The sequence below is a fragment of the Oncorhynchus kisutch genome, unplaced genomic scaffold (assembly GCF_002021735.2).
Source record: "Oncorhynchus kisutch isolate 150728-3 unplaced genomic scaffold, Okis_V2 scaffold3906, whole genome shotgun sequence".
In the NCBI taxonomy this organism is placed as follows: Eukaryota; Metazoa; Chordata; class Actinopteri; order Salmoniformes; family Salmonidae; genus Oncorhynchus; species Oncorhynchus kisutch.
The window spans coordinates 10,197-154,375 of NW_022265851.1; the positions used below are offsets into that span (position 1 = coordinate 10,197).

At 47.1% G+C, this 144,179-nt stretch overlaps 1 protein-coding gene and 1 long non-coding RNA gene across 3 annotated transcripts; both read left to right on the forward strand.

Annotated features, from left to right (window-relative positions):
• The first annotated feature begins 25,708 nt into the window (after window positions 1-25,708).
• On the forward strand, window positions 25,709-106,676 carry LOC116372089 (rho guanine nucleotide exchange factor 39-like). Its single transcript, XM_031821179.1, has 11 exons — window positions 25,709-25,835; window positions 28,783-28,962; window positions 32,028-32,122; window positions 39,948-40,068; window positions 45,656-45,774; window positions 58,154-58,224; window positions 84,588-84,716; window positions 94,356-94,585; window positions 105,280-105,368; window positions 105,598-105,840; window positions 106,483-106,676. The coding sequence occupies exons 2-11, from the start codon at window positions 28,813-28,815 to the stop codon at window positions 106,514-106,516; spliced, it is 1,281 nt and encodes a 426-aa protein (XP_031677039.1). The 5' UTR covers window positions 25,709-25,835; window positions 28,783-28,812; the 3' UTR covers window positions 106,517-106,676.
• An 8-nt stretch (window positions 106,677-106,684) lies between these two features.
• LOC116372090 (uncharacterized) lies at window positions 106,685-107,961 on the forward strand. 2 transcript variants are annotated; one of them, XR_004209114.1, is made up of 3 exons: window positions 106,685-107,539; window positions 107,665-107,835; window positions 107,871-107,960. It is a non-coding gene; the product is annotated as an uncharacterized LOC116372090 (long non-coding RNA). The 2 variants fall into 2 exon arrangements; XR_004209115.1 differs by having other exon boundaries at window positions 106,707-106,754; window positions 106,799-107,539; window positions 107,665-107,961.
• Window positions 107,962-144,179: the final 36,218 nt, after the last annotated feature.

The following is a 144,179-nucleotide window of genomic DNA, read 5'->3' on the forward strand; positions in this document are numbered from 1 at the left end:
TGTTACAACAGACTGGGATCCCCAGGGGTCTGGTACCACTGTTACAACAGACTGGGATCCCCAGGGGTCTGATACCACTGTTACAATAGACTGGGATCCCCAGGGGTCTGATACCACTGTTACAACAGACTGGGATCCCCAGGGGACTGATACCACTGTTACAATAGACTGGGATCCCCAGGGGTCTGATACCACTGTTACAACAGACTGGGATCCCCAGGGGTCTGATACCACTGTTACAATAGACTGGGATCCCCAGGGGTCTGATACCACTGTTACAACAGACTGGGATCCCCAGGGGACTGATACCACTGTTACAATAGACTGGGATCCCCAGGGGTCTGATACCACTGTTACAACAGACTGGGATCCCCAGGGTCTGATACTGTACCACTGTTACAACAGACTGGGATCCCCAGGGGTCTGATACCACTGTTACAATAGACTGGGATCCCCAGGGTCTGATACCACTGTTACAATAGACTGGGATCCCCAGGGGTCTGATACCACTGTTACAACAGACTGGGATCCCCAGGGTTCTGATACCACTGTTACAACAGACTGGGATCCCCAGGGGTCTGATACCACTGTTACAACAGACTGGGATCCCCAGGGGTCTGATACCACTGTTACAACAGACTGGGATCCCCAGGGGTCTGATACCACTGTTACAACAGACTGGGATCCCCAGGGGTCTGATACCACTGTTACAATAGACTGGGATCCCCAGGGGTCTGATACCACTGTTACAACAGACTGGGATCCCCAGGGTCTGATACTGTACCACTGTTACAACAGACTGGGATCCCCAGGGGTCTGATACCACTGTTACAATAGACTGGGATCCCCAGGGTCTGATACCACTGTTACAATAGACTGAGATCCCCAGGGGTCTGATACCACTGTTACAACAGACTGGGATCCCCAGGGTTCTGATACCACTGTTACAACAGACTGGGATCCCCAGGGGTCTGATACCACTGTTACAACAGACTGGGATCCCCAGGGGTCTGATACCACTGTTACAACAGACTGGGATCCCCAGGGTCTGATACCACTGTTACAACAGACTGGGATCCCCAGGGGTCTGATACCACTGTTACAATAGACTGGGATCCCCAGGGGTCTGATACCACTGTTACAACAGACTGGGATCCCCAGGGGTCTGATACCACTGTTACAACAGACTGGGATCCCCAGGGGTCTGATACCACTGTTACAACAGACTGGGATCCCCAGGGGTCTGATACCACTGTTACAACAGACTGGGATCCCCAGGGGACTGATACCACTGTTACAACAGACTGGGATCCCCAGGGGTCTGATACCACTGTTACAATAGACTGGGATCCCCAGGGGTCTGATACCACTGTTACAATAGACTGGGATCCCCAGGGGTCTGATACCACTGTTACAACAGACTGGGATCCCCAGGGGTCTGGTACCACTGTTACAATAGACTGGGATCCCCAGGGTTCTGATACCACTGTTACAATAGACTGGGATCCCCAGGGGTCTGGTACCACTGTTACAACAGACTGGGATCCCCAGGGGTCTGATACCACTGTTACAACAGACTGGGATCCCCAGGGATCTGGTACCACTGTTACAATAGACTGGGATCCCCAGGGGTCTGATACCACTGTTACAACAGACTGGGATCCCCAGGGGTCTGGTACCACTGTTACAATAGACTGGGATCCCCAGGGGTCTGGTACTGTACCACTGTTACAACAGACTGGGATCCCCAGGGGTCTGATACCACTGTTACAACAGACTGGGATCCCCAGGGGTCTGGTACCACTGTTACAATAGACTGGGATCCCCAGGGGTCTGGTACTGTACCACTGTTACAACAGACTGGGATCCCCAGGGGTCTGATACCACTGTTACAATAGACTGGGATCCCCAGGGTTCTGGTACCACTGTTACAATAGACTGGGATCCCCAGGGGTCTGATACCACTGTTACAACAGACTGGGATCCCCAGGGGTCTGGTACCACTGTTACAATAGACTGGGATCCCCAGGGGTCTGATACCACTGTTACAATAGACTGGGATCCCCAGGGTCTGGTACCACTGTTACAATAGACTGGGATCCCCAGGGGTCTGGTACCACTGTTACAATAGACTGGGATCCCCAGGGTCTGGTACCACTGTTACAATAGACTGGGATCCCCAGGGTCTGGTACCACTGTTACAATAGACTGGGATCCCCAGGGGTCTGGTACCACTGTTACAATAGACTGGGATCCCCAGGGGTCTGGTACCACTGTTACAATAGACTGGGATCCCCAGGGTCTGGTACCACTGTTACAATAGACTGGGATCCCCAGGGGTCTGGTACCACTGTTACAATAGACTGGGATCCCCAGGGGTCTGGTACCACTGTTACAACAGACTGGGATCCCCAGGGGTCTGGTACCACTGTTACAACAGACTGGGATCCCCAGGGTCTGATACCACTGTTACAACAGACTGGGATCCCCAGGGTCTGATACCACTGTTACAATAGACTGGGATCCCCAGGGGTCTGATACCACTGTTACAATAGACTGGGATCCCCAGGGGTCTGATACCACTGTTACAACAGACTGGGATCCCCAGGGGTCTGGTACTGTACCACTGTTACAACAGACTGGGATCCCCAGGGTCTGATACCACTGTTACAATAGACTGGGATCCCCAGGGGTCTGATACCACTGTTACAATAGACTGGGATCCCCAGGGGTCTGATACCACTGTTACAACAGACTGGGATCCCCAGGGGTCTGGTACTGTACCACTGTTACAACAGACTGGGATCCCCAGGGGTCTGGTACTGTACCACTGTTACAACAGACTGGGATCCCCAGGGGTCTGATACCACTGTTACAATAGACTGGGATCCCCAGGGGTCTGGTACCACTGTTACAACAGACTGGGATCCCCAGGGGTCTGATACTGTACCACTGTTACAATAGACTGGGATCCCCAGGGGTCTGATACCACTGTTACAACAGACTGGGATCCCCAGGGGTCTGATACCACTGTTACAATAGACTGGGATCCCCAGGGGTCTGGTACCACTGTTACAACAGACTGGGATCCCCAGGGTCTGATACCACTGTTACAATAGACTGGGATCCCCAGGGGTCTGATACCACTGTTACAATAGACTGGGATCCCCAGGGGTCTGATACCACTGTTACAATAGACTGGGATCCCCAGGGGTCTGATACCGTACCACTGTTACAATAGACTGGGATCCCCAGGGGTCTGATACCACTGTTACAATAGACTGGGATCCCCAGGGGTCTGATACCACTGTTACAATAGACTGGGATCCCCAGGGGTCTGATACCACTGTTACAACAGACTGGGATCCCCAGGGGTCTGATACTGTACCACTGTTACAATAGACTGGGATCCCCAGGGGTCTGATACTGTACCACTGTTACAATAGACTGGGATACCCAGGGGTCTGATACCACTGTTACAATAGACTGGGATCCCCAGGGGACTGATACCACTGTTACAATAGACTGGGATCCCCAGGGGTCTGATACCACTGTTACAACAGACTGGGATCCCCAGGGGTCTGATACCACTGTTACAATAGACTGGGATCCCCAGGGGGTCTGGTACCACTGTTACAACAGACTGGGATCCCCAGGGGTCTGATACCACTGTTACAACAGACTGGGATCCCCAGGGGTCTGATACCACTGTTACAATAGACTGGGATCCCCAGGGGTCTGATACCACTGTTACAATAGACTGGGATCCCCAGGGATCTGGTACCACTGTTACAATAGACTGGGATCCCCAGGGGTCTGATACCACTGTTACAATAGACTGGGATCCCCAGGGGTCTGATACCACTGTTACAACAGACTGGGATCCCCAGGGTCTGATACCACTGTTACAATAGACTGGGATCCCCAGGGGTCTGATACCACTGTTATAACAGACTGGGATCCCCAGGGGTCTGGTACTGTACCACTGTTACAACAGACTGGGATCCCCAGGGGTCTGATACCACTGTTACAATAGACTGGGATCCCCAGGGGTCTGATACCACTGTTACAATAGACTGGGATCCCCAGGGGTCTGATACCACTGTTACAATAGACTGGGATCCCCAGGGTCTGATACCACTGTTACAACAGACTGGGATCCCCAGGGGTCTGATACCACTGTTACAACAGACTGGGATCCCCAGGGGTCTGATACCACTGTTACAATAGACTGGGATCCCCAGGGGTCTGGTACTGTACCACTGTTACAATAGACTGGGATCCCCAGGGGTCTGATACCACTGTTACAATAGACTGGGATCCCCAGGGGTCTGATACCACTGTTACAACAGACTGGGATCCCCAGGGGTCTGATACCACTGTTACAACAGACTGGGATCCCCAGGGGTCTGATACCACTGTTACAACAGACTGGGATCCCCAGGGGTCTGATACCACTGTTACAACAGACTGGGATCCCCAGGGGTCTGATACCACTGTTACAACAGACTGGGATCCCCAGGGGTCTGGTACCACTGTTACAACAGACTGGGATCCCCAGGGGTCTGGTACCACTGTTACAATAGACTGGGATCCCCAGGGGACTGATACCACTGTTACAACAGACTGGGATCCCCAGGGGTCTGATACCACTGTTACAACAGACTGGGATCCCCAGGGGTCTGATACCACTGTTACAATAGACTGGGATCCCCAGGGGTCTGATACCACTGTTACAACAGACTGGGATCCCCAGGGGACTGATACCACTGTTACAATAGACTGGGATCCCCAGGGGTCTGATACCACTGTTACAACAGACTGGGATCCCCAGGGGTCTGATACCACTGTTACAACAGACTGGGATCGCCAGGGATCTGGTACCACTGTTACAACAGACTGGGATCCCCAGGGGTCTGGTACCACTGTTACAACAGACTGGGATCCCCAGGGATCTGATACCACTGTTACAACAGACTGGGATCCCCAGGGGTCTGGTACCACTGTTACAATAGACTGGGATCCCCAGGGGTCTGGTACCACTGTTACAATAGACTGGGATCCCCAGGGGTCTGGTACCACTGTTACAATAGACTGGGTTCCCCAGGGGTCTGGTACCACTGTTACAACAGACTGGGATCCCCAGGGGTCTGATACCACTGTTACAACAGACTGGGATCCCCAGGGGTCTGGTACCACTGTTACAACAGACTGGGATCCCCAGGGGTCTGATACCACTGTTACAATAGACTGGGATCCCCAGGGGTCTGGTACCACTGTTACAATAGACTGGGTTCCCCAGGGGTCTGGTACCACTGTTACAACAGACTGGGATCCCCAGGGGTCTGATACCACTGTTACAACAGACTGGGATCCCCAGGGGTCTGATACTGTACCACTGTTACAACAGACTGGGATCCCCAGGGGTCTGGTACCACTGTTACAACAGACTGGGATCCCCAGGGGTCTGATACCACTGTTACAACAGACTGGGATCCCCAGGGGACTGATACCACTGTTACAACAGACTGGGATCCCCAGGGGACTGATACCACTGTTACAACAGACTGGGATCCCCAGGGGTCTGATACCACTGTTACAACAGACTGGGATCCCCAGGGGTCTGATACTGTACCACTGTTACAACAGACTGGGATCCCCTGGGTTCTGATACTGTACCACTGTTACAACAGACTGGGATCCCCAGGGGTCTGGTACCACTGTTACAACAGACTGGGATCCCCAAAGTTCTGGTACTGTACCACTGTTACAACAGACTGGGATCCCCAGGGGTCTGGTACTGTACCACTGTTACAACAGACTGGGATCCCCAGGGGTCTGGTACTGTACCACTGTTACAACAGACTGGGATCCCCAGGGGTCTGGTACTGTACCACTGTTACAACAGACTGGGATCCCCAGGGGTCTGATACTGTACCACTGTTACAACAGACTGGGATCCCCAGGGGTCTGATACCACTGTTACAACAGACTGGGATCCCCAGGGGTCTGATACCACTGTTACAACAGACTGGGATCCCCAGGGGTCTGATACCACTGTTACAACAGACTGGGATCCCCAGGGGACTGATACCACTGTTACAACAGACTGGGATCCCCAGGGGACTGATACCACTGTTACAACAGACTGGGATCCCCAGGGGTCTGATACCACTGTTACAACAGACTGGGATCCCCAGGGGTCTGATACCACTGTTACAACAGACTGGGATCCCCAGGGGTCTGATACTGTACCACTGTTACAACAGACTGGGATCCCCAGGGGTCTGATACTGTACCACTGTTACAACAGACTGGGATCCCCAGGGGTCTGATACTGTACCACTGTTACAACAGACTGGGATCCCCAGGGGTCTGATACTGTACCACTGTTACAACAGACTGGGATCCCCAGGGGTCTGATACTGTACCACTGTTACAACAGACTGGGATCCCCAGGAGTCTGGTACTGTACCACTGTTACAACAGACTGGGATCCCCAGGGGTCTGATACTGTACCACTGTTACAACAGACTGGGATCCCCAGGGGTCTGATACCACTGTTACAACAGACTGGGATCCCCAGGGGACTGATACCACTGTTACAACAGACTGGGATCCCCAGGGGTCTGATACCACTGTTACAACAGACTGGGATCCCCAGGGGTCTGATACTGTACCACTGTTACAACAGACTGGGATCCCCTGGGTTCTGATACTGTACCACTGTTACAACAGACTGGGATCCCCAGGGGTCTGGTACCACTGTTACAACAGACTGGGATCCCCAGGGGTCTGGTACTGTACCACTGTTACAACAGACTGGGATCCCCAGGGGTCTGGTACTGTACCACTGTTACAACAGACTGGGATCCCCAGGGGTCTGGTACTGTACCACTGTTACAACAGACTGGGATCCCCAGGGGTCTGGTACTGTACCACTGTTACAACAGACTGGGATCCCCAGGGGTCTGATACTGTACCACTGTTACAACAGACTGGGATCCCCAGGGGTCTGATACCACTGTTACAACAGACTGGGATCCCCAGGGGTCTGATACCACTGTTACAACAGACTGGGATCCCCAGGGGTCTGATACCACTGTTACAACAGACTGGGATCCCCAGGGGACTGATACCACTGTTACAACAGACTGGGATCCCCAGGGGACTGATACCACTGTTACAACAGACTGGGATCCCCAGGGGTCTGATACCACTGTTACAACAGACTGGGATCCCCAGGGGTCTGATACCACTGTTACAACAGACTGGGATCCCCAGGGGTCTGATACTGTACCACTGTTACAACAGACTGGGATCCCCAGGGGTCTGATACTGTACCACTGTTACAACAGACTGGGATCCCCAGGGGTCTGATACTGTACCACTGTTACAACAGACTGGGATCCCCAGGGGTCTGATACTGTACCACTGTTACAACAGACTGGGATCCCCAGGGGTCTGATACTGTACCACTGTTACAACAGACTGGGATCCCCAGGGGTCTGGTACTGTACCACTGTTACAACAGACTGGGATCCCCAGGGGTCTGGTACTGTACCACTGTTACAACAGACTGGGATCCCCAGGGGTCTGATACCACTGTTACAACAGACTGGGATCCCCAGGGGTCTGATACTGTACCACTGTTACAACAGACTGGGATCCCCAGGGGTCTGATACTGTACCACAGTTACAACAGACTGGGATCCCCAGGGGACTGATACCACTGTTACAACAGACTGGGATCCCCAGGGGTCTGATACCACTGTTACAACAGACTGGGATCCCCAGGGGTCTGATACTGTACCACTGTTACAACAGACTGGGATCCCCAGGGGTCTGATACTGTACCACTTTTACAATAGACTGGGATCCCCAGGTGTCTGATACCACTGTTACAACAGACTGGGATCCCCAGGGGTCTGATACTGTACCACTGTTACAACAGACTGGGATCCCCAGGGGTCTGATACTGTACCACAGTTACAACAGACTGGGATCCCCAGGGGACTGATACCACTGTTACAAAAGACTGGGATCCCCAGGGGTCTGATACCACTGTTACAACAGACTGGGATCCCCAGGGGTCTGATACTGTACCACTGTTACAACAGACTGGGATCCCCAGGGGTCTGATACTGTACCACTTTTACAATAGACTGGGATCCCCAGGGGTCTGATACTGTACCACTGTTACAACAGACTGGGATCCCCAGGGGTCTGATACTGTACCACTGTTACAACAGACTGGGATCCCCAGGGGTCTGGTACTGTACCACTGTTACAACAGACTGGGATCCCCAGGGGACTGATACCACTGTTACAACAGACTGGGATCCCCAGGGGTCTGATACTGTACCACTGTTACAACAGACTGGGATCCCCAGGGGTCTGATACTGTACCACTGTTACAACAGACTGGGATCCCCAGGGGTCTGGTACTGTACCACTGTTACAACAGACTGGGATCCCCAGGGGTCTGGTACTGTACCACTGTTACAACAGACTGGGATCCCCAGGGGTCTGGTACTGTACCATTGTTACAACAGACTGGGATCCCCAGGGGTCTGATACTGTACCACAGTTACAACAGACTGGGATCCCCAGGGGACTGATACCACTGTTACAACAGACTGGGATCCCCAGGGGACTGATACCACTGTTACAACAGACTGGGATCCCCAGGGGTCTGATACTGTACCACTGTTACAACAGACTGGGATCCCCAGGGGTCTGATACTGTACCACTGTTACAACAGACTGGGATCCCCAGGGGTCTGAAACTGTACCACTTTTACAATAGACTGGGATCCCCAGGGGACTGATACCACTGTTACAACAGACTGGGATCCCCAGGGGTCTGATACTGTACCACTGTTACAACAGACTGGGATCCCCAGGGGTCTGAAACTGTACCACTTTTACAACAGACTGGGATCCCCAGGGGTCTGATACTGTACCACTGTTACAACAGACTGGGATCCCCAGGGGTCTGATACTGTACCACTGTTACAACAGACTGGGATCCCCCGGGGACTGATACCACTGTTACAACAGACTGGGATCCCCAGGGGTCTGATACCACTGTTACAACAGACTGGGATCCCCAGGGGTCTGATACCACTGTTACAACAGACTGGGATCCCCAGGGGACTGATACCACTGTTACAACAGACTGGGATCCCCAGGGGTCTGATACCGTACCACTGTTACAACAGACTGGGATCCCCAGGGGACTGATACCACTGTTACAACAGACTGGGATCCCCAGGGGTCTGATACCACTGTTACAACAGACTGGGATCCCCAGGGGTCTGGTACCACTGTTACAACAGACTGGAATCCCCAGGGGTATGGTCTGATACCGTACCACTGTTACAACAGACTGGGATCCCCTGGGTTCTGATACTGTACCACTGTTACAACAGACTGGGATCCCCAGGGGTCTGGTACCACTGTTACAACAGACTGGGATACCCAGGGGTCTGATACTGTACCACTGTTAGAATAGACTGGGATCCCCAGGGATCTGGTACCACTGTTACAATAGACTGGGATCCCCAGGGATCTGATACCACTGTTACAACAGACTGGGATCCCCAGGGATCTGATACCACTGTTACAACAGACTGGGATCGCCAAGGGTCTGATACCACTGTTACAATAGACTGGGATCCCCAGGGGTCTGGTACCACTGTTACAACAGACTGGGATCCCCAGGGGTCTGGTCTGATACCGTACCACTGTTACAACAGACTGGGATCCCCAGGGTTCTGATACTGTACCACTGTTACAACAGACTGGGATCCCCAGGGGTCTGATACTGTACCACTGTTACAACAGACTGGGATCCCGAGGGGTCTGATACTGTACCACTGTTACAACAGACTGGGATCCCCAGGGTTCTGATACTGTACCACTGTTACAACAGACTGGGATCCCCAGGGGTCTGGTACCACTGTTACAACAGACTGGGATACCCAGGGGTCTGATACTGTACCACTGTTAGAATAGACTGGGATCCCCAGGGATCTGGTACCACTGTTACAACAGACTGGGATCCCCAGGGGTCTGAAACTGTACCACTGTTACAACAGACTGGGATCCCCAGGGATCTGGTACTGTACCACTGTTACAACAGACTGGGATCCCCAGGGATCTGATACCACTGTTACAATAGACTGGGATCCCCAGGGGTCTGGTACCACTGTTACAACAGACTGGGATCCCCAGGGGTCTGGTACTGTACCACTGTTACAACAGACTGGGATCCCCAGGGGTCTGATACCACTTTTACAATAGACTGGGATCCCCAGGGGTCTGATACCACTGTTACAATAGACTGGGATCGCCAGGGGTCTGGTACTGTACCACTGTTACAACAGACTGGGATCCCCAGGGGTCTGATACTATACCACTGTTACAATAGACTGGGATCCCCAGGGATCTGGTACCACTGTTACAACAGACTGGGATCCCCAGGGGACTGGTACTGTACCACTGTTACAACAGACTGGGATCCCCAGGGGTCTGATACTGTACCACTGTTACAATAGACTGGGATCCCCAGGGATCTGATACCACTGTTACAATAGACTGGGATCCCCAGGGGTCTGGTACCACTGTTACAACAGACTGGGATCCCCAGGGGTCTGGTCTGATACCGTACCACTGTTACAATAGACTGGGATCCCCAGGGGTCTGATACCACTGTTACAATAGACTGGGATCCCCAGGGGTCTGATACCACTGTTACAACAGACTGGGATCCCCAGGGGTCTGATACCGTACCACTGTTACAACAGACTGGGATCCCCAGGGGTCTGATACTGTACCACTGTTACAACAGACTGGGATCCCCAGGGTTCTGATACTGTACCAATGTTACAATAGACTGGGGTCGCCAGGGATCTGATACCACTGTTACAATAGACTGGGATCCCCAGGGATCTGATACCACTGTTACAATAGACTGGGATCCCCAGGGGTCTGGTACCACTGTTACAACAGACTGGGATCCCCAGGGATCTGGTACCACTGTTACAACAGACTGGGATCGCCAGGGATCTGATACCACTGTTACAATAGACTGGGATCCCCAGGGGTCCTGTACCACTGTTACAACAGACTGGGATACCCAGGGGTCTGATACTGTACCACTGTTAGAATAGACTGGGATCGCCAGGGATCTAATACCACTGTTACAATAGACTGGGATCCCCAGGGGTCTGGTACCACTGTTACAACAGACTGGGATCCCCAGGTGTCTGGTACTGTACCACTGTTACAACAGACTGGGATCGCCAGGGATCTGGTACCACTGTTACAACAGACTGGGATCCCCAGGGGTCTGGTACTGTACCACTGTTACAACAGACTGGGATCCCCAGGGGTCTGATACCACTGTTACAATAGACTGGGATCCCCAGGGGTCCTGATACTGTACCACTGTTACAATAGACTGGGATCGCCAGGGATCTGATACCACTGTTACAATAGACTGTGATCCCCAGGGATCTGATACCACTGTTACAATAGACTGGGATCCCCAGGGGTCTGGTACCACTGTTACAACAGACTGGGATCCCCAGGGATCTGGTACCACTGTTACAACAGACTGGGATCGCCAGGGATCTGATACCACTGTTACAATAGACTGGGATCCCCAGGGGTCCTGTACCACTGTTACAACAGACTGGGATACCCAGGGGTCTGATACTGTACCACTGTTAGAATAGACTGGGATCGCCAGGGATCTGATACCACTGTTACAATAGACTGGGATCCCCAGGGGTCTGGTACCACTGTTACAACAGACTGGGATACCCAGGGGTCTGATACTGTACCACTGTTAGAATAGACTGGGATCGCCAGGGATCTGATACCACTGTTACAACAGACTGGGATCCCCAGGTGTCTGGTACTGTACCACTGTTACAACAGACTGGGATCGCCAGGGATCTGGTACCACTGTTACAACAGACTGGGATCCCCAGGGGTCTGGTACTGTACCACTGTTACAACAGACTGGGATCCCCAGGGGTCTGATACCACTGTTACAATAGACTGGGATCCCCAGGGGTCTGGTACTGTACCACTGTTACAACAGACTGGGATCCCCAGGGGTCTGATACCACTGTTACAATAGACTCCACAGTCCATCACTACATTACTATTGAATCCCTCTCCACAGTCCATCACTACATTACTATTGAATCCCTCTCCACAGTCCATCACTACATTACTATTGAATCCCTCTCCACAGTCATCACTACATTACTATTGAATCCCTCTCTACAGTCCATCACTACATTACTATTGAATCCCTCTCCACAGTCCATCACTACATTACGATTGAATCACTCTCCACAGTCCATCACTACATTACTATTGAATCCCTCTCCACAGTCCATCACTACATTACTATTGAATCCCTCTCCACAGTCCATCACTACATTACTATTGAATCCCTCTCCACAGTCCATCACTACATTACTATTGAATCCCTCTCCACAGTCCATCACTACATTACAATTGAATCCCTCTCCACAGTCCATCACTACATTACTATTGAATCCCTCTCCACAGTCCATCACTACATTACTATTGAATCCCTCTCCACAGTGCATCACTACATTACTATTGAATCCCTCTCCACAGTGCATCACTACATTGCTATTGAAGCCATCTCCACAGTCCATCACTACATTACTATTGAATCCCTCTCCACAGTCCATCACTACATTACTATTGAATCCCTCTCCACAGTCCATCACTACATTACTATTGAATCCCTCTCCACAGTCCATCACTACATTACGATTGAATCACTCTCCACAGTCCATCACTACATTACTATTGAATCCCTCTCCACAGTCCATCACTACATTACTATTGAATCCCTCTCCACAGTCCATCACTACATTACTATTGAATCCCTCTCCACAGTCCATCACTACATTACTATTGAATCCCTCTCCACAGTCCATCACTACATTACTATTGAATCCCTCTCTACAGTCCATCACTACATTACTATTGAATCCCTCTCTACAGTCCATCACTACATTACTATTGAATCCCTATCCACAGTCCATCACTACATTACTATTGAATCCATCTCCACAGTCCATCACTACATTACTATTGAATCCATCTCCACAGTCCATCACTACATTACTATTGAATCCCTCTCCACAGTCCATCACTACATTACTATTGAATCCCTCTCTACAGTCCATCACTACATTACTATTGAATCCCTCTCCACAGTCCATCACTACATTACTATTGAATCCCTCTCCACAGTCCATCACTACGTTACTATTGCATCCCTCTCTAGAGTCTATCACTACATTACTATTGAATCCCTCTCCACAGCATCACTACATTACTATTGAATCCCTATCCACAGTCCATCACTACATTACTATCGAATCCCTCTCCACAGCCCATCACTACATTACTATTGAATCCCTCTCCACAGCATCACTACATTACTATTGAATCACTCTCCACAGCCCATCACTACATTACTATTGAATCCCTCTCCACAGTCCATCACTACATTACTATTGAATCCCTCTCCACAGTCCATCACTACATTACTATTGAATCCCTCTCCACAGTCCATCACTACATTACTATTGAATCCCTCTCCACAGTCCATCACTACATTACTATTGAATCCCTCTCCACAGTCCATCACTACATTACTATTGAATCCCTCTCCACAGTCCATCACTACATTACTATTGAATCCCTCTCCACAGTCCATCACTACATTACTATTGAATCCCTCTCTACAGTCCATCACTACATTACTATTGAATCACTCTCCACAGCATCACTACATTACTATTGAATCCCTCTCCACAGTCCATCACTACATTACTATTGAATCCCTCTCCACAGTCCATCACTACATTACTATTGAATCCCTCTCTACAGTCCATCACTACATTACTATTGAATCCCTCACTACAGTCCATCACTACATTACTATTGAATCCCTCTCCACAGTCCATCACTACGTTACTATTGCATCCCTCTCCACAGTCCATCACTACATTACTATTGAATCCCTCTCCACAGTCCATCACTACATTACTATTGAATCCCTCTCCACAGTCCATCACTACATTACTATTGAATCCCTCTCCACAGTCCATCACTACATTACTATTGAATCCCTCTCCACAGTCCATCACTACATTACTATTGAATCCCTCTCTACAGTCCATCACTACATTACTATTGAATCACTCTCCACAGCATCACTACATTACTATTGAATCCCTCTCCACAGTCCATCACTACATTACTATTGAATCCCTCTCCACAGTCCATCACTACATTACTATTGAATCCCTCTCCACAGTCCATCACTACATTACTATTGAATCCCTCTCCACAGTCCATCACTACATTACTATTGAATCCCTCTCTACAGTCCATCACTACATTACTATTGAATCACTCTCCACAGCATCACTACATTACTATTGAATCCCTCTCCACAGTCCATCACTACATTACTATTGAATCCCTCTCCACAGTCCATCACTACATTACTATTGAATCCCTCTCTACAGTCCATCACTACATTACTATTGAATCCCTCACTACAGTCCATCACTACATTACTGTTGAATCCCTCTCCACAGTCCATCACTACATTACTACTGAATCCCTCTCCACAGTCCATCACTACATTACTACTGAATCCCTCTCCACAGTCCATCACTACATTACTATTGGCTGTCAGATTCAGACTAACTGGGCTCTGGTCTAAAGTAGTGCACTATGAAAAACAGCTCCTATCTCAAGGCCATCAGACTGTTAAACAGACTGTTAAACAGCCACCACTAACATTGAGTGGCTGCTGCCAACACACTGACTCAACTCCAGCCACTTTAATAATGGGAATTGATGGGAAATGATGTAAAATATATCACTAGCCACTTTAAACAATGCTACTTAATATAATGTTTACATACCCTACATTACTCATCTCATATGTATATACTGTACTCGATACCATCTACTGCATCTTGCCTATGCCGTTCTGTACCGTCACTCATTCATATATCTTTATGTACATATTCTTTATCCCTTTACACTGTGTATAAGGTAGTAGTTTTGGAATCGTTAGGTTAGATTACTCGTTGGTTATTACTGCATTGTCGGAACTAGAAGCACTAGCATTTCGCTACACTCGCATTAACATCTGCTAACCATGTGTATGTGACAAATTGATTTGATTTGATTTGATATATAGGGAATAGGGCCCTGGTCTAAAGTAGTGCACTATATAGGGAATAGGGCTCTGGTCTAAAGTAGTGTACTATATAGGGAATAGGGCTCTGGTCTAAAGTAGTGCACTATATAGGGAATAGGGCTCTGGTCTAAAGTAGTGTACTATATAGGGAATAGGGCTCTGGTCTATAGTGGTGCACTATATAGGGAATAGGGCTCTGGTCTAAAGTAGTGCACTATATAGGGAATAGGGCCCTGGTCTAAAGTAGTGTACTATATAGGGAATAGGGCTCTGGTCTAAAGTAGTGCACTATATTGGGAATAGGGCCCTGGTCTAAAGTAGTGCACTATATAGGGAATAGGGCTCTGGTCTATAGTAGTGCACTATATAGGGAATAGGGCTCTGGTCTAAAGTAGTGCACTATATAGGGAATAGGGCTCTGGTCTAAAGTAGTGCACTATATAGGGAATAGGGCTCTGGTCTATAGTAGTGCACTATATAGGGAATAGGGCTCTGGTCTAAAGTAGTGCACTATATAGGGAATATGGCTCTGATCTAAAGTAGTGCACTATATAGGGAATAGGGCCCTGGTCTAAAGTAGTGCACTATATAGGGAATAGGGCCCTGGTCTAAAGTAGTGCACTATATAGGGAATAGGGCTCTGGTCTAAAGTAGTGCACTATATAGGGAATAGGGCCCTGGTCTAAAGTAGTGTACTATATAGGGAATAGGGCTCTGGTCTAAAGTAGTACACTATATAGGGAATAGGGCTCTGGTCTATAGTGGTGCACAATATAGGGAATAGGGCTCTGGTCTAAAGTAGTGCACTATATAGGGAATAGGGCCCTGGTCTAAAGTAGTGCACTATATAGGGAATGGGGCCCTGGTCTAAAGTAGTGTACTATATAGGGAATAGGGCTCTGGTCTAAAGTAGTGCACTATATTGGGAATAGGGCCCTGGTCTAAAGTAGTGCACTATATAGGGAATAGGGCTCTGGTCTATAGTAGTGCACTATATAGGGAATAGGGCTCTGGTCTAAAGTAGTGCACTATATAGGGAATAGGGCCCTGGTCTAAAGTAGTGCACTATATAGGGAATAGGGCCCTGGTCTAAAGTAGTGCACTATATCGGGAATAGGGCTCTGGTCTAAAGTAGTGCACTATATAGGGAATAAGGCCCTTGTCTAAAGTAGTGCACTATATAGGGAATAGGGCCGTGGTCTAAAGTTGTGTACTATATAGGGAATAGGGCTCTGGTCTAAAGTAGTGCACTATATAGGGAATAGGGCTCTGGTCTAAAGTAGTGCACTATATAGGGAATAGGGCTCTGGTCTAAAGTAGTGCACTATATAGGGAATAGGGCTCTGGTCTAAAGTAGTGCACTATATAGGGAATAGGGCTCTGGTCTAAAGTAGTGCACTATATAGGGAATAGGGCTCTGGTCTATAGTAGTGTACTATATAGGGAATAGGGCTCTGGTCTAAAGTAGTGCACTATATAGGGAATAGGGAACCATTTGGGATGCAGACAAAACATTCCATGTCCATTCTGTGACTTCATCTATTGGCTGCCTCTCCTGTGACCTCCACAATGAAAAGTATTTACTCTGAGTAAAGTTAGGATGTATCGCTGGGCCCCATAGTGAGTTTAGAGGTGATAATATCAGACTACAGGTTCAAGTACGAGTATCTGCAATTACAAGCTAAAAGGGTTTGGCTTCCGCACGAATCTGTCCTAAATGACTCCCTATTCCCTGTATAGTGAACTAGGGCTCCGGTGAAACGTAGTGCACTATGTAGGGAATAGGGTGCCATTTTAAGAGACTGTCTGGAGAGCCCAACCACCCCAGAGAGAGACGACTGTTGAAGCCGGGTTGCTACATTGCCCCTGAAGAACACATTATACAATTACACTAATTAACACTAATTCTAAGTGATACAACGACGTGCTTTGTAAAAAAGCACAGAGCCTTAACGGCTCTTAGGAACGAGTGTCAACACTCGAATGCCACCACCCACGCAATTACTATCGGACTAAAAAACATTGTCAATTGTAGCTCTTAAGTTGAACTGAAGAGGCTTTGGCCTCTTAGTTCATTTAAAACCCAAATGAAGCCTTTGGCCCTTTCACCGGTGCTAGATAATTGTATTCTACATCAATAACCGGTCGCTAAGTGGCAGGTACCGGCTGGACGGAGGGGGATTTGACACCCGGAGGTTTACAGATATTTGCTGAAGAGGTTTCACTCTAGCCAGACCGCGTGTTTGTTTTGATGGCACTGTTATAAAATGTTTTAGCCAAACTGATCCCATAATATGTCATTAGACTTACAGACAGGCAGTATGGTTCCATGACGACAGTAACCGTACTGATCCCATAATATGTCATTAGACTTACAGACAGGCAGTATGGTTCCATGACGACAATAACCATATTGATCCCATAATATGTCGTTAGACTATATAGGGTCCTGGTCTATAGTAGTGCACTATATAGGGAATAGGGCTCTGGTCTATAGTAGTGCACTATATAGGGAATAGGGCTCTGGTCTAAAGTAGTGCACTATATAGGGAATAGGGCTCTGGTCTAAAGTAGTGCACTATATAGGGAATAGGGCTCTGGTCTATAGTAGTGCACTATGTAGGGAATAGGGCTCTGGTCTATAGTAGTGCACTATGTAGGGAATAGGGCTCTGGTCTATAGTAGTGCACTATATAGGGAATAGGGCTCTGGTCTATAGTAGTGTGCTATGTAGGGAATAGGGCTCTGGTCTAAAGCAGTGTACTATATAGGGAATAGGGCCCTGGTCTATAGTAGTGTACTATATAGGGAATAGGGCTCCATTTGATATGCAGGGTTTGTGTTGCGAGGTGCTGAGGTCAATGACGAGCCCTCTGGCTCTCTGCTAGATGAATAATGTACAACGGAGCAGCAGGGAAACCTTGAGAGAGTTAGCTGCTCCTCTACTCGTCTACCACCGGTGTAGATTATTGACGCATATTCTATCACTTTTCCTCTCTTTCTTTCCTCAGGCCAAAAAAACAACACAAAAAAGGATCCTTTGTCTTGTGAGGTGTCCGTACCGTTTATAGTTATATCTCACCCCCCCCCCCCAGGCTAAATAGGCCCTAATTTGCACAGCTTCTGTGTGGGGTTCCCAATTATTACAATATCAAATGTCTTGGAAACTGGAAACACAATAAACTTAGGCTGTGTGCCAAATATAATCCTATTCTCTAAAATAGGACCAGAGCCTCTATGGGTCCTGATCAAAAGGAGTGCACTATATAGGGAAGCAGCTATAGAAATCAATAAAGAGTGGAGGGCTCTACTACCCTACAGACGCTCTACTACCCTACAGACCTCTACTACCCCCCCTTACACGGACAGTACACAGACAGTACACGGACAGTACACGGATAGTACACAGACAGTACACGGATATTACATGGATAGTATATGGATAGTATATGGATAGTACATGGATATTACATGGATATTACATGATAGTACACGGATAGTACATGGATAGTATATGGATAGTACATGGATATTACATGGATATTACATGATAGTACACGGATATTACATGATAGTACACAGATAGTACACGGACAGTACACAGAGAGTACACGGATATTACATGGATAGTACACGGATAGTACATGGATATTACATGATAGTACACGGATATTACATGATAGTACATGGATAGTACCTGGATAGTACCTGGTTAGTACACAGATATTAACTGGATAGTACATGGATAGTATCTGGATAGTATATGGATAGTGCAGGGATATTACCTGGTTAGTACCTGGATAGTATATGGATAGTACCTGGATAGTATATGGATAGTATATGGATAGTATATGGATAGTACCTGGATAGTACACAGATATTACCTGGATATTACCTGGACAGTACCTGGACAGTACACGGATAATACACGGATAGTACCTGGACAGTACCTGGATATTACCTGGACATTACCTGGACAGTACACGGATAGTACCTGGACAGTACACGGATAGTACCTGGATAGTACCTGGACATTACCTGGACAGTACACGGATAGTACCTGGACAGTATATGGACAGTACACGGATATTACATGATATTACCTGGATAGTGCCTGGACATTACCTGGACAGTACACGGATAGTACCTGGACAGTACCTGGACATTACCTGGACAGTACACGGATAGTACCTGGACAGTACACAGATAGTACCTGGACAGTATATGGACAGTACACGGATATTACATGATATTACCTGGATAGTACCTGGACATTACCTGGACAGTACCTGGACATTACCTGGACAGTACCTGGACATTACCTGGACAGTACACGGATAGTACCTGGACAGTATATGGACAGTACACGGATATTACATGATATTACCTGGATAGTACCTGGACAGTACCTGGACATTACCTGGACAGTACCTGGACATTACCTGGACAGTATATGGACAGTACACGGATAGTACCTGGACAGTATATGGACAGTACACGGATATTACATGATAGTACATGGATAGTACACGGATATTACATGGATATTACCTGGACATTACACGGATAGTACCTTCCATATTTTGTGGATATTACGTGGCTAACTTACTCCCAGGCAGGGTGTGGAGAACTGAAATGAGACAGATTTGAATAAACTAGTTTAGATTCTGTTTGTGAGTTGAAGTACTTGGGGCTCATCAGTTGTTGTACTTGTTGACTGTGTTCATCACGCTACTGTCCGTTAGAGCCTACAACACATGTAATCCATTCTGATATTATGTCTTCATTACATCATACATTTCACAATGCTCTCTGAGAGAGACTGTTCACAGTCTGTAGCTATTCAATTATATAGAAACCATAGTAAACTATAGGATATCTCTAGAAGATATATACAGGATATCTCTAGAAGATATAGTAACCATAGTAAACTATAGGATATCTCTATAAGATATATACAGGATATCTCTAGAAAATAAAGAAACCATAGTAAACCATAGGATATCTCTAGAAGATATAGAAACCATAGTAAACTATAGGATATCTCTAGAAGATATAGTAACCATAGTAAACTATAGGATATCTCTAGAAGATATAGTAACCATAGTAAACTATAGGATATCTCTAGAAGATATAGAAACCATAGTAAACTATAGGATATCTCTAGGAGATATAGAAACCATAGTAAACTATAGGATATCTCTAGAAGATATATACAGGATATCTCTAGAAGATATAGTAACCATAGTAAACTATAGGATATCTCTAGAAGATATAGAATCCATAGTAAACTATAGGATATCTCTAGAAGATATAGAATCCATAGTAAACTATAGGATATCTCTAGAAGATATAGAAACCATAGTAAACTATAGGATATCTCTAGGAGATATAGAAACCATAGTAAACTATAGGATATCTCTAGGAGATATAGAAACCATAGTAAACTATAGGATATCTCTAATTCTTTGTCTTACCTGACAGTAACCTTACCTGACACTCGGGTTAATGCATAGGATGTATTCTGACATCATTTCCCGTTTCAGTCACTCACACTCTCCTCCTCGATTCACTATTCTCCTGCCTGTGTAATTGTGATGAGCAGCACAACTCGGACAGACACGTTGACAACACTAGATGTCAGTGTTAGCGGCTACTGAGATAAAGCAAAGCAGTTCGACACATACAACAACACAGAGTTACACATGGGATAAACAAAACATACAGTCAATAATACAGTAGAACAAAAGAAAACAAAAAGTCTATATACAGTGAGTGCAAATGAGGTAAGATAAGGGAGTTAAGGCAATAAATAGGCCATGGTGGAGAAGTAATTACAATATAGCAATTAAACACTGGAATGGTAGATGTGCAGAAGATGAATGTGCAAGTAGAGATACTGGGGTGCAAAGGAGCAAGATAAATAAATAAATACAGTATGGGGATGAGGTAGGTAGATAAATGGCCACCTATTCCCTATGGGGATGAGGTAGGTAGATAAATGGCCACCTATTCCCTATGAGGATGAGGTAGGTAGATAAATGGCCACCTATTCCCTATGGGGATGAGGTAGGTAGATAAATGGCCACCTATTCCCTATGGGGATGAGGTAGGTAGATAAATGGCCACCTATTCCCTATGGGGATGAGGTAGGTAGATAAATGGCCACCTATTCCCTATGAGGATGAGGTAGGTAGATAAATGGCCACCTATTCCCTATGGGGATGAGGTAGGTAGATAAATGGCCACCTATTCCCTATGGGGATGAGGTAGGTAGATAAATGGCCACCTATTCCCTATGGGGATGAGGTAGGTAGATAAATGGCCACCTATTCCCTATGGGGATGAGGTAGGTAGATAAATGGCCACCTATTCCCTATGGGGATGAGGTAGGTAGATAAATGGCCACCTATTCCCTATGGGGATGAGGTAGGTAGATAAATGGCCACCTATTCCCTATGGGGATGAGGTAGGTAGATAAATGGCCACCTATTCCCTATGGGGATGAGGTAGGTAGATAAATGGCCACCTATTCCCTATGGGGATGAGGTAGGTAGATAAATGGCCACCTATTCCCTATGGGGATGAGTTAGGTAGATAAATGGCCACCTATTCCCTATGAGGATGAGGTAGGTAGATAAATGGCCACCTATTCCCTATGGGGATGAGGTAGGTAGATAAATGGCCACCTATTCCCTATGGGGATGAGGTAGGTAGATAAATGGCCACCTATTCCCTATGGGGATGAGGTAGGTAGATAAATGGCCACCTATTCCCTATGAGGATGAGGTAGGTAGATAAATGGCCACCTATTCCCTATGGGGATGAGGTAGGTAGATAAATGGCCACCTATTCCCTATGGGGATGAGGTAGGTAGATAAATGGCCACCTATTCCCTATGGGGATGAGGTAGGTAGATAAATGGCCACCTATTCCCTATGGGGATGAGGTAGGTAGATAAATGGCCACCTATTCCCTATGGGGATGAGGTAGGTAGATAAATGGCCACCTATTCCCTATGGGGATGAGGTAGGTAGATAAATGGCCACCTATTCCCTATGGGGATGAGGTAGGTAGATAAATGGCCACCTATTCCCTATGGGGATGAGGTAGGTAGATAAATGGCCACCTATTCCCTATGGGGATGAGGTAGGTAGATAAATGGCCACCTATTCCCTATGGGGATGAGGTAGGTAGATAAATGGCCACCTATTCCCTATGGGGATGAGGTAGGTAGATCAATGGCCACCTATTCCCTATGGGGATGAGGTAGGTAGATAAATGGCCACCTATTCCCTATGGGGATGAGGTAGGTAGATAAATGGCCACCTATTCCCTATGGGGATGAGGTAGGTAGATAAATGGCCACCTATTTCTATGTACTATATAGTGCACTTACTTACCCTATGGCCTCTGGTCAACAGTAGTGCACTATAGAGAGAATAGAGAGCCATTTGGGACGTCCCCGGCGGAGCGTCAAACACCCTGCGCTCTAAACATATAAAACAAAGCGGAGAGTCCGCCCTCAGTAGCCGCTAACACTGACATCTAGTGTCTATTCTCTCATCCCATAGGGAATAGGTGGTCATTTATCTACCTACCTCATCCCCATAGGGAATAGGTGGCCATTTATCTACCTACCTCATCCTCATAGGGAATAGGTGGCCATTTATCTACCTACCTCATCCCCATAGGGAATAGGTGGCCATTTATCTACCTACCTCATCCCCATAGGGAATAGGTAGCCATTTATCTACCTACCTCATCCTCATAGGGAATAGGTGGCCATTTATCTACCTACCTCATCCCCATAGGGAATAGGTGGCCATTTATCTACCTACCTCATCCCCATAGGGAATAGGTGGCCATTTATCTACCTACCTCATCCCCATAGGGAATAGGTGGCCATTTATCTACCTACCTCATCCCCATACTGTATTTATTTATTTATCTTGCTCCTTTGCACCCCAGTATCTCTACTTGCACATTCATCTTCTGCACATCTACCATTCCAGTGTTTAATTGCTATATTGTAATTACTTCTCCACCATGGCCTATTTATTGCCTTAACTCCCTTACCTCACCTCATTTGCACTCACTGTATATAGACTTTTTGTTTTCTTTTGTTCTACTGTATTATTGACTGTATGTTTGTTTTACTCCATGTGTAACTCTGTGTTGTTGTATGTGTCGAACTGTTATGCTTTATGTTGGCCAGGTCGCAGTTGTAAATGAGAACTTGTTCTCAACTAGACTACCTGGTTAAATAAAGGTGTTCTCAACTAGCCTACCTGGTTAAATAAAGGTGTTCTCAACTAGCCTACCTGGTTAAATAAAGGTGTTCTCAACTAGCCTACCTGGTTAAATAAAGGTGTTCTCAACTAGTCTACCTGGTTAAATAAAGGTGAAATAAAGACAAAAATAAAGACAAATTTGGGACAGTTCCTTCTTCTACCGGGAGCTGCTGAGGCTATAACTGTTCCTAAGATTTAGTGGGGCGTCTCGTTCATGTTAATATCCAACACTGTTTTATAATTAGTGTTGAAATCTGCTGATATGTTTTTCTCTCTTTCCTTCATTTCCTACTAGGATGTAGCCAATCACCAAGGGGGTAACTGAATTCCCCAGTATAGATAGACGCACTGGCAGAGAAGAGCACATGCCCACTTGTTGGTAATTAAGTCTACGGGGCAAGAAGAGACCAGCGTGTGTTTCAACTCACAGACTTTTAATTAGATTTTTTACTACAGCTCTAACAAGATCCACGATTTGCATATCACCAGTTATTCTGGTTTCACAACTACAGTTGTTGGTCTACAAATGACAGATTCAGATCGAAAGCTATACTGTTCATGGGGCGGCAGGGTAGCCTAGTGGTTAGAGTGTTGGACTAGCAACCGAAAGGTTGCAAATTCAAATCCCTGAGCTGACAAGGTACAAATCTGTCGTTCTGCCCCTGAACAGGCAGTTAAGCCACAGTTCCTAGGCCGCATTGAAAATAAGAATTTGTTCTTAACTGACTTGCCTAGTTAAATAAATAAATTATTGTGGACTGTGTTCAGCCCCGTATATTGACTTTTCATCTGTGTACTGAATCTGATTGTTGTATTTTGTCAATGTGAATGTCTGGATTTAGCATCACCAGGGAGATTGAGAACTGTGATTGTCACATATATCTTCACACTTCCACTAAACAGATGGGGAAGGAGAGAGACTGAGGGGGATTGATTATCTGGCCCAGGTTACCGTGCTGGGGGGGGGGGGGGGGGTATTACACAGGGTGAAAAATGATTTCATTCGTTTTTCATTCGTTTGGGACTGTAAACACAGAGTCCAGTTCAAAGTGAATGATGCCAGGCCCTACTGCCTGTAAACACACAGTCCAGTTCATAGTGAATGATGCCAGGCCCTACTGCCTGTAAACACACAGTCCAGTTCATAGTGAATGATGCTAGGTCCTACTGCCTGTAAACACACAGTCCAGTTCATAGTGAATGATGACAGGACCAACTGTCTGTAAACACACAGTCCAGTTCAAAGTGAATGATGACAGGCCTCTGTGCAAATGGCTTATTTGTATATAAGCCTACTGTAGTTCTGATTGGCTATGGGGCACCAGTCTGCGTAGACTCTGGTCCTGGACGAGACAGATGGTTTATTTACTGCAGTGTTTATTAATTGTCCAAACGCACGGCCACTCTATATTAGAATGTTCACAAATGTCATATTCTACGTCATTCCCAAACATTCTATGAATTTATGAAAACGTGAAAATGACCAAATCTAAGCTCTCGCTTGTCAGAAAATGTAAAAACAAAAACAAAAGGCACCCTATTCTTCCTGGGGGTGTAGTTGGACAGATTTGAACAAGATGTCATGCTGTTAAAGTGCTGTCAGTTCCACTTTAAGTAGCATTGGAAGACAGGATCCATCAAACACACCGTGTGTCATCACAGTGGTCTCTAACTTGTGGTTAGACTCGCTCAGGTGGAACAAATTTAAATTTGCGGTCGTTTTTTTTCTTCCAATGCTGAATTGAATGTGATTGAGAAAACAGAAAGGTATCGTAATGTATTTTTTCCCCCCACAAACATCCTTTCTAAATTTAAAAGTAAACATCCTGTTTTTCAAAAGTATCTGTAATCCGATTACAATAATAAAAAAAATATGGTAATGTAAATGATTATATTTTTCCCCTACTCAGATTACATGTAAATCTGTTACTCCGCAACCCCTGGTAAATGAGTTCGGATTCTGTGTTTTCACGTGCGTTTTGATTAAAACGCTGTATTTACCTTCCCAATGAAAACTAGTTTGTAAAAGTCGAACATATTTATTGTAAGGAAAAGAGACGTGTTTCTGGACGTCGCAACACGCTGCCTTGTTGACGCACCTGCCTACGTCACAAGGCTGGGCGGGTCCGTTTCCATGCCGTCATATCCCCTGAGGGACCGGGAGCCAATAGCGTCGCTCGACAACCCGGAAGAAACAGCAGCCCGAAAAGAGCGCCTGGATTTCAATTTTAGAACAGATACGAAGACATTGACAGGTTCGTATATCTTTTCAACCTAAGCAACATTTTAATGTCGTGTGTACAGTTATATCGCTGTAAATGTGTAATTCGAGTCGCTACCTTTAACCATGTAGTTTTCCTCGACGTTGTCGTGGAACTTTGCAGAAAACAGGGCCAGCTACGTTCACTGTTTGTTTGTTTGTTAAAGCTAAACGTTATTTGCGGTGCTCACGTCGAGAAACATTTCAGTTATTTAAAAAAAAAATTTTTTTGTAGCACTGTTGTCCTGTAGGTTATAGAAAACGTGTTACTTTGTCGCATGCAAGACACATTTGAACGCGCAAAAGCGGTGAGGGAGGAGTGCTCAGTAATCTGCTCGGTTATGTTGTCAACAAGGCAGCATGATGCATCGTCCTGAAACGCATCTCCCTTTTCCAAACGACTTTTCATTTGGAATGCAGATAAGTCGTGTTTATCAAAAGGAATCACTTGTACACGTGTGAACACAGAATCCCACTCATTCCACATGCTCTTGCGTCACTGTTGTTTTGAGCCGACTTCCGCCATGGTCTTTGAATAGAGTACCACAGTCATAATACTCCTATAACCTAAGGGTCAAACATGTTTTTCCAACATTCATTTTTCCCATAACAGATTTTTCGAAACGCTTACGGGTGCTTCTACACCTGCATTGCTTGCTGTTTTGGGTTTTAGTCTGGGTTTCTGTACAGCACTTTGAGATATCAGTTGATGTACGATGGGCTTTATAAATACATTTGATTTGATTTAAAATAAGGTAGACCTTTTTTCTTCTATTGTGTTATTGACTGTATGTTTGTTTATTCCATGTGTATTCTGTGTTGTTTCTGTCGCACTGCTATGCTTTATCTTGGCCAGGTCGCAGTTGTAAATGAGAACTTGTTCTCGACTAGCCTACCTGGTTAAATAAAGGTGAAATATATATATTTTTAAATGTCTGTGTTTTAGTTTATGCTTAACCTGGCACAACGTTTTTGATAACTAAATCTCTATAGGACAAGGCAACTTTTTTTTAGCAATATATTTACCCCCCCCCCCCCCCAAATAAAATGCTAATTATCATAAAGAGCTACATATGATCTGGACAAGCCTTCCACATTGAGGCAACGGTACGACTCTGGATTAGAGATCTAGCTACATTTGAGTAATTAATACATTGGCTACATTTCAGTCGACCTTGCCTCGCAAGCCAATCGCAGAACGTACGATTTTTGCTTCAATTTTGTAATTTACAATCTGGCCAGGCTGATATGCAGATTTGAATCTGGTTCTGTCCCACAGTGTGACGTGATGATCGTAATAGACTGAATCTGACGTACAGTCTGAAAAGGTTTTTACTGCTAATGGGGAAGACCTCCAACGTGTCATAACACAACGAGGAATGGAAGACAGACATGTCTGCTTCTTATTGGCTAAGAGGTGTCCTCCCCTCATGCTAATGGGGAAGACCTCCAACGTGTCATAACACAAGGAGGAATGGAAGACAGACATGTCTGCTTCTTATTGGCTAAGAGGTGTCCTCCCTTTCTCTCTCCCCTCATGTCCCCTGGCTAAGAGGTGTCCTCCCTTTCTCTCTCTCCCCTCATGTCCCCTGGCTAAGAGGTGTCCTCCCTTTCTCTCTCCCTTCATGTCCCCTGGCTAAGAGGTGTCCTCCCTTTCCCTCTCTCTGGGTGTGTGTGTGTAACCCAGTGCTATCTCTGACTCCCTCCTCTCCCCTTGTTGTCCCTTAACCAGGAATCCTCCCTGAACTCCCTCATTAGTGTCATCTCCTCTGTAGCACCACGGAGCAGGCTGAGACACCTGGGTTGTGTGTCCCAAATGGCACCCTATTCCCTTTTTATAGTGCACTACTTTAGACCAGGGCCCATAGTGCACTATATAGGGAATAGGGTGTCATTTGGGACGAGCGTTAGAATCCAGGGCCATTACTTAGTCTGAGGGCAGCGCTTTAGCAGCAATTAACCCCAGTGACATCTCCCAGGGTGCCCGAGTGTCAACGACAGCCTTCCACTAACTAACACACTGTAAACAACAGGGTCTGATCGATGACACACAGAGGGCCTTTCTGGGGGGGGAGAGGATGGACTGGGTCAGAGAGCGAGCGTGCGAGGGAGGACTGGGTCAGAGAGCGAGCGTGCGTTTGAGGGAGGACTGGGTCAGAGAGAGAGAGAGCGTGCGTTTGAGGGAGGACTGGGTCAGAGAGCGTGCGTGCGAGGGAGGACTGGGTCAGAGAGAGAGAGAGCGTGCGAGGGAGGGAGGACTGGGTCAGAGAGAGCGTGCGAGGGAGGGAGGACTGGGTCAGAGAGAGCGTGCGAGGGAGGGAGGACTGGGTCAGAGAGAGCGTGCGAGGGAGGGAGGACTGGGTCAGAGAGAGCATGCGAGGGAGGGAGGACTGGGTCAGAGAGAGCATGCGAGGGAGGGAGGACTGGGTCAGAGAGAGCGTGCGTGCGAGGGAGGACTGGGTCAGAGAGAGCGTGCGTGCGAGGGAGGACTGGGTCAGAGAGAGCGAGCGTGCGTCTGTGCGAGGGAGGACTGGGTCAGAGAGCGTGCGTGCGAGGGAGGATTGGGTCAGAGAGCGTGCGTGCGAGGGAGGACTGGGTCAGCGAGCGTGCGTGCGAGGGAGGACTGGGTCAGAGAGCGTGCGTGCGAGGGAGGACTTGGTCAGAGAGCGAGCGTGTGTGCGAGGGAGGACTGGGTCAGCGAGCGTGCGCGCGAGGGAGTGTCAACACTGTGTCCTTGGGTCTTCTGCAATACTATTGGTTATTGAGCTCTATGAAATACTTATTCCTTGACGATGTAAAAAATATTTGTGTGATTGTCAATATTGCTGTTGGATATTGCTTTTTCACAAACTTCAGGTGAGATTTCTAGGCCTAGTGAATTTCAGACACCTATAATGTTTTGGAAAAAGTAAGGAAAATGTCCAATGTTTTATTCTCTACAGATCTGCAGTCAGTGTCCGCCCCAGTAGACGATGAGTTTCTCCCCCACCCCCGTGGGCCCGCCCAGCAGCCGTAGTGTCCAGGAGCAGAGAGAGAAGTGGGAGAGGAAGAGAACCCGTACAGTCAGGGCCCTGGTCCAAACTGAACAGAAATACTGTAAACAACTACAACTAGTCAACACGGTATGTGAACAGCACCTGCTATTTATACTCTTATGCAGTGGGGCAAAAAAGTATTTAGTCAGCCACCAATTGTGCAAGTTCTCCCACTTAAAAAGATGAGAGAGGCCTGTAATTTTCATCATAGGTACACTTCAGCTATGACAGACAAAATGAGAAAAATAATTCCTGAAAATCACATTGTAGGATTTTTAATGAATTTATTTGCAAATTATGGTGGAAAATAAGTATTTGGTCACCTACAAACAAGCAAGATTTCTGGCTCTCACAGACCTGTAACTTCTTCTTTAAGAGGCTCCTCTGTCCTCCACTCGTTACCTGTATTAATGGCACCTGTTTGAACTTGTTTTCAGTATAAAAGACACCTGTTCACAACCCCAAACTCCACTATGGCCAAAATTGTAGACCTGCACCAGGCTGGGAAGACTGAATCTGCAATAGGTAAGCAGCTTGGTTTGAAGAAATCAACTGTGGGAGCAATTATTAGGAAATGGAAGACATACAAGACCACTGATAATCTCCCTCGATCTGGGGCTCCACGCAAGATCCCAGAACCACACGGGGGGGACCTAGTGAATGACCTGCAGAGAGCTGGGACCAAAGTAACAAAGCCTACCATCAGTAACACACTACGCCGCCAGGGACTCAAATCATGCACTGCCAGACGTGTCCCCCTACTTAAGCCAGTACATGTCCAGGCCCGTCTGAAGTTTGCTAGAGAGCATTTGGATGATCCAGAAGAAGATTGGGAGAATGTCATATGGTCAGATCAAACCAAAATATATATTTTTGGTAAAAACTCAACTCGTTGTGTTTGGAGGACAAAGAGTTGCATCCAAAGAACACCATACCTACTGTGAAGCATGGGGGTGGAAACATCATGCTTTGGGGCTGTTTTTCTGCAAAGGGACCAGGACGACTGATCCGTGTAAAGGAAAGAATGAATGGGGCCATGTATCGTGAGATTTTGAGTGAAAACCTACTTCCATCAGCAAGGGTATTGAAGATGAAACGTGGCTGGGTCTTTCAGCATGACAATGATCCCAAACACACCGCCAGGAGTGGCTTCGTAAGAAGCATTTCAAGGTCCTGGAGTGGCCTAGCCAGTCTCCCGTTCTCAACCCCATAGAAAATCTTTGGAGGGAGTTGAAAGTCCGTGTTGCCCAGCAACAGCCCCAAAACATCACTGCTCTAGAGGAGATCTGCATGGAGGAATGGGCCAAAATACCAGCAACAGTGTGTGAAAACCTTGTGAAGACTTACAGAAAACGTTTGACCTCTGTCATTGCCAACAAAGGATTGAGATTAACTTTTGTTATTGACCAAATACTTATTTTCCACCATAATTTGCAAATAAATTGACAAAATCCTACAATGGGATTTTTTCCCCTCATTTTGTCTGTCATAGTTGAAGTGTACCTATGATGAAAATTACAGGCCTCTCATCTTTTTAAGATGGGAGAACTTGCACAATTGGTGGCTGACTAAATACTTTTTTTGCCCCACTGTATGTCCCAAATTACACCCTATTCCCTATATTGTGTTCTAGTTTTGATGTGGACCCATGGGGCTCTGTTCAACCGTAGTGAACTGTGTGTAGAATAGGGGGCCATTTTGGGACTCGACCATTTGTCTGCTGAAACAGGAACAGGAAAGGGGATACCTAGTCAATTGTACAACTGAATGCGTTCAACAGAAGTGTCTTCCTCATCCTCATCCATGCCCAGTTGATGTTGGGGGTTAACTGCCTTGCTCAAGGGCATAACGGCAGATTTGTCCGCCTTGCTGACTCTGGGATTCGAACCAGCGACCTTTTGGTTACTGGCCCGACGCGCTTAACCTCTTGGCTACCAACTGCCCTTATTCATAGTGTCTCAGAGTAGGAGTGCTGATCTAGGATCAGTGTTTTGGATCATAATGAATCTGATTACATAGATGCGGCGTGGGGGACCTGATCCTAGATCATAATGAATCAGATTACATAGACAGGAGGGGCTGATCCTAGATCATAATGAATCTGATTACATGGACAGGGGGGGCTGATCCTAGATCATAATGAATCAGATTACATAGATGTGGGGGGGACCTGATCCTAGATCATAATGAATCAGATTACATAGATGTGGGGGGGACCTGATCCTAGATCATAATGAATCAGATTACATAGATGGGGAGGGGGGGACAACAACAGGCCCATGGTGACCCCCACATTGGAGAGGAGAGGGGTGTTCTCCACTCTCTCTACAATCTACATTGTACTCTTGCATTATGTTGAATACACAAGTTCAGTACACCGACCTGATCGTGTAGGCTACGGCCAATAGGAAACAGGCCATTTGGCATGTCGACCTGCTGTCTATTGAACGTGTAGGCTACGGCCAATAGGAAACAGGCCATTTGGCATGTCGACCTGCTGTCTATTGACCGTGTAGGCTACGGCCAATAGGAAACAGGCCATTTGGCATGTCGACCTGCTGTCTATTGACCGTGTAGGCTACGGCCGATAGGAAACAGGCCATTTGGCATGTCGACCTGCTGTCTATTGACCGTGTAGGCTACGGCCAATAGGAAACAGGCCATTTGGCATGTCGACCTGCTGTCTATTGAACCAATAGGAAACAGGCCATTTGGCATGTCGACCTGCTCTGTTGTGCGCTGCCAGACTCCGGTATTGCAGTCAAGTTCCAATATGCTAATCCGTTGTTGGTGACATCACGATGTCGTCACCGTCGACGATGGCCCACAAACATTGTCGATTTCAAAAAAAAATGTTTAGATGATGCAATGGTAAAATCGGCCAACCCTAGACTAGAGTACCATTTGGGGACGCGGACTAGGAGTAATTGAGTTGTCGGTGGTGTAATCTCCTAAACCGTTTGTCTCATGGGAATCCAATGGAACCAATGCAGCTAGATAGCAGACAGGCTTAGCTAGACAAATGGTGAGACAAATACTATGTTCTTCTTTCTTGTCTCCGTGTGTGTCTCCGTGTGTGTGTGTGTGTGTCTGCGTGTGTGTGTCTGCGTGTGTGTACGTCTCTGTGTGTGTGTGTGTGCTCTCTCTTGCAGTACTTTGTGGAGATTCTGAAGGCCAAAGGCACCCTGAGGCAGGACATTAGAGAAAGCATCTTTAGTTCCATTCCATCCGTCTATTCAGTAAACCAGTAAGTATCTCTTTAATAATTAATGATGGGGAGGGGGGGGGGGACATTAATTGGCACCCTCCTTGGCTCTCACTAGTAGTTCAGAGTGTTGGTTTGACAGGCCTCAGACAGCTGAGGGCCTTGTCTACTGAAAGCCTACACACAATCCGATTCCAAATGTAGATAAAAATATATCCTCAAGAAAATAAACAATCACCGACTTCACTGAAAACCTTCAGGCCAGCGTGACGGCATGAACAAGGTGAACCAAACCTAACCGCTGTCCTCCTCGCCATGTTTACTATCTCTGTGTGTAAATAACAACAATGTGAGATTTGGATTTCTACAACCAGCTATGTTCTTGAACCCTCCAACTCAACTCTGGTCCTGGAAACCAGTTCTACTGCATCTAATCAGGATCTGATTTTTTAGACCTGAGACACCAGCTGTGGGTGTAAAATGAATGATCAGGTCGAACAGAAAACCAGACCTCCGTAGGGTCAGAGTTGAGTACCCCCTGTTTTGGTAGTGTTCCGTGTTCCGTATGGAATATGGTTCCAATAGAGCCGTAGACATGACAACATAGTCGTGTTCTAGAGTGTTGGTAGTGTTCTGTGTTCCGTATGGTTCCAATAGAGCCGTAGACATTACAACATAGTCGTGTTCTAGAGTGTTGGTAGTGTTCTGTGTTCCGTATGGTTCCAATAGAGCCGTAGACATTACAACATAGTCGTGTTCTAGAGTGTTGGTAGTGTTCTGTGTTCCGTATGGTTCCAATAGAGCCGTAGACATGACAACATAGTTGTGTTCTAGAGTGTTGGTAGTGTTCTGTGTTCCGTATGGTTCCAATAGAGCCGTAGACATGACAACATAGTCGTGTTCTAGAGTGTTGGTAGTGTTCTGTGTTCCGTATGGTTCCAATAGAGCCGTAGACATTACAACATAGTCGTGTTCTATTTAATCATGTGGTTTATAGCTTCACAGAATGAGCATCGTACTGTGTTGAATAATGATCAGGTGTTGAGTCCCACAGGTCCTCATCTCCACTCTGAGACTGACAGGCTTTCTTCCTGAGAGTGGCATGATGAAGACAGAGGGGTGTATTACTGAGGGTCTGTCCCAAACCACTCCCTATATAGTGCACTATGGGCCATGGTCGAATGTAGTGCTCTATAAAGGGAATAGGGTGTCATTTTGGACGTGGGTAGAGTGTGACTGCATTGGATAAACTGGTTCGTCTCTATCAGTGGAGGCTGCTGAGGGGCTCTGAGAATATGAAACATACTGACTCACGTCACTGAGGGAGAGACGGTAATGTATAACGTTTACATTATGTCAGGATATATCACTGAGGGAGAGAGGGTAATGTTTACATTTACATTATGTCAGGATATGTCACTGAGGGAGAGACGGTAATGCATTACATTTACATTATGTCAGGATATGTCACTGAGGGTAATGTATAACGTTTACATTATGTCAGGATATATCACTGAGGGAGAGAGGGTAATGCATTACATTTACATTATGTCAGGATATGTCACTGAGGGTAATGTATAACGTTTACATTATGTCAGGATATATCACTGAGGGAGAGAGGGTAATGTTTACATTATGTCAGGATATGTCACTGAGGGAGAGAGGGTAATGCATTACGTTTACATTATGTCAGGATATGTCACTGAGGGAGAGAGGGTAATGTATAATGTTTACATTGTCAGGATATGTCACTGAGGGAGAGAGGGTAATGTATGTTTACATTATGTCAGGATATGTCACTGAGGGAGAGAGGGTAATGTGTAATGTTTACATTATGTCAGGATATGTCACTGAGAGAGGGTAATGTATAATGTTTACATTATGTCAGGATATGTCACTGAGGGAGAGAGGGTAATGTATAATGTTTACATTATGTCAGGATATGTCACTGAGGGAGAGAGGTTTAATGCATTATGTTTACATTATGTCAGGATATGTCACTGAGGGAGAGGGTAATGTATAACGTTTACATTATGTCAGGATATGTCACTGAGGGAGAGAGGTTTAATGCATTATGTCAGGATATGTCACCGAGGGAGAGAGGGTAATGTATAATGTTTACATTATGTCAGGATATGTCACTGAGGGAGAGAGGGTAATGTGTAATGTTTACATTATGTCAGGATATGTCACTGAGGGAGAGAGGGTAATGTTTACATTATGTCAGGATATGTCACTGAGGGAGAGAGGGTAATGCATTATGTCAGGATATGTCACTGAGGGAGAGAGGTTAATGCATTATGTTTACATTATGTCAGGATATATCACTGAGGGAGAGAGGGTAATGTTTACATTATGTCAGGATATGTCACTGAGGGAGAGAGGGTAATGTTTACATTATGTCAGGATATGTCACTGAGGGAGAGAGGGTAATGTTTACATTATGTCAGGATATGTCACTGAGGGAGAGAGGGTAATGTTTACATTATGTCAGGATATGTCACTGAGGGAGAGAGGGTAATGTTTACATTATGTCAGGATATGTCACTGAGGGAGAGAGGGTAATGCACTGGGTGGCAGGCTGACCACCTGTTACGCCACGTGGAGCCAAGGTAAGTTGCTAGCTAGCATTAAACTTATAAAAACAATCAATCATAATCACTAGTTAACTACACATGGTTGATGATATTACTAGGTTTAACTAGCTTGTCCTGCGTTCCATATAATCAATCGGGGCCTGTTAATTTATCATCGAATCACAGCTTACTTCAACTTCGCCAAAAGGTTGATGATTTAACAAAAGCGCATTGCCGAAAAGCACAATCTTTGCACAAATGTACCTAACCGTAAACACCTATCTTAAAATCAATACACAGACGGAATATATTTTTAAACCTGCATATTTAGTTCAAATAATTTAATGTTAGCAGGGAATATTAACTAGGGAAATTGTGTCACTTCTCTTGCGTTTGGTGCAAGCAGAGTCAGGGTATATGCAACAGTTTGGGCCGCCTGGCTCGTTGCGAACTAATATGTCATCATTTTACATAATTATGACATAACATTGAAGGTTGTGCAATGTAACAGGAATACTTAGACTTAGGGATGCCACACGTTAGATAACATGCGGAACGGTTCCGTATTTCACTGAAAGAATAAATGTTTTGTTTTCGAAATGATAGTTTCTGGATTTGACCGTATAAATAAACTTTAAATTTTTTAAAATTGTAGAGTATAAATTATAGAGGGACGACAACAGGCTTTTCTGTCTCTATCGTTGGGCGTAGTGTGTTGATGTAGAGGAACGACAACAGGCTTTTCTGTCAGGTATCGTTGGGCGTAGTGTGTTGATGTAGAGGAACGACAACAGGCTTTTCTGTCAGGTATCGTTGGGCGTAGTGTGTTGATATAGAGGACCGACAACAGGCTTTTCTGTCAGGTATCGTTGGTCGTAGTGTGTTGATGTAGAGGAACGACAACAGGCTTTTCTGTCAGGTATCATGTCTGTATCGTTGGGCGTAGTGTGTGTTGATATAGAGGGACGACAACAGGCAGGTATCATGTCTCTATCGTTGGGCGTAGTGTGTTGATGTAGAGGAACGACAACAGGCTTTTCTGTCAGGTATCGTTGGGCGTAGTGTGTTGATGTAGAGGAACGACAACAGGCTTTTCTGTCAGGTATCGTTGGGCGTAGTGTGTTGATGTAGAGGAACGACAACAGGCTTTTCTGTCAGGTATCGTTGGGCGTAGTGTGTTGATGTAGAGGAACGACAACAGGCTTTTCTGTCAGGTATCGTTGGGCGTAGTGTGTTGATATAGAGGGACGACAACAGGCTTTTCTGTCAGGTATCGTTGGGCGTAGTGTGTTGATATAGAGGGACGACAACAGGCTTTTCTGTCAGGTATCGTTGGGCGTAGTGTGTTGATATAGAGGAACGACAACAGGCTTTTCTGTCAGGTATCATGTCTGTATCGTTGGGCGTAGTGTGTTGATATAGAGGGACGACAACAGGCTTTTCTGTCAGGTATCATGTCTGTATCGTTGGGCGTAGTGTGTTGATATAGAGGAACGACAACAGGCTTTTCTGTCAGGTATCATGTCTGTATCGTTGGGCGTAGTGTGTTGATATAGAGGGACGACAACAGGCTTTTCTGTCAGGTATCATGTCTCTATCGTTGGGCGTAGTGTGTTGATATAGAGGGACGACAACAGGCTTTTCTGTCAGGTATCATGTCTGTATCGTTGGGCGTAGTGTGTTGATATAGAGGGACGACAACAGGCTTTTCTGTCAGGTATCATGTCTGTATCGTTGGGCGTAGTGTGTTGATATAGAGGAACGACAACAGGCTTTTCTGTCAGGTATCATGTCTGTATCGTTGGGCGTAGTGTGTTGATATAGAGGGACGACAACAGGCTTTTCTGTCAGGTATCATGTCTCTATCGTTGGGCGTAGTGTGTTGATATAGAGGAACGACAACAGGCTTTTCTGTCAGGTATCATGTCTGTATCGTTGGGCGTAGTGTGTTGATATAGAGGGACGACAACAGGCTTTTCTGTCAGGTATCATGTCTCTATCGTTGGGCGTAGTGTGTTGAGGTAAATGTAGGAAGGACTTTCCTCCAGGGGAACAACACCGCACACTAATCAGGAATTCCACTGTAATTAAACACTAGCCGACGTATATATTTAGTAATAGGAATATTTAGTGTGTTGATGATCCTCCCGTGCCGTTCATCATGGTTCAGGCAGTTTATGAGGAGTTGTGACCAAGACAGTGATAGTATGTAGATGAGAAAAACCTAATTATCCCTCCTCCCTGTTCCACTGTAACAGACTGTAATAACCAACGCCAAAGACATCGTCACGTCACCCAGAGGAACTAGAGCAGAATCACAAAGCTATTTGGAGAGATTGATATTCCCTCCCAGGTGTGTCTGGGGAGTTGAATGAGGATGTAACGTGGTGTGATACAGATTAAACTGTATCCAGGGTGTGTCTGGGGAGTTTAATGAGGATGTAACGTGGTGTGATTTGTAGTGTGATACAGATTAAACTGTATCCATGGTGATGGAAGTACATCCTTTTCACTGTTGAAAACATGAGACAAAGTTCTGCTTTGTTTTAGTTTTTATGTGTGTGATCAATAACTACTTCTCTATTCTCCTCCTCTCTTCCACTCTCTATTCTCCTCCTCCCTTACCTTTCCTCCCCCTCTCCTCCTCCCTTCCACTCTCTATTCTCCTCCTCCCTTCCACTCTCTATTCTCCTCCTCCCTTCCACTCTCTATTCTCCTCCTCCCTTCCACTCTCTATTCTCCTCCTCCCTTCCACTCTCTATTCTCCTCCTCCCTTCCACTCTCTATTCTCCTCCTCCCTTCCACTCTCTATTCTCCTCCTCCCTTCCACTCTCTTCTCCTCCTCCCTTCCACTCTCTCTTCTCCTCCTCCCTTCCACTCTCTCTTCTCCTCCTCCCTTCCACTCTCTCTTCTCCTCCTCCCTTCCACTCTCTCTTCTCCTCCTCCCTTCCACTCTCTCTTCTCCTCCTCCCTTCCACTCTCTCTTCTCCTCCTCCCTTCCACTCTCTCTTCTCCTCCTCCCTTCCACTCTCTCTTCTCCTCCTCCCTTCCACTCTCTCTTCTCCTCCTCCCTTCCACTCTCTCTTCTCCTCCTCCCTTCCACTCTCTCTTCTCCTCCTCCCTTCCACTCTCTCTTCTCCTCCTCCCTTCCACTCTCTCTTCTCCTCCTCCCTTCCACTCTCTCTTCTCCTCCTCCCTTCCACTCTCTCTTCTCCTCCTCCCTTCCACTCTCTCTTCTCCTCCTCCCTTCCACTCTCTCTTCTCCTCCTCCCTTCCACTCTCTCTTCTCCTCCTCTCCTCCCTCTCTCCTCCCTTTCCTTTCCTTCCCCTCCTCTCCTCCCTTCCCCTCTACTCTCCTCCCTTCCCCGCTACTCTACTCTCCTATCTTCTCGTTCTCTTCTTCCTGAAGGCCACACTATTTAATCACCCTGAAAACAGTCTGGAAGTTGTAATTTGTAGTTGTATATTTATCATAATATCCTCTGGCTGTGAGAGGAGGGAAGAAGCGGAAACATGATTTTTCTTGCCCTTTGCCCTCGTTAGCCCAACTCTCCTGCTAAGTGTGTGTGCGTGTGTGTGTGTGTGTGTGTGCGCGCTTGTGTCTCCTGGCTGTGTGTCTCTCTCTCTCCTGGCTGTGTGTGTGTGTGTCTCCTGGCTGTCTCTGAGTCTTCTGATGACCAACAGGTCTACCTCGGCCCGATGCTTCATTACAATCCATTCAAATCAACTTCAGAGCTCCTTCTTTCCAGCGACGTGAGGATGTAATATCTCTGGGAACATCATTAGACCAGTGCAGTCGGGAGGTGTACATGTCTAATGGTTGAACATCATTAGACCAGTGCAGTCAGGAGGTGTACATGTCTAATGGTTGAACATCATTAGACCAGTCAGGAGGTGTACATGTCTAATGGTTGAACATCATTAGACCAGTCAGGAGGTGTACATGTCTAATGGTTGAACATCATTAGACCAGTGCAGTCAGGAGGTGTACATGTCTAATGGTTGAACATCATTAGACCAGTGCAGTCAGGAGGTGTAAATGTCTAATGGTTGAACATCATTAGACCAGTGCAGTCAGGAGGTGTAAATGTCTAATGGTTGAACATCATTAGACCAGTGCAGTCAGGAGGTGTACATGTCTAATGGTTGAACATCATTAGACCAGTGCAGTCAGGAGGTGTACATGTCTAATGGTTGAACATCATTAGACCAGTCAGGAGGTGTACATGTCTAATGGTTGAACATCATTAGACCAGTGCAGTCAGGAGGTGTACATGTCTAATGGTTGAACATCATTAGACCAGTGCAGTCAGGAGGTGTACATGTCTAATGGTTGAACATCATTAGACCAGTCAGGAGGTGTACATGTCTAATGGTTGAACATCATTAGACCAGTGCAGTCAGGAGGTGTACATGTCTAATGGTTGAACATCATTAGACCAGTGCAATCAGGAGGTGTACATGTCTAATGGTTGAACATCATTAGACCAGTGCAGTCAGGAGGTGTACATGTCTAATGGTTGAACATCATTAGACCAGTGCAGTCAGGAGGTGTACATGTCTAATGGTTGAACATCATTAGACCAGTGCAGTCAGGAGGTGTAAATGTCTAATGGTTGAACATCATTAGACCAGTCAGGAGGTGTACATGTCTAATGGTTGAACATCATTAGACCAGTCAGGAGGTGTACATGTCTAATGGTTGAACATCATTAGACCAGTCAGGAGGTGTACATGTCTAATGGTTGAACATCATGTTATTTATTCATGTTATTTCTTACTGTGGTGATCAGACGGTTCTATGTGGTAATATTTAGTGATGGGGGGGGGTCAATGCTGTTGGGGGTGGGGGGGTCGATGCTGTTGGGGGGGGGGGGAGATCGATGCTGTTGGGGGGGGGGGGGGGGGGGGTCGATGCTGTTACATATCACAATATTATTTTGGACGATATTATAATGCTACTTTTACTCCAAATATGGATTTGGCATCCGATTGATAGCGCTAGTCGACTATACCGACTAGACCTAATCGACTCGACGTGTGGAATCGGCTTGATGTATAGAATCACATTTACATATCGTATCGGCATCTAAGTATTGTGAGAATATCGTACTGTGATGTCCATTGCTATATTTCTAGGGCTGGGAATTTCCAGGGACGTCACGATACGATATTCCCAGAATACTTAGTTGCCAATACTATATTGTGATTATCTTGACATGTTATCTTGCATGAGGATGTGTTGTCGATGCTGATCACCATTGTTAATTGTCTCTCTCTCTGCTCTGCAGGACGTTGTTGGTCCGTCTGGAGAACGGGGACTTGGGACGTGGATTTGATGACTTCTGTCCTCACCTCCACCACTACGTTACCTACGTAGACAACATCCAGAACGCCAGCAAGGTCCTGGCGGTAAGAACACTTCTTATTGTATTGTTGTGATGAACAACTCTCAGAACCCTGTGAGGTTCTGTGTTCCGGTAAGAACACCACTTCTTATTGTATTGTTGTGAACTACAACTCTCAGAACCCTGTGAGGTTCTGTGTTCCGGTAAGAACTTTGGGTGCGCTTTTCATCCGGACGTGAAAATACTGCCCCCTAGCCCGACGAGGTTATTAAGAAGGAAAGCTATTTATCAAATTAACTTTTAAGAAGACACACCTGTTTAATTGAAATACATTCCAGGTGACTACCTCATGAAGATGGTTGAGAGAATGCCAAGTGTGGAAAGCTATCAAAGCAAAGAGTGGCTACTGAGAAGAATCTCAAATATAAAATAGATGTATTTATTTATTTGTTACACTTTTCTGGTTACTACATGATTCCATATGTGTTATTTCATAGTTTTGTTGTCTTCACTATTATTCTACAATGTAGAAAATAGAAACAATTAATAAAAACCCTTGAGTGAGTAGGTTGAAAATCGATGGCAGGACTTGAAAATGGCTGCCTAGCAATGATCAACAACCAACTTGACAGAGCTTGGATAATTTTTTAAAAGAATAATGGGCTAATATTGTACAAACCATGTGTGCAAAGCTCTTAGAGACTTACCCAGAAAGACTCACAGCTGTAATCGCTCTTAGAGACTTACCCAGAAAGACACAGCTGTAATCGCTCTTAGAGACTTACCCAGAAAGACTCACAGCTGTAATCGCTCTTAGAGACTTACCCAGAAAGACACAGCTGTAATCGCTCTTAGAGACTTACCCAGAAAGACTCACAGCTGTAATCGCTCTTAGAGACTTACCCAGAAAGACACAGCTGTAATTGATGCCTAATGTGTTTCTACAAAGTGTTGCCTCTGGATGTGAATACTGAAATGATATTTCTGTATTTCATTTTCAATACATTTGCAACAATAAAAAAAAAAATGTTTTTCATTTTGTCATGATCTGGTATTGTGTGTTGGTGGGTGTGTAAATCCATGTTTAATTCAGACTATAACACAACACGATGTGGAATAAGTCAAGGGGTATGAATACTTTCAGAAGGCACTGTTTAATCACCTCAGCCTAAGTGATGCACCTCTGTTAGCATGCTAACGATTTTCCTAACACGCTAATAACACACAGCCCCATGTTTCAGCAATTACAGGCGTGTTAGCAAAGTAGACCCGGTGGAAGAATCAATTCCAACTCCCCTCCTCTGTCCCTAATCAATGAGATCAGTCAATGGTCTCTCTGCAGACAGACTCATCCTTCCTCTTAACCAAGACATTCATATCACTGCAGCTGTCGGCTCCGTGCAGGATTAACCACAGGTAACCAACCACAGGTAACTAGGAGAGGATGCTAGGTAGGTAGAGATGCAGTGGCTCTTCAGTAAGTAGTGTTTTAGTTTAGCTCCATAGTGCTGTTAGCTCCGTAGCGGCGTTAGCTCCGTAGCGGCGTTAGCTCCATAGCGGCGTTAGCTCCGTAGCGGCGTTAGCTCCGTAGTGACGTTAGCTCCGTAGTGACGTTTTATCGCCGTAGTGACGTTAGCGCCGTAGTGGCGTTTTATCGCCGTAGTGACGTTTTATCGCCGTAGTGACGTTAGCGCCGTAGTGACGTTTTAGCGCCGTAGTGATGAAATGTTAGTTTCTGATTTTCCTCTTGTTGGTATTCATCAGTGATTCCTCTCACATTGAGCTCATCATCGCAGTGGAAATACACACACACCCCTTCACCCGGGACGACTCAGTGTAAACACACACACACCCCTTCACCCGGGACGACTCAGTGTAAACGCACACACACCCCTTCACCCGGGACGACTCAGTGTAAACGCACACACACCCCTTCACCCGGGACGACTCAGTGTAAACGCACACACCCCTTCACCCGGGACGACTCAGTGTAAACGCACACACACACACCCCTTCACCCGGGACGACTCAGTGTAAACGCACACACACACACCCCTTCACCCGGGACGAATCAGTGTAAACGCACACACACACACCCCTTCACCCGGGACGACTCAGTGTAAACGCACACACACACACCCCTTCACCCGGGACGACTCAGTGTAAACGCACACACACACACCCCTTCACCCGGGACGACTCAGTGTAAACGCACACACACACACCCCTTCACCCGGGACGACTCAGTGTAAACGCACACACACACACCCCTTCACCCGGGACGACTCAGTGTAAACGCACACACACACACCCCTTCACCCGGGACGACTCAGTGTAAACGCACACACACACACCCCTTCACCCGGGACGACTCAGTGTAAACGCACACACACACACCCCTTCACCCGGGACGACTCAGTGTAAACGCACACACACACACCCCTTCACCCGGGACGACTCCCAATTCCATTGTCTCAGTTTGGTTTTTCCTGGTTTTTGGCTCTCAGAATGATTCTTCTTATTTTTTTTTTAAAGAAAAACACAAATGTATATTTTTAAGTCCACAACAATGTTTAAATGTTTAGACCACATCAGGAGACCGTTTTTTAGGTCTCGGAAAAATGTAAGATATTTTGATTACCTTTTAATTCCAGTGTGCACCAGGAAGAGACTGTTGATTGGTTAAGGGGTGTTGCTGTGGTCAGTGTGCACCAGGAAGAGACTGTTGATTGGTTAAGGGGTGTTGCTGTGGTCAGTGTGCACCAGGAAGAGACTGTTGATTGGTTAAGGGGTGTTGCTGTGGTCAGTGTGCACCAGGAAGAGACTGTTGATTGGTTAAGGGGTGTTGCTGTGGTCAGTGTGCACCAGGAAGAGACTGTTGATTGGTTAAGGGGTGTTGCTGTGGTCAGTGTGCACCAGGAAGAGACTGTTGATTGGTTAAGGGGTGTTGCTGTGGTCAGTGTGCACCAGGAAGAGACTGTTGATTGGTTAAGGGGTGTTGCTGTGGTCAGTGTGCACCAGGAAGAGACTGTTGATTGGTTAAGGGGTGTTGCTGTGGTCAGTGTGCACCAGGAAGAGACTGTTGATTGGTTAAGGGGTGTTGCTGTGGTCAGTGTGCACCAGGAAGAGACTGTTGATTGGTTAAGGGGTGTTGCTGTGGTCAGTGTGCACCAGGAAGAGACTGTTGATTGGTTAAGGGGTGTTGCTGTGGTCAGTGTGCACCAGGAAGAGACTGTTGATTGGTTAAGGGGTGTTGCTGTTGTCAGTGCTATCTGGGATCTTTGGGATGTCACTACCCTAAAACGTAGCCTTAACCCTTTATTTAACTAGGCAAGGCCGTTAAGAACAAATTCTTATTTACAATGACGGCCTACCCTGGCCAAACCCGGATGACGCTGGGTCAATTTTGTCGCAGCCCTATGGTACTCCAAATCACGGCCCGGTAGTGATACAGCCTGGAATCGAACCAGGGTCTGTAGTGAAGCCTCTAGCGCTGAGATGCTAGTGCCTTAGACCGCTGCGCCACTTCGGGAACCCTTTCCCTAACCATAACGCTTACCATAACCGTTTTTACATTTCAAAGTGGTCAGGAGGTCCCGAGGATCCCAGATAGCACGGACTGTGTTGCTGTGTTGCTGTGTTGCTGTGTTGCTGTGGTGCTGTGTTGCTGTGTTGCTGTGTTGCTGTGTTGCTGTGTTGCTGTGTTGCTGTGTTGCTGTGTTGCTGTGCTGCTGTGGTGCTGTGGTGCTGTGGTGCTGTGGTGCTCCTGTGATTGCAGAGTTTTGCAAAACAAAATGGATGCAAATAAATCACGATGCCATTCTGACAGGTCGGCTACTTTTGTAGTTAACATTTTAATTGAGCCTTTCCGGCTCTACCAGAAGACTGGTAATCATTGACATTATCTCTAATGGCTGTTACACAAAGTGTAGACACACACACACACACACACAGGCAGGGGATTTCCTGTGGCGTTTCAGAAAGCTGATGCATTATGGTCAATACTTATGGTTCTCTCGGAAGAAGTTCAACCGATTTTTTTTTGTTTTTGAATTATTGTTTCGTTCAGTTTTGTAATGTCTGGATTAGGTGATTCTGTCCGCGTCTTCTACAAACGCAGGTTTTCTTGGGCCTTACGGCTGCCATGCTTGTTTTGATGGCTGACAAGATGAGTCTCTCTCTCTGCTGTCGTATTGTTCACGCTCATGTTGACATGATTTACAACATGCATATTTAATGAGAGCGTGCTCAAACACAATCACACACTTTCTCACACACACATTGTCACTCTCGCACACAGACTTCCTCCTCCTCCACTCTGACTGCCAACCCAGAGAGATAATGACTGACATAGAGGTGATTGGTGTTGGGGGGAGTACACAGACGGCCTCGCAGACAGACAGTCGGAGGCGCAGACAGTCGGACAGACGGCGGTGCAGACGGACGGTGGCGCGGACAGACAGACGGACGGCGGCGCAGACAGACAGACGGATGGCGGCGCAGACAGACGGACGGCGGCGCGGACAGACAGACGGATGGCGGCGCGGACAGACAGACGGACGGCGGCACAGACAGATGGACGGCGGCGCGGACAGACAGACGGACGGCGGCGCGGACAGACAGACGGACGGTGGCGCGGACAGACAGACGGACGGCGGCGCGGACAGACAGACGGACGGCGGCGCGGACAGACAGACGGACGGCGGCGCGGACAGACAGACGGACGGCGGCGCGGACAGACAGACGGACGGCGGCGCGGACAGACAGACGGACGGCGGCGCGGACAGACAGACGGACGGCGGCGCGGACAGACAGACAGACAGACGGACGGCGGCGCGGACAGACAGACAGACAGACGGACGGCGGCGCGGACAGACAGACGGACGGCGGCGCGGACAGACAGACGGACGGCGGCGCGGACAGACAGACGGACGGCGGCGCGGACAGACAGACGGATGGCGGCGGCGCGGACAGACAGGCGGCACAGACAGAGAGGCGGCACAGAAAGACAGACAGGCGGCGGCGCAGACATAGAGACAGACAGGCGGCGGCGCAGACATAGAGACAGACAGGCGGCGGCGCAGACATAGAGACAGACAGGCGGCGGCGCAGACATAGAGACAGACAGGCGGCGGCGCAGACATAGAGACAGACAGGCGGCGCAGACAGACAGACAGGCGGCGCAGACAGACAGACAGGCGGCGCAGACAGACAGACAGGCGGCGCAGACAGACAGGTTCTCTGTCCAAGTCTTCGGTCTCCTCTGTTTAGTGGAGGACTCAGGTTGATATTAAATGGTCAGTTCTCTGTCCTCAGCTCCAGGTAAAGATCTGTTTAGTGGAGGACTCGGGGTGATATTAGTGGTGTCTGTTCTCTTTCCAACTCTTCGGTCTCCTCTGTTTAGTGGAGGACTCAGGGTGATATTAGTGGTGTCTGTTCTCTGTCCTCAGCTCCAGGTAAAGATCTGTTTAGTGGAGGACTCGGGGTGATATTAAATGGTCTGTTCTCTGTCCTCAGCTCCAGGTAAAGATCTGTTTAGTGGAGGACTCGGGGTGATATTAAATGGTCTGTTCTCTGTCCTCAGCTCCAGGTAAAGATCTGTTTAGTGGAGGACTCGGGGTGATATTAAATGGTCTGTTCTCTGTCCTCAGCTCCAGGTAAAGAAGAACAAAGCCTTTAGAAGGTTTAAGAAGCTCCAGGAGTCCAGACCAGAGTTCCTCAACTGTAAACTAGAGGACCTCCTCCCACTGCCCATACATCGCATCCAACAGTATGTTACTCTGTTTCCATACACCTTATACACCCCTTCTAACAGTATGTTACTCTGTTTCCGTACACCTTATACACCCCATCTAACAGTATGTTACTCTGTTTCCATACACCTTATACACCCCATCTAACAGTATGTTACTCTGTTTCCATACACCTTATACACCCCTTCTAACAGTATGTTACTCTGTTTCCATACACCCCATCTAACAGTATGTTACTCTGTTTCAATACACCTTATACACCCCATCTACCAGTATGTTACTCTGTTTCCGTACACCTTATACACCCCATCTACCAGTATGTTACTGTTTCAATACACCTTATACACCCCATCTAACAGTATGTTACTCTGTTTCCATACACCTTATACACCCCATCTAACAGTATGTTACTCTGTTTCAATACACCTTATACACCCCATCTACCAGTATGTTTCTCTGTTTCCATACACCCCATCTAACAGTATGTTACTCTGTTTCCATACACCTTATACACCCCATCTACCAGTATGTTACTCTGTTTCCGTACACCTTATACACCCCATCTACCAGTATGTTACTCTGTTTCCGTACACCTTATACACCCCATCTACCAGTATGTTACTCTGTTTCCGTACACCTTATACACCCCATCTACCAGTATGTTACTCTGTTTCCGTACACCTTATACACCCCATCTAACGGTATGTTACTCTGTTTCCGTACACCTTATACACCCCATCTAACGGTATGTTACTCTGTTTCCGTACACCTTATACACCGTATACATCGTTCTAAACCACCAACTACTGTAAAACACATTTCAACAGCACATCGTTCTAAACCCCCAACTACTGTAAAACACAATTCAACAGCACATCGTTCTAAAACACCAACTACTGTAAAACACAATTCAACAGCACATCGTTCTAAAACACCAACTACTGTAAAACACATTTCAACAGCACATCGTTCTAAACCACCAACTACTGTAAAACACAATTCAACAGCACATCTTTCTAAAACACCAACTACTGTAAACACAATTCAACAGCACATCGTTCTAAACCACCAACTACTGTAAAAGCACATTGTTCTAAATCACCAACTACTGTAAAACACCCTCCACCCCACACCTACTACATCAAACAATACCTGCTTCCATTTTCCCATCCACTTTCCCACCCGTTGATTGAGGTAATATGGCTGCTGGTGGTCATGTGATCTGGGTTTCCACTGACCCAGTAGTTTGGACTTTTTTTTGATTGGCGCTCGACAAAGTTCTACATTTCCTACTCTGAACCATGTGACTTCCTGAAGGTGTTGGTGGGAACGTTCCGAGTGGGTAACAGAACAGTGTGTGTTGAGAGGGTAGTGTTGCGTACTGTAAACGCCACCATAGACGACCCCTGTAGCGTCACGCTATTCATGCCTGGCTTCTCCTTTTCCTGTTGTTGTTTTTTAGCTGCGATGACAGACGTGGTTATTATTTGATGTAGCGCCTGTTGGTAAAACTTTGACACACACACACACACACACACACAGACACAGACACAGACACACGCACACACACAGACACACGCACAGACACACACACACACACACACGCACACACACCGACACAGACACACACACACACAGACACACGCACACACACAGACACAGACACACACACACACACACACACTCTCAGACTGTCACAGATCTGTCACAATCCCCTGTGTTAACTAGCCGTTAGTGTTGGCTGTAATTTTATGCGGTCCTGATCCCTGTCGTTAATTAGTGTATCAGGGGGAGGGGGAATGGGCCATAAACACAGGAGCTGGGATGAAAATACGCTGCTATGGGTTTCATCAAGCTGCTCATCTGTTTTCTTAATGAGGCTTTCTTGTCTCGTGTAGTACGGAGATGATTCTCACAGCGACCTCCTTGATGTGTGGTGTCCATCCGTCACGCACGAAGACAGTATGTCTTTACGCCTCCCAACATCTGTCCATCCGTCACGTACGAAGACAGTATGTCTTTAAGCCTCCCAACATCTGTCCATCCGTCACGTACGAAGACAGTATGTCTGTCCTGCTATACCTCCTTGACGCGTGTCCATCCGTCACAAAGACAGTATGTCTGTCCTGCTGTACCTCCTTGACGCGTGTCCATCCGTCACAAAGACAGTATGTCTGTCCTGCTGTACCTCCTTGACGCGTGTCCATCCGTCACAAAGACAGTATGTCTCCTGCTGTACCTCCTTGACGCGTGTCCATCCGTCACAAAGACAGTATGTCTGTCCTGCTGTACCTCCTTGACGCGTGTCCATCCGTCACAAAGACAGTATGTCTGTCCTGCTGTACCTCCTTGACGCGTGTCCATCCGTCACAAAGACAGTATGTCTCCTGCTGTACCTCCTTGACGCGTGTCCATCCATCACGAAGACGGTAAGTCTGTCCTGCTGTGCCTTTACACCTCCCAACATCTGTCCATCCGTAGAGTCTGGCGTCAGTTATCGTCCAACTTCGGACGAGTTTCGTGTCCCACTATTCTTTGCGTGTGTCTTGTGCTCTCCCCCCCCCCCCCCCCAAATGCAGCAGACATTTTGAGGCTGCAGGACTGACAGACTGGGACAATGGCAATAGATTCACCTTTTGCTCTTCCTCCGTGAAACTCTCGGAGACTCCAGGGACCTCTCGTAATAGTACGATGATGTTAGGTGACTCGACACACACACACGTTCACGCGTGAACGAACACACACAGAGCTCTCCCTGCTGTCTGGTAATAGCAGGAAATGGATGTCACTTATGGCTGTTGGACGATGATTGATGGTGAGTGTGGCTGAAGTGCTGGATACTTAAGGAGATACGGGAGGGGGGTGGGGGGGTTGTGGGGGGGTGGGGGGGGACTAAAATCATTGCCTTTTATTAAGTGGTATTTACTGTCTGGATCTGGCCTGGATCCTTAATGGCACCCTATTCCCCTGTATAGTGCAGCGTTAGGGCCCCATTGGGCTCTGGTCAAACGTAGTGCACTATGTAGGGAATACGGGGCCGTTTGGGACGTGGATCTTGGCTGGCTGAAAGCGGACCTTCTCTTTCCGTTCTCTCTCCCCGGAGATGACAGCGATGGGTTCTGGAGTTGACTGGGGCTGTGTGTGTGATGGTGAATAGCTCCTCTGCTCTCTCTCGGTCTGTGTTACCCATGTTATCGTGTCCGTAATGGGGATGTAGCATGCCACCCGTCTTCACGTTGACAACTGGAGGATTCCGGAATCCACAATGGCTCTGAGTTGGGGGCCATTTTGTGCCTGAGGGAATGTTAACCTGGTGGTGACGAGGATGAGAGCAGTACGGACAGAACATGAGGAAGTGAAACGGGTTAAAGGCTGCGGACTCGTGAACATCGAGGGGAGGGAAACTAAGACCTATGCTTTAGTTTGGGCAACCAATGACCACGCTCGCTTTAGTCCTCCTTTATGTGAACGATGGATAAAAAAAAATGATTTGTTAAATCGTTCGTTGTGATAGGACAAGATGTTAAAGCATGCGTTGTGATTGGACAAGATGTTATAGCGTGCGTTGTGATAGGACAAGATGTTATATAGTGCGTTGTGATAGGACATGATGGTATATCGTTCGTTGTGATAGGACATGATGGTATATCGTGCGTTCTGATTGGACAAGATGTTATAGCGTGCGTTGTGATAGGACGTGATGTTATATAGTGCGTTGTGATAGGACATGATGGTATATCGTGTGTTGTGATAGGACGTGATGTTATATAATGCGTTGTGATAGGACATGATGGTATATCGTGCGTTGTGATAGGACATGATGGTATATCGTGCGTTGTGATAGGACGTGATGGTATATCGTGCGTTGTGATAGGACGTGATGGTATATCGTGCGTTGTGATAGGACGTGATGGTATATCGTGCGTTGTGATAGGACGTGATGTTAAATCATGTGTTGTGATAGGACGTGATGGTATATCGTGCGTTGTGATAGGACATGATGGTATATCGTGCGTTGTGATAGGACGTGATGCTATATCGTGCGTTGTGATAGGACGTGATGGTATATCGTGCGTTGTGATAGGACGTGATGGTATATCGTGCGTTGTGATAGGACGTGATGCTTTCATCTTCAACATGTTCCCGTTGCCGCCAGTGACTGGGTCAAAGAGTCATTGTTTGGATTAATACTTTGTTGTGCTTTCGAAAGAATCTTCATTGACATATTAAAAGGAAAGTGGGAGTCCAAGCTGAAAGGTTTGGGCTACACGGCCTCCTCTTCCTAGTTTCCTGATGGCTAGTCCTGATGTCTAGCTGAAAAGACAGGCTGCACGGCCTCCTCTTCCTAGTTTCCTGATGGCTCGCTGAAAAGACGGGCTGCACAGCCTCCTCTTCCTAGTATCCTGATGGCTCGCTGAAAGGACGGGCTACACGGCCTCCTCTTCCTAGTATCCTGATGGCTCGCTGAAAAGTTTGGGCTACACAGCCTCCTCTTCCTAGTATCCTGATGGCTCGCTGAAAAGTTTGGGCTACACAGCCTCCTCTTCCTAGTTTCCTGATGGCTCGCTGAAAAGTTTGGGCTACACAGCCTCCTCTTCCTAGTTTCCTGATGGCTAGCTGAAAAGTTTGGGCTACACAGCCTCCTCTTCCTAGTATCCTGATGGCTCGCTGAAAAGTTTGGGCTACACAGCCTCCTCTTCCTAGTTTCCTGATGGCTCGCTGAAAGGACGGGCTGCACGGCCTCCTCTTCCTAGTATCCTGATGGCTCGCTGAAAAGTTTGGGCTACACAGCCTCCTCTTCCTAGTTTCCTGATGGCTAGCTGAAAAGTTTGGGCTACACAGCCTCCTCTTCCTAGCTTCCTGATGGCTCGCTGAAAGGACGGGCTACACTTGTATTATTTCTTATTGTTGTTTCATTGCAAGTCAGAGTTTATTTGGACGGCGTGTATCCCGCAGGTACGACTAATAAAACTTTACATTTGAAGTGGATTATTATTATGTATTTATGTTTTAGAAAGAATCTTCATTGAACATTCTCAAGTAGATCAATACTTTTTATTACAATTTTTATTTTTTTTACTTTTACTCCCTTTTTTTCTCTCCTCAATTTCGTGGTTTCCAATTGGTAGTTAGTCTTGTCTCATCGCTGCGACTCCCGTACGGACTCGGGAGGGGCAAAGGTCGAGAGCCGTGCGTCCTCCGAAACACAACCCAACCAAGCCGCAACTGCTTCTTGACACAATGCCCGCTTAACCAGGAAGCCAGCCGCACCAATGTGTCGGAGGAAACACCGTACACCTGGTGACCGTGTCAGCGTGCACTACGCCCATCCCGCCACAGGAGTCGCTAGGAGCGCGATGGGACAAGGACATCCCTGCCGGACAAACCCTCCTCTAACCCGGACGACGCTGGACCAATTGTGCGCTGCCCCCCATGGGTCTCCCGAGAGCTCAGAATCTCTAGTGGCACAGCTAGCACTGCGTGGCAGTACCTTAGACCACTGCACCACTCGAGAGGCACAGCTAGCACTGCGAGGCAGTACCTTAGACCACTGCACCACTCGAGAGGCACAGCTAGCACTGCGAGGCAGTACCTTAGACCACTGCACCACTCGAGAGGTACAGCTAGCACTGCGAGGCAGTACCTTAGACCACTGCACCACTCGAGAGGCCCAGCTAACACTGTGATGCAGTGCCTTAGACCACTGCACCACTCGAGAGGCCCAGCTAACACTGCGATGCAGTGCCTTAGACCACTGCACCACTCGAGAGGCACAGCTAACACTGCGATGCAGTACCTTAGACCACTGCACCACTCGAGAGGCCCAGCTAACACTGCGAGGCAGTACCTTAGACCACTGCACCACTCGAGAGGCCCAGCTAGCACTGCGGTGCAGTGCCTTAGACCACTGCACCACTCGAGAGGCCCAGCTAACACTGCGATACAGCTAACACTGCGAGGCAGTGCCGTAGACCACTGCACACTCGTACCTCCTGCTCTTCTCGTATCCTGCTCTTCTCGTACCTCCTGCTCTTCTCGTACCTCCTGCTCTTCTCGTACCTCCTGCTCTTCTCGTACCTCCTGCTCTTCTCGTACCTCCTGCTCTTCTCGTACCTCCTGCTCTTCTCGTACCTCCTGCTCTTCTCGTACCTCCTGCTCTTCTCGTACCTCCTGCTCTTCTCGTACCTCCTGCTCTTCTCGTACCTCCTGCTCTTCTCGTACCTCCTGCTCTTCTCGTACCTCCTGCTCTTCTCGTACCTCCTGCTCTTCTCGTACCTCCTGCTCTTCTCGTACCTCCTGCTCTTCTCGTACCTCCTGCTCTGTGATGAAGACACCACTACATTCCCCATATTTAAACTAAACAAACTCTCGCATATTCTCATTTTTATACCAAGCCATATATATATATATATAATTATAATTTTCTTTCATCTAATCCCTATTACACACTTACCCATTCAGAGAGGGAGATAAGATACGTCTCTTTACAATCACTTCATATTCGCTTTTAATTGCCGAAAGTTTAGAGAGAAGAGTGTATCTCCGCACACACACACACACACACACACACACACACACAATGCCTCCCAGTACTATATTGAGATGTTCTGTGTTCATTTCCTTGGTTCTTTCTTTCCTTTTGAAGCTGTTAGTGGTAGAAATGAAGGCCTGCACCGTGTTCACTAACCCGTGTTATAGGCTGCCTGTTGTCTCTTAATTAGGATTCTGAATCTTTAATGTAATGTATTTAAAGGCAAATAATTTGACTTTATTCTCTCTTTCCCTCTCTCGTTCTCTCCCTCCCTCGCTCGCTCCCTCCCTCCCTCTCTCGCTCGCTCTCGCTCGCTCGCTCGCTCTCCCTCTCTCGCTCGCTCTCCCTCTCTCGCTCGCTCTCCCTCTCTCGCTCGCTCTCCCTCTCTCGCTCGCTCTCCCTCTCTCGCTCGCTCTCCCTCTCTCGCTCGCTCTCCCTCTCTCGCTCGCTCTCCCTCGCTCGCTCTCCCTCTCTCGCTCGCTCTCCCTCTCTCCCTCTCCTCTCTCCCTCTCCCGCTCTCCCTCTCCCGCTCTCCCTCTCTCGCTCTCCCTCTCTCGCTCTCCCTCTCGCTCTCTTCGTTTCTGACGTGAGTGGAAGTGCCCGAATGACCCAACATGTCTGCTGAGAATAGGAAAGAGAGCGATCTGCATATCATCTGCATATTACAAAAGGAATTAGCATTAGCGCCGTAGCCACAGCAGTCACATTCTCACTAACTAGGCCAACACAGTGGTCCCCAACCACATGCTTGCTTTCTAAATATGCTAGCATTCTTCTCCCCTCCCTTTTCCATTAGAATATGTGAGCTGTTATAAATCCGGTTCAGATTATGTTATTGTTGTCTCGTCGTTATCTTGTCTTTGCTCAGCTGCTAATGAGCGTGACAGCGCGGCTAAACGGGCGCGTTTCCGTTTTACATTATTTGGGAATGCTGGGTAATAAACTCTCATTAGAGAGGAGAAACTCTCCCTCTTTCTTTTGTAGCGCCGTCTCTTTAAATACATCCCTTCCTCCCTCCCCTCTCCCCCCCCCCCTCCCCTCCCCCCCTCCCCTCCCCTCCCTCTCCTTCCCTCTCTCCCTCCCTCTTTGCCTCTACCTATCTCCCTCCCTCTCTTCTTCCCTCCCTCCCTCTCTCCCTCTCTCCCTCTCTCCCTCCCTCTTTTCCTCTACCTCCCTCCCCCTCTCCCCTCTCCTCTCCTCTCCTCCCCTCTCCCCCTCTCCCCTCTCCCCCTCTCCCCTCCCCCCTCCGCTCTACCTCCCTCCCCCTCTCCCCCCTCCCCTCTCCCCTCTCCCCCTCTCCTCCCCTCCCCCTCTCCTCTCCTCTCCTCTCCTCTCCCCTCCCCCCCTCCCCTCCCCTCCCTCTCCTTCCCTCTCTAATAAGGATGAGGGCATGCTCCCTCTGCTGATAAAGCCTGTCATGTATTTGTTATTACCAGATGAGAGAATAAAGGAGTGGAATGATTACTTCCTGTTTAAGTGTCTCCTAATTGAAGGAGGGTTTAATTGGACTCTTGTTTCTTTTCTTTTTAGTTTCCTAATGAGTTGAACAATGTTGCTCTTCCTCCCCTTTCACAAGGCTGCTGGTGTGGTACCGTATCAGTAGTGTACTGACTTCTGGAGTGGAATATGGTAGACTGCTAGCATGGCTAATGGCTGACTGCTAGCACGGCTAACGGCTGACTGCTAGCATGGCTGACTGCAAGCATGGCTAACGGCTGACTGCTAGCATGGCTAACGGCTGACTTCTGGAGTGGAATATGGCAGTCTGCTAGCATGGCTAATGGCTGACTTCTGGAGTGGAATATAGCAGTCTGCTAGCATGGCTAATAGCTGACTGCTAGCATGGCTAACGGCTGACTGCTAGCATGGCTAACGGCTGACTTCTGGAGTGGAATAGGGCAGTCAGTCTGCTAGCATGGCTAATGGCTGACTTCTGGAGTGGAATATGGCAGTCAGTCTGCTAGCATGGCTAATAGCTGACTTCTGGAGTGGAATATGGCAGTCAGTCTGCTAGCATGGCTAATGGCTGACTTCTGGAGTGGAATATGGCAGTCTGCTAGCATGGCTAATGACTGACTTCTGGAGTGGAATATGGCAGTCAGCTAGCATGGCTAATGGCTGACTTCTGGAGTGGAATATGGCAGTCAGTCTGCTAGCATGGCTAATGGCTGACTTCTGGAGTGGAATATAGCAGTCTGCTAGCATGGCTAATAGCTGACTGCTAGCATGGCTAATGACTGACTTCTGGAGTGGAATATGGCAGTCAGCTAGCATGGCTAATGGCTGACTTCTGGAGTGGAATATGGCAGTCAGTCTGCTAGCATGGCTAATGGCTGACTTCTGGAGTGGAATATAGCAGTCTGCTAGCATGGCTAATAGCTGACTGCTAGCATGGCTAATGACTGACTTCTGGAGTGGAATATGGCAGTCAGCTAGCATGGCTAATGGCTGACTTCTGGAGTGGAATATGGCAGTCAGTCTGCTAGCATGGCTAATGGCTGACTTCTGGAGTGGAATATAGCAGTCTGCTAGCATGGCTAATAGCTGACTGCTAGCATGGCTAACGGCTGACTTCTGGAGTGGAATATGGTAGTCAGTCTGCTAGCATGGCTAATGGCTGACTTCTAGCATGGCTAATGGCTGACTGCTAGCATGACTAACGGCTGACTTCTGGAGTGGAATATGGCAGTCAGTCTGCTAGCATGGCTAACGGCTGACTTCTGGAGTGGAATATGGCAGTCAGTCTGCTAGCATGGCTAATGGCTGACTGCTAGCATGGCTAATGGCTGACTTCTGGAGTGGAATATGGCAGTCTGCTAGCATGGCTAATGGCTGACTTCTGGAGTGGAATATGGCAGTCTGCTAGGATGGCTAATGGCTGACTTCTGGAGTGGAATATGGCTGACTGCTAGCATGGCTAATGACTGACTTCTGGAGTGGAATATGGCAGTCAGCTAGCATGGCTAATGGCTGACTTCTGGAGTGGAATATGGCAGTCTGCTAGCATGGCTAATGACCTCTCTGGCACCTGTGTGTCTCTTAAAATCAAGACCAGACAACACAGAGGGGGGGAGAGTAGGGGAGGAGAGAGTAGGGGAGGATGAGAGAGTAGGGGAGGATGAGAGAGTAGGGGAGGATGAGAGAGTAGGGGGGGAGGAGAGAGTAGGGGGGGAGGAGAGAGTAGGGGAGGGGGAGAGAGTAGGGGGGAGGGGGAGAGAGTAGGGGGGAGGGGGAGAGAGTAGGGGGGAGGAGGAGAGTAGGAGAGGGGGAGAGAGTAGGGGAGGATGAGAGAGTAGGGGAGGAGAGAGTAGGAGAGAGTAGGGGAGGAGGAGAGAGTAGGGGAGGGGGAGAGAGTAGGGGGGGGAGAGAGTAGGGGAGGAGGAGAGAGTAGGGGAGGAGGAGAGAGTAGGGGGGAGGAGGAGAGAGTAGGGGGGAGGAGGAGAGAGTAGGGTGGAGGAGGAGAGAGTAGGGGGGAGGAGGAGAGAGTAGGGGGGAGGAGGAGAGAGTAGGGGTAGAGGAGAGAGTAGGGGGGAGGAGGAGAGAGTAGGGGTAGAGGAGAGAGTAGGGGGGCAGGACATTAGGGGGAGGAGAGTAGGGGGGAGGAGAGTAGGGGGGCAGGACATTAGGGGGAGGAGAGTAGGGGGGAGACGGGGAGGAGACTGGGAGGAAGAGTAGGGGAGAGAGACACTGGAAATCAATGTAAATTGTCAATGCACTTCCAAGGTCCCGCTGTCCCTCTCCAAACGCCAGGGTAAAGATTTCTGTCGTTGGAAAGCTGGCGTTCGGTCTCCCTTTTAGAAGGGGATAGGTTACTCTAATGTATCACACATTGATCACAATGCTCTTATTCTGTACTTTTTAAAATGGGAATCTTCTTTCTTTGACGACTTGTTTTTTTTTCTTCTGAGAAGGCGGCAACGCTGCTGTTCCTACTTTCTGACCGTTTGGACCCCCCCCCTAACTTAGTGGGGTTCCTCTGTTTACTGCCCCCCCTTCTCCCCCTCTCCTCCTCTCTCTCTCTCCCCCTCTCTCTCCCTCTCCTCCTCTCTCTCTCTCTCTCTCTCTCCTCTCTCTCTCTCTCTCTCTCTCTCTCTCTCTCTCTCTCTCTCTCTCTCTCCTCTCCTCTCCTCTCCTCTCCTCTCCTCTCCTCTCCTCTCCTCTCCTCTCCTCTCCTCTCCTCTCCTCTCCTCTCCTCTCCTCTCCTCTCCTCTCCTCTCCTCTCCTCTCCTCTCCTCTCCTCTCCTCTCCTCTTCTCTTCTCTTCTCTTCTCTTCTCTTCTCTTCTCCCTCCTCCTCTCTCTCCCTCTCTCTCTCTCCCCCTCTCTCTCAGATTTCCATATTATAGATTCTGGAGGGTGTGGGGGGGGGGCTGGTTTGGAGATGACATGGCCTAATACAGACACTTCTCAAATATGTATTGTGAAATATTTTATTTTCTCTGTTACGCTGTGTGCACTGAACTGACATGCATGATTGTGTCTGACAGTGTTCAGATGAAGGGAATTAAATAGTCTGTAAATCCCTCCCGTGGTGTGTAGTCTACTGTAATAGTCTGTAAGGCCCTCCAGCGGTGTGTAGTCTACTGTAATAGTCTGTAAATCCCTCCAGTGGTGTGTAGACTACTGTAATAGTCTCTAGCCCCTCCAGCGGTGTGTAGTCTACTGTAATAGTCTCTAAGCCCTCCAGTGGTGTATAGTCTACTGTAATAGTCTGTAAGGCCCTCCAGCGGTGTGTAGTCTACTGTAATAGTCTCTAGCCCCTCCAGCATTGTGTAGACTACTATAATAGTCTCTAATCCCCTCCAGCAGTGTGTAGACTACTGTAATAGTCTCTAATCCCCTCCAGCAGTGTGTAGACTACTGTAATAGTCTCTAATCCCCTCCAGCAGTATGTAGACTACTATAATAGTCTCCTAAGGCCCTCCAGCGGTGTGTAGACTACTGTAATAGTCTCCTAAGACCCTCCAGCGGTGTGTAACATACTGTAGCTGCTGGTAAAGGAATTCAAAGCCTCTACTTTATCATTCAGCGTGGAGCTTTCCACTGCTACTATGTTTTACGTGTGATGGTGGCATTATAGACAATAGATGATCTATTTACCTAGTCCTGTGATGGTGTTATTATAGACAATAGATTATCTATTTACCTAGTCATGTTATTAAACCAGACAATAGATTATCTATTTACCTAGTCATGTTATTAAACCAGACAATAGATTATCTATTTACCTAGTCATGTTATTAAACTAAACCAGACAATAGATTATCTATTTACCTAGTCATGTTATTAAACTAAACCAGACAATAGATTATCTATTTACCTAGTCATTTTATTAAACTAAACCAGACAATAGATGATCTATTTACCTAGTCCTGTAATGGTGTCATTATAGACAATAGATGATCTATTTACCTAGTCCTGTAATGGTGTCATTATAGACAATAGATGATCTATTTACCTAGTCCTGTAATGGTGTCATTATAGACAATAGATGATCTATTTACCTAGTCCTGTAATGGTGTCATTATAGACAATAGATGATCTATTTACCTAGTCCTGTGACGGTGTCATTAAACTAAACCAGACAACTCCACGGTAGAGTAGTTGGTGTCTGTTTGAATGTTTACACTGACAGGACGTGTCAGAGAGCATGTTGACAAATATTGTCTTCTCTGAACACACACACACACACACACCCTACTGTCTGGTTGCTTGAATAGTACTGTATCTAAATGACAAAGCCCTGTCCCATCTGTTTACTCTAAACTGTCTGTGGTTTTTAGGTTTGTTTTACTGTTTTAGATCCAGAAGTGTACCGAGTTCACATTGACCTTGTTTATCTGTGTCTCTTCTCTCTTTTTGTCAGGTACAAGCATTTCTTACGGGATCTGTCAGAGAACACGAGTCCAGATTACCCAGAGTTCCAACCGCTTTCAAGTAAGTGTCTCTCATCTCCCTGCTGCACACACTGCTCAGCTCGATCAATCATCACTGTTCCTGCATCCCAAATTACATCCTATTCACCTATTTTAGTGCACTACTTTTGACCAGAACCCTATGGGCCCTTGCACCCTATATAGTTCACTACTTTTGACCAGAACCCTATGGGCCCTGGCACCCTATATAGTGCACTACTTTTGACCAGAACCCTATCACCGTATAGGGAATAAGGTGTGTGTCATTTGGGACGGAGCCACTGCGATTCTTCCCGAGGTAAATACAGTATCAATGGATTAACCTCGGCGCCGTTTATAGTCTGTCGTAGTCGAGAGGTCTGTCTCGACGCTGAAGACTTCGAGCTTCGTCCCAAATGGCACCCTATCCAATTTGTAGTGCACTACTTTTGCTGAGAGCCCTATGGGTCGTGGTTAAGGGTGGTCCACTACTTTTGCTGAGAGCCCTATGGGCCGTGGTTAAGGGTAGTGCACTACTTTTGCTGAGAGCCCTATGGGTCGTGGTTAAGGGTAGTGCACTACTTTTGCTGAGAGCCCTATGGGCCGTGGTTTAAAGGTAGTGCACTACTTTTGCTGAGAGCCCTATGGGCCGTGGTTAAGGGTAGTGCACTACTTTTGCTGAGAGCCCTATGGGCCGTGGTTAAGGGTGGTGCACTACTTTTGCTGAGAGCCCTACTGGCCGTGGTTAAGGGTAGTGCACTACGTAGTGGTCGGGACATTCCAGGCCATGACCCCCACCAACTCAGATGGTTCTGAAACCCTGTAGTTAGAAAACAGATCATATTTATAGTTACTGAAACATTTATTTAGTTGAACTATAAATTTGAAGCTAATCGATTGCACCCGAATTGGCCGTTTTTTATTTATTTCATAGGGGGTTCGTACACTGAACAAAAATATCAACACAACATGTAAAGTTTTGGTCCCATGTTTCACAAGCTGAAAATAAAGGTCACGGAAATGTAATTTCTCTACCATAAGCCGCCTCCGTCGTTTTTGAGAATTTGACAGTAAGTCCAACCGGCCTCACAACCACAGACCATGTGTGGGAGAGCGGTTTGCTGATGTCAACGTTGTGAACAAAGTGCCTCATGGTAGTGGTGGGGTTATGGTATGGGGCAGGCATAAGCTATGGACAACAAACACAATTTGAATGCTCAGTGATAGCGTAATGAGATCTTGAGGCCCATTGTCGTGCCATTCATCCTCCATTACCTGTTTCAGCATGATAATGAACTGCCACCATGTCGCTAGGATCTCTACACAATTCCTGGAAGCTGAAAATGTCCCAGTTCTTCCATGGCCTGAATACTCACTAGACATGTCACCCACAGTGAGCATGTTTGGGATGCTCTGGATCGACATGTTCCAGTTGCCGCCAATATCCAGCAGCTTCCCCCAGCCATTGAAGAGGAGCGGGGACAACAACATGCAACAATCAACAGCCTGATCAACTCTATGTGAAGGAGATGTGTCGCGCTGCATGACGCCAATACATCCTGATATTCTGACCATTTTAGATGGTACTGTTCCAGGTAATACAATTTGTAAAAAAAAAATATTAAAAGCATTTGTTGCAAAAATCCAATGCAAGTCAATGGTACCTGTACTAGCATTTTCATGCTTCATGTCAGAATCGTCCTAAAGTGTATATACTGTATTTTAATCACTCGGGACAGCGCCATCTAGTGGTCAGAACATGGTAATATTAGGATGTAGGATGGGAACATAACTTGACTAATGACTAATTTATCTGAACAAGAGGGGAAAAAACTAAATTCCTCTGGGAATGCATTACATAGGATGAAGAAACAATACTCCAAGCCACAGCTCCGTACTACTTGTCAGACAGAGAACTGATACTCTATACTCACTGTTGGGGTGGGATTGGTGTGCGCATTACATAGGATGAAGAAACAATACTCCAAGCCACAACTCCATACTACTTGTCAGACAGGGATCTGATACTCTTATTTATTTTACCTTTATTTAACTCGGCAAGTCAGTTTTAAGAACTAATTCTTATTTTCAATGACGGCCTAGGAACAGTGGGTTAACTGGTCTAGGAACAGTGGGTTAACTGGTCTAGGAACAGTGGGTTAACTGGTCTAGGAACAGTGGGTTAACTGGTCTAGGAACAGTGGGTTAACTGGTCTAGGAACAGTGGGTTAACTGGTCTAGGAACAGTGGGTTAACTGGTCTAGGAACAGTGGGTTAACTGGTCTAGGAACAGTGGGTTAACTGGTCTAGGAACAGTGGGTTAACTGGTCTAGGAACAGTGGGTTAACTGGTCTAGGAACAGTGGGTTAACTGGTCTAGGAACAGTGGGGTTAACTGGTCTAGGAACAGTGGGTTAACTGGCCTAGGAACAGTGGGTTAACTGGCCTAGGAACAGTGGGTTAACTGGTCTAGGAACAGTGGGTTAACTGGTCTAGGAACAGTGGGTTAACTGGTCTAGGAACAGTGGGTTAACTGGTCTAGGAACAGTGGGTTAACTGGTCTAGGAACAGTGGGTTAACTGGTCTAGGAACAGTGGGTTAACTGGTCTAGGAACAGTGGGTTAACTGGTCTAGGAACAGTGGGTTAACTGGTCTAGGAACAGTGGGTTAACTGGTCTAGGAACAGTGGGTTAACTGGTCTAGGAACAGTGGGTTAACTGGTCTAGGAACAGTGGGTTAACTGGTCTAGGAACAGTGGGTTAACTGGTCTAGGAACAGTGGGTTAACTGGTCTAGGAACAGTGGGTTAAACTGGTCTAGGAACAGTGGGGTTAACTGGTCTAGGAACAGTGGGGTTAACTGGTCTAGGAACAGTGGGGTTAACTGGTCTAGGAACAGTGGGTTAACTGGTCTAGGAACAGTGGGTTAACTGGTCTAGGAACAGTGGGTTAACTGGTCTAGGAACAGTGGGTTAACTGGTCTAGGAACAGTGGGTTAACTGGTCTAGGAACAGTGGGTTAACTGGTCTAGGAGCAGTGGGTTAACTGGTCTAGGAGCAGTGGGTTAACTGGTCTAGGAACAGTGGGTTAACTGGTCTAGGAGCAGTGGGTTAACTGGTCTAGGAGCAGTGGGTTAACTGGTCTAGGAACAGTGGGTTAACTGGTCTAGGAACAGTGGGTTAACTGGTCTAGGAACAGTGGGTTAACTGCTTTGTTCAGAGGCAGAACGACAGATTTTTACCTTGTCAGCTCGGGGCTTCGATTTTACAACCTTTCGGTCCAATGCTCTAACCACTAGGCTACCTGCCGCATACAGTCACTGCTGGGGTGGGATTGGTGTGCGCATTACATAGGATGAAGAAACAATACCCCAAGCCACAACTCCATACGACTTGGGATTGCTGTGTGCATTACATAGGATGAAGAAACACTACTCCAAGCCACGGCTCCATACTACTTGGGATTGGTGTGCGCATTACATGGGATGAAGAAACAATACTCCAAGCCACAGCTCCATACTACTTGTCGGACAGAGAACTGATACTCTATACTCACTGTTGGGGTGGGATTGGTGTGCGCATTACATAGGATGAAGAAACAATACTCCAAGCCACAGCTCCATACTACTTGGGATTGGTGTGCGCGTGGTTCGTGGGTAGCTTTGGAATGACCCATAGGGTGCCATTTGGAATGCAGACTCAGTAGCACATTGTGTGAAGAGCTGGTTGATGTTGCTGTCACAGTAGTACAGGCTATACAGGCTTGGGGGAGATAGCGGCGGGCTCAGTACAGGCTGTTCTGTGAGGATAGGATGAAAGCACTGTGGCAACGTTCGTCTAAATTCTCAATGTGGATTTTAACTTAATTAATGGGGACCAGATCTGAGGATATTAAGCGATTATATTAATAAATAAAATCTTCGTCTGATCTCCAACATCAACAGAGAGAAGCACACCACCCGGATAATTCCAATCGTCAAATAAACAGCAAATCCGACATAAGCACAAATGTACACAAGGAATTATTTATGGGTATCAATTAAAATCTTCATTGGCTGCGTGCTGCTTTTGCTTACAAATTAAAACAGCCTCTCACTGGTAAGATGAAGGTACGTCTCTGAATGCTCTCTCTTCTTTCCTCCATCATTCTCTCTTCTCCTCTGTCCCTCTCTCTTCTCCTCCGTCCCTCTCTCTTCTCCTCCGTCCCTCTCTCCTCTCCTCCGTCCCTCTCTCTTCTCCTCCGTCCCTCTCTCTTCTCCTCCGTCCCTCTCTCTTCTCCTCCGTCCCTCTCTCTTCTCCTCCGTCCCTCTCTCTTCTCCTCCGTCCCTCTCTCTTCTCCTCCGTCCCTCTCTCTTCTCCTCCGTCCCTCTCTCTTCTCCTCCGTCCCTCTCTCTTCTCCTCCGTCCCTCTCTCTTCTCCTCCGTCCCTCTCTCTTCTCCTCCGTCCCTCTCTCTTCTCCTCCGTCCCTCTCTCTTCTCCTTCCCTCTCTCTTCTCCTCCGTCCCTCTCTCTTCTCCTCCGTCCCTCTCTCTTCTCCTCCGTCCCTCTCTCTTCTCCTCCGTCCCTCTCTCTTCTCCTCCGTCCCTCTCTCTTCTCCTCCGTCCCTCTCTTCTCCTCCGTCCTCTCTCTTCTCCTCCGTCCCTCTCTCTTCTCCTCCGTCCCTCTCTCTTCTCCTCCGTCCCTCTCTCTTCTCCTCCGTCCCTCTCTCTTCTCCTCCGTCCCTCTCTCCTCTCCTCCGTCCCTCTCTCTTCTCCTCCGTCCCTCTCTCTTCTCCTCCGTCCCCCTCTCTTCTCCTCTGTCCCTCTCTCTTCTCCTCCGTCCCTCTCTCCTCTCCTCCGTCCTCTCTCCTCTCCTCCGTCCCTCTCTCCTCTCCTCCTTCCCTCTTCCTCCCTCTTCCTCTCCCCTCCATCATTCTCTCCTCTCCTCCATCATTCTCTCCTCTCCTCCATCCCTCTCTCTTCTCCTCCGTCCCTCTCTCCTCTCCTCCGTCCCTCTCTCCTCTCCTCCGTCCCTCTCTCCTCTCCTCCGTCCCTCTCTCCTCTCCTCCGTCCCTCTCTCCTCTCCTCCGTCCCTCTCTCCTCTCCTCCGTCCCTCTCTCCTCTCCTCCGTCCCTCTCTCCTCTCCTCCGTCCCTCTCTCCTCTCCTCCGTCCTCTTCCTTCCCTCTCTCTTCTCCTCCGTCCCTCTCTCTTCTCCTCCGTCCCTCTCTTCTCCTCCGTCCCTCTCTTCTCCTCCGCCCCGCTCTCCTCTCCTCCGCCCCTCTCTCTTCTCCTCCGTCCCTCTCTCTTCTCCTCCTTCCCTCTCTCTTCTCCTCCGTCCCTCTCTTCTCCTCCGTCCCCCTCTTCTCCTCCGTCCCCCTCTTCTCCTCCGTCCCCCTCTCTTCTCCTCCGTCCCCCTCTCTTCTCCTCCGTCCCCCTCTCTTCTCCTCCGTCCCCCTCTCTTCTCCTCCGTCCCCCTCTCTTCTCCTCCGTCCCCCTCTCTTCTCCTCCGTCCCCCTCTCTTCTCCTCCGTCCCCCTCTCTTCTCCTCCGTCCCTCTCTCTTCTCCTCCGTCCCTCTCTCTTCTCCTCCGTCCCTCTCTCTTCTCCTCCGTCCCTCTCTCTTCTCCTCCGTCCCTCTCTCTTCTCCTCCGTCCCTCTCTCTTCTCCTCCGTCCCTCTCTCTTCTCCTCCGTCCCTCTCTCTTCTCCTCCTTCCCTCTCTCCTCTCCTCCTTCCCTCTTCCTCCCCTCTTCTCCTTCCCTCTTCCTCCCCTCTTCCTCTCCCCTCTCCTCCATCCTCTTCCTTCCCACTCTCCTCCATCCTCTTCCTCTCCTCCGTCTCTCTCCCCTCTTTCCTCCCCTCTTCCTATCCTCCATCCTCTTCCTCCCCTCTCCTCCCCTCCATCCTCTTCCTCCCCTCTCCCTCATTAGCGCTGCTTTTCTAAACTCTTCATCTTTTTATGAGAAAAGAAAAATCTGTTTTGTTAGTTATCCTGGTTGTATTGTAAAGGGAATGATTTAGAAATAGCCCCAGCCAGATCACATTGTATCTGATTATCAAACTAACGAGTTGAGAGAGAACTCAGGAGGCTTTGTTGTTTTAATTCCCCTCTTGTTGTTTTGTTTATCTTTCTGTGTGTGGAATCAACAGCGTCGGTTAGAATTGTTGTAATTACCGTACTTCAAGAGTTTTCCTCATCCACTCTGTGTGTGTGTGTGTTAATGTGACCTCACACTGCACTCTTAATATGCTCCCCGTGAACCACCAACCCGCACCACAAACCACTCAACACAACACCCCCCCCCCCCCTCTTTAAAAAAAACACTCCCTGTCAAAATATGGAGGAGTTAACGTCACGAAGCACCCTTTTTATAACTGCGTACTATTTCAACATAATTGATAAATGAAATCATGACGTGTTCACAAACATGTAGTGGAGGAGTGTTCTCAGAATGACTATTGGGGTTTACTGTTTGTATTATTAATGTGAAGGCTGTGCTGCATCTGAAATGGTATGTGACCCTGGTCAGAAGAAGTGCCCTATGTAGGGAATAGGGTGCCAGTAGTGCACTATGTAGGGAATAGGGTGCCAGTAGTGCACTATGGAGGGAATAGGGTGCCAGTAGTGCACTATGGAGGGAATAGGGTGCCAGTAGTGTGCTATGGAGGGAATAGTGTGCCAGTAGTGCACTATGTAGGGAATAGGGTGCCAGTAGTGTGCTATGGAGGGAATAGGGTGCACTATGTAGGGAATAGGGTGCCAGTAGTGCCCTATGTAGGGAATAGGGTGCCAGTAGTGTGCTATGGAGGGAATAGGGTGCCAGTAGTGCACTATGTAGGGAATAGGGTGCCAGTAGTGCACTATGGAGGGAATAGGGTGCACTATGTAGGGAATAGGGTGCCAGTAGTGTACTATGGAGGGAATAGGGTGCACTATGTAGGGAATAGGGTGCCAGTAGTGCCCTATGTAGGGAATAGGGTGCCAGTAGTGTACTATGGAGGGAATAGGGTGCCAGTAGTGCACTATGGAGGGAATAGGGTGCACTATGTAGGGAATAGGGTGCCAGTAGTGTACTATGGAGGGAATAGGGTGCCAGTAGTGCACTATGGAGGGAATAGGGTGCACTATGTAGGGAATAGGGTGCCAGTAGTGTACTATGGAGGGAATAGGGTGCCAGTAGTGTACTATGGAGGGAATAGGGTGCCAGTAGTGCACTATGGAGGGAATAGGGTGCACTATGTAGGGAATAGGGTGCCAGTAGTGTACTATGGAGGGAATAGGGTGCCAGTAGTGTACTATGGAGGGAATAGGGTGCACTATGTAGGGAATAGGGTGCCAGTAGTGTACTATGGAGGGAATAGGGTGCACTATAGGGAATAGGGTGCCAGTAGTGTACTATCGAGGGAATAGGGTGCCAGTAGTGCACTATGGAGGGAATAGGGTGCCAGTAGTGCACTATGGAGGGAATAGGGTGCACTATGTAGGGAATAGGGTGCCAGTAGTGTACTATGGAGGGAATAGGGTGCACTATAGGGAATAGGGTGCCCGTAGTGTACTATGGAGGGAATAGGGTGCCAGTAGTGCACTATGTAGGAAATAGGGTGCCAGTAGTGTACTATGGAGGGAATAGGGTGCCAGTAGTGTACTATGTAGGGAATAGGGTGCCAGTAGTGCACTATGTAGGGAATAGGGTGCCAGTAGTGTACTATGGAGGGAATAGGGTGCCAGTAGTGCACTATGGAGGGAATAGGGTGCCAGTAGTGCACTATGGAGGGAATAGGGTGCCAGTAGTGCACTATGTAGGGAATAGGGTGTCAGTAGTGCACTATGTAGGGAATAGGGTGTCAGTAGTGCCCTATGTAGGGAATAGGGTGCCAGTAGTGTACTATGGAGGGAATAGGGTGCCAGTAGTGTACTATGGAGGGAGTAGGGTGCCAGTAGTGCACTATGTAGGGAATAGGGTGCCAGTAGTGCACTATGTAGGGAATAGGGTGCCAGTAGTGTACTATGGAGGGAATAGGGTGCCAGTAGTGTACTATGGAGGGAATAGGGTGCCAGTAGTGTACTATGTAGGGAATAGGGTGCCAGTAGTGTACTATGGAGGGAATAGGGTACCAGTAGTGTACTATGGAGGGAATAGGGTGCCAGTAGTGTACTATGTAGGGAATAGGGTGCCAGTAGTGTACTATGGAGGGAATAGGGTACCAGTAGTGTACTATGTAGGGAATAGGGTGCCAGTAGTATACTATGGAGGGAATAGGGTACCAGTAGTGTACTATGTAGGGAATAGGGTGCACTATGTAGGGAATAGGGTGCCCGTAGTGTACTATGGAGGGAATAGGGTACCAGTAGTGCACTATGGAGGGAATAGGGTGCCAGTAGTGTACTATGTAGGGAATAGGGTGCACTATGTAGGGAATAGGGTGCCCGTAGTGTACTATGGAGGGAATAGGGTGCCAGTAGTGCACTATTTAGGGAATAGGGTGCCAGTAGTGCACTATGGAGGGAATAGGGTGCACTATGTAGGGAATAGGGTGCCAGTAGTGTACTATGGAGGGAATAGGGTGCCAGTAGTGCACTATGTAGGGAATAGGGTGCCAGTAGTGTACTATGGAGGGAATAGGGTGCACTATGTAGGGAATAGGGTGCCAGTAGTGCCCTATGTAGGGAATAGGGTGCCAGTAGTGTACTATGGAGGGAATAGGGTGCCAGTAGTGCACTATGGAGGGAATAGGGTGCACTATGTAAGGAATAGGGTGCCAGTAGTGTACTATGGAGGGAATAGGGTGCACTATGTAGGGAATAGGGTGCCAGTAGTGTACTATGGAGGGAATAGGGTGCCAGTAGTGTACTATGGAGGGAATAGGGTGCACTATGTAGGGAATAGGGTGCCAGTAGTGTACTATGGAGGGAATAGGGTGCACTATGTAGGGAATAGGGTGCCAGTAGTGTACTATCGAGGGAATAGGGTGCCAGTAGTGCACTATGTAGGGAATAGGGTGCCAGTAGTGCACTATGGAGGGAATAGGGAGCCAGTAGTGTACTATCGAGGGAATAGGGTGCCAGTAGTGCACTATGTAGGGAATAGGGTGCCAGTAGTGCACTATGTAGGGAATAGGGTGCCAGTAGTGCACTATGTAGGGAATAGGGTGCCAGTAGTGCCCTATGTAGGGAATAGGGTGCCAGTAGTGTACTATGGAGGGAATAGGGTGCCAGTAGTGCACTATGTAGGGAATAGGGTGCCAGTAGTGTACTATGGAGGGAATAGGGTGCCAGTAGTGTACTATGGAGGGAATAGGGTGCCAGTAGTGTACTATGTAGGGAATAGGGTGCCAGTAGTGTACTATGTAGGGAATAGGGTGCCAGTAGTGTACTATGGAGGGAATAGGGTACCAGTAGTGTACTATGTAGGGAATAGGGTGCCAGTAGTGTACTATGGAGGGAATAGGGTACCAGTAGTGTACTATGTAGGGAATAGGGTGCACTATGTAGGGAATAGGGTGCCCGTAGTGTACTATGGAGGGAATAGGGTACCAGTAGTGCACTATGGAGGGAATAGGGTGCCAGTAGTGTACTATGTAGGGAATAGGGTGCACTATAGGGAATAGGGTGCCCGTAGTGTACTATGGAGGGAATAGGGTGCACTATGTAGGGAATAGGGTGCCAGTAGTGCCCTATGTAGGGAATAGGGTGCCAGTAGTGTACTATGGAGGGAATAGGGTGCCAGTAGTGTACTATGGAGGGAATAGGGTGCCAGTAGTGTACTATGTAGGGAATAGGGTGCCAGTAGTGCACTATGTAGGGAATAGGGTGCCAGTAGTGTACTATGTAGGGAATAGGGTGCACTATGTAGGGAATAGGGTGCCCGTAGTGTACTATGGAGGGAATAGGGTGCCAGTAGTGCACTATGTAGGGAATAGGGTGCCAGTAGTGTACTATGGAGGGAATAGGGTGCCAGTAGTGTACTATGTAGGGAATAGGGTGCCAGTAGTGCACTATGTAGGGAATAGGGTGCCAGTAGTGTACTATGGAGGGAATAGGGTGCCAGTAGTGCACTATGTAGGGAATAGGGTGCCAGTAGTGTACTATGTAGGGAATAGGGTGCCAGTAGTGTACTATGTAGGGAATAGGGTGCCAGTAGTGTACTATGTAGGGAATAGGGTGCCAGTAGTGTACTATGGAGGGAATAGGGTGCCAGTAGTGTACTATGGAGGGAATAGGGTGCCAGTAGTGTACTATGGAGGGAATAGGGTGCCAGTAGTGTACTATGGAGGGAATAGGGTGCCAGTAGTGTACTATGGAGGGAATAGGGTGCCAGTAGTGTACTATGTAGGGAATAGGGTGCCAGTAGTGTACTATGGAGGGAATAGGGTGCCAGTAGTGCACTATGGAGGGAATAGGGTGCACTATGTAGGGAATAGGGTGCCAGTAGTGTACTATGGAGGGAATAGGGTGCACTATGTAGGGAATAGGGTGCCAGTAGTGTACTATGGAGGGAATAGGGTGCCAGTAGTGTACTATGGAGGGAATAGGGTGCACTATGTAGGGAATAGGGTGCCAGTAGTGTACTATGGAGGGAATAGGGTGCACTATGTAGGGAATAGGGTGCCAGTAGTGTACTATCGAGGGAATAGGGTGCCAGTGGTGCACTATGTAGGGAATAGGGTGCCAGTAGTGCACTATGGAGGGAATAGGGAGCCAGTAGTGTACTATCGAGGGAATAGGGTGCCAGTAGTGCACTATGTAGGGAATAGGGTGCCAGTAGTGCACTATGTAGGGAATAGGGTGCCAGTAGTGCACTATGTAGGGAATAGGGTGCCAGTAGTGCACTATGTAGGGAATAGGGTGCCAGTAGTGCACTATGTAGGGAATAGGGTGCCAGTAGTGCCCTATGTAGGGAATAGGGTGCCAGTAGTGCCCTATGTAGGGAATAGGGTGCCAGTAGTGCACTATGTAGGGAATAGGGTGCCAGTAGTGTACTATGGAGGGAATAGGGTGCCAGTAGTGTACTATGGAGGGAATAGGGTGCCAGTAGTGTACTATGGAGGGAATAGGGTGCCAGTAGTGTACTATGGAGGGAATAGGGTGCCAGTAGTGTACTATGGAGGGAATAGGGTGCCAGTAGTGCCCTATGTAGGGAATAGGGTGCCAGTAGTGCACTATGTAGGGAATAGGGTGCCAGTAGTGCACTATGTAGGGAATAGGGTGCCAGTAGTGCCCTATGTAGGGAATAGGGTGCCAGTAGTGTACTATGGAGGGAATAGGGTGCCAGTAGTGTACTATGGAGGGAATAGGGTGCCAGTAGTGTACTATGGAGGGAATAGGGTGCCAGTAGTGTACTATGTAGGGAATAGGGTGCCAGTAGTGCACTATGTAGGGAATAGGGTGCCAGTAGTGTACTATGGAGGGAATAGGGTGCCAGTAGTGTACTATGGAGGGAATAGGGTGCCAGTAGTGTACTATGGAGGGAATAGGGTGCCAGTAGTGTACTATGGAGGGAATAGGGTACCAGTAGTGTACTATGTAGGGAATAGGGTGCCAGTAGTATACTATGGAGGGAATAGGGTACCAGTAGTGTACTATGTAGGGAATAGGGTGCACTATGTAGGGAATAGGGTGCCCGTAGTGTACTATGGAGGGAATAGGGTACCAGTAGTGCACTATGGAGGGAATAGGGTGCCAGTAGTGTACTATGTAGGGAATAGGGTGCACTATGTAGGGAATAGGGTGCCCGTAGTGTACTATGGAGGGAATAGGGTGCCAGTAGTGTACTATGTAGGGAATAGGGTGCCAGTAGTGCCCTATGTAGGGAATAGGGTGCCAGTAGTGCACTATGTAGGGAATAGGGTGCCAGTAGTGTACTATGGAGGGAATAGGGTGCCAGTAGTGTACTATGGAGGGAATAGGGTGCCAGTAGTGTACTATGGAGGGAATAGGGTGCCAGTAGTGTACTATGGAGGGAATAGGGTGCCAGTAGTGTACTATGGAGGGAATAGGGTGCCAGTAGTGCCCTATGTAGGGAATAGGGTGCCAGTAGTGCACTATGTAGGGAATAGGGTGCCAGTAGTGCACTATGTAGGGAATAGGGTGCCAGTAGTGCCCTATGTAGGGAATAGGGTGCCAGTAGTGTACTATGGAGGGAATAGGGTGCCAGTAGTGTACTATGGAGGGAATAGGGTGCCAGTAGTGTACTATGGAGGGAATAGGGTGCCAGTAGTGTACTATGTAGGGAATAGGGTGCCAGTAGTGCACTATGTAGGGAATAGGGTGCCAGTAGTGTACTATGGAGGGAATAGGGTGCCAGTAGTGTACTATGGAGGGAATAGGGTGCCAGTAGTGTACTATGGAGGGAATAGGGTGCCAGTAGTGTACTATGGAGGGAATAGGGTACCAGTAGTGTACTATGTAGGGAATAGGGTGCCAGTAGTATACTATGGAGGGAATAGGGTACCAGTAGTGTACTATGTAGGGAATAGGGTGCACTATGTAGGGAATAGGGTGCCCGTAGTGTACTATGGAGGGAATAGGGTACCAGTAGTGCACTATGGAGGGAATAGGGTGCCAGTAGTGTACTATGTAGGGAATAGGGTGCACTATGTAGGGAATAGGGTGCCCGTAGTGTACTATGGAGGGAATAGGGTGCCAGTAGTGTACTATGTAGGGAATAGGGTGCCAGTAGTGCACTATGTAGGGAATAGGGTGCCAGTAGTGTACTATGGAGGGAATAGAGTGCCAGTAGTGCACTATGTAGGGAATAGGGTGCCAGTAGTGTACTATGTAGGGAATAGGGTGCCAGTAGTGTACTATGTAGGGAATAGGGTGCCAGTAGTGCACTATGTAGGGAATAGGGTGCCAGTAGTGTACTATGGAGGGAATAGGGTGCCAGTAGTGCACTATGTAGGGAATAGGGTGCCAGTAGTGCACTATGTAGGGAATAGGGTGCCAGTAGTGTACTATGTAGGGAATAGGGTGCCAGTAGTGCACTATGTAGGGAATAGGGTGCCAGTAGTGTACTATGGAGGGAATAGGGTGCCAGTAGTGTACTATGTAGGGAATAGGGTGCCAGTAGTGTACTATGGAGGGAATAGGGTGCCAGTTGTGTACTATGTAGGGAATAGGGTGCCAGTAGTGTACTATGTAGGGAATAGGGTGCCAGTAGTGTACTATGTAGGGAATAGGGTGCCAGTAGTGTACTATGTAGGGAATAGGGTGCCAGTAGTGTACTATGTAGGGAATAGGGTGCCAGTAGTGTACTATGTAGGGAATAGGGTGCCAGTAGTGCACTATGTAGGGAATAGGGTGCCAGTAGTGTACTATGGAGGGAATAGGGTGCCAGTAGTGCACTATGTAGGGAATAGGGTGCCAGTAGTGTACTATGTAGGGAATAGGGTGTCAGTAGTGCCCTATGTAGGGAATAGGGTACCAGTAGTGCCCTATGTAGGGAATAGGGTGTCAGTAGTGCCCTATGTAGGGAATAGGGTGTCAGTAGTGCCCTATGTAGGGAATAGGGTGTCAGTAGTGCCCTATGGAGGGAATAGGGTGTCAGTAGTGCCCTATGTAGGGAATAGGGTGTCAGTAGTGCCCTATGTAGGGAATAGGGTGTCAGTAGTGCCCTATGTAGGGAATAGGGTGTCGGCAGTGCCCTATGTAGGGAATAGGGTGTCGGTAGTGCCCTATGTAGGGAATAGGGTGTCGGTAGTGCCCTATGTAGGGAATAGGGTGTCGGTAGTGCCCTATGTAGGGAATAGGGTGTCGGTAGTGCCCTATGTAGGGAATAGGGTGTCGGTAGTGCCCTATGTAGGGAATAGGGTGTCGGTAGTGCCCTATGTAGGGAATAGGGTGCCAGTAGTGCCCTATGTAGGGAATAGGGTGCCAGTAGTGCCCTATGGAGGGAATAGGGTGCCAGTAGTGCACTATGGAGGGAATAGGGTGCCAGTAGTGCACTATGGAGGGAATAGGGTGCCAGTAGTGCACTATGGAGGGAATAGGGTGCCAGTAGTGCACTATGGAGGGAATAGGGTGCCAGTAGTGCACTATGGAGGGAATAGGGTGCCAGTAGTGCACTATGGAGGGAATAGGGTGCCAGCTGGGATGCACTCCCACAACCGAACTGATCTGAGGCAACAGCAATTACCAAGTTGTTGTTTTTATTAAAAGAGGCAATAAAGACCCATTTTAATGAAGAAGATTCAGAAACCATAACCGCCTCTCTCTCCAACCCACAGATGGCTTTGTTTTGGGTCTTCTTTGTTGTTGTTGGTTTCGTAACGTTGTAATTTGTTGTGAAGATAAGCGGCCGCAATTAGGACCGGATTATTTCATCTATCGTAGAGGGAAAAAAAAGACGCAGACCGCCTCGAGGCTCGAGCATCATCGTGATCATACGCTGGGTTTACATCACAAATGCACTATTTTAGACTAGAGCCCTCCCCCTAGTCAAAAGTAGTGCACTACATAGGGATTAGGGTGCCGTTCTGGTCAAAAGTAGTGCACTACATAGGGATTAGGGTGCCGTTCTGGTCAAAAGTAGTGCACTACATAGGGATTAGGGTGTCATTCTGGTCAAAAGTAGTGACTTTGTCCCCCCACCCCCCCCCCCCCCCGACCGCCCACCAGCCATCCACACCTACTTTGTCCCCTCCAGACCGCCCCCAGCCATCCACACCTACTTTGTCGCCCCCCCAGACCGCCCACCAGCCATCCACACCTACTTTGTCCCCCCGACCGGCCACCAGCCATCCACACCTACTTTGTCCCCCCCCACCAGCCATCCACACCTACTTTGTCGCCCCCCCAGACCGCCCACCAGCCATCCATACCTACTTTGTCCCCCCCCCCCCCCCCCCCCCCCCGACCGGCCACCAGCCATCCACACCTACTTTGTCCTCCCCCAGACCGCCCACCAGCCATCCACACCTACTTTGTTACCCCCTCAGATTTTGGGGGGTTTATGAAGGCCCTGTATGTGATCACATACAAATGACCCGCGGCTGAATCTAGTTGATGACCCCTGGTGTAGTTGATTGGTCTGCTTTGTTTCGGGTTCAGTTCCTCGCAGAGCTTGTTAATAAGGAGAGGAGAGGTGACCTGTTGAGGTCAATAAGGAGAGGAGAGGTGACCTGTTGAGATCAATAAGGAGAGGAGAGGTGTCCTGTTGAGGTCAATAAGGAGAGGTGACCTGTTAAGGTCAATAAGGAGAGGAGAGGGGTGTCCTGTTAAGGTCAATAAGGAGAGGAGAGGTGTCCTGTTGAGGTCAATAAGGAGAGGAGAGGTGTCCTGTTGAGGTCAATAAGGAGAGGAGAGGTGTCCTGTTGAGGTCAATAAGGAGAAGAGAGGTGTCCTGTTGAGGTCGATAAGGAGAGGTGGTGTCCTGTTGAGGTCGATAAGGAGAGGTGGTGTCCTGTTGAGGTCGATAAGGAGAGGTGGTGTCCTGTTGAGGTCGATAAGGAGAGGTGGTGTCCTGTTGAGGTCGCTAAGGAGAGGAGAGGTGTCCTGTTGAGGTCAATAAGGAGAGTGGCTTGTTTAACCAAACGAGTGCTTCTGATTATGAAAGACTTCATAAGGAGAGGAGAGGTGGTCCTGTGTTTTCACACAGTTAGGCTGTGACTGCTGAGGGCCCAACCTGTGTGTGTGTGTGTGTGTGTGCGCGCGCCCACCTACCCGCCCGCCCGTGGCACAGACCAGAAGCACTCTAATTATGTGGCTGGCTACACAGCATTGCGGTAGGCATATCTAAGCCAATCAGGAGTGTTTTCACGGTTTAATTTGTGCACCCCTGGTCAGCTCTCAACAGGGGGTGATGATGCAATCAAACACATCTGTGTGTGTGCGCGAATGAGGCCTTAGACTCAAACAAACCATTCATCAAAAGAGTCACTCTGACTGGATGAAAGCAGTGTTGTTGCCTGGTTACACATAGAGAACATACTGCACCATGTAGAGAACATACTGCACCATGTAGAGAACATACTGCACCATGTGTTGTTGCCTGGTTACACATAGAGAATACTGCACCACGTAGAGAACATACTGCACCACGTAGAGAAAATACTGCACCATGTGTTGTTGCCTGGTTACACATAGAGAACATACTGCACCACGTAGAGAACATACTGCACCATGTGTTGTTGCCTGGTTACACATAGAGAACATACTGCACCACGTAGAGAACATACTGCACCACGTAGAGAACATACTGCACCACGTAGAGAAAATACTGCACCATGTGTTGTTGCCTGGTTACACATAGAGAACATACTGCACCACGTAGAGAACATACTGCACCACGTAGAGAACATACTGCACCATGTGTTGTTGCCTGGTTACACATAGAGAACATACTGCACCATGTGTTGTTGCCTGGTTACACATAGAGAACATACTGCACCATGTAGAGAACATACTGCACCATGTAGAGAACATACTGCACCATGTAGAGAACATACTGCACCACGTAGAGAACATACTGCACCATGTAGAGAACATACTGCACCATGTAGAGAACATACTGCACCATGTAGAGAACATACTGCACCACGTAGAGAACATACTGCACCACGTAGAGAACATACTGCACCACGTAGAGAACATACTGCACCATGTGTTGTCTGGTTACACATAGAGAACATACTGCACCATATAGAGAACATACTGCACCATGTGTTGTCTGGTTACATGTAGAGAACAGACTGCACCCTGTAGAGAACATACTGCACCATGTGTTGTCTGGTTACATGTAGAGAACAGACTGCACCCTGTAGAGAACATACTGCACCATGTGTTGTCTGGTTACATGTAGAGAACATACCGCACCATGTAGAGAACATACTGCACCACGTAGAGAACATACTGCACCATGTGTTGTTGTCTGGTTACACGTAGAGAACATACTGCACCACGTAGAGAACATACTGCACCCTGTAGAGAACATACTGCACCATGTGTTGTCTGGTTACATGTAGAGAACATACTGCACCACGTAGAGAACATACTGCACCACGTAGAGAACATACTGCACCACGTAGAGAACATACTGCACCATATAGAGAACATACTGCACCATGTAGAGCTTGATAGTTGTGGATGAATAGGTATCCGGACCCAGACAGGATGAATAGGTATCCGGACCAGACAGGATGAATAGGTATCCGGACCCAGACAGGATGAATAGGTATCCGGACCCAGACAGGATGAATAGGTATCCGGACCCAGACAGGATGAATAGGTATCCGGACCCAGACAGGATGAATAGGTATCCGGACCCAGACAGGATGAATAGGTATCCGGACCCAGACAGGATGAATAGGTATCCGGACCCAGACAGGATGAATAGGTATCCGGACCCAGACAGGATGAATAGGTATCCGGACCCAGACAGGATGAATAGGTATCCGGACCCAGACAGGATGAATAGGTATCCGGACCCAGACAGGATGAATAGGTATCCGGACCCAGACAGGATGAATAGGTATCCGGACCCAGACAGGATGAATAGGTATCCGGACCCAGACAGGATGAATAGGTATCCGGACCCAGACAGGATGAATAGGTATCCGGACCCAGACAGGATGAATAGGTATCCGGACCCAGACAGGATGAATAGGTATCCGGACCCAGACAGGATGAATAGGTATCCGGACCCAGACAGGATGCATAGGTATCCGGACCCAGACAGGATGAATAGGTATCCGGACCCAGACAGGATGAATAGGTATCCGGACCCAGACAGGATGAATAGGTATCCGGACCCAGACAGGATGAATAGGTATCCGGACCCAGACAGGATGAATAGGTATCCGGACCCAGACAGGATGAATAGGTATCCGGACCCAGACAGGATGAATAGGTATCCGGACCCAGACAGGATGAATAGGTATCCGGACCCAGACAGGATGAATAGGTATCCGGACCCAGACAGGATGAATAGGTATCCGGACCCAGACAGGATGAATAGGTATCCGGACCCAGACAGGATGAATAGGTATCCGGACCCAGACAGGATGAATAGGTATCCGGACCCAGACAGGATGAATAGGTATCCGGACCCAGGCAGGATGAATAGGTATCCGGACCCAGGCAGGATGAATAGGTATCCGGACCCAGGCAGGATGAATAGGTATCCGGACCCAGGCAGGATGAATAGGTATCCGGACCCAGGCAGGATGAATAGGTATCCGGACCCAGACAGGATGAATAGGTATCCGGACCCAGACAGGATGAATAGGTATCCGGACCCAGACAGGGTGAATAGGTATACGGACCCAGACAGGGTGAATAGGTAGCCGGACCCAGACAGGATGAACAGGTAGATGGACCCAGACAGGATGAACAGGGAAAAGGACCCAGACAGGATGAATAGGGAAAAGGACCCAGACAGGGTCAATAGGTATCCGGACCCAGACAGGGTCAATAGGTATCCGGACCCAGACAGGGTCAATAGGTAGATGGACCCAGACAGAATGAACAGGTAGATGGACCCAGACAGAATGAATAGGTATCCGAACCCAGGCAGGATGAATAGGTATCCGGACCCAGGCAGGATGAATAGGTAGATGGACCCAGACAGGATGAATAGGTATCCGGACCCAGACAGGATGAATAGGTATCCGGACCCAGACAGGATGAATAGGTATCCGGACCCAGACAGGATGAATAGGTATCCGGACCCAGACAGGATGAATAGGTATCCGGACCCAGACAGGGTGAATAGGTAGCCGGACCCAGACAGGATGAACAGGTAGATGGACCCAGACAGGATGAATAGGGAAAAGGACCCAGACAGGGTCAATAGGTATCCGGACCCAGACAAGATGAACAGGTAGATGGACCCAGACAGAATGAACAGGTAGATGGACCCAGACAGAATGAACAGGGAAAAGGACCCAGACAGGATGAATAGGTAGCCGGACCCAGACAGGATGAATAGGTAGATGGACCCAGACAAGATGAACAGGTAGATGGACCCAGACAGAATGAACAGGGAAAAGGACCCAGACAGGATAAATAGGTAGCCGGGTCCCAGACAGGATGAACAGGTAGACGGACCCAGACAGGATGAATAGGTAGCCGGGACCCAGACAGGATGAATGGGTAGCTGGACCCAGACAGGATGAACAGGGAAAAGGACCCAGACAGGATGAACAGGTAGACGGACCCAGACAGGATGAATAGGTATACGGACCCAGACAGGATGAATAGGTATACGGACCCAGACAGGATGAATAGGTAGCCGGACCCAGACAGGATGAACAGGTAGATGGACCCAGACAGGATGAACAGGTAGATGGACCCAGACAGGATGAATAGGTAGCCGGACCCAGACAGGATGAATAGGTAGCCGGACCCAGACAGGATGAATAGGTAGCCGGACCCAGACAGGATGAATAGGTAGCCGGACCCCAGACAGGATGAACAGGTAGCCGGACCCAGACACGATGAATAGGGAAAAGGACCCAGACAGGATGAATAGGTAGCCGGACCCAGACAGGGTGAATAGGTAGCCGGACCCAGACAGGGTGAACAGGGAAAAGGACCCAGACAGGGTGAATAGGTAGCCGGACCCAGACAGGATGAATAGGTAGCCGGACCCAGACAGGATGAATAGGTAGCCGGACCCCAGACAGGATGAACAGGTAGCCGGACCCAGACAGGATGAACAGGTAGACGGACCCAGACACGATGAATAGGGAAATGGACCCAGACAGGATGAACAGGTAGATGGACCCAGACAGGATGAACAGGTAGACGGACCCAGACAGGATGAATAGGTAGCCGGACCCAGACAGGATGAATAGGTAGCCGGACCCAGACAGGATGAATAGGGAAAAGGACCCAGACAGGATGAATAGGTATCCGGACCCAGACAGGGTCAATAGGTATCCGGACCCAGACAAGATGAACAGGTAGATGGACCCAGACAGAATGAACAGGTAGATGGACCCAGACAGAATGAATAGGTATCCGGACCCAGGCAGGATGAATAGGTAGATGGACCCAGACAGGATGAATAGGTATCCGGACCCAGACAGGATGAATAGGTATCCGGACCCAGACAGGATGAATAGGTATCCGGACCCAGACAGGATGAATAGGTATCCGGACCCAGACAGGATGAATAGGTATCCGGACCCAGACAGGGTGAATAGGTAGCCGGACCCAGACAGGATGAACAGGTAGATGGACCCAGACAGGATGAACAGGGAAAAGGACCCAGACAGGATGAATAGGGAAAAGGACCCAGACAGGGTCAATAGGTATCCGGACCCAGACAAGATGAACAGGTAGATGGACCCAGACAGAATGAACAGGTAGATGGACCCAGACAGAATGAACAGGGAAAAGGACCCAGACAGGATGAATAGGTAGCCGGGACCCAGACAGGATGAATAGGTAGATGGACCCAGACAAGATGAACAGGTAGATGGACCCAGACAGAATGAACAGGGAAAAGGACCCAGACAGGATAAATAGGTAGCCGGGTCCCAGACAGGATGAACAGGTAGACGGACCCAGACAGGATGAATAGGTAGCCGGGACCCAGACAGGATGAATGGGTAGCTGGACCCAGACAGGATGAACAGGGAAAGGACCCAGACAGGATGAACAGGTAGACGGACCCAGACAGGATGAATAGGTATACGGACCCAGACAGGATGAATAGGTATACGGACCCAGACAGGATGAATAGGTAGATGGACCCAGACAGGATGAACAGGTAGATGGACCCAGACAGGATGAATAGGTAGCCGGACCCAGACAGGATGAATAGGTAGCCGGACCCAGACAGGATGAATAGGTAGCCGGACCCAGACAGGATGAATAGGTAGCCGGACCCCAGACAGGATGAACAGGTAGCCGGACCCAGACACGATGAATAGGGAAAAGGACCCAGACAGGATGAATAGGTAGCCGGACCCAGACAGGGTGAATAGGTAGCCGGACCCAGACAGGGTGAACAGGGAAAAGGACCCAGACAGGGTGAATAGGTAGCCGGACCCAGACAGGATGAATAGGTAGCCGGACCCAGACAGGATGAATAGGTAGCCGGACCCAGACAGGATGAATAGGTAGCCGGACCCAGACAGGATGAATAGGTAGCCGGACCCCAGACAGGATGAACAGGTAACCGGACCCAGACAGGATGAACAGGTAGACGGACCCAGACACGATGAATAGGGAAAAGGACCCAGACAGGATGAATAGGTAGCCGGACCCAGACAGGGTGAATAGGTAGCCGGATCCAGACAGGGTGAACAGGGAAATGGACCCAGACAGGATGAACAGGGAAATGGACCCAGACAGGATGAACAGGGAAATGGACCCAGACAGGATGAACAGGGAAATGGACCCAGACAGGATGAACAGGGAAATGGACCCAGACAGGATGAACAGGGAAATGGACCCAGACAGGATGAATAGGTAGACAGACCCAGACAGGATGAACAGGTAGACAGACCCAGACAGGATGAATAGGGAAAATGACCCAGACAGAATGAATAGGGAAAAGGACCCAGACAGAATGAATAGGTATACGGACCCAGACAGGGTGAATAGGTAGCCGGACCCAGACAGGATGAACAGGTAGATGGACCCAGACAGGATGAACAGGGAAATGGACCCAGACAGGATGAATAGGGAAAAGGACCCAGACAGGGTCAATAGGTATCCGGACCCAGACAGGGTCAATAGGTATCCGGACCTAGACAAGATGAACAGGTAGATGGACCCAGACAGAATGAACAGGTAGATGGACCCAGACAGAATGAATAGGTATCCGGACCCAGGCAGGATGAATAGGTAGATGGACCCAGACAGGATGAATAGGTATCCGGACCCAGACAGGATGAATAGGTATCCGGACCCAGACAGGATGAATAGGTATCCGGACCCAGACAGGATGAATAGGTATACGGACCCAGACAGGGTGAATAGGTAGCCGGACCCAGACAGGATGAACAGGTAGATGGACCCAGACAGGATGAACAGGGAAAAGGACCCAGACAGGATGAATAGGGAAAAGGACCCAGACAGGGTCAATAGGTATCCGGACCCAGACAAGATGAACAGGTAGATGGACCCAGACAGAATGAACAGGTAGATGGACCCAGACAGAATGAACAGGGAAAAGGACCCAGACAGGATGAATAGGTAGCCGGACCCAGACAGGATGAATAGGTAGATGGACCCAGACAAGATGAACAGGTAGATGGACCCAGACAGAATGAACAGGGAAAAGGACCCAGACAGGATAAATAGGTAGCCGGGTCCCAGACAGGATGAACAGGTAGACGGACCCAGACAGGATGAATAGGTAGCCGGGACCCAGACAGGATGAATGGGTAGCTGGACCCAGACAGGATGAACAGGGAAAGGACCCAGACAGGATGAATAGGTATACGGACCCAGACAGGATGAATAGGTATACGGACCCAGACAGGATGAATAGGTAGATGGACCCAGACAGGATGAACAGGTAGATGGACCCAGACAGGATGAATAGGTAGCCGGACCCAGACAGGATGAATAGGTAGCCGGACCCAGACAGGATGAATAGGTAGCCGGACCCAGACAGGATGAATAGGTAGCCGGACCCCAGACAGGATGAACAGGTAGCCGGACCCAGACACGATGAATAGGGAAAAGGACCCAGACAGGATGAATAGGTAGCCGGACCCAGACAGGGTGAATAGGTAGCCGGACCCAGACAGGGTGAACAGGGAAAAGGACCCAGACAGGGTGAATAGGTAGCCGGACCCAGACAGGATGAATAGGTAGCCGGACCCAGACAGGATGAATAGGTAGCCGGACCCCAGACAGGATGAACAGGTAGCCGGACCCAGACAGGATGAACAGGTAGACGGACCCAGACACGATGAATAGGGAAATGGACCCAGACAGGATGAACAGGTAGACGGACCCAGACAGGATGAACAGGTAGACGGACCCAGACAGGATGAATAGGTAGCCGGACCCAGACAGGATGAATAGGTAGCCGGACCCAGACAGGATGAATAGGTAGCCGGACCCAGACAGGATGAATAGGTAGCCGGACCCCAGACAGGATGAACAGGTAGCCGGACCCAGACAGGATGAACAGGTAGACGGACCCAGACACGATGAATAGGGAAAAGGACCCAGACAGGATGAATAGGTAGCCGGACCCAGACAGGGTGAATAGGTAGCCGGATCCAGACAGGGTGAACAGGGAAAAGGACCCAGACAGGGTGAATAGGTAGCCGGACCCAGACAGGATGAATAGGTAGCCGGACCCAGACAGGATGAATAGGTAGCCGGACCCCAGACAGGATGAACAGGTAGCCGGACCCAGACAGGATGAACAGGTAGACGGACCCAGACACGATGAATAGGGAAAAGGACCCAGACAGGATGAATAGGTAGCCGGACCCAGACAGGGTGAATAGGTAGACGGACCCAGACAGGGTGATCAGGGAAAAGGACCCAGACAGGGTGAAAAGGTAGACGGACCCAGAAAGGATGAATAGGTAGACGGACCCAGACAGGATGAATAGGTAGACGGACCCAGACAGGATGAACAAGTAGACGGACCCAGACAGGATGAATAGATAGACGGACCCAGACAGGATGAATAGGTAGACGGACCCAGACAGGATGAATAGGTAGACGGACCCAGACAGGATGAATGGGTAGCTGGACCCAGACAGGATGAACGGGTAGACGGACCCAGAAAGGATGAATAGGTAGACGGACCCAGACAGGATGAACAGGTAGACGGACCCAGACAGGATGAACAGGTAGACGGACCCAGACAGGATGAACAGGTAGACGGACCCAGACAGGATGAACAGGGAAATGGACCCAGACAGGATGAACAGGGAAATGGACCCAGACAGGATGAACAGGGAAATGGACCCAGACAGGATGAACAGGGAAATGGACCCAGACAGGATGAACAGGGAAATGGACCCAGACAGGATGAACAGGGAAATGGACCCAGACAGGATGAACAGGGAAATGGACCCAGACAGGATGAATAGGTAGACAGACCCAGACAGGATGAACAGGTAGACAGACCCAGACAGGATGAATAGGGAAAATGACCCAGACAGAATGAATAGGGAAAAGGACCCAGACAGAATGAATAGGTAGCCGGACCCAGACACGATGAACAGGTAGCTGGACCCAGACAGGATGAACAGGTAGACGGACCCAGACACGATGAACAGGTAGACGGACCCAGACAGGATGAACAGGTATACGGACCCAGACAGGATGAACAGGTAGACGGACCCAGACAGGATGAACAGGTAGACGGACCCAGACAGGATGAACAGGTACACGGACCCAGACAGGATGAACAGGTAGACGGACCCAGAAAGGATGAATAGGTAGACGGACCCAGACAGGATGAACAGGGAAATGGACCCAGACAGGATGAATAGGTGGACGGACCCAGACAGGATGAATAGGTAGACGGACCCAGACAGGATGAATGGGTAGCTGGACCCAGACAGGATGAATGGGTAGCTGGACCCAGAAAGGATGAATAGGTAGACGGACCCAGACAGGATGAACAGGTAGACGGACCCAGACAGGATGAACAGGGAAATGGACCCAGACAGGATGAACAGGGAAATGGACCCAGACAGGATGAACAGGGAAATGGACCCAGACAGGATGAACAGGGAAATGGACCCAGACAGGATGAACAGGGAAATGGACCCAGACAGGATGAATAGGTAGACAGACCCAGACAGGATGAACAGGTAGACAGACCCAGACAGGATGAATAGGGAAAATGACCCAGACAGAATGAATAGGGAAAAGGACCCAGACAGAATGAATAGGTAGCCGGACCCAGACACGATGAACAGGTAGCTGGACCCAGACAGGATGAACAGGTAGACGGACCCAGACACGATGAACAGGTAGACGGACCCAGACAGGATGAACAGGTAGACGGACCCAGACAGGATGAACAGGTAGACGGACCCAGAAAGGATGAATAGGTAGACGGACCCAGACAGGATGAACAGGGAAATGGACCCAGACAGGATGAACAGGGAAATGGACCCAGACAGGATGAATAGGTGGATGGACCCAGACAGGATGAACAGGGAAATGGACCCAGACAGGATGAACAGGGAAATGGACCCAGACAGGATGGACAGGGAAATGGACCCAGACAGGATGAACAGGGAAATGGACCCAGACAGGATGAATAGGTAGACGGACCCAGACAGGATGAATAGGGAAAAGGACCCAGACAGAATGAATAGGTAGCCGGACCCAGACAGGATGAATAGGTAGCTGGACCCCAGACAGGATCAACAGGTAGCCGGACCCAGACAGGATGAACAGGTAGCCGGACCCAGACACGATGAATAGGGAAAAGGACCCAGACAGGATGAATAGGGAAAAGGACCCAGACAGGATGAATAGGTAGATGGACCCCAGACAGGATGTTATGTTTGGGGGCAAATCCTGTGCAACACATCATTGAGTACCACTCCATATTTTCCAGCGTTGTAATTGTTAAGGAATGGGGAGTTTTTCATGATAAACAAAATAAACTGTATAAAGCTAAGCACTGTCAAAATCATGAAGGAAAACCTGGTTCAGTCTGCTTTCCACCAGACACTGGGAGTCAGACACTGGGAGATGAAGTCACCTTTCAGCAGGACAATAACCTAAAACACAAGGCCAAATCTACTCTGGAGTAGAAGACATTGAATATTCCTGAGTGTCCGAGTTACAGTTTTGATTTAAATCTACTTCAAAATCTATGGTAAAAACTGAAAATGGTTGTCTAGCAAAGATCCACAACCGATTTGACAGAGCTTGAAGAATAATCAAATAATAATAATTATAGGCAATCCAGGTGTGACTGAATTCAGGTGTGATTTACCAGGTGTGACTGAATTCAGGTGTGATTTACCAGGTGTGACTGAATTCAGGTGTGATTTACCAGGTGTGACTGAATTCAGGTGTGATTTACCAGGTGTGACTGAATTCAGGTGTGATTTACCAGGTGTGACTGAATTCAGGTGTGATTTACCAGGTGTGACTGAATTCAGGTGTGATTTACCAGGTGTGACTGAATTCAGGTGTGATTTACCAGGTGTGACTGAATTCAGGTGTGATTTACCCAGAAAGACACAGCTGTAATCTTTGACAAAGTTACTTCTACAAAGTATTGACTGAGGAGTGTGAATACTTGTGTAAATTAGATTTCTGTATTTCATTTGCAACACACACAAAAAAAGACTGTCTTCATGGGGTATTGTGTGTAGATGGGTGGCACTACTATCTATATTCAATATAGGCTTTAACACAAAACAATGTGGAGTAGGTCAAGGAGTATGAGTACTTCCTGAAGGCACTGTTAGCTACTTCCGGGGTGTTTCAGTAATCCATTCTGGCAGCTAACCCTCATCTGTCTACCCATGATGCTTTAGGGTCGGTGAAGCTGATCTCTGAGGTATCCCAGCGTATCCAGGACAACGCCCGCAGCCATGACAACCACCTGCAGCTGCGGCGGGTGCAGAGACTGCTGAAGGGGAGAAAGACCAAGGTGGAAGCTCCAGGTTGGTTCTGATTCTGCCCCTCTCACTCTCTACCCCTCTCACTCTCTGCCCCTCTCACCCTCTGCCCCTCTCACCCTTCTGCCCCTCTCACCCTCTGGCCCTCTCACCCTCTGCCCCTCTCACCCTCTGCCCCTCTCACCCTCTGCCCCTCTCACCCTCTGTCCCTCTCACCCTCTACCCCTCTCACCCTCTACCCCTCTCACTCTCTCTTTCAATTAAATTCAAAGTGCTTTTTTGGTGTTGTGACTTTACTTTAATCTGATGACTTATTTATTTAATCAACTAAATATGTTTAATTGTTACCCTTTTTTTAACCGAATCATATAACAATTACTTCATTAGGATTTGGGGCACCACGGAAGAGAACCACGGAAGCGTTACCATCTCGAGAATTAAACTCGAGAAGATATATATATTTCCTCGATAAACAGTCATCTGATTAATCATCATTCTGACCAGTCGTAACCTTGGATCTGCAGAAACCCCAGCCTTATGATTCAGTACTACACACATTGGTTTAATTATTTACTAGCTAACTACATAATAACACAGAATAACCATACACCCTTTAGATGGAACCGAGGTCCCTAGTGGATTGACAATATGTCGGCTTGTACACATCGACATGGAGACTTATCGTTGATACATTTCAGAACTATTCTAACATGAATCATATAGTTTTCACACGAACCGCCGGCCGTTTTTTGGAATAAGAAATCATGACTGTATTTACGTGCGAACGCCTTTGTTCGGCGTTGATCTGTCGGAACCAGCCTTCCCATTACAACCTGTAATGTAAATGGAGTTTTATTATGGATTTCATCTAATGGACAAACACAAAATAGTCCAAATTGGTGAAGTGAAAGTGAAATAGCTTGTTTCAAAGAATCTAAAGAAATTCTAACCGGAAAAGTGGTGCTGTATGTATTCACCCCCTTTGCTATGAAGCCCCTAAATAAGATCTGGTGCAACCATTTACCTTCAGAAGTCACCTAATTAGTTAGACTGCAAACAGGTGGACTTGATTTAAGTGTCACATGGTCTGTGTGTATCTGATACACCTGTTCTGAATGGCCCCAGAGTCTACAACACCACTAATCAAGGGGCACCACCAAGCAAGCGTCAACATGAAGAGCGCAAACCCAACACCTTTCATCACCCCGTGAACACCATCCCCACAGTGAAGCATGGTGGTGGCAGCATCATGCTGCAGGGACTGGGAAACTGGTCAGAATTGAAGGGATGATGGATGGCGCAAAATACAGGGAAATTATTGAGGGAAACCTGTTTCAGTCTTACAGAGATTTGAGACTGGGACGGAGGTTCACCTTCCAGCAGGACAATGACCCTAAGCCTACTGCTAAAGCAACGCTCAAGTGGCTAGATGTGCCAAGCTTATAGAGACATACCCCAAGAGACTTGCAGCTGTAATTGCTGCAAAAGGTGTCTCTACAAAGTATTCACCTTGGGGTCAAGCATGCTCAAGTTTTCTATTTTCTTATTTCTTGTTTGATTTACACAAAAAATATTTTTCATCTTCAAAGTGGCATGTTGTGTAAATCAAATGATACAAAACCCCCCCCAAAAATCTATTTTAATTCCAGGTTGTAAGGCAACAAAAACAACAGCTCAGTTTTCACCTCCATTTTGTGGGCAGTGTGCACATAGCCTGTCTTCTCTTGAGAGCCAGGTTTTCCTTCTGTGTTTGTGAACAGAGACCCAGGACCAGCTTGCTTAGGGGACTCTTCTCCAGGTTCATCTCTCTGTAGGTGATGGCTTTGTTATGGAAGGTTTGGGAATCGCTTCCTTTTAGGTGGTTGTAGAATTGAACGTCTCCTTTCTGGATTTTGATAATTAGTGGGTATTGGCCTAATTCTGCTCTGCATGCATTGTTTGGTGTTCTACATTGTACACTGAGGATATTTTAGCAGAGTTCTGTATGCAGTCTCTCAATTGGGAGTTTGTCCCATTTCGTGAAGTCTTGGTTGGTGAGCGGACCCCAGACCTCACAGCCATAAAGGGCAATGGGCTCTATGACTGATTCAAGTATTTTTAGCCAGATCCTAATTGGTGTGTTGAATTTTATGTTTCTTTTGATGGCCTGGAAGGTCCTTCTTGACTTGTCTCTGGGATGGTTCACGGCTTTGTGGAAGTTACCTGTGGCGCTGATGTTTAGGCCAAGATATGTATAGTTGTGTGTGCTCTAGGACAATGGTGTCTAGATGGAATTTGTATTTGTGGTCCTGGAAACTGGACCTTTTTTGGATCACCATTATTTTGGTCTTACTGAGATTTACTGTCAGGGCCCAGGTCTGTCAGGGCCCAGGTCTGTCAGGGCCCAGGTCTGTCAGGGCCCAGGTCTGTCAGGGCCCAGGTCTGTCAGGGCCCAGGTCTGTCAGGGCCCAGGTCTGTCAGGGCCCAGGTCTGTCAGGGCCCAGGTCTGTCAGGGCCCAGGTCTGTCAGGGCCCAGGTCTGTCAGGGCCCAGGTCTGTCAGGGCCCAGGTCTGTCAGGGCCCAGGTCTGTCAGGGCCCAGGTCTGTCAGGGCCCAGGTCTGTCAGGGCCCAGGTCTGTCAGGGCCCAGGTCTGTCAGGGCCCAGGTCTGACAGAATCTGTGCAGAAGATCTAGGTGCTGTTGTAGGCCCTCCTTGGTTGGGGATGGAAGCACCAAATGATCAGCAAACTGTAGACATTTTACTTCTAGTAGGGTGAGGCCGGGTGCTGCAGACTGTTCTAGACTGTCCCTCACCAGTTCGTTGATATGTATGTTGAAGAGAGTGATGCTCAAACTGCATCCCTGTCTCACCCCACGGCCCTGTGGGAAGAAGTTCATTCCTATTTTAACCGCACACTTGTTTATGTACCTGTCTCTTTCTCTACTATTCTCTCTACTTCTCTACCTCTCTCCTCTCTCTCTCTACTTTACCTCTCTCCTCTCTCTCTCTACTTCTTTACCTCTCTCCTCTCTCTCTCTCTACCACTCTCCTCTCTCTACTTCTCTCCTCTCTCTCTCTCTACTTCTCTACATCTCCTCTCTCTCTCTACTTCTCTATCTCTCGCTCTACTTCTCTACCTCTCTCCTCTCTCTCTCTCTACTTCTCTACCTCTCTCATCTCTCTCTCTACTTCTCTACCTTTCTCCTCTCTCTCTACTTCTTTACCTCTCTCCCCTCCTGTCCTCTCCTCGTCTCCTCCGTCCTCTCTTCCTCCTCTCCCATCCTATCTTCTCCTCCTCCTCTCCTCCCGAGGGAGTGGTCCACATGTAGAAGGAACAACAGAGAGACGTCGTCCTCGTGCCTCCCTCACCCTGCCTGTCTCCCCACGGACCAATTACAGACTCATCTAGTGGACCGGCACATGAAAAGGAAGCTGTGTGTATATGAACACACACACACACACACAAATGCGTCTATGGACACTGCTGTGTCTTTTATGTGTGTGTGTGTGTGTGTGTGTGTGTGTGTACTTAGCACAAAAGGTGTTCGGGAGGCTGCCATAAGCATGGCTGTGAATAGCTAGTGAGCAGCAGGTCTCTCTGTTCGTGTGGAGGAGGTTTTTCATCAGATCCGTGGTTCTCAGGCCCCTTTCAACTCTCTACTGAGCCTCTTTCCTCTCTTTCAGCCAATCAGGTCTGAATCCTTCCTAACTAACATCAAGACAAGCACCAGTCTGACTCGGCTCCTCCCTCACAGTCCCGCCACCCCAGCCCTCAAAGCCTCTCCTTCAACCTCCAGCACTTCTACTGTGGCTAAAAGAAAGGCTAGCTGCTTCTCCAGTGATTGGTCCCAAATGACACCCTTTCTCCTACATTGTGTTTAACCAGAGGTGAGGAGGTAGCCAGGCAGAGAGATGGAGTCCATAGAGTAGTCCATCAGGTGAGGAGGTAGCCAGGCAGAGAGATGGAGCCCATAGAGTAGCCCATCAGATGAGGAGGTAGCCAGGCAGAGAGCGAGATGGAGCCCCTAGATAATATTGAGTAGCCCATCAGATGAGGAGGTAGCCAGGCAGAGAGAGAGAGAGAGATGGAGCCCCTAGATTATATTGAGTAGCCCATCAGATGAGGTAGCCAGGCAGAGAGAGAGAGAGATGGAGTCCCTAGATCATATTGAGTAGCCCATCAGATGAGGAGGTAGCCAGGCAGAGAGAGAGAGAGAGATGGAGCCCCTAGATCATATTGAGAAGCCCATCAGATGAGGAGGTAGCCAGGCAGAGAGAGAGAGAGAGATGGAGCCCCTAGATAATATTGAGTAGCCCATCAGATGAGGAGGTAGCCAGGCAGAGAGAGATGGAGCCCCTAGATCATATTGAGTAGCCCATCAGATGAGGTAGCCAGGCAGAGAGAGAGAGAGAGATGGAGCCCCTAGATTATATTGAGTAGCCCATCAGATGAGGAGGTAGCCAGGCAGAGAGAGAGAGAGATGGAGCCCCTAGATCATATTGAGAAGCCCATCAGATGAGGAGGTAGCCAGGCAGAGAGAGAGAGAGAGCGAGAGAGAGATGGAGCCCCTAGATAATATTGAGTAGCCCATCAGATGAGGAGGTAGTCCGGCAGAGAGAGAGATGGAGCCCCTAGATCATATTGAGAAGCCCATCAGATGAGGAGGTAGCCAGGCAGAGAGGGAGAGATGGAGCCCCTAGATAATATTGAGTAGTCCATCAGATGAGGTAGCCAGGCAGAGAGAGAGATGGAGCCCCTAGATAATATCGAGTAGCCCATCAGATGAGGAGGTAGCCAAGCAGAGAGAGAGCGAGATGGAGCCCCTAGATAATATTGAGTAGGCCATCAGATGAGGAGGTAGCCAGGCAGAGAGATGGAGCCCATGGAACACATGGAGTAGCCCAGCAAAAGATAGAGGCTGATTGTGAGATAAGAATTAAAAAGAGAGGAATCAATGAGACATCGATACCACAGACAGTCTGGCTGGACGGAGTTATCCTGGGAGGTTGGGGGGGGGTGTAGAGAAGGTGGGGGCTGGAGAGATGTCTGGAGGCTGGCAGGGAGGATGGAGAGAGGGAGGCTGGAGGGAGGGAGGCGGGATGGAGGATGGAGAGAGGCAGGCGGGATGGAGGCTGGAGGGATGGAGGCTGGAGGGATGGAGGCTGGAGAGAGGGAGGCTGGATCCCGTACCTAACCTGAAACAACACAGGAAAGATCCCGTACCTAACCTGAAACAACCCAGGAACGATCCCGTACCTAACCTGAAACAACACAGGAACGATCCCGTACCTAACCTGAAACAACCCAGGAACGATCCCGTACCTAACCTGAAACAACTCAGGAACGATCCTAACCTGAAACAACTCAGGAACGATCCCGTACCTAACCTGAAACAACTCAGGAACGATCCTAACCTGAAACAACACAGGAACGATCCCGTACCTAACCTGAAACAACCCAGGAACGATCCCGTACCTAACCTGAAACAACCCAGGAACGATCCCGTACCTAACTTGAAACAACACAGGAACGATCCCGTACCTAACCTGAAACAACCCAGGAACGATCCCGTACCTAACCTGAAACAACTCAGGAACGATCCTAACCTGAAACAACTCAGGAACGATCCCGTTCATCCAATCATACATGACAGTGCTGTGGGACAAAGTCCACTTCAAATGAATCTCTCCCCCCGTACCATGTCAGCCCAGTCCAGTGTCCCATCCCTTCCTCTCACCATGGTCACGGCAGGGGGTACCATGGTCCTTTGTTGTTCAACCTTCTTCACCTGGGCCTTGCTACACACACACACACACACACACACACGGGATCGTTCCTGTGTATATACAGTGCCTTGCGAAAGTATTCGGCCCCCTTGAACTTTGCGATCTTTTGCCACATTCCAGGCTTCAAACATAAAGATATAAAACTGTATTTTTTTGTGAAGAATCAACAACAAGTGGGACACAATCATGAAGTGGAACGACATTTATTGGATATTTCAAACTTTTTTAACAAATCAAAAACTGAAAAATTGGGCGTGCAAAATTATTCAGCCCCTTTACTTTCAGTGCAGCAAACTCTCTCCAGAAGTTCAGTGAGGATCTCTGAATGATCCAATGTTGACCTAAATGACTAATGATGATAAATACAATCCACCTGTTTGTAATCAAGTCTCCGTATAAATGCACCTGCACTGTGACAGTCTCAGAGGTCCGTTAAAAGCGCAGAGAGCATCATGAAGAACAAGGAACACACCGGGCAGGTCTGAGATACTGTTGTGAAGAAGTTTAAAGCCGGATTTGGATACAAAAAGATTTCCCAAGCTTTAAACATCCCAAGGAGCACTGTGCAAGCGATAATATTGAAATGGAAGGAGTATCAGACCACTGCAAATCTAACAAGACCTGGCCGTCCCTCTAAACTTTCAGCTCATACAAGGAGAAGACTGATCAGAGATGCAGCCAAGAGGCCCATGATCACTCTGGATGAACTGCAGAGATCTACAGCTGAGGTGGGAGACTCTGTCCATAGGACAACAATCAGTCGTATATTGCACAAATCTGGCCTTTATGGAAGAGTGGCAAGAAGAAAGCCAATTCTTAAAGATATCCATAAAAAGTGTCGTTTAAAGTTTGCCACAAGCCACCTGGGAGACACACCAAACATGTGGAAGAAGGTGCTCTGGTCAGATGAAACCAAAATTTAACTTTTTGGCAACAACAACAAACGTTATGTTTGGCGTAAAAGCAACACAGCTCATCACCCTGAACACACCATCCCCACTGTCAAACATGGTGGTGGCAGCATCATGGTTTGGGCCTGCTTTTCTCCAGCAGGGACAGGGAAGATGGTTAAAATTGATGGGAAGATGGATGGAGCCAAATACAGGACCATTCTAGAAGAAAACCTGATGGAGTCTGCAAAAGACCTGAGACTGGGACAGAGATTTGTCTTCCAACAAGACAATGATCCAAAACATAAAGCAAAATCTACAATGGAATGGTTCAAAAATAAACATATCCAGGTGTTAGAATGGCCAAGTCAAAGTCCAGACCTGAATCCAATCGAGAATCTGTGGAAAGAACTGAAAACTGCTGTTCACAAATGCTCTCCATCCAACCTCACTGAGCTCGAGCTGTTTTGCAAGGAGGAATGGGAAAAAATGTCAGTCTCTCGATGTGCAAAAACTGAGACATACCCCAAGCGACTTACAGCTGTAATCGCAGCAAAAGGTGGCGCTACAAAGTATTAACTTAAGGGGGCTGAATAATTTTGCACGCCCAATTTTTCAGTTTTTGATTTGTTAAAAAAGTTTGAAATTTCCAATAAATGTCGTTCCACTTCATGATTGTGTCTCACTTGTTGTTGATTCTTCACAAAAAAATACAGTTTTATATCTTTATGTTTGAAGCCTGAAATGTGGCAAAAGGTCGCAAAGTTCAAGGGGGCCGAATACTTTCGCAAGGCACTGTATATATACACACACACACAAACAGGGCTATCCTCCCTACACACACACACACACACACACAAACAGGGCTATCCTCCCTACACACACACACACACACACAGGGCTTCTCTCCCCCCTGGTGCCAGCCGACTGACCGACAGGTCTTTGTAGTAGAGAATAGTTAACTCTTTGACAGCGGAGGTTGAAAGGAGAGGACATGGAGAGGGGAGATCACAGTTCCTGCTCTTTGAACCCCCGATGGCTGGGGGCTCAGAGGGCTGTTGATGGGTCTGTACTCTGTACTGTACAGACCAGGGGCCCGGAGGCTCAGAGGGCTGTAGATGGGTCTGTACAGACAAGGGGCCTGGCTGGAGACTCAGAGGGCTGTTGATGGGTCTGTACAGACAAGGAGCCTGGCTGGAGGCTCAGAGGGCTGTTGATGGGTCTGTACTCTGTACTGTACAGACACGGGGCCCGGAGGCTCAGAGGGCTGTTGATGGTTCTGTACTTTACAGACACGGGGCCCGGCTGGCTGGGGGCTCAGAGGGCTGTTGATGGGTCTGCACAGACCAGGGGCCCGGCTGGAGGCTCAGAGGGCTGTTGATGGGTCTGTACTCGGTTCTGCACAGACCAGGAGCCCGGCTGGAGGCTCAGAGGGCTGTTGATGGGTCTGTACTCTGTACTGTACAGACCAGGGGCCCGGAGGCTCAGAGGGCTGTTGATGGGTCTGTACAGACAAGGGGCCCGGCTGGAGGCTCAGAGGGCTGTTGATGGGTCTGTACTCTGTACTGCACAGACCAGGGGCCCGGATGGCTGGAGGTGTGTGTGTAGGGAGGATAGCCCTGTTTGTAATGTGTGTGTGTGTGTGTGTCGGGGTCAATTCCATGTGAAATTGGAGCTGGAAGTACACTGAAATGTACATTTAAACCTCTTCAATAAGAACAATTTATGAATTGGAATTTGAAAATGGTTTACTCTCTGAATGGACTAGGATTTACATTGAGTTGACCCCTGACCCTGGTGTGCCCCAGCTACTTCAATCTAACAACACAGCATATCAACCCCTGTCTGCCTGCCTGCCTGCCTGCCTCTCTCTGTGTCTCTTTCTCTGTGTCTCTCTCTCTCTCTCTCTCTCTGTGTCTTTCTCTCTCTCTGTGTCTTTCTCTCTCTCTCTCTGTGTCTTTCTCTCTCTCTCTCTCTCTCTCTCTCTCTCTCTCTCTGTGTCTCTCTCTCTCTCTGTGTCTCTCTCTCTCTCTGTGTCTCTCTCTGTGTCTCTCTCTGTCTCTCTCTCTCTGTGTCTTTCTCTCTCTCTCTGTGTCTTTCTCTGTCTCTCTGTGTCTTTCTCTCTCTCTCCCTCTCTCTCTCTCTCTCTCTCTCTCTCTCTGTGTCTCTCTCTGTGTCTCTCTCTCTCTCTGTGTCTCTCTCTCTGTGTGTCTCTCTCTCTCTGTGTCTCTCTCTCTCTCTGTGTCTTTCTCTCTCTCTGTGTCTTTCTCTCTCCCTCTCTCTCTCTGTGTCTCTCTCTCTCTCTGTCTCTGTCTCTCTCTCTGTGTCTCTCTCTCTCTCTCTCTCTCTCTGTGTGTGTCTCTCTCTCTGTGTGTCTCTCTCTCTCTCTCTCTCTCTCTCTCTCTCTCTCTCTCTCTGTGTGTGTCTCTCTCTCTGTGTGTCTCTCTGTCTCTCTCTCTGTCTCTCTCTCTCTCTGTGTGTGTCTCTCTCTCTGTGTGTCTCTGTCTCTCTCTCTCTCTGTGTCTCTGTCTCCATTTGTCTACCTTTGTTAAATATGATTTCTCTTATATTCCAACTGTCATCCTTTGTTTCTCTCCATCCCTCTCCTATATTATTTCTCTTATATTCCACCTGTCATCCTTTGTTTTGTCTCACTCTCTTCTCTCTGTCCTTAAATAATGTTCCTAATTACGTTAATTACGCTTCATTTGGAGGACGGTTAGATTGACAAGGCAATTAGCAAGGTGACAACAGAAGAAACACCTTCTTAGGAATGAATGACAACTTGACAGACTGGTAGCAAGCTCCTCTCAACTCCCCTCTCCCTCCCCTCCCTCTCTCTCCCTCCTCTCTCGCTCTCTCCCTCCTCTCTCCCTCTCTCGCTCTCTCCCTCCTCCTCTCACCTCTCTCACCTCCTCTCTCTCTCTCTCCTCCCCTCTCTCTCTTTCTCCTCTCCCCTCCCTCACTCACTCACTCCCTCACTCCTCTGTCTCTCCCTCTCTCCTCTGTCTCTCTCTGTACCCCACAGGACGCTGGTACCTGCGTGAGGGCTGGCTGCGCACTGTCCCCCCTAAAGGAGCAGAGGTCAAACCCAAGATGTTCTTCCTGTTTAGTGATGTCCTTCTCCAAGCCAAGCCCTGCCACCCTCTCCATCCCACCAACGGAGATAAGTTTGCTGGCCAGAGAGTCTACCCACTGAAGGACTGTACTGTGGACAAGGTGTTTGGGCACACCCAGAGCCAGGGCGGCCTCCTCAGTGTGAGTGACATATGTTTAATGATTTGCTGGTGTAGATATCAGTCTTTACCCCCCTGCTGTCTGTGATGGTGGATTAGAGCACTGTGTCAAACCTCCCAATAAAATACTCTCTCTCTCCCTCCATACTGCTCTTTCCGTCTCTCTCTCTCTAGGAACAGTGGGTTAACTGGTCTAGGAACAGTGGGTTAACTGGTCTAGGAACAGTGGGTTAACTGGTCTAGGAACAGTGGGTTAACTGGTCTAGGAACAGTGGGGTTAACTGGTCTAGGAACAGTGGGGTTAACTGGTCTAGGAACAGTGGGGTTAACTGGTCTAGGAACAGTGGGGTTAACTGGTCTAGGAACAGTGGGTTAACTGGTCTAGGAACAGTGGGTTAACTGGTCTAGGAACAGTGGGTTAACTGGTCTAGGAACAGTGGGTTAACTGGTCTAGGAACAGTGGGTTAACTGGTCTAGGAACAGTGGGGTTAACTGGTCTAGGAACAGTGGGGTTATCTGGTCTAGGAACAGTGGGTTAACTGGTCTAGGAACAGTGGGGTTAACTGGTCTAGGAACAGTGGGTTAACTGGGCTAGGAACAGTGGGTTAACTGGTCTAGGAACAGTGGGTTAACTGCCTGTTCAGGGGCAGAACGACAGATTTGTACCTTGTCAGCTCGGGGGTTTGAACTTGCAACCTTCCGGTTACTAGTCCAACGCTCCAACCACTAGGCTACCCTGCTGCCCCCATATAGTGCAGTACTAATGACCAGAGAACCGAGGGTGATGTCTGTTCCCTGTATAGTGCAGTACTAATGACCAGAGAACCGAGGGTGGTGTCTGTTCCCTGTATAGTGCAGTACTAATGACCAGAGAACCGAGGGTGATGTCTGTTCCCTGTATAGTGCAGTACTAATGACCAGAGAACCGAGGGTGATGTCTGTTCCCTGTATAGTGCAGTACTAATGACCAGAGAACCGAGGGTGGTGTCTGTTCCCTGTATAGTGCCGTACTAATGACCAGAGAACCGAGGGTGATGTCTGTTCCCTGTATAGTGCAGTGCTAATGACCAGAGAACATGTACTGAATAGAGATTCCTCTCCTGGGTACGTCTGTCTCATCAGTCTGACGTCAGACGTCTCTCCACCGTCTGATGTGATGGTGGGCTGCTTGTCTCTGGTGAGAGACAGATGGGACAGGACGGTGGGAGAAGTTCTCTCTGTCTGTCTCTCTCTCTCTCTCTCTCTCTCTCTCTCTCTCTCTCTTTTCTTCAGGATGGTGGGAGAAGTTCTCCTCTCTCTCTCTCTCTCTCTCCGTCAGATTAGATCTGTCTCTTCTTCAGGATGGTGGGAGAAGTTCTCCTCTCTCTCTGTCAGATTAGATCCGTCTCTACTTCTTCTTCTCCTCCTCCGTCCCCAGTAAATACATCTTCCTCAAGTCGTTTCCTGTCTCTCCTCCAGGCCTCCCGTACGTCGGCTGACTCCTCTGCCGGGCCCACTAACCACTCAGCATTATCTAACGCCACAAATGGCATTTCATTAGCTTGTTATCCCCGCGGAGGCCTGAACGCTGTACGCTCAATAGCATTATGGGTAATTTCTCATAAAGACACATTATTGATCCTGGGCTTGTCCCGGGCCCTACTCTACAGTTGCGTCCCAAACGGCACCCTATTCCCTATGTAGTGCACTACTTTTGACCAGGATCTATAGGGGTAGTGCACTACTTTTAGTGTATCAGGTGGCGTTTGGGCCGGTCTGCCTGGCGCTCTAGAAACGTGTCTGTCAGCAGTCCCTGAATCCCTCCTCCTCCACATCATGAAGAATTAAACACAGACTCAATTAGACAGCGCTAAATACCACGGATATCTCTATATGCAGAGGTTGGAGGGGGGGAGGGAGAAGGAAGAGCTTTTATGAAAATAGCTCTTCCTGTTTACTTTTTCTCATCTGTGTTTGGGGAACACTCCTCACTCTCCCTTCCTCTCTCCGTCTGCCTCTCCTCGTCTGCCTCTCCTTCCCCCTGTCTAACTATCCCCTCACTCTCTCCCTTCCTCCCTTCCTCTCCTCGTCTGCCTCTCCTTCCCCCTGTCTAACTATCCCCTCACTCTCTCCCTTCCTCTCCTCGTCTGCCTCTCCTTCCCCCTGTCTAACTATCCCCTCACTCTTTCCCTTCCTCTCCTCGTCTGCCTCTCCTTCCCCCTGTCTAACTATCCCCTCACTCTCTCTCTTCCTCTCCCTGTCTGCCTCTCCTTCCCCCTGTCTAACTATCCCCTCACTCTTTCTCTTCCTCTTCCTCCCTTCCTCTCCTCGTCTTCCTCTCCTTCTCCCTGTCTAACTATCCCCTCACTCTCTCCCTTCCTCTCCTCGTCTGCCCCTCCTTCCCCCTGTCTAACTATCCCCTCACTCTTTCTCTTCCTCTTCCTCCCTTCCTCTCCTCGTCTTCCTCTCCTTCTCCCTGTCTAACTATCCCCTCACTCTCTCTCTTCCTCTCCTCGTCTTCCTCTCCTTCTCCCTGTCTAACTATCCCCTCACTCTCTCCCTTCCTCTCCTCGTCTGCCCCTCCTTCCCCCTGTCTAACTATCCCCTCACTCTTTCTCTTCCTCTTCCTCCCTTCCTCTCCTCGTCTTCCTCTCCTTCTCCCTGTCTAACTATCCCCTCACTCTCTCTCTTCCTCTCCCTGTCTGCCTCTCCTTCCCCCTGTCTAACTATCCCCTCACTCTTTCTCTTCCTCTTCCTCCCTTCCTCTCCTCGTCTTCCTCTCCTTCTCCCTGTCTCACTCTCTCCCTTCCTCTCCTCGTCTGCCCCTCCTTCCCCCTGTCTAACTATCCCCTCACTCTTTCTCTTCCTCCCTTCCTCTCCTCGTCTTCCTCTCCTTCTCCCTGTCTAACTATCCCCTCACTCTCTCTCTTCCTCTCCTCGTCTTCCTCTCCTTCCCCCTGTCTAACTATCCCCTCACTCTCTCTCTTCCTCTCCTCGTCTTCCTCTCCTTCCCCCTGTCTAACTATCCCCTCACTCTCTTACTCCCTTCCTCCCTTCCTCTCCTTCCCCCTGTCTAACTATCCCCTCACTCTCTCCCTTCCTCCCTTCCTCTCCTCGTCTGCCTCTCCTTCCCCTGTCTAACTATCCCCTCACTCTCTCCCTTCCTCTCCTTCCCTCTGTCTAACTATCCCCTCACTCTCTCCCTTCCTCTCCTCGTCTGCCTCTCCTTCCCCCTGTCTAACTATCCCCTCTCTCTCCCTTCCTCTCCTTCCCCCTGTCTAACTATCCCCTCACTCTCTCTCTTCCTCTCCCAGTCTTCCTCTCCTTCCCCCTGTCTAACTATCCCCTCACTCTCTCTCTCTTCCTCTCCCTGTCTGCCTCTCCTTCCCCCTGTCTAACTATCCCCTCACTCTCTCTCTTCCTCTCCTCGTCTGCCTCTCCTTCCCTCTGTCTAACTATCCCCTCACTCTCTCTCTTCCTATCCTCGTCTGCCTCTCCTTCCCCCTGTCTAACTATCCCCTCACTCTCTCTCTTCCGCTCCTCGTCTGCCTCTCCTTTCCTCTGTCTAACTATACCCTCACTCTCTCTCTTCCTCTCCTCGTCTGCCTCTCCTTCCCTCTGTCTAACTATCCCCTCACTCTCTCTCTCTTCCTCTCCTCGTCTGCCTCTCCTTCCCCGTCTAACTATCCCCTCACTCTCTCTCTCTTCCTCTCCCTGTCTGCCTCTCCTTCCCCCTGTCTAACTATCCCCTCACTCTCTCTCTTCCTCTCCTCGTCTGCCTCTCCTTCCCCCTGTCTAACTATCCCCTCACTCTCTCTCTCCCTTCCTCTCCTTCCCCCTGTCTAACTATCCCCTCACTCTCTCTCTTCCTCTCCTCGTCTGCCTCTCCTTCCCCCTGTCTAACTATCCCCTCACTCTCTCTCTTCCTCTCCTCGTCTGCCTCTCCTTCCCCCTGTCTAACTATCCCCTCACTCTCTCTCTCCCTTCCTCTCCTTCCCTCTGTCTAACTATCCCCTCACTCTCTCTCTGCCTCTCCTTCCCCCTGTCTAACTATCCCCTCACTCTCTCTCTTCCGCTCCTCGTCTGCCTCTCCTTTCCCCTGTCTAACTATCCCCTCACTCTCTCTCTTCCTCTCCTCGTCTGCCTCTCCTTCCCCCTGTCTAACTATCCCCTCACTCTCTCTCTCCCTTCCTCTCCTTCCCCCTGTCTAACTATCCCCTCACTCTCTCTCTTCCTCTCCTCGTCTGCCTCTCCTTCCCCCTGTCTAACTATCCCCTCACTCTCTCCTCTTCCTCTCCTCGTCTGCCTCTCCTTCCCCCTGTCTAACTATCCCCTCACTCTCTCTCTTCCTCTCCCTGTCTGCCTCTCCTTCCCCCTGTCTAACTATCCCCTCACTCTCTCTCTTCGCCTCCTCGTCTGCCTCTCTTCTTCCCTGTCTAACTATCCCCTCACTCTCTCTCTTCCTCTCCCTGTCTGCCTCTCCTTCCCCCTGCAAATAAATAAATTAAAAATCCTACAATTGATTTTCTGGGGAAAGAAATCTCATTTTGTCTGTCATAGTTGAAGTGTATCTATGATGAAACTTACAGCCCTCTCTCATCTTTTTAAGTGGGAGAACTTGCACAATTGGTGGCTGACTAAATACTTTTTTGCCCCACTGTATACAGAGAGACCATCCATCTGTCTCCTCTATCCTCATATACAGAGAGACCATCCATCTGTCTCCTCTATCCTCATATACAGAGAGACCATCCATCTGTCTCCTCTATCCTCATATACAGAGAGACCATCCATCTGTCTCCTCATATACAGAGAGACCATCCATCTGTCTCCTCATATACAGAGAGACCATCCATCTGTCTCCTCATATACAGAGAGACCATCCATCTCTCCTCATATACAGAGACCATCCTTCTGCCTCCTCATATACAGAGAGACCATCCATCTGTCTCCTCATATACAGAGAGACCATCTATCTGTCTCCTCTATCCTCATATACAGAGAGACCATCCATCTGTCTCCTCATATACAGAGACCATCCATCTGCCTCCTCATATACAGAGAGACCATCCATCTGTCTCCTCATATACAGAGACCATCCATCTGTCTCCTCTACCCTCATATACAGAGAGACCATCCATCTGTCTCCTCTACCCTCATATACAGAGAGACCATCCATCTGTCTCCTCTACCCTCATATACAGAGAGGACATCCATCTGTCTCCTCTACCCTCATATACAGAGAGGACATCCATCTGTCTCCTCTACCCTCATATACAGAGAGACCATCCGTCTGTCTCCTCTACCCTCATATACAGAGAGGATATCCATCTGTCTCCTCTAACCCTCATATACAGAGACCACCCATCTGTCTCCTCTATCCTCATATACAGAGAGACCATCCATCTGTCTCCTCTATCCTCATATACAGAGAGACCATCCATCTGTCTCCTCTATCCTCATATACAGAGAGACCATCCATCTGTCTCCTCATATACAGAGAGACCATCCATCTGTCTCCTCATATACAGAGAGACCATCCATCTGTCTCCTCATATACAGAGAGACCATCCATCTGTCTCCTCATATACAGAGACCATCCTTCTGCCTCCTCATATACAGAGAGACCATCCATCTGTCTCCTCATATACAGAGAGACCATCTATCTGTCTCCTCTATCCTCATATACAGAGAGACCATCCATCTGTCTCCTCATATACAGAGACCATCCATCTGCCTCCTCATATACAGAGAGACCATCCATCTGTCTCCTCATATACAGAGACCATCCATCTGTCTCCTCTACCCTCATATACAGAGAGACCATCCATCTGTCTCCTCTACCCTCATATACAGAGAGACCATCCATCTGTCTCCTCTACCCTCATATACAGAGAGGACATCCATCTGTCTCCTCTACCCTCATATACAGAGAGGACATCCATCTGTCTCCTCTACCCTCATATACAGAGAGACCATCCGTCTGTCTCCTCTACCCTCATATACAGAGAGGATATCCATCTGTCTCCTCTACCCTCATATACAGAGACCATCCATCTGTCTCCTCTACCCTCATATACAGAGAGGATATCCATCTGTCTCCTCATATACAGAGAGACCATCCATCTGTCTCCTCATATACAGAGAGACCATCCATCTCTTTCCTCATATGCAGAGAGGACATCCATCTCCCTCCTCTACCCTCATATACAGAGAGACCATCCATCTGTCTCCTCATATACAGAGAAGCCATCCATCTGTCTCCTCATATACAGAGAGACCATCCATCTCTCTCCTCATATACAGAGAGACCATCCACCTGTCTCCTCTACCCTCATATACAGAGAGACCATCCATCTGCCTCCTCATATACAGAGCGACCATCCATCTCTCTCCTCATATACAGAGACTATCCATCTTTCTCCTCTACCCTCATATACAGAGAGACCATCCATCTGTCTCCTCATATACAGAGAGACCATCCATCTGCCTCCTCATATACAGAGCGACCATCCATCTCTCTCCTCATATACAGAGACTATCCATCTTTCTCCTTTACCCTCATATACAGAGAGACTATCTATCTGTCTCCTCATATACAGAGAGACCATCCATCTGCCTCCTCTACCCTCATATACAGAGAGGACATCCATCTGTCTCCTCTACCCTCATATACAGAGAGAACATCCATCTGCCTCCTCATATACAGAGAGACCATCCATCTCTCTCCTCATATACAGAGAGGACATCCATCTCTCTCCTCATATACAGAGACTATCCATCTTTCTCCTTTACCGTCATATACAGAGAGACTATCTATCTGTCTCCTCATATACAGAGAGACCATCCATCTGTCTCCTCTACCCTCATATACAGAGAGGACATCCATCTGTCTCCTCATATACAGAGAGACCATCCATCTCTCTCCTCATATACAGAGAGGACATCCATCTGTCTCCTCTACCCTCATATACAGAGAGGACATCCATCTGTCTCCTCTACCCTCATATACAGAGAGAACATCCATCTGTCTCCTCATATACAGAGAGACCATCCATCTGCCTCCTCATATACAGAGAGACCATCCATCTCTCTCCTCATATACAGAGAGGACATCCATCTGTCTCCTCATATACAGAGACTATCCATCTTTCTCCTCTACCCTCATATACAGAGAGACCATCCATCTTCTCCTCATATACAGAGAGACCATCCATCTGCCTCATATACAGAGAGACCATCCATCTCTCTCCTCATATACAGAGAGACCATCCATCTCTCTCCTCATATACAGAGAGACCATCCATCTCTCTCCTCATATACAGAGAGGACATCCATCTGTCTCCTCATATACAGAGAGACCATCCATCTGCCTCCTCATATACAGAGAGACCATCCATCTCTCTCCTCATATACAGAGAGGACATCCATCTGTCTCCTCATATACAGAGACTATCCATCTTTCTCCTTTACCGTCATATACAGAGAGACTATCTATCTGTCTCCTCATATACAGAGAGACCATCCATCTGTCTCCTCTACCCTCATATACAGAGAGGACATCCATCTGTCTCCTCATATACAGAGAGACCATCCATCTCTCTCCTCATATACAGAGAGGACATCCATCTGTCTCCTCTACCCTCATATACAGAGAGGACATCCATCTGTCTCCTCTACCCTCATATACAGAGAGAACATCCATCTGTCTCCTCATATACAGAGAGACCATCCATCTGCCTCCTCATATACAGAGAGACCATCCATCTGCCTCCTCATATACAGAGAGACCATCCATCTCTCTCCTCATATACAGAGAGGACATCCATCTGTCTCCTCATATACAGAGACTATCCATCTTTCTCCTTTACCGTCATATACAGAGAGACTATCTATCTGTCTCCTCATATACAGAGAGACCATCCATCTGTCTCCTCTACCCTCATATACAGAGAGGACATCCATCTGTCTCCTCATATACAGAGAGACCATCCATCTCTCTCCTCATATACAGAGAGGACATCCATCTGTCTCCTCTACCCTCATATACAGAGAGGACATCCATCTGTCTCCTCTACCCTCATATACAGAGAGAACATCCATCTGTCTCCTCTACCCTCATATATAGAGAGAACATCCATCTGTCTCCTCATATACAGAGAGACCATCCATCTGCCTCCTCATATACAGAGAGACCATCCATCTCTCTCCTCATATACAGAGAGGACATCCATCTGACTCCTCATATACAGAGACTATCCATCTGTCTCCTCTACCCTCATATACAGAGAGACCATCCATCTTTCTCCTCATATACAGAGAGACCATCCATCTCCTCTACCCTCATATACAGAGAGGACATCCATCTGTCTCCTCATATACAGAGAGGACATCCATCTGTCTCCTCTACCCTCATATACAGAGAGGACATCCATCGGTGTCCTCTACCCTCATTAACAGAGAGGACATCCATCTGTCTCCTCTACCCTCATATACAGAGAGGACATCCATCTGTCTCCTCTACCCTCATATACAGAGAGGACATCCATCTGTCTCCTCTACCCTCATATACAGAGAGGACATCCATCTGTCTCCTTTACCCTCGTATACAGAGAGGACATCCATCTGTCTCCTCTACCCTCATATACAGAGAGGACATCCATCGGTGTCCTCTACCCTCATAGACAGAGAGGACATCCATGTAGTCAGAGGTGGAGAACTAACAGAGGACTGTCACAGTAATATGTTACTGTCTGAGGTGTTAGTGGTTTATTTCTGGGCCTGCCCTGCCCTCTAGTGTTCAGGCTGGGTCATTGCAGCAGCTCTTTGAATGAAGGAGCCATAAGGAACCTTACTGTAATACGATGTCCTAATACAAGGATACAATTGTCAACCATTTTCTAGACTTCTAGTCGTTGATTGAGGGGAAGCTGGAAGAACCCCAGCCATTTCTTGACAGACCGGCTGAGAGGAACAGACAGACATACAGACTCTCCCCCCTCCTCTCCTCAGTCTCACTTCTATCTTTATGTCCCTAACCCCTCCTCCTCTCCCTCCCTCCCTCCCTCCCTCCCTCCCTCCCTCCCTCCCTCCCTCCCTCCCTCCCTCCCTCCCTCCCTCCCTCCTCCCTCCCTCCCTCCCTCCCTCCCTCCCTCCCTCCCTCCCTCTCTCCTCTTTATGTCCCTAACCCCCCCTCCTCTCCCTCCCTCCCTCTTTATGTCCCTAACCCTCCCTCCCTCCCTCCCTCCCTCTTTATGTCCCTAACCCCCCCTCCTCTCCCTCCCTCTTTATGTCCCTAACCCCTCCCTCTTTATGTCCCAAACCCCCCCTCCTCTCCCTCCCTCTTTATGTCCCTAACCCCCCCTCCTCTCACTCCCTCCCTCTTTATGTCGCTAACCCCCCCCTCTCCCTCCCTCCCTCCCTCTTTAATGTCCCTAACCACCCCTCTCCCTCCCTCCCTCCCTCTTTATGTCCCTAACCACCCCTCTCCCTCCCTCCCTCCCTCCCTCTTTATGTCCCTAACCCCCCCTCCTCTCCCCCCTCCCTCTTTATGTCCCTAACCCCCCTCTCCCTCCCTCCCTCTTTATGTCCCTAACCCCCCCCCCCTCCTCTCCCTCCCTCCCTCTTTATGGTCCCAAACCCCCCCTCCTCTCCCTCCCTCTTTAATGTCCCTAAACCCCCCCTCTCCCTCCCGTCCTTTATGGTCCCTAACCCCCCCCTCCTCCCTCCCTCTTTATGTCCCTAACCCTCCCTCCCTCCCTCCCTCCCTCCCTCCCTCCCTCCCTCCCTCCCTCCCTCCCTCCCTCCCTCCCTCCCTCCCTCCCTCCCTCCCTCCCTCCCTCCCTCCCTCCCTCCCTCCCTCTCTCCCTCTTTATGTCCCTAACCCCCCCCTCCTCTCCTTCCCTCCCTCTTTATGTCCCTAACCCTCCCTCCCTCCCTCCCTCTTTATGTCCCTAACCCCCCCTCCTCTCCCTCCCTCTTTATGTCCCTAACCCCTCCCTCTTTATGTCCCAAACCCCCCCTCCTCTCCCTCCCTCTTTATGTCCCTAACCCCCCCTCCTCTCCCTCCCTCTTTATGTCCCTAACCCCCCCTCCTCTCCCTCCCTCTTTATGTCGCTAACCCCCCCTCTCCCTCCCTCCCTCCCTCCCTCTTTATGTCCCTAACCACCCCTCTCCCTCCCTCCCTCCCTCCCTCTTTATGTCCCTAACCACCCCTCTCCCTCCCTCCCTCCCTCCCTCTTTATGTCCCTAACCCCCCCCCTCCTCTCCCTCCCTCCCTCTTTATGTCCCTAACCCCCCCCCCTCCTCTCCCTCCCTCCCTCTTTGTGTCCGTAACCCCCCCTCCTCTCCCTCCCTCCCTCTTTATGTCCCAAACCCCCCCTCCTCTCCCTCCCTCTTTATGTCCCTAACCCCCCTCCTCTCCCTCCCTCTTTATGTCCCTAACCCCCTCCTCTCCCTCCCTCTTTATGTCCCTAAACCCCCCCTTCTCTCCCTCCCTCCCTCTCTCTTTATGTCCCTAACCCCCCCCTCCTCTCCCTCCCTCCCTCTTTATGTCCCTAACCCCCCCTTCTCTCCCTCCCTCCCTCTCTCTTTATGTCCCTAACCCCCCCTCCTCTCCCTCCCTCCCTCTTTATGTCCCTAACCCCCCCCTCCTCTCCCTCCCTCTTTATGTCCCTAACCCCCCCTCCTCTCCCTCCCCCATATTTCTCTCTTACTCCCCCTCTTTCTGTCTCCTAGTTGACCTTCCCTAAAGCCAAGCTGCTGCTGATGTCCAGCGATCAGGAAGATATCAACGACTGGTATTACAGCCTGAGCTCTGCTGTAGGGTACGTTAACACAGACACCCCATCTCTCTCTCTCTGTCTCTCTCTCTGTCTCTGTCTCTCTCTCTCTCTCTCTCTCTCTCTCTCTCTCTCTCTCTCTCTCTCAGTTGTCAGTTGGTCAGTTGTTGTAATGTGTTGCCTGTGGTCTCTCCGGTCAGTTGTTGTCTGTGGTCTCTACAGTCAGTTGTTGTCTGTGGTCTCTACAGTCAGTTGTTGTCTGTGGTCTCTACAGTCAGTTAAAGTCCAGGAACACAGTGGTCCATCAGAGAGATGATCTGGTCAGGAGACCTCTACGCTGCTTTGTAGAGGACCAGAACAACCAAACTACCCCCTCCACACCACCCGCCACCACCACCCCAGGGAGGAAGAGGGTGGCCCCCCCTCCACCCCAGACCCCCTCCAGACCTACCACTCCAGCAGAAGCAGAGGGCAGCGCCTCCAAGAGGATGAAGCTGACTGGGGGGCCAGCTGAGAGGTGGGTTTGTACAGAATGTACATTATATATGATAATGCTGTCATTCAGAGGTGGGGTCGTACAGAATGTACTGTATATATATGATAATGCTGTCATTCAGAGGTGGGTTCGTACAGAATGTACAGTATATATGTGATAATGCTGTCATTCAGAGGTGGGGTCGTACAGAATGTACTGTATATATATGATAATGCTGTCATTCAGAGGTGGGGTCGTACAGAATGTACTGTATATATATGATAATGCTGTCATTCAGAGGTGGGGTCGTACAGAATGTACAGTATATATATGATAATGCTGTCATTCAGAGGTGGGGTCGTACAGAATGTACAGTATATATATGATAATGCTGTCCACTCTATCCTGATGTTATTACAGTGTAATTACCCTGATATAGAGCAGAGGAAATAGAACCCCCTGTCCACTCTATCCTGATGTTATTACAGTGTAATTACCCTGATATCGAGCAGAGGAACTAGAACCCTCTATCCTGATGTTATTACAGTGTAATTACCCTGATATAGGGCAGAGGAACTAGAACCCCCTGTCCACTCTATCCTGATGTTATTACAGTGTAATTACCCTGATATAGAGCAGAGGTGAACAACACATTTTTCACATTCTTCTTCGTTCTCTCCTCAGTGAATCGGCCAGGTCAAGCTGTGTGATCCTGTGAAGGACCAAGAACTTCAGAGATCCTTGTTCTTTCACACAAACCAATCAAGTCTGACAGATAAGCGTTAATGGGGGGGTGTATGAGGAGAGATTGGAGGCCGCTAGATGCTGGAGAATTAGGTTAATGGGAGAGATGGGAGGTAGTTAGATACTGGAGAATCAGGTTAATGGGGAGAGAATGGAGGTAGTTAGATACTAGAGAATTAGGGGTAACGAGGGGATATGAGGAGCGATTGGAGGTAGTTAGATACTGGAGAATCAGGTTAATGGGGAGAGATGGGAGGTAGTTAGATACTGGAGAATCAGGTTAATGGGGAGAGATGGGAGGTAGTTAGATACTGGAGAATCAGGTTAATGGGGAGAGATGGGAGGTAGTTAGATACTGGAGAATCAGGTTAACGAGGGGATATGAGGAGAGATGGGAGGTAGTTAGATACTAGAGAATCAGGTTAACGAGGGGATATGAGGAGAGATGGGAGGTAGTTAGATACTGGAGAATCAGGTTAACGAGGGGATATGAGGAGAGATGGGGTAGTTAGATACTGGAGAATCAGGTTAACGAGGGGATATGAGGAGAGATGGGAGATAGTTAGATACTGGAGAATCAGGTTAACGAGGGATATGAAGATAAATGAGAGGTAGTTAGATACTGGAGAATCAGGGTAACGAGGGGATATGAGGAGAGATGGGAGGTAGTTAGATACTGGAGAATCAGGTTAACGAGGGGATATGAGGAGAGATGGGAGGTAGTTAGATACTGGAGAATCAGGTTAACGAGGGATATGAAGATAAATGAGAGGTAGTTAGATACTGGAGAATCAGGGTAACGAGGGGATATGAGGAGTGATGGGAGGTAGTTAGATACTGGAGAATTAGGTTAATGGGGAGAGATGGGAGGTAGTTAGATACTGGAGAATCATGTTAATGGGGAGAGATGGGAGGTAGTTAGATACTGGAGAATCAGGTTAATGGGGAGAGATGGGAGGTAGTTACTGGAGAATCAGGTTAATGGGAGAGACGGGAGGTAGTTAGATATGAGGAGAGATGGGAGGTATTTAGATGCTGGATAATTAGGTTAATGGGGAGAGATCGGAGGTAGTTAGATATGAGGAGAGATGGGAGGTAGTTAGATATGAGGAGAGATGGGAGGTAGTTAGATACTGGAGAATCAGGTTAACGAGGGGATATGAGGAGAGATGGGAGGTATTTAGATGCTGGATAATTAGGTTAATGGGGAGAGATGGGAGGTAGTTAGATATGAGGAGAGATCGGAGGTAGTTAGATATGAGGAGAGATGGGAGGTAGATACTGGAGAATCAGGTTAATGGGGGGGTAGTTAGATACTGGAGAATCAGGTTAACGGTGGGATATGAGGAGAGATGGGAGGTAGTTAGAAGATATGAAATGTGAAGATTTTAACACTGATGCCAAAGACACACTTTGAACACCTTCACGATAGAAGCTCAAGCAGATGGAAAATGTGAGATTTGACTCTGAAAGAAATGAATGTTTTGTCCTGAATAGAATGTTGCCATTTATATGACAGAGCAAAAGCTCAACAGGAAAATACTGTATTAGTAGATTGGGAATCAAAACTGTCCCCTGGGATATTTTGGCAGCATAACCCAATGTCATCTGAATGTTAAATCGTGATTTGTCTGTCTATTTACATGTAATTCATACAAGAGCTGAAATATTAGTAACATGCTTGTCTCTATGGTAATATACAGTATATTATAATATTAGTAACATGCTTGTCTCTATGGTAATATACAGTATATTATAATATTAGTAACATGCTTGTCTCTATGGTAATATACAGTATATTATAATATTAGTAACATGCTTGTCTCTATGGTAATATACAGTATATTATAATATTAGTAACATGCTTGTCTCTATGGTAATATACAGTATATTATAATATTAGTAACATGCTTGTCTCTATGGTAATATACAGTATATTATAATATTAGTAACATGCTTGTCTCTATGGTAATATACAGTATATTATAATATTAGTAACATGCTTGTCTCTATGGTAATATACAGTATATTATAATATTAGTAACATGCTTGTCTCTATGGTAATATACAGTATATTATATTAGTAACATGCTTGTCTCTATGGTAATATACAGTATATTATAATATCATGCCTGTCTCTATGGTAATATACAGTATATTATAATATTAGTAACATGCTTGTCTCTATGGTAATATACAGTATATTATAATATTAGTAACATGCTTGTCTCTATGGTAATATACAGTATATTATAATATTAGTAACATGCTTGTCTCTATGGTAATATACAGTATATTATAATATTAGTAACATGCTTGTCTCTATGGTAATATACAGTATATTATAATATTAGTAACATGCTTGTCTCTATGGTAATATACAGTATATTATAATATTAGTAACATGCTTGTCTCTATGGTAATATACAGTATATTATATTAGTAACATGCTTGTCTCTATGGTAATATACAGTATATTATAATATCATGCCTGTCTCTATGGTAATATACAGTATATTATAATATCATGCCTGTCTCTATGGTAATATACAGTATATTATAATATTAGTAACATGCTTGTCTCTATGGTAATATACAGTATATTATATTAGTAACATGCTTGTCTCTATGGTAATATACAGTATAATATAATATCATGCTTGTCTCTATGGTAATATACAGTATATTATAATATTAGTAACATGCTTGTCTCTATGGTAATATACAGTATATTATAATATTAGTAACATGCTTGTCTCTATGGTAATATACAGTATATTATAATATTCGTAACATGCTTGTCTCTATGGTAATATACAGTATATTATAATATTAGTAACATGCTTGTCTCTATGGTAATATACAGTATATTATAATATCATGCCTGTCTCTATGGTAATATACAGTATATTATAATATCATGCCTGTCTCTATGGTAATATACAGTATATTATAATATTAGTAACATGCTTGTCTCTATGGTAATATACAGTATATTATAATATCATGCTTGTCTCTATGGTAATATACAGTATATTATAATATTAGTAACATGCTTGTCTCTATGGTAATTTACAGTATATTATAATGGTAACATATCATGCTTGTCTCTATGGTAATATACAGTATAATATAATATCATGCTTGTCTCTATGGTAATATACAGTATATTATAATATTAGTACTACTAGGATTACTAGGACTGCATGGACTAGGACTATAGACAGTATATTATAGCGTTATGGAGATATATGGAGTGCAGGATTAGGACTATAGACAGTATATTATAGCGTTATGGAGATATATGGAGTGCAGGACTAGGACTATAGACAGTATATTATAGCGTTATGGAGATATATGGAGTGCAGGACTAGGACTATAGACAGTATATTATAGCATTATGGAGATATATGGAGTGCAGGACTAGGACTATAGACAGTATATTATAGCATTATGGAGATATATGGAGTGCAGGACTAGGACTATAGACAGTATATTATAGCGTTATGGAGATATATGGAGTGCAGGACTAGGACTATAGACAGTATATTATAGCGTTATGGAGATATATGGAGTGCAGGACTAGGACTATAGACAGTATATTATAGCGTTATGGAGATATATGGAGTGCAGGACTAGGACTATAGACAGTATATTATAGCGTTATGGAGATATATGGAGTGCAGGACTAGGACTATAGACAGTATATTATAGCGTTATGGAGATATATGGAGTGCAGGACTAGGACTATAGACAGTATATTATAGCGTTATGGAGATATATGGAGTGCAGGACTAGGACTATAGACAGTATATTATAGCGTTATGGAGATATATGGAGTGCAGGACTAGGACTATAGACAGTATATTATAGCGTTATGGAGATATATGGAGTGCAGGATTAGGACTATAGACAGTATATTATAGCATTATGGAGATATATGGAGTGCAGGATTAGGACTATAGACAGTATATTATAGCGTTATGGAGATATATGGAGTGCAGGACTAGGACTATAGACAGTATATTATAGCGTTATGGAGATATATGGAGTGCAGGACTAGGACTATAGACAGTATATTATAGCGTTATGGAGATATATGGAGTGCAGGACTAGGACTATAGACAGTATATTATAGCGTTATGGAGATATATGGAGTGCAGGACTAGGACTATAGACAGTATATTATAGCATTATGGAGTGCAGGACTAGGAGCTGAGCCTTGTGAATGGATGGTCTACCATTCTGAGCCTTGTGAATGGATGGTCTACCATTCTGATCCTTATGAATCGATGGTCTACCATTCTGAGCCTTATGAATGGATGGTCTACCATTCTGAGCCTTATGAGTCGATGGTCTACCATTCTGAGCCTTATGAGTCGATGGTCTACCATTCTGAGCCTTATGAATGGATGGTCTACCATTCTGAGCCTTGTGAATCGATGGTCTACCATTCTGAGCCTTGTGAATGGATGGTCTACCATTCTGAGCCTTGTGAATCGATGGTCTACCATTCTGAGCCTTGTGAATCGATGGTCTACCATTCTGAGCCTTGTGAATCGATGGTCTACCATTCTGAGCCTTGTGAATGGATGGTCTACCATTCTGAGCCTTGTGAATGGATGGTCTACCATTCTGAGCCTTGTGAATGGATGGTCTACCATTCTGAGCCTTGTGAATGGATGGTCTACCATTCTGAGCCTTGTGAATGGATGGTCTACCATTCTGAGCCTTATGAATCGATGGTCTACCATTTTGAGCCTTATGAATGGATGGTCTACCATTCTGAGCCTTGTGAATGGATGGTCTACCATTCTGAGCCTTGTGAATGGATGGTCTACCATTCTGAGCCTTATGAATCGATGGTCTACCATTCTGAGCCTTATGAATGGATGGTCTACCATTCTGAGCCTTATGAATGGATGGTCTACCATTCTGAGCCTTATGAGTCGATGGTCTACCATTCTGAGCCTTATGAGTCGATGGTCTACCATTCTGAGCCTTATGAGTCGATGGTCTACCATTCTGAGCCTTGTGAATGGATGGTCTACCATTCTGAGCCTTGTGAATGGATGGTCTACCATTCTGAGCCTTGTGAATGGATGGTCTACCATTCTGAGCCTTATGAATCGATGGTCTACCATTCTGAGCCTTATGAGTCGATGGTCTACCATTCTGAGCCTTATGAGTCGATGGTCTACCATTCTGAGCCTTATGAATCGATGGTCTACCTTTCTGAGCCTTATGAGTCGATGGTCTACCATTCTGAGCCTTATGAGTCGATGGTCTACCATTCTGAGCCTTGTGAATGGATGGTCTACCATTCTGAGCCTTGTGAATGGATGGTCTACCATTCTGAGCCTTGTGAATGGATGGTCTACCATTCTGAGCCTTATGAATCGATGGTCTACCATTCTGAGCCTTATGAATGGATGGTCTACCATTCTGAGCCTTATGAGTCGATGGTCTACCATTCTGAGCCTTATGAATGGATGGTCTACCATTCTGAGCCTTATGAGTCGATGGTCTACCATTCTGAGCCTTATGAATGGATGGTCTACCATTCTGAGCCTTGTGAATCGATGGTCTACCATTCTGAGCCTTGTGAATGGATGGTCTACCATTCTGAGCCTTGTGAATCGATGGTCTACCATTCTGAGCCTTGTGAATCGATGGTCTACCATTCTGAGCCTTGTGAATCGATGGTCTACCATTCTGAGCCTTGTGAATGGATGGTCTACCATTCTGAGCCTTGTGAGTCGATGGTCTACCATTCTGAGCCTTGTGAGTCGATGGTCTACCATTCTGAGCCTTGTGAGTCGATGGTCTACCATTCTGAGCCTTGTGAGTCGATGGTCTACTCATATGATGACACGTTCCTTCTATAGTCGTCATGTACCCCGTCCACGTTCCCTCTATAGTCATGTACCCCCGTCCACGTTCCCTCTATAGTCATGTACCCCGTCCACGTTCCCTCTATAGTCATGTACCCCGTCCACGTTCCCTCTATAGTCATGTACCCCGTCCACGTTCCCTCTATAGTCATGTACCCCGTCCAATATATTTACCAAAAGCATTAAACATTCCTTTGTATTTCTAAATTTCTGATGTGTTTTCGTTTTGTTACTATTTAGTCATGTCTGTTTTCTTCTGGTTTGCCCCTCCCCCCAGTACAATGGACTGTTATACTGCCCCCCCCCCAGTACAATGGACTGTTATACTGTCCCCCCCAGTACAATGGACTGTTATACTGTCCCCCCCAGTACAATGGACTGTTATACTGCCCCCCCCCCCCCCAGTACAATGGACTGTTATACTGCCCCCCCCCAGTACAATGGACTGTTATACTGCCCCCCCCAGTACAATGGACTGTTATACTGTCCCCCCCAGTACAATGGACTGTTATACTGCCCCCCCCCCCCCAGTACAATGGACTGTTATACTGTTCCCCCCCCAGTACAATGGACTGTTATACTGTTCCCCCCCCAGTACAATGGACTGTTATACTGTCCCCCCAGTACAATGGACTGTTATACTGTCCCCCCCAGTACAATGGACTGTTATACTGTCCCCCCCAGTACAATGGCCTGTTATACTGTCCCCCCCAGTACAATGGACTGTTATACTGTCCCCCCAGTACAATGGACTGTTATACTGTTGTCCCCCCCAGTACAATGGACTGTTATACTGTGTCCCCCCCCCCCCCCAGTACAATGGACTGTTATACTGTGTCCCCCCCAGTACAATGGACTGTTATACTGTCCCCCCCCAGTACAATGGACTGTTTATACTGCCCCCCCCCCAGTACAATGGACTGTTATACTGTTCCCCCCCCAGTACAATGGACTGTTATACTGTCCCCCCAGTACAATGGACTGTTATACTGTCCCCCCAGTACAATGGCCTGTTATACTGTCCCCCCCAGTACAATGGACTGTTATACTGTCCCCCCCCCCCCCCCCCCAGTACAATGGACTGTTATACTGTCCTCCCCCCCCCCCCCCCCCAGTACAATGGACTGTTATACTGTCCCCGTCCCCCCCCCAGTACAATGGACTGTTATACTCTCCCCGTCCCCCCCCCAGTACAATGGACTGCTATCCAGCTGTTACTCCAGATTAAGTCAATAAAGCTCTGCTGGATTCCAGAAGGTCTTCGGTCAACTTGTTTTATAGCTTCTGGGTGACGTTTCCCCCCTCGGGACAGATCTAGGATCAGCTTCCTTTTCCCCTAGATTCTAACCTGAACCATTAGTGGGTAAAATGTCAAACTGACCCGAGATCAGAGTCTAGGGGTCAACTCGTGTTTTGTATGGCATTGTGGGATGTATCCATAGAGTTGACTTGAGAGAGGTGCCATACACTCAATCGCCACTAGAGGGCAGCACCAACATGTAGAAACCTTTTGATAGGAAAATAAAAGTGAAAACGAAGGAATTTAATTAAATTTTAATTTAAACTTACATTATTCATATGATGTCAGAGCTGCTAAATAATTAGTATGCGGAGAACAATGTGTTTTACGTGGTGAAACGATATCTCGGCCGTAACCTCCAATGATTGGATAATTCCAAGAACTGACACACAAGGTTGAATAGTCAGGATGTGGACATTAGCAGTTGATTATCCTCTAGTCCATATAAGAGTTGGTAACTGAATCAGCTGTTCATTGTGATAACCTAACGTTTTCTCTCTCTCTCTCTCTCTCTCTCTCTCTCTCTCTCTCTCTCTCTCTTCTCTCTCTCTCTCTCTCTCTCTCTCTCTCTCTCTCTCTCCTCTCTCTCTCTCTCTCTCTCTCTCTCTCTCTCTCTCTCTCTCTCTCTCTCTCTCTCTCTCTCTCTCTCTCTCTCTCTCTCTCTCTCTCTCTCTCTCTCTCTCTCTCTCTCTCTCTCTCTCTCTCCAACCATGTTGATGAAGACATTTTAAATATTCAATATGTTCTATATGAGGAGCGAGCGCTTTAGAGAAAGACTGATCTGGTTCTATTTTAACAGTTGATGAGTGGTCACTTGGTCGGAGAGGATTAATATGGACAAGGTGATACAGGTCCATTTTTATATATTCGTCAGCTAGATTTGTGGCCAGGTACGGGTAAAACGGGCTTCGAGCTTGCTTCTCTTTAGCCTCTAATAAATCTAGAGCTGTTGAACTAGATTAATCCAATGTATTTCTAAAGATCTTTTTATATCAGTTGTCACAAAGTGTATAACAGAAACCCTGTCTAGACATCAAAGAACAAACAGCAGCGCAGTGGCAAGGAAAAATTCTCCAGAGAAACCAGACTGAAGAGCGGAGGAGGCCTGTCCTGGTAGAAACCTCCTGAGGAACCAGACTGAAGAGCGGAGGAGGCCTGTCCTGGTAGAAACCTCCAGAGGAACCAGACTGAAGAGCGGAGGAGGCCTGTCCTGGTAGAAACCTCCAGAGGAACCAGACTGAAGAGAGGAGGAGGCCTGTCCTGGTAGAAACCTCCTGAGGAACCAGACTGAAGAGCGGAGGAGGCCTGTCCTGGTAGAAACCTCCAGAGGAACCAGACTGAAGAGCGGAGGAGGCCTGTCCTGGTAGAAAGCTCCAGAGGAACCAGACTGAAGAGAGGAGGAGGCCTGTCCTGGTAGAAACCTCCAGAGAAACCAGACTGAAGAGAGGAGGAGGAGGCCTGTCCTGGTAGAAACCTCCAGAGGAACCAGACTGAAGAGCGGAGGAGGCCTGTCCTGGTAGAAACCTTCTGAGGAACCAGACTGAAGAGAGGAGGAGGAGGCCTGTCCTGGTAGAAACCTTCTGAGGAACCAGACTGAAGAGAGGAGGAGGAGGCCTGTCCTGGTAGAAACCTCCAGAGAAACCAGACTGAAGAGAGGAGGAGGAGGCCTGTCCTGGTAGAAACCTCCAGAGAAACCAGACTGAAGAGAGGAGGAGGAGGCCTGTCCTGGTAGAAACCTCCAGAGGAACCAGACTGAAGAGAGGAGGAGGCCTGTCCTGGTAGAAACCTTCTGAGGAACCAGACTGAAGAGAGGAGGAGACCTGTCCTGGAGAAACCTCCAGAGGAACCAGACTGAAGAGAGGAGGAGGCCTGTCCTGGAGAAACCTCCAGAGGAACCAGACTGAAGAGAGGAGGAGGCCTGTCCTGGAGAAACCTCCAGAGGAACCAGACTGAAGAGAGGAGGAGGCCTGTCCTGGAGAAACCTCCAGAGGAACCAGACTGAAGAGGGGAGGAGGCCTGTCCTGGAGAAACCTCCAGAGGAACCAGACTGAAGAGAGGAGGAGGCCTGTCCTGGAGAAACCTTCTGAGGAACAACCCATCTAGTGTTTCCCTGTCTACAACCCATCTAGTGTTTCCCTGTCTACAACCCATCTAGTGTTTCCCTGTCTATGGTTCCCTCTCAGGTGACCTTTAGGAAGAGAGCTGTGGTGACGTTAGCCAGCTCTGGACCCACGCTGAGACACACTTTCATCAAACAAGGAAAAATTCTCCAGAGAAACCAGACTGAAGAGAGGAGGAGGCCTGTCCTGGAGAAACCTTCTGAGGAACCAGACTGAAGAGCGGAGGAGGCCTGTCCTGGAGAAACCTTCTGAGGAACCAGACTGAAGAGCGGAGGAGGCCTGTCCTGGTAGAAACCTCCAGAGGAACCAGACTGAAGAGAGGAGGCCTGTCCTGGTAGAAACCTCCAGAGGAACCAGACTGATGGGAGGAGGAGGCCTGTCCTGGTAGAAACCTCCTGAGGAACCAGACTGATGGGAGGAGGCCTGTCCTGGACAAACCTCCTAAGGAACCAGACTGAAGGGAGGAGGCCTATTCTCCTGGTAGAAACCTCCAGAGAAACCAGACTGAAGGAGGAGGCCTTTCCTCCTGGTAGGAACCTCCAGAGAAACCAGACTGATGGGAGGAGGCCTGTCCTGGTAGATACCTCCAGAGAAACCAGACTGAAGAGAGGAGGAGGAGGCCTGTCCTGGTAGAAACCTCCTGAGGAACCAGACTGAAGGAGGAGGCCTGTCCTGGTAGAAACCTCCAGAGGAACCAGACTGATGGGAGGAGGCCTGTCCTGGTAGAAACCTCCTGAGGAACCAGACTGAAGAGAGGAGGCCTATCCTCCTCTGGCTGTACTAGATAACTATGTGTATTTCCCACAGGACAACCTTTCATAACAGTCCCAATGTATTCACATTGATGTAATGGCTCTTGAGAGCTGTTTAATCGGCCCAATTATAAACACAAGACATTTGGACCTCAAGCATCAAGCAATAATTCACAAAGCAACACTCATCTCATGTCTCCACCCAGTGTTACAGATGAAAGGTGTCCCATGGACCGTCTACCTCACAGATGAGTCCCAAATGGCACCCTATATGTTGAACTACTGTAGACCGATGGGCCCTCGCATCTGACCTCTCAGCTAAGAACTGTCTGGTCCATAACACCAGCTTACTGGCATCTGACCTCTCAGCTAAGAGCTGTCTGGTCCGTAACACCAGCTTACTGGCATCTGACCTCTCAGCTAAGAGCTGTCTGGTCCATAACACCAGCTTACTGGCATCTGACCTCTCAGCTAAGAGCTGTCTGGTCCATAATACCAGCTTACTGGCATCTGACCTCTCAGCTAAGAGCTGTCTGGTCCATAACACCAGCTTACTGGCATCTGACCTCTCAGCTAAGAGCTGTCTGGTCCATAACACCAGCTTACTGGCATCTGACCTCTCAGCTAAGAGCTGTCTGGTCCATAACACCAGTTTACTGGCATCTGACCTCAGCTAAGAGCTGTCTGGTCCATAATATAAGCTTACTGGCATCTGACCTCTCAGCTAAGAGCTGTCTGGTCCGTAACACCAGTTTACTGGCATCTGACCTCTCAGCTTAGAGCTGTCTGGTCCATAACACCAGTTTACTGGCATCTGACCTCTCAGCTAAGAGCTGTCTGGTCCATAATACCAGCTTACTGGCATCTGACCTCTCAGCTAAGAGCTGTCTGGTCCATAATACCAGCTTACTGGCATCTATCTGACCTCTCAGCTAAGAGCTGTCTGGTCCATAACACCAGCTTACTGGCATCTATCTGACCTCTCAGCTAAGAGCTGTCTGGTCCATAACACCAGCTTACTGGCATCTGACCTCCTCTCAGCTAAGAGCTGTCTGGTCCATAATACCAGCTTACTGGCATCTGACCTCTCAGCTAAGAGCTGTCTGGTCCATAATACCAGCTTACTGGCATCTGACCTCTCAGCTAAGAGCTGTCTGGTCCATAACACCAGCTTACTGGCATCTGACCTCTCAGCTAAGAGCTGTCTGGTCCATAACACCAGTTTACTGGCATCTGACCTCAGCTAAGAGCTGTCTGGTCCATAATATAAGCTTACTGGCATCTGACCTCTCAGCTAAGAGCTGTCTGGTCCGTAACACCAGTTTACTGGCATCTGACCTCCTCTCAGCTAAGAGCTGTCTGGTCCATAATACCAGCTTACTGGCATCTGACCTCTCAGCTAAGAGCTGTCTGGTCCATAATACCAGCTTACTGGCATCTGACCTCTCAGCTAAGAGCTGTCTGGTCCATAACACCAGCTTACTGGCATCTGACCTCTCAGCTAAGAGCTGTCTGGTCCATAACACCAGTTTACTGGCATCTGACCTCAGCTAAGAGCTGTCTGGTCCATAATATAAGCTTACTGGCATCTATCTGACCTCTCAGCTAAGAGCTGTCTGGTCCATAACACCAGCTTACTGGCATCTATCTGACCTCTCAGCTAAGAGCTGTCTGGTCCATAACACCAGCTTACTGGCATCTGACCTCCTCTCAGCTAAGAGCTGTCTGGTCCATAATACCAGCTTACTGGCATCTGACCTCTCAGCTAAGAGCTGTCTGGTCCATAATACCAGCTTACTGGCATCTGACCTCTCAGCTAAGAGCTGTCTGGTCCATAACACCAGCTTACTGGCATCTGACCTCTCAGCTAAGAGCTGTCTGGTCCATAACACCAGTTTACTGGCATCTGACCTCTCAGCTAAGAGCTGTCTGGTCCATAATACCAGCTTACTGGCATCTGACCTCTCAGCTAAGAGCTGTCTGGTCCATAATACCAGCTTACTGGCATCTGACCTCTCAGCTAAGAGCTGTCTGGTCCATAACACCAGCTTACTGGCATCTGACCTCTCAGCTAAGAGCTGTCTGGTCCATAACACCAGTTTACTGGCATCTGACCTCAGCTAAGAGCTGTCTGGTCCATAATATAAGCTTACTGGCATCTGACCTCTCAGCTAAGAGCTGTCTGGTCCGTAACACCAGTTTACTGGCATCTGACCTCCTCTCAGCTAAGAGCTGTCTGGTCCATAATACCAGCTTACTGGCATCTGACCTCTCAGCTAAGAGCTGTCTGGTCCATAATACCAGCTTACTGGCATCTGACCTCTCAGCTAAGAGCTGTCTGGTCCATAACACCAGCTTACTGGCATCTGACCTCTCAGCTAAGAGCTGTCTGGTCCATAACACCAGTTTACTGGCATCTGACCTCAGCTAAGAGCTGTCTGGTCCATAATATAAGCTTACTGGCATCTATCTCACCTCTCAGCTAAGAGCTGTCTGGTCCATAACACCAGCTTACTGGCATCTATCTGACCTCTCAGCTAAGAGCTGTCTGGTCCATAACACCAGCTTACTGGCATCTGACCTCCTCTCAGCTAAGAGCTGTCTGGTCCATAATACCAGCTTACTGGCATCTGACCTCTCAGCTAAGAGCTGTCTGGTCCATAATACCAGCTTACTGGCATCTGACCTCTCAGCTAAGAGCTGTCTGGTCCATAACACCAGCTTACTGGCATCTGACCTCTCAGCTAAGAGCTGTCTGGTCCATAACACCAGTTTACTGGCATCTGACCTCAGCTAAGAGCTGTCTGGTCCATAATACCAGCTTACTGGCATCTGACCTCTCAGCTAAGAGCTGTCTGGTCCATAATACCAGCTTACTGGCATCTGACCTCTCAGCTAAGAGCTGTCTGGTCCATAACACCAGCTTACTGGCATCTGACCTCTCAGCTAAGAGCTGTCTGGTCCATAACACCAGTTTACTGGCATCTGACCTCAGCTAAGAGCTGTCTGGTCCATAATATAAGCTTACTGGCATCTGACCTCTCAGCTAAGAGCTGTCTGGTCCGTAACACCAGTTTACTGGCATCTGACCTCTCAGCTTAGAGCTGTCTGGTCCATAACACCAGTTTACTGGCATCTGACCTCTCAGCTAAGAGCTGTCTGGTCCATAATACCAGCTTACTGGCATCTGACCTCTCAGCTAAGAGCTGTCTGGTCCATAATACCAGCTTACTGGCATCTATCTGACCTCTCAGCTAAGAGCTGTCCTTAGCTGTTAACCCAGTATGTCCTGCTGTTAGCCCAGTATACCAGCCAGCCACACTGTCTGAAGTCCTGCTGTTAGCCCAGTATACCAGCCAGCCACACTGTCTGAAGTCCTGCTGTTAGCCCAGTATACCAGCCAGCTACACTGTCTGAAGTCCTGCTGTTAGCCCAGTATACCAGCCAGCTACACTGTCTGAAGTCCTGCTGTTAGCCCAGTATACCAGCCAGCCACACTGTCTGAAGTCCTGCTGTTAGCCCAGTATACCAGCCAGCCACACTGTCTGAAGTCCTGCTGTTAGCCCAGTATACCAGCCAGCTACACTGTCTAAAGTCCTGCTGTTAGCCCAGTATACCAGCCAGCCACACTGTCTGAAGTCCTGCTGTTAGCCCAGTATACCAGCCAGCCACACTGTCTGAAGTCCTGCTGTTAGCCCAGTATACCAGCCAGCCACACTGTCTGAAGTCCTGCTGTTAGCCCAGTATACCAGCCAGCTACACTGTCTGAAGTCCTGCTGTTAGCCCAGTATACCAGCCAGCCACACTGTCTGAAGTCCTGCTGTTAGCCCAGTATACCAGCCAGCCACACTGTCTAAAATCCTGCTGTTAGCCCTGTATACCAGCCAGCCACACTGTCTGAAGTCCTGCTGTTAGCCCAGTATACCAGCCAGCCACACTGTCTGAAGTCCTGCTGTTAGCCCAGTATACCAGCCAGCTACACTGTCTGAAGTCCTGCTGTTAGCCCAGTATACCAGCCAGCAGCACTGTCTGAAGTCCTGCTGTTAGCCCAGTATACCAGCCAGCCACACTGTCTGAAGTCCTGCTGTTAGCCCAGTATACCAGCCAGCTACACTGTCTGAAGTCCTGCTGTTAGCCCAGTATACCAGCCAGCCACACTGTCTGAAGTCCTGCTGTTAGCCCAGTATACCAGCCAGCCACACTGTCTGAAGTCCTGCTGTTAGCCCAGTATACCAACCAGCAGCACTGTCTGAGGTCCTGCTGTTAGCCCAGTATACCAACCAGCAGCACTGTCTGAGGTCCTGCTGTTAGCCCAGTATACCAGCCAGCCACACTGTCTGAAGTCCTGCTGTCAGCCCAGTATACCAGCCAGCCACACTGTCTGAAGTCCTGCTGTTAGCCCAGTATACCAGCCAGCCACACTGTCTGAAGTCCTGCTGTTAGCCCTGTATACCAGCCAGCCACACTGAAGTTCTGCTGTTAGCCCAGTATACCAGCCAGCCACACTGTTTGAAGTCCTGCTGTTAGCCCAGTATACCAACCAGCAGCACTGTCTGAGGTCCTGCTGTTAGCCCAGTATACCAGCCAGCTACACTGTCTGAAGTCCTGCTGTTAGCCCAGTATACCAACCAGCAGCACTGTCTGAGGTCCTGCTGTTAGCCCAGTATACCAGCCAGCCACACTGTTTGAAGTCCTGCTGTTAGCCCAGTATACCAGCCAGCCACACTGTCTGAAGTCCTGCTGTTAGCCCAGTATACCAACCAGCCACACTGTCTGAAGTCCTGCTGTTAGTGTTGAATTGTGTGTCTAGCAGCTCAGCTATCCTACTGTCCGAGTTGCTGTTACCAGTGTGCTCTGAGGTTATCCGTATGCAGTACCAAGCAGCGCCACAAGATGGCAGCTCCAGCTTAGATATAGAATCATGTGGTGGTGACCACATTAAGCTCAACTCTGCTGATCTGCGTTCAGTATAGATGATAACATTCAGCTCAACACTGCTGATCTGGATTCAGTATAGATGATCATTGCTTATATTCATTGTGGAAGCAAAGACGACAGACTCTGAGGGGGAGAATCTCTTCATCTTTCTCTGTTTTTTTGCTCTCCACTCGCTCTTTGTCTCTCTCGTTCTTTATCTCTCTCCACTCTCGTTTGTTCTCTCTCTCTCCCTGTCTCTCTCTCTCTCTCTCTCTCCACTCTCGTTCGTTCTCTCTCTCTCCCTGTCTCTCTCTCTCTCTCCTCACTCTCCTCACTCTCTCTCTCTGTCTAGCTCCCTGTCTCTCTCTTTGTCTCTCTCTCTCTCCTCTCTCTGTCTCTCTCTCTCTACACAGTGATATTGTTCATCTCTATGTTAATACTGAGAGCTCTATTCTTTGTCACGGTGGTATGTCTAACCTCTGACCCCTGTCCAAATCGTACAGGGACGTGACCAAAAATGAATCCATCCCTCTACATGGTTGTCATAACAACCAACCGTCATCCATCAGACATATCTCATTAACCTCTTGTTATTGTAGCGTTTGTCTATAGATCAACAACGTCCACTTCCTTTAATGATCAGATCAGGGTGGACGTTTCAGCTCGTAAATCTGCATCCAAAATGGCACTCTATCCCCTACGTTTGACCCGAGTCCTATCTGATGGTCTGTCTGTCTCTTTCTGGTTTGGCTGTAAAATGCTTTAGAATAACCCACACCAAATGATTGTGTATCATGAATGACCAGTCACTAATACAACAGGGAATCCACACTGTTTCTGAGTGGAGAAATTGAACAGTCATTACCTGAAAGCACTCTGGGTAAAGTGATACGTTGTTTTAGAAAATTGACTCACAAGAACAAACATGGTGTTTATGACAGATTCCTGTCAACAATACAATAAGCACATCATGATAGCAGAGCTGTTACCTAACCAAGGTCGAGCCATTCTGATCCTCTGTGGGTAATATTCCAAATGTCAGTTAGGTAACCGATAGGATGGAGTGGACATGATGATGATGATGATGATGATGGTGGTGACATTATGTGATCATGTATCCAAACGACTCCAAACAGAGAAACTCTGTAACAAGTTTTCATTATGTAGAAATCTGAATCTTTACTACAGGAACCAGACATCTCTCCTCAAATAGGCCCTCTCTACAACCCATCCAGTGTTTCCCTGTTTACACCCAATCTAGTGTCTCCCTCTACAACCCATCTAGTGTTTCCCTGTCTACAACCCATCTAGTGTTTCACTGTCTACAACCCATCTAGTGTTTCCCTGTCTACAACCCATTTAGTGTTTCCCTGTCTACAACCCATCTAGTGTTTCCCTGTCTACAACCCATCTAGTGTTTCCCTGTCTACAACCCATCTAGTGTTTCCCTGTCTACAACCCATCTAGTGTTTCCCTGTCTACAACCCATCTAGTGTTTCCCTCTACAACCCATCTAGTGTTTCCCTGTCTACAACCCATCTAGTGTTTCCCTGTCTACAACCCATCTAGTGTTTCCCTGTCTACAACCCATCTAGTGTTTCCCTGTCTACAACCCATCTAGTGTTTCCCTGTCTACAACCCATCTAGTGTTTCCTGTCTACAACCCATCTAGTGTTTCCCTGTCTACAACCCATCTAGTGTTTCCCTGTCTACAACCCATCTAGTGTTTCCCTGTCTACAACCCATCTAGTGTTTCCCTGTCTACAACCCATCTAGTGTTTCCCTGTCTACAACCCATCTAGTGTCTCCCTGTCTACAACCCATCTAGTGTCTCCCTGTCTACAACCCATCTAGTGTCTCCCTGTCTACAACCCATCTAGTGTTTCCCTGTCTACAACCCATCTAGTGTTTCCCTCTACAACCCATCTAGTGTTTCTCTTTCTCTTTACCCACCATACAAAACCTAGGATGGAGAACCATGGTTCTCATCCCCTTCCGTAGACTTACACAGTTATGATGACAACCTCCGAAGGATGTCCTCCAACCTATCAGAGCTCTGTCCACACAATCAACTAATGTTAGTGGTTAGCAGGTGAGAGCTGTGAGAATAGTAGTACGTGATTGGTGGTACGCAAATGGTGGCATGCGAATGGTGGTACGTGATTGGTAGTATGCGATTGGTAGTCCGTGATTGGTAGTCTGTGATTGGTAGTAGATGGATGGTAGTATATTGGAAGTAGTAGGTGATTGGTAGTATGTGGATGGTAGTTGGTGATTGGTAGTGTGTGAATGGTAATACGGAATGGTGAGTAAGTGAATGGTAGTAAGTGAATGGTAGTAAGTGAATGGTAGTAAGTGAATGGTAGTAAGTGAATGGTAGTATGTGAATGGTAGTATGTGAATGGTAGTATGTGAATGGTAGTATGTGAATGGTAGTAAGTGAATGGTAGTAAGTGAATGGTAGTAGGCGAATGGTAGTAGGCGAATGGTAGTAGGCGAATGGTAGTAGGCGAATGGTAGTAGGCGAATGGTAGTAGGCGAATGGTAGTAAGTGAATGGTAGTAGGCGAATGGTAGTAGGTGAATGGTAGTATGTGAATGGTAGTATGTGAATGGTAGTAAGTGAATGGTAGTAAGTGAATGGTAGTAAGTGAATGGTAGTAAAGTGAATGGTAGTAAGTGAATGGTAGTATGTGAATGGTAGTAAGTGAATGGTAGTAAGTGAAGTAAGTGAATGGTAGTATGTGAATGGTAGTAAGTGAATGGTAGTAAGTGAATGGTAGTAAGTGAATGGTAGTAAGTGAATGGTAGTAGTGAATGGTAGTAAGTGAATGGTAGTAAGTGAATGGTAGTATGTGAATGGTAGTATGTGAATGGTAGTATGTGAATGGTAGTAAGTGAATGGTAGTAAGTGAATGGTAGTAAGTGAATGGTAGTATGTGAATGGTAGTATGTGAATGGTAGTAAGTGAATGGTAGTAAGTGAATGGTAGTAAGTGAATGGTAGTAAGTGAATGGTAGTAAGTGAATGGTAGTAGTGAATGGTAGTAAGTGAATGGTAGTAAGTGAATGGTAGTAAGTGAATGGTAGTAAGTGAATGGTAGTAAGTGAATGGTAGTTAAGTGAATGGAGTATTGAATGGTAGTATGTGAATGGTAGTAAGTGAATGGTAGTAAGTGAATGGTAGTAAGTGAATGGTAGTAGTGAATGTAGTAAGTGAATGGTAGTAAGTGAATGGTAGTAAGTGAATGGTAGTAAGTGAATGGTAGTATGTGAATGGTAGTATGTGAATGGTAGTATGTGAATGGTAGTAAGTGAATGGTAGAATGTGAATGGTAGTAAGTGAATGGTAGTAAGTGAATGGTAGTAAGTGAATGGTAGTAAGTGAATGGTAGTAAGTGAATGGTAGTAAGTGAATGGTAGTATGTGAATGGTAAGTATGTGAATGGTAGTATAGTGAATGGTAGTATGTGAATGGTAGTAAGTGAATGGTAGTAAGTGAATGGTAGTATGTGAATGGTAGTAAGTGAATGGTAGTAAGTGAATGGTAGTAAGTGAATGGTAGTAAGTGAATGGTAGTATGTGAATGGTAGTATGTGAATGGTAGTAAGTGAATGGTAGTATGTGAATGGTAGTAGGTGAATGGTAGTAAGTGAATGGTAGTAAGTGAATGGTAGTAAGTGAATGGTAGTAAGTGAATGGTAGTATGTGAATGGTAGTAAGTGAATGGTAGTAAGTGAATGGTAGTAAGTGAATGGTAGTAAGTGAATGGTAGTAAGTGAATGGTAGTAAGTGAATGGTAGTAAGTGAATGGTAGTAAGTGAATAGGTAGTAAGTGTGAATGGTAGTAAGTGAATGGTAGTGTGAATGGTAGTATGTGAATGGTAGTATGTGAATGGTAGTAAGTGAATGGTAGAATGTGAATGGTAGTAAGTGAATGGTAGTAAGTGAATGGTAGTAAGTGAATGGTAGTAAGTGAATGGTAGTAAGTGAATGGTAGTATGTGAATGGTAGTATGTGAATGGTAGTAAGTGAATGGTAGTAAGTGAATGGTAGTATGTGAATGGTAGTAAGTGAATGGTAGTAAGTGAATGGTAGTATGTGAATGGTAGTAAGTGAATGGTAGTAAGTGAATGGTAGTAAGTGAATGGTAGTAAGTGAATGGTAGTAAGTGAATGGTAGTATGTGAATGGTAGTATGTGAATGGTAGTAAGTGAATGGTAGTAAGTGAATGGTAGTAAGTGAATGGTAGTAAGTGAATGGTAGTAGTGAATGGTAGTAAGTGAATGGTAGTAAGTGAATGGTAGTAATGTGAATGGTACGTATGTTGAATGGTAGTAAGTGAATGGTAGTAAGTGAATGGTAGTAAGTGTGAATGGTAGTAAGTGAATGGTAGTAAGTGAATGGTAGTAAGTGAATGGTAGCTAAGTGAATGGTGAGGTAGTGAATGGTAGTATGTGAATGGTAGTAAGTGAATGGTAGTAGGCGAATGGTAGTAGTGAATGTAGTATGTGAATGGTAGTAATGTGAATGGTAGTAAGTGAATGGTAGTATGTGAATGGTAGTAGGGAATGGTAGTAAGTGAATGGTAGTAAGTGAATGGTAGTAATGAATGGTAGTATGTGAATGGTAGTATGTGAATGGTAGTAAGTGAATGGTAGTAAGTGAATGGTAGTAAGTGAATGGTAGTAAGTGAATGGTAGTAAGTGAATGGTAGTAAGTGAATGGTAGTAAGTGAATGGTAGTAAGTGAATGGTAGTAAGTGAATGGTAGTAAGTGAATGGTAGTATGTGAATGGTAGTAAGTGAATGGTAGAATGTGAATGGTAGAATGTGAATGGTAGTAAGTGAATGGTAGTAAGTGAATGGTAGTAAGTGAATGGTAGTATGTGAATGGTAGTATGTGAATGGTAGTATGTGAATGGTAGTAAGTGAATGGTAGTAAGTGAATGGTAGTATGTGAATGGTAGTAAGTGAATGGTAGTAAGTGAATGGTAGTATGTGAATGGTAGTAAGTGAATGGTAGTAAGTGAATGGTAGTAAGTGAATGGTAGTAAGTGAATGGTAGTATGTGAATGGTAGTATGTGAATGGTAGTATGTGAATGGTAGTAAGTGAATGGTAGTAAGTGAATGGTAGTATGTGAATGGTAGTAAGTGAATGGTAGTAAGTGAATGGTAGTATGTGAATGGTAGTAAGTGAATGGTAGTAAGTGAATGGTAGTAAGTGAATGGTAGTATGTGAATGGTAGTATGTGAATGGTAGTAAGTGAATGGTAGTAAGTGAATGGTAGTAAGTGAATGGTAGTAGTGAATGGTAGTAAGTGAATGGTAGTAAGTGAATGGTAGTATGTGAATGGTAGTATGTGAATGGTAGTATGTGAATGGTAGTATGTGAATGGTAGTAAGTGAATGGTAGTAAGTGAATGGTAGTAAGTGAATGGTAGTAAGTGAATGGTAGTAAGTGAATGGTAGTAAGTGAATGGTAGTAAGTGAATGGTAGTAAGTGAATGGTAGTAAGTGAATGGTAGTAAGTGAATGGTAGTAAGTGAATGGTAGTAAGTGAATGGTAGTAAGTGAATGGTAGTATGTGAATGGTAGTATGTGAATGGTAGTAAGTGAATGGTAGTAAGTGAATGGTAGTAAGTGAATGGTAGTATGTGAATGGTAGTATGTGAATGGTAGTATGTGAATGGTAGTAAGTGAATGGTAGTAAGTGAATGGTAGTATGTGAATGGTAGTAAGTGAATGGTAGTAAGTGAATGGTAGTAAGTGAATGGTAGTATGTGAATGGTAGTAAGTGAATGGTAGTAAGTGAATGGTAGTAGGCGAATGGTAGTAAGTGAATGGTAGTATGTGAATGGTAGTATGTGAATGGTAGTAAGTGAATGGTAGTAAGTGAATGGTAGTAAGTGAATGGTAGTAAGTGAATGGTAGTATGTGAATGGTAGTATGTGAATGGTAGTATGTGAATGGTAGTAAGTGAATGGTAGTATGTGAATGGTAGTAAGTGAATGGTAGTAAGTGAATGGTAGTAAGTGAATGGTAGTAAGTGAATGGTAGTAAGTGAATGGTAGTATGTGAATGGTAGTAAGTGAATGGTAGTAAGTGAATGGTAGTAAGTGAATGTAGTAGTGAATGGTAGTATGTGAATGGTAGTAAAGTGAATGGTAGTAAGTGAATGGTAGTAAGTGAATGGTAGTAAGTGAATGGTAGTAAGTGAATGGTAGTAAGTGAATGGTAGTAAGTGAATGGTAGTATGTGAATGGTAGTATGTGAATGGTAGTATGTGAATGGTAGTAAGTGAATGGTAGTAAGTGAATGGTAGTAAGTGAATGGTAGTATGTGAATGGTAGTATGTGAATGGTAGTAAGTGATGGTAGTAAGTGAATGGTAGTAAGTGAATGGTAGTAAGTGAATGGTAGTAAGTGAATGGTAGTAAGTGAATGGTAGTAAGTGAATGGTAGTAAGTGAATGGTAGTAAGTGAATGGTAGTAAGTGAATGGTAGTAAGTGAATGGTAGTAAGTGAATGGTAGTATGTGAAATGGTAGTAGTGAATGGTAGTAGTGAATGGTAGTAAGTGAATGGTAGTAAGTGAATGGTAGTAAGTGAATGGTAGTAAGTGAATGGTAGTAAGTGAATGGTAGTAAGTGAATGGTAGTAAGTATGTAGTAGTGAATGGTAGTATGTGAATGGTAGTATGTGAATGGTAGTATGTGAATGGTAGTACGGAATGAATGGTAGAATGTGAATGGTAGTAAGTGAATGGTAGTAAGTGAATGGTAGTAAGTGAATGGTAGTAAGTGAATGGTTAGTATGTGAAATGGTAGTATGTGAATGGTAGTATGTGAATGGTAGTAAGTGAATGGTAGTAAGTGAATGGTAGTGTATGTGAATGGGTAGTAAGTGAATGGTAGTAAGTGAATTGTAGTATGTGAATGGTAGTACGTGAATGGTAGTAAGTGAATGGTAGTAAGTGAATGGTAGTAAGTGAATGGTAGTATGTGAATGGTAGTATGTGAATGGTAGTAAGTGAATGGTAGTAAGTGAATGGTAGTAAGTGAATGGTAGTAAGTGAATGGTAGTATGTGAATGGTAGTAAGTGAATGGTAGTAAGTGGAATGGTAGTAAGTGAATGGTAGTAGTGAATGGTAAGTAAGTGAATGGTAGTAAGTTGAATGGTAGTAAGTGAATGGTAGTAGGCGAATGGTAAGTGAAAGAATGTAGTAGTGAATGGTAGTAAGTGAATGGTAGTAAGTGAATGGTAGTAAGTGAATGGTAGTAAGTGAATGGTAGTATGTGAATGGTAGTAAGTGAATGGTAGTAGGCGAATGGTAGTAAGTGAATGGTAGTATGTGAATGGTAGTATGTGAATGGTAGTAAGTGAATGGTAGTATGTGAATGGTAGTAGGTGAATGGTAGTAAGTGAATGGTAGTAAGTGAATGGTAGTATGTGAATGGTAGTATGTGAATGGTAGTATGTGAATGGTAGTATGTGAATGGTAGTAAGTGAATGGTAGTAAGTGAATGGTAGTAAGTGAATGGTAGTAAGTGAATGGTAGTAAGTGAATGGTAGTATGTGAATGGTAGTATGTGAATGGTAGTATGTGAATGGTAGTAAGTGAATGGTAGAATGTGAATGGTAGTAAGTGAATGGTAGTAAGTGAATGGTAGTAAGTGAATGGTAGTAAGTGAATGGTAGTAAGTGAATGGTAGTAAGTGAATGGTAGTATGTGAATGGTAGTATGTGAATGGTAGTATGTGAATGGTAGTATGTGAATGGTAGTAAGTGAATGGTAGTAAGTGAATGGTAGTATGTGAATGGTAGTAAGTGAATGGTAGTAAGTGAATGGTAGTATGTGAATGGTAGTAAGTGAATGGTAGTATGTGAATGGTAGTAAGTGAATGGTAGTAAGTGAATGGTAGTAAGTGAATGGTAGTAAGTGAATGGTAGTAAGTGAATGGTAGTATGTGAATGTAGTATGTGAATGGTAGTAAGTGAATGGTAGTAAGTGAATGGTAGTAAGTGAATGGTAGTAAGTGAATGGTAGTAAGGAATGGTAGTAAGTGAATGGTAGTATGTGAATGGTAGTAAGTGAATGGTAGTAAGTGAATGGTAGTATGTGAATGGTAGTAAGTGAATGGTAGTAAGTGAATGGTAGTAAGTGAATGGGAGTAAGTGAATGGTAGTAAGTGAATGGTAGTAGGCGAATGGTAGTAAGTGATGGTGGAGGGATGGTAGTAAGTGAATGGTAGTATGTGAATGGTAGTATGTGAATGGTAGTATGTGAATGGTAGTAAGTGAATGGTAGTAAGTGAATGGTAGTAAGTGAATGGTAGTAAGTGAATGGTAGTAAGTGAATGGTAGTAAGTGAATGGTAGTAAGTGAATGGTAGTAAGTGAATGGTAGTAAGTGAATGGTAGTATGTGAATGGTAGTATGTGAATGGTAGTAAGTGAATGGTAGAATGTGAATGGTAGAATGTGAATGGTAGTAAGTGAATGGTAGTAAGTGAATGGTAGTATGTGAATGGTAGTATGTGAATGGTAGTATGTGAATGGTAGTAAGTGAATGGTAGTAAGTGAATGGTAGTATGTGAATGGTAGTAAGTGAATGGTAGTAAGTGAATGGTAGTATTGAATGGTAGTAAGTGAATGGTAGTAAGTGAATGGTAGTAAGTGAATGGTAGTATGTGAATGGTAGTATGTGAATGGTAGTATGTGAATGGTAGTATGTGAATGGTAGTAAGTGAATGGTAGTAAGTGAATGGTAGTATGTGAATGGTAGTAAGTGAATGGTAGTAAGTGAATGGTAGTATGTGAATGGTAGTAAGTGAATGGTAGTAAGTGAATGGTAGTAAGTGAATGGTAGTAAGTGAATGGTAGTATGTGAATGGTAGTATGTGAATGGTAGTAAGTGAATGGTAGTAAGTGAATGGTAGTAAGTGAATGGTAGTAGGCGAATGGTAGTAAGCGAATGGTAGTAAGCGAATGGTAGTATGTGAATGGTAGTATGTGAATGGTAGTATGTGAATGGGTAGTATGTGAATGGTAGTATGTGAATGGTAGTAAGTGAATGGTAGTAAGTGAATGGTAGTAAGTGAATGGTAGTAAGTGGAATGGTAGTAAGTGAATGGTAGTAAGTGAATGGTAGTAAGTGAATGGTAGTAAGTGAATGGTAGTAAGTGAATGGTAGTAAGTGAATGGTAGTATGTGAATGGTAGTATGTGAATGGTAGTAAGTGAATGGTAGTAAGTGAATGGTAGTAAGTGAATGGTAGTATGTGAATGGTAGTATGTGAATGGTAGTAAGTGAATGGTAGTAAGTGAATGGTAGTATGTGAATGGTAGTAAGTGAATGGTAGTAAGTGAATGGTAGTATGTGAATGGTAGTAAGTGAATGGTAGTAAGTGAATGGTAGTAAGTGAATGGTAGTAAGTGAATGGTAGTATGTGAATGGTAGTATGTGAATGGTAGTATGTGAATGGTAGTAAGTGAATGGTAGTAAGTGAATGGTAGTAAGTGAATGGTAGTAAGTGAATGGTAGTAAGTGAATGGTAGTAAGTGAATGGTAGTAAGTGAATGGTAGTAAGTGATGGTAGTAAGTGAATGTAGTAGGCGAATGGTAGTAATGTGAATGGTAGTATGTGAATGGTAGTATGTGAATGGTAGTAAGTGAATGGTAGTAAGTGAATGGTAGTAAGTGAATGGTAGTAAGTGAATGGTAGTATGTGAATGGTAGTATGTGAATGGTAGTATGTGAATGGTAGTAAGTGAATGGTAGTATGTGAATGGTAGTAAGTGAATGGTAGTAAGTGAATGGTAGTAAGTGAATGGTAGTATGTGAATGGTAGTAAGTGAATGGTAGTAAGTGAATGGTAGTAGTGAATGGTAGTAAGTGAATGGTAGTAAGTGAATGGTAGTAAGTGAATGGTAGTAAGTGAATGGTAGTAAGTGAATGGTAGTAAGTGAATGGTAGTAAGTGAATGGTAGTAAGTGAATGGTAGTAAGTGAATGGTAGTAAGTGAATGGTAGTAAGTGAATGGTAGTATGTGAATGGTAGTATGTGAATGGTAGTATGTGAATGGTAGTAAGTGAATGGTAGTAAGTGAATGGTAGTAAGTGAATGGTAGTAAGTGAATGGTAGTAAGTGAATGGTAGTAAGTGAATGGTAGTAAGTGAATGGTAGTAAGTGAATGGTAGTAAGTGAATGGTAGTAAGTGAATGGTAGTAAGTGAATGGTAGTAGTGAATGGTAGTATGTGAATGGTAGTAGTGAATGGTAGTAAGTGAATGGTAGTAAGTGAATGGTAGTAAGTGAATGGTAGTAAGTGAATGGTAGTATGTGAATGGTAGTATGTGAATGGTAGTATGTGAATGGTAGTATGTGAATGGTAGTAAGTGAATGGTAGTAAGTGAATGGTAGTAAGTGAATGGTAGTAAGTGAATGGTAGTAGGTGAATGGTAGTAGGTGAATGGTAGTAGGTGAATGGTAGTAGGTCAATGGTAGTAGGTGAATGGTAGTAGGTGAATGGTAGTAGGTGAATGGTAGTATGTGAATGGTAGTATGTGAATGGTAGTAGGCGAATGGTAGTAGGTGAATGGTAGTAGGTGAATGGTAGTATGTGAATGGTAGTATGTGAATGGTAGTAGGCGAATGTACAACTGAAAGTTGTACTACTATTTATGAGATGTTTAACAGAGTCCTAGAACACTGAAATAATCGTCCTATAATGTGTTCCTGTTCAGTTCTCTTTCATGCTATCCCAGCATGCTTAGAGTGTGTTTGTGCCTGCACTATGACTACCTCCCGTTGACCCCATGCCCAGGTGACCTTTAGGAAGAGAGCTGTGGTGACGTTAGCCAGCTCTGGACCCACGCTGAGACACACTTTCATCAAACAGACCTGGACTGCACTGTGAATGCATCTCAAATGGCTGCCTAGTCCCTGTGTTGTACACTGTGTTTAACCAGGGCCTGTAAAGGCTCTAGGATCTGGTTCATAAGGTCTCTGGTCAAAGGTAGTGTACTATATGGGGAATGAAGTGTCATTTGGGACGTGTGTCACTTGAGGCCAGCTGTGAAACTACCATCAAGTAGCACCCTACACCCTCATAGCTACAACACGAAGAGATGCCTGGACAACAGAGATGCTACAGCATGAAGAGATACCTGGACAACAGAGATGCTACAACAGGAAGAGATACCTGGACAACAGAGATGCTACAACAGGAAGAGATACCTGGACAACAGAGATGCTACAACACGAAGAGATACCTGGACAACAGAGATGCTACAACATGAAGAGATACCTGGACAACAGAGATGCTACAACAGGAAGAGATACCTGGACAACAGAGATGCTACAACATGAAGAGATACCTGGACAACAGAGATGCTACAACAGGAAGAGATACCTGTACAACAGAGATGCTACAACAGGAAGAGATACCTGGACAACAGAGATGCTACAACAGGAAGAGATACCTGGACAACAGAGATGCTACAGCATGAAGAGATACCTGGACATACAGAACACCCTCATAGCTATAACATGAAGAGATACCTGGACATACAGAACACCCTCATAGCTACAACATGAAGAGATACCTGGACATACAGAACACCCTCATAGCTACAACATGAAGAGATACCTGGACATACAGAACACCCTCATAGCTACAACATGAAGAGATACCTGGACATACAGAACACCCTCATAGCTACAACATGACGAGATGCCTGGACAACAGAGATGCTACAACAGGAAGAGATACCTGGACAACAGAGATGCTACAGCATGAAGAGATACCTGGACAACAAAGATGCTACAGCATGAAGAGATACCTGGACATACAGAACACCCTCATAGCTATAACATGAAGAGATACCTGGACATACAGAACACCCTCATAGCTATAACATGAAGAGATACCTGGACATACAGAACACCCTCATAGCTACAACATGAAGAGATACCTGGACATACAGAACACCCTCATAGCTACAACATGAAGAGATACCTGGACATACAGAACACCCTCATAGCTACAACATGAAGAGATACCTGGACATACAGAACACCCTCATAGCTACAACATGACGAGATGCCTGGACAACAGAGATGCTACAACAGGAAGAGATACCTGGACAACAGAGATGCTACAGCATGAAGAGATACCTGGACATACAGAACACCCTCATAGCTACAACATGATGAGATACCTGGACAACAGAGATGCTACAACAGGAAGAGATACCTGGACAACAGAGGTGCTACAACATGAAGAGATACCTGGACAACAGAGATGCTACAACAGGAAGAGATACCTGGACAACAGAGATGCTACAACATGAAGAGATACCTGGACAACAGAGATGCTACAACATGACAAGATACCTGGACAACAGAGATGCTACAACAGGAAGAGATACCTGGACAACAGAGATGCTACAACAGGAAGAGATACCTGGACATACAGAACACCCTCATAGCTACAACATGAAGAGATACCTGGACAACAGAGATGCTACAACAGGAAGAGATACCTGGACAACAGAGGTGCTACAACATGAAGAGATACCTGGACAACAGAACACCCTCATAGCTACAACATGAAGAGATACCTGGACAACAGAGATGCTACAACAGGAAGAGATACCTGGACAACAGAGATGCTACAACAGGAAGAGATACCTGGACATACAGAACACCCTCATAGCTACAACATGAAGAGATACCTGGACAACAGAGATGCTACAACAGGAAGAGATACCTGGACAACAGAGATGCTACAACAGGAAGAGATACCTGGACAACAGAGATGCTACAACATGAAGAGATACCTGGACAACAGAGATGCTACAACATGAAGAGATGCCTGGACAACAGAGATGCTAAAACACAGTTTGACCCTATTACTTGTCAATTTGTTGTGACAGGAATATTCTTTCAAACGGTTATTATTAACCAACTCCAAACTTTAATTGATGACATCTCTATTGACTCATGACTAAGAAGCTGTGGTTCTGGTCAACCTTTCATTGTCATTGGCTCATGTGACAAGCCATACGTAGATCCACTGCAATGGTTGACTACAACATCTCAGCCTCTGTTGAACAAAATGTACGGCTCACCAAGCAATGTTAGTAATGGACATTACATGGCGATTATAGATGAATTACTCTTATGCAACACAATTTGGACACTTACTCAGCAAGTAATTAATCTCTTAAAATCTCTGGTACAACATACCAACAACATTAACTGGTCAGAAACACAAACTGAAGTATCATCTGTACAAAGGAGGTTGGAGGGCTGAAGTAAAAACATGATGTACGCATGGAAACAGATGGAGTATATCATCTCTGTTGGGCTGGACGTACGTCTTAGTGCAAAGTGGATGGAGTATATCATCTCTGTTGGACTGGACGTACGTCTTAGTGCAAAGTGGATGGAGTATATCATCAGGCAGCCATTAGGCAGGCAGCCATTAGGTGACTCACTGTAAAGTAGACTACAACAGGCAGCCATTAGGTGACTCACTGTAAAGCAGACCACAACAGGCCACCATTAGGTGACTCGCTGTAAATTAGACCACAACAGGCCACCATTAGGTGACTCGCCGTAAAGCAGACCACAACAGGCAGGCAGACCATAAACCTAGTGTTGATAATCAAACACTCAGGGCTCGAATCAATCAGATCCGCTTTCAGCCAACATCCTCACAGTGGTTGTTTTGGGTGGTATCGGAGGTGAACTGCATTAGAGCTGTTCAATCCACAAGTGGCTCCCAGCATTATACCTGAAGAGGACAGTGCCATTCGTTGCACAGTCACAATAACAGAATCCAGCCTTTTTCTTCACAGTAAATTGTGAGGTAAACCACAGCTCCATTAAGGTTGATAGAAATCCTCATTATTTTTGTTGAATGATGGTTTTTCAATTTGAGCATGATTTATGTTTATATACTCTACACTTTCTCCTTCTGAGCTTCGTGACAATGATCACGAACAGCCTGCTCACCGATTTGACAGCTCATACGCAGTTCCACCTTGTCACATCCTGACCTTAGTTCCTTTTTTATGTCTCTGTTTTAGTTTGGTCAGGGCGTGAGTTGGGGCGGGCATTCTATGTTGTTGTTCTATGTTTTTGTATTTCTATGTGTTTGTCCTGGTATGGTTCCCAATGAGAGGCAGCTGTTTATCGTTTCTCTGATTGAGAACCGTATTTAGGTAGCCTGTTTCCCCACTATGATTTGTGGGTAGTTATTTTCTGTTTAGTGTTTTTGTTGCACCTTTACAAAACTGTTAATTTGTCGGTTTGTTGTTTTTGTTCAGTATTCATCTTTATTAAAATGATTATGAATACGAACAACGCTGCTCTTTGGTCCTCATCTCCTTCTCCTGACGACAATCGTTACTCACCTCCAACACCACGAACACAACAGCTACGCTGGTGTCTGCTATCGCCCGGTTAACGCTTGCTCTGATTGAATCTGGATCAAAGTGGCATTAGTTTCCTGTCAGAGCTGGGAGAATAAGGACAAAGAGGTTTGTCTCTTGACACCTTGAGGTGATTTATCGTCTACAATAAATATCCATATGAACTGGCCTGGAATACACACCAAATATTCAGTTTGAATTCCAGACTGCAGATGAGTCATATGACCGGTAATGTTATGTTGCCCCTCACTGAATCAGACTGCAGATGAGTCATATGACCGGTAATGTTATGTTGCCCCTCACTGAATCAGACTGCAGAGGAGTCATATGACCGGTAATGTACAACTTTGGAAGCATGGTGTTCTTCGGCTAGCAAGCCTCACCTTTTTCCTCCAAACATAATGATGGTCATTATGGCCAAACAGTTCTATTTTTGTTTCATCAGACCAGAGGACATTTCTCCAGAAAGTACGATATTTGTCCCCATGTGCAGTTGCAAACCGTAGTCTGGCTTTTTTATGGCGGTTTTGGAGCAGTGGCTTCTTCCTTGCTGAGCGGCCTTTCAGGTTATGTCGATATAGGACTTGTTTTACTGTGGATAAAGATACTTTTGTACCTGTTTCCTCCATCTTCACAAGGTCCTTTGCTGCTGTTCTGGGATTGATTTGCACTTTTCGCAAAACTGTCAAAATATTGTCTGTGAGTATAACAGAACTGATATTGCAGGCGAAAACCTGAGGAAAATCCAACCAGGAAGTGCCTAAGAGAAATCTTCCTGTTCCATTGCATGCCTATCCTCCATTTAAAGGGATATCAACCAGATTAATTTTCTTATGGCTTCCACATGGTGTGAACAGTCTTTAGACATAGTTTCAGGCTTTTATTTTGAAAAATGAGCGAGAAAGAAAATATTGCGTCATTGTATGGCTGGGTGCCAGCAGCGTTTTGCATGCGCCAACAGTGGAGCAGACATTTACTCTCTCTCTCTCCTAATGAAGAAGCTACAGTCCGGTTGAAATATAATCGATTATATATTGTAAAAACAACCTGAGGATTGATTATAAAAAACATTTGACATGTTTCTACGAACTTTACGGATACTATTTGGAATTTTCGTCTGACCCGTCGTGACCGCTCGAGCCTGTGGATTTCTGAACATAACGCGCCAACCAAATGGAGGTATTTTGGATATAAAATCATCTTTATGGAACAAAAGGAACATTTATTGTGTAACTGGGAGTCTCGTGAGTGCACTCATCCGAAGATCATCAAAGGTAAGCGATTCATTTTATTGCTTTTCTGACTTTCGTGACCCAATCTACTTTGCTGCTAGCTGTTTGTAATGTTTTCTCTGCTGAGAGAGATGTCCTTACATAAACGCTTGGTATGCTTTCGCCGAAAAGCTTTTTTGAAATCTGACACGCCAGGTGGATTAACAAGCTAAGCTGTGTTTTGCTATATTGTACTTGTGATTTCATAAAATATTTTTAGTAATTTAATTTGAATTAAGGCGCTCTGCAATTCAGGGGATGTTGACGAAAACGATCCCGCTAAAGGGATGGGTGCATCAAGAAGTTTTTAACAATTGTTGGAACAATTACTTGTGTCATGCACAAAGTAGATGTCCTAACCGACTTGCCAAAACTATAGTTTGTCAACAAGAAATTTGTGGAGTGGTTGAAAAAAACGAGTTTTAACGACTCCAACCTAAGTGTATGTAAACTTCCCACTTCAACTGTATGTCTAATATCTAATCCTGACATGAACTTTTATCTGCAGTAAGTGCATGTTACACTGGCCTGAATACCGGATCTGGAGCACACAGACGGAGTGGAGTCCCCACTGGCCTGAATACCAGAGCTGGAGCACACAGACGGAGTGGAGTCCCCACTGGCCTGAATACCAGAGCTGGAGCACACAGACGGAGTGGAGTCCCCACTGGCATGAATACCAGAGCTGGAGCACACAGACGGAGTGGAGTCCCCACTGGCCTGAATACCGGATCTGGAGCACACAGACGGAGTGGAGTCCCCACTGGCCTGAATACCAGAGCTGGAGCACACAGACGGAGTGGAGTCCCCACTGGCCTGAATACCAGTGCTGGAGCACACAGACGGAGTGGAGTCCCCACTGGCCTGAATACCAGAGCTGGAGCACACAGACGGAGTGGAGTCCCCACTGGCCTGAATACCAGAGCTGGAGCACACAGACTGAGTGGAGTCCCCACTGGCCTGAATACCAGAGCTGGAGCACACAGACTGAGTGGAGTCCCCACTGGCCTGAATACCGGATCTGGAGTACACAGACGGAGTGGAGTCCCCACTGGCCTGAATACCAGAGCTGGAGCACACAGACTGAGTGGAGTCCCCACTGGCCTGAATACCAGAGCTGGAGCACACAGACTGAGTGGAGTCCCCACTGGCCTGAATACCAGAGCTGGAGCACACAGACTGAGTGGAGTCCCCACTGGCCTGAATACCAGAGCTGGAGCACACAGACTGAGTGGAGTCCCCACTGGCCTGAGTACCGGTGCTGGAGCACACACACGGTGTGGAGTCCCCACTGGCCTGAATACCAGAGCTGGAGCACACAGACTGAGTGGAGTCCCCACTGGGGGCCAATGGATCCTGGTCAAACGTTGTATTAACAGACTGTACTATGTCTCTGAGTGGGGGTTTAACCTGCCATAGAGACTCATCTTTTATCTCCTAAAGAACAGTCCAGTCTGAACACTACTGGACAGTGTTTACCTCCTAAAGAACAGTCCAGTCTGAACACTACTGGACAGTGTTTATCTCCTAAAGAACAGTCCAGTCTGAACACTACTGGACAGTGTTTACCTCCTAAAGAACAGTCCAGTCTGAACACTACTGGACAGTGTTTATCTCCTAAAGAACAGTCCAGTCTGAAGCCAGAGTAGATCTGTCATAGAGGTTATAACCACTGCCCCTTTCTATAGTTCCATGTCATAGAGGTTATAACCACTGCCCCTCTCTGTATTTCCATATCACAGAGGTTATAACCACTGCCCCTCTCTGTATTTCCATATCACAGAGGTTATAACCACTGCCCCTCTCTATATTTCCATATCACAGAGGTTATAACCACTGCCCCTTTTTTTAACATTTTATTTCACCTTTATTTAACCAGGTAGGCTAGTTGAGAACAAGTTCTCATTTGCAACTGCGACCTGGCCAAGATAAAGCATAGCAGTGTGAGCAGACAACAAAGAGTTACACATGGAGTAAACAATTAACAAGTCAATAACACAGTAGAAACCAAAGGGGGAGTCTATATACAATGTGTGCAAAAGGCATGAGGAGGTAGGCAAATAATTACAATTTTGCAGATTAACACTGGAGTGATGAATGATCAGATGGTCATGTACAGGTAGAGATATTGGTGTGCAAAAGAGCAGAAAAGTAAATAAATAAAAACAGTATGGGGATGAGGTAGGTGAGAAAGGGTGGGCTATTTACCAATAGACTATGTACAGCTGCAGCGATCGGTTAGCTGCTCAGATAGCTGATGTTTGAAGTTGGTGAGGGAGATAAGTCTCCAACTTCAGCGATTTTTGCAATTCGTTCCAGTCACAGGCAGCAGAGTACTGGAACGAAAGGCGGCCAAATGAGGTGTTGGCTTTAGGGATGATCAGTGAGATACACCTGCTGGAGCGCGTGCTACGGATGGGTGTTGCCATCGTGACCAGTGAGCTGAGATAAGGCGGAGCTTTACCTAGCATGGACTTGTAGATGACCTGGAGCCAGTGGGTCTGGCGACGAATATGTAGCGAGGGCCAGCCGACTAGAGCATACAAGTCGCAGTGGTGGGTGGTATAAGGTGCTTTAGTGACAAAACGGATGGCACTGTGATAGACTGCATCCAGTTTGCTGAGTAGAGTGTTGGAAGCCATTTTGTAGATGACATCGCCGAAGTCGAGGATCGGTAGGATAGTCAGTTTTACTAGGGTAAGCTTGGCGGCGTGAGTGAAGGAGGCTTTGTTGCGGAATAGAAAGCCGACTCTTGATTTGATTTTCGATTGGAGATGTTTGATATGAGTCTGGAAGGAGAGTTTGCAGTCTAGCCAGACACCTAGGTACTTATAGACGTCCACATATTGGAGGTTAGATAGCACAGTGTTCAAAGACCCTCTCTATAGTTCCATATCACAGAGGTTATAACCACTGCCCCTCTCTATAGTTCCATGTCATAGAGGTTATAACCACTGCCCCTCTCTATAGTTCCATATCACAGAGGTTATAACCACTGCCCCTCTCTATAGTTCCATGTCATAGAGGTTATAACCACTGCCCCTCTCTATAGTTCCATATCACAGAGGTTATAACCACTGCCCCTCTCTATAGTTCCATGTCATAGAGGTTATAACCACTGCCCCTCTCTATAGTTCCATATCACAGAGGTTTAGAGCTTTTCCATGTGAGGAGAGAAGATTAGTAGGAAGAAGAAGATTCTTTTAGATGGTTGCTGCCAAGTAGGTACATTTTATTTCTCCGTAACTGCAGACATCTTCAAAACACCTTTTATTTAACTAGGCAAGTCAGTTAAGAACAAATTCTTATTTTCAATGGCGGCCTAGGAACAGTGGGTTAACTGCCTTGTTCAGGGGCAGAATGACAGATTTTTACCTTGTCAGCTCGGGGGTTCATTCTTACAACCTTTCGGTTACTAGTCCAACACTCTAACCACTAGGCTACCTCCCGCCCCTACGCTCTAACCACTAGGCCCCTACGCTCTAACCACTAGGCTACCTCCCGCCTCTACGTTCTAACCACTAGGCTACCTCCCGCCTCTACATTCTAACCACTAGGCTACCTCCCGCCTCTACGTTCTAACCACTAGGCTACCAGGCGCTTTGTCATTGATGTTCCAAAATCGGAGAGTTCCTTTCTGAAAACAAGCAGAACAGTAAGATCATGAAGAGTGTTAAAGGTTGAGCTGACAAAAGGTGTGTGGTTTGAAAGTAACAAAACAATGAGCGATGCCTGGCCTGCTGCAAACCTCTGGAGTTGCATTAGTTGTCCATGTAATCATCAGGCTTTTAACAGTGTACATGTAGGTCTATGGTAACACTATAGGTGGGGTAACATAGTGTTGTTGCTTGCACTGGAGACACAGGTTAGTTAGCCTTGGGTTAGATTTAGTCATGTAGTTGTAATAGTAGACATTGGTGTCTGACAACTGTCACGGCTCCTCCTCTGAAGTGCAGGGGGCGGTTCCTCCTGCAGGCAGAGGAGGGTCGTTAGTGATTGGAGGAGCCTGACAACTGTCATGGCTCCTCCTCTGAAGTGCAGGGGGCGGTTCCTCCTGCAGGCAGAGGAGGGTCATTAGTGATTGGAGGAGCCACCTGGGCTCAGGGTATTTAAACTGCTGCTTCACTAATCACTCTTGTCTCTCTCTCTCTCTGCTCCTCCGGGTATGATCCTGTTTTGTTCCTTTGTAGTTTTGCATAGTTTTCACTCAGTCATTCACACACAGATTCACGCATCCCTGCACTTTACATACACCTCACATTATAATACTTTCACACCTCATTACTCATTACCTCATTACTTCTTTGTTTAAAGTGAATCGTTTTTGGTTTATAATAAATAACCTTTTTGATTGGCCGATACCTGTTCGTGTCCCCTCATTTTTGCCACAGGCTATGAGCCGGTCTGTGACACAACTCTGTGTCAACAAACAAACAAACAGCACCCAACCTGCTTTTCTGTCTCTCTCTCTCTCTCTCTCTCTGTCTCTCTCTCTCTCTCTCTCTCTCTCAACTGAATGGGAGCCTCTTTCTCTGTAGATGAAAAGCCTTCTGGGAAGAAGAGGAGAGACAGAGAGAAGTAAGAGATCAGAGAGAACGACTGCATGATCAAAATAGACGCTTGACATTTCATCGTTTCGGGTTTCAGTGTTTTCGAGTGTCTCTCTGCTATTAGAACTGGCTGGTCGTGAACCGCAGCGCTGCATTGGTGTCACAGCCGGGTCTGTGGTCTCCTGGTGTCTGTGTGGTCTCCTGGTGTCTGTGTGGTCTCCTGGTGTCTGTGTGGTCTCCTGGTGTCTGTGTGGTCTCCTGGTGTCTGTGTGGTCTCCTGGTGTCTGTGTGGTCTCCTGGTGTCTGTGTGGTCTCCTGGTGTCTGTGTGGTCTCCTGGTGTCTGTGTGGTCTCCTGGTGTCTGGCCACCCCATTACCACTATCACATTAGAGCCATAAGGGAGACTATGCATCTCCTACTATCAGATTATAGCCAAAAGGGAGCCTAGACATCTACCATCCCACTACCACTATCAGTTTAGAACCATAAGGGAGACATCTACTACCCCACGACCACTATCAGATTAGAGCCATAAGGGAGGCTAGACATCTACCACCCTACTACCACTATCAGATTAGAGCCATAAGGGAGACATCTACTACCCCACTACCACTATCAGATTAGAGCCATAAGGGTGGCATCTACCACCCCACTACCACTATCAGATTAGTGCCATAAAGCAGACTAGGCATATGCCACTATCAGATTAGAGCCATACGGGAAGCTAGACATCTACCACCCCACTTCCATGATCAGATTATAGCCATAATGCAGACTAGGCATGTACCACTATCAGATTATAGCCTAAAGGGAGAATAGACATCTACCACCCCACATAGCCTGGTTCCTCTCTAAGTTTCTTCCTAGGTTCTGTCCTTTCTAGGGAGTTTTTCCTAGGCACCGTGCTTCTACACCTGCATTGCTTGCTGTTTGGGGTTTTAGGCTGGGTTTCTGTACAGCACTTTGAGATATCAGCTGATGTACGAAGGGCTATATAAATTGATTTGATTTGATTTGACTAGGCATCTACCACTATCAGATTATAGCCAAAAGGGAGACTAGACATCTACCAACCCACTACCACTATCAGATTAGAACCAAAAGGGAGACTAGACATCTATCACCCCACTACCACTATCAGATTAGAGCCATAAGGGAGACATCTACTACCCCACTACCACTATCAGATTAGTGCCAGAAAGGAGACTAGACATCTACTACCCCACTACCACTATCAGATTAGTGCCAGAAAGGAGACTAGACATCTACCACCCCACTACCACTATCAGATTAGAACCATAAGGGAGTCTAGACATCTACTACCCCACTACCACTATCAGATTAGTGCCAGAAAGGAGACTAGACATCTACCACCCCACTACCACTATCAGATTAGATCCATAAAGGAGACTAGGCATCTACCACTATCAGATTATAGCCAAAAGGGAGACTAGACATCTACCAACCCACTACCACTATCAGATTAGAACCAAAAGGGAGACTAGACATCTATCACCCCACTACCACTATCAGATTAGAGCCATAAGGGAGACTAGGCATCTACCACTATCAGATTATAGCCAAAAGGGAGGATAGACATCTACCACCCCACTACCACTATCAGATTAGAGCCATAAGGGAGACATCTACTACCCCAATACAACTATCAGATTAGAGCCATAAAGGAGACTAGACATCTACCACCCCACTTCCACTATCAGATTAGTGCCAGAAAGGAGACTAGACGTCTACCGCCCCACTACCATTATCAGATTAGATCCATAAGGGAGACTAGGCATCTACCACTATCAGATTAGAACCATAAGGGAGTCTAGACATCTACCACCCCACTAACAATATCAGAGTAGAGCCATAAAGGAGACTAGACATCTACCACCCCGCTACCACTATCAGATTAGAGCCATAAGGGAGACTAGACATCTACCACCCCACTACCACTATCAGATTAGAGCCATAAGGGAGACATCTACTACCCCACTACCACTATCAGATTATAGCCTAAAGGGAGAATAGACATCTACCACCCCACTACCACTATCAGATTAGAGCCATCAAGCAGACTAGGCTCAGCCTCCAGTATTTATGCTGCAGTAGTTTATGTGTCGGGGGGCTAGGGTCAGTTTGTTATATCTGGAGTACTTCTCCTGTCCTATTCGGTGTCCTGTGTGAATCTAAGTGTGCGTTCTCTAATTTTCTCCTTCTCTCTTTCTTTCTCTCTCTCGGAGGACCTGAGCCCTAGGACCATGCCCCAGGACTACCTGACATGATGACTCCTTGCTGTCCCCAGTCCACCTGGCCGTGCTGCTGCTCCAGTTTCAACTGTTCTGCCTTATTATTATTCGAACATGCTGGTCATTTATGAACATTTGAACAT

Bases quoted from the DNA above. Each gene is read 5' to 3' on its own strand.
- LOC116372089 (XM_031821179.1), top strand. From the start codon at position 28,813: ATGAGTTTCTCCCCCACCCCCGTGGGCCCGCCCAGCAGCCGTAGTGTC. The intron at 58,225-84,587 runs GTAAGTGTCTCT...ATGATGCTTTAG, and splicing joins AGAGTTCCAACCGCTTTCAA to GGTCGGTGAAGCTGATCTCT. The intron at 94,586-105,279 runs GTGAGTGACATA...TCTGTCTCCTAG, and splicing joins GCCAGGGCGGCCTCCTCAGT to TTGACCTTCCCTAAAGCCAA.